We start from the raw sequence: 122,068 nt of genomic DNA on the forward strand, positions 1-122,068 counted from the left end.
TCCCTCAAAGTTCCAGAAATGTCCCACAAAATCTCCCCAGTATCCAATAAAATTCCAGGAAAAATCCCACAAAATTCCCTAAATCTTCCCAAAACACGACCAAATTCTAGAAAAATATCCCACCAAATCTCCACAAATTCCTACAAAATACATGAAAAATCCCTCAAGATCCCTAAATCGCCTCAATATCCCACAAAATTCGCAAAAATCCCACAAAACCTCCACAAGTTTCCACAAAATCTAAGAAAAATTCCTCAAAATTCTTCAAGTCTCCTCAAAACCACACAAAGTCCTTGAAAAGGCCCACCAAATTCCAGTAAAATCTTACAGAATTCCCTAAATCTTCTCAAAACTCTACCAAATTCCAGAAAAATCCCACCAAATCTCCACAAATTCCCACAGAATACATGAAAAATCCCTGATAATTCGTCAGTTCTCTACAGAATCTCACCAAATACCAGAAAAGTCCCTCGAAGTTCCAGAAATATCCCACAAAATCTCCCCACTATCCAATAAAATTCCAGGAAAAATCCCACAAAATTCCCTAAATCTTCTCTAAACACGGCCAAAATCCACAAAAATCCCACCAAATCTCCACAAATTCCCACAGAATACATGAAAAATCCCTCAAGATCCCTAAATCACCTCAATATCTCACAAAATCCCACAAAAATCACACAAAACCTCCACAAGTTTCCACAAAATCTAAGAAAAATTCCTCAAAATTCTTCAAGTCTCCTCAAAAACACACAAAGTCCTTGAAAAGGCCCACCAAATTCCAGAAAAATCTTACAGAATTCCCTAAATCTTCTCAAAACTCTACCAAATTCCAGAAAAATCCCACCAAATCTCCACAAATTCCCACAGAATACATGAAAAATCCCTGATAATTCTTCAGTTCTCTACAGAATCTCACCAAATTCCAGAGAAGTCCCTCGAAGTTCCAGAAACATCCCACAAAATCTCCCCAGTATCCAACAAAATTCCAGGAAAAATCTTACAGAATTCCCTAAATCTTCTCAAAACTCTACCAAATTCCAGAGAAATCCCACCAAATCTTCACAAATTCCCACAGAATACATGAAAAATCCCTGATAGTTCGTCAGTTCTCTACAAAATCTCACAAAATTCCAGAAGAGTCCCTCAAAGTTCCACAAAAATTCCACAAAAACTCCCCAGTATCCAACAAAATTCCAGGAAAAATCCCACAAAATTCCCCTAAATATTCTCAAAACACGACCAAATTCTAGAAAAATATCCCACCAAATCTCCACAAAATCCCACAAAATACATGAATAATCCCTCAAGATCCCTAAATCGCCTCAATATCCCACAAAATCCCACGAAAATCACACAAAACCTCCACAAGTTTCCACAAAATATAAAAAAAAAATCCTCAAAATTCTTCAAGTCTCCTCAAAACCACACAAAGTCCTTGAAAAGGCCCACCAAATTCCAGTAAAATCCCACAGAATCTCCACAAATTCCCACAAAATCTAAAACAAATTCCTCAAAATTCTTCAAGTCTCCTCAGAATCCCACACAATTCCAGAAAAACCCCACAAAATTCCAGAGAAGTCCCACAAAACTCCCTAAATCATTTCAAAACCCTACCAATTCACAGGAATGTCCCACAAAATCTCCACCAATTCCCAGAACATCCCACAAAAATCTCACAAAAATCCCTAAATCTTCTGAAAACTCGACCAAATTCCAGAAACGCCCCATAAAATCAGCACAGTTTCCCACAAAATTCAAGAACAAACACCACAAAATTCCCTAAATCTTTTCAAAATACCACAAAATTCTTGAAAAGCCCCACCAAATTCCAGAAACATCCCACAAAATGTCCTCAATACCCAACAAAATCCCAGAAAAATCACACAAAATTCCCTAAATCTTCTCAAAACATGACCAAATTCTAGAAAAATATCCCACCGAATCTCCACAAATTCCCACAGAATACATGAAAAATCCCTGATAATTCGTCAGTTCTCTACAGAATCTCACCAAATTCCAGAAAAGTCCCTCAAAGTTCCAGAAATGTCCCACAAAATCTCCCCAGTATCCAATAAAATTCCAGGAAAAATCCCACAAAATTCCCTAAATCTTCCCAAAACACGACCAAATTCTAGAAAAATATCCCACCAAATCTCCACAAATTCCTACAAAATACATGAAAAATCCCTCAAGATCCCTAAATCGCCTCAATATCCCACAAAATTCGCAAAAATCCCACAAAACCTCCACAAGTTTCCACAAAATCTAAGAAAAATTCCTCAAAATTCTTCAAGTCTCCTCAAAACCACACAAAGTCCTTGAAAAGGCCCACCAAATTGCAGTAAAATCTTACAGAATTCCCTAAATCTTCTCAAAACTCTACCAAATTCCAGAAAAATCCCACCAAATCTCCACAAATTCCCACAGAATACATGAAAAATCCCTGATAATTCGTCAGTTCTCTACAGAATCTCACCAAATACCAGAAAAGTCCCTCGAAGTTCCAGAAATATCCCACAAAATCTCCCCAGTATCCAATAAAATTCCAGGAAAAATCCCACAAAATTCCCTAAATCTTCTCTAAACACGGCCAAAATCCACAAAAATCCCACCAAATCTCCACAAATTCCCACAGAATACATGAAAAATCCCTCAAGATCCCTAAATCGCCTCAATATCTCACAAAATCCCACAAAAATCACACAAAACCTCCACAAGTTTCCACAAAATCTAAGAAAAATTCCTCAAAATTCTTCAAGTCTCCTCAAAAACACACAAAGTCCTTGAAAAGGCCCACCAAATTCCAGAAAAATCTTACAGAATTCCCTAAATCATCTCAAAACTCTACCAAATTCCAGAAAAATCCCACCAAATCTCCACAAATTCCCACAGAATACATGAAAAATCCCTGATAATTCTTCAGTTCTCTACAGAATCTCACCAAATTCCAGAGAAGTCCCTCGAAGTTCCAGAAACATCCCACAAAATCTCCCCAGTATCCAACAAAATTCCAGGAAAAATCCCACAAAATTCCCTAAATCTTCTCAAAACTCTACCAAATTCCAGAGAAATCCCACCAAATCTTCACAAATTCCCACAGAATACATGAAAAATCCCTGATAGTTCGTCAGTTCTCTACAAAATCTCACAAAATTCCAGAAGAGTCCCTCAAAGTTCCACAAAAATTCCACAAAAACTCCCCAGTATCCAACAAAATTCCAGGAAAAATCCCACAAAATTCCCCTAAATATTCTCAAAACACGACCAAATTCTAGAAAAATATCCCACCAAATCTCCACAAAATCCCACAAAATACATGAATAATCCCTCAAGATCCCTAAATCGCCTCAATATCCCACAAAATCCCACAAAAATCACACAAAACCTCCACAAGTTTCCACAAAATATAAAAAAAAAATCCTCAAAATTCTTCAAGTCTCCTCAAAACCACACAAAGTCCTTGAAAAGGCCCACCAAATTCCAGTAAAATCCCACAGAATCTCCACAAATTCCCACAAAATCTAAAACAAATTCCTCAAAATTCTTCAAGTCTCCTCAGAATCCCACACAATTCCAGAAAAACCCCACAAAATTCCAGAGAAGTCCCACAAAACTCCCTAAATCATTTCAAAACCCTACCAATTCACAGGAATGTCCCACAAAATCTCCACCAATTCCCAGAACATCCCACAAAAATCTCACAAAAATCCCTAAATCTTCTGAAAACTCGACCAAATTCCAGAAACGCCCCATAAAATCAGCACAGTTTCCCACAAAATTCAAGAAAAAACACCACAAAATTCCCTAAATCTTTTCAAAATACCACAAAATTCTTGAAAAGCCCCACCAAATTCCAGAAACATCCCACAAAATGTCCTCAATACCCAACAAAATCCCAGAAAAATCACACAAAATTCCCTAAATCTTCTCAAAACATGACCAAATTCTAGAAAAATATCCCACCGAATCTCCACAAATTCCCACAGAATACATGAAAAATCCCTGATAATTCGTCAGTTCTCTACAGAATCTCACCAAATTCCAGAAAAGTCCCTCAAAGTTCCAGAAATGTCCCACAAAATCTCCCCAGTATCCAATAAAATTCCAGGAAAAATCCCACAAAATTCCCTAAATCTTCTTAAAACACGACCAAATTCTAGAAAAATATCCCAACAAATCTCCACAAATTCCTACAAAATACATGAAAAATCCCTCAAGATCCCTAAATCGCCTCAATATCCCACAAAATTCCACAAAAATCCCACAAAACCTCCACAAGTTTCCACAAAATCTAAGAAAAATTCCTCAAAATTCTTCAAGTCTCCTCAAAACCACACAAAGTCCTTGAAAAGGCCCACCAAATTCCAGTAAAATCTTACAGAATTCCCTAAATCTTCTCAAAACTCTACCAAATTCCAGAAAAATCCCACCAAATCTCCACAAATTCCCACAGAATACATGAAATATCCCTGATAGTTCGTCAGTTCTCTACAAAATCTCACCAAATTCCAGAAAAGTCCCTCCAAGTTCCACAAGCATCCCACAAAAACTCTCCAGTATCCAACAAAATTCCAGGAAAAATCCCACAAAATTCCCCTAAATCTTCTCAAAACACGACCAAATTCTAGAAAAATATCCCACCAAATCTCCACAAAATCCCACAAAATACATGAAAAATCCCTCCAGATCCCTAAATCGCCTCAATATCCCACAAAATCCCACGAAAATCACACAAAACCTCCACAAGTTTCCACAAAATATAAAAAAAATCCTCAAAATTCTTCAAGTCTCCTCAAAACCACACAAAGTCCTTGAAAAGGCCCACCAAATTCCAGTAAAATCCCACGGAATCTCCAACAATTCCCACAAAATCTAAAACAAATTCCTCAAAATTCTTCAAGTCTCCTCAGAATCCCACACAATTCCAGAAAAACCCCACAAAATTCCAGAGAAGTCCCACAAAACTCCCTAAATCATTTCAAAACCCTACCAATTCACAGGAATGTCCCACAAAATCTCCACCAATTCCCAGAACATCCCACAAAAATCTCACAAAAATCCCTAAATCTTCTGAAAACTCGACCAAATTCCAGAAACGCCCCATAAAATCAGCACAGTTTCCCACAAAATTCAAGAAAAAACACCACAAAATTCCCTAAATCTTTTCAAAATACCACAAAATTCTTGAAAAGCCCCACCAAATTCCAGAAACATCCCACAAAATGTCCTCAATACCCAACAAAATCCCAGAAAAATCACACAAAATTCCCTAAATCTTCTCAAAACATGACCAAATTCTAGAAAAATATCCCACCGAATCTCCACAAATTCCCACAGAATACATGAAAAATCCCTGATAATTCGTCAGTTCTCTACAGAATCTCACCAAATTCCAGAAAAGTCCCTCGAAGTTCCAGAAATGTCCCACAAAATCTCCCCAGTATCCAATAAAATTCCAGGAAAAATCCCACAAAATTCCCTAAATCTTCTTAAAACATGACCAAATTCTAGAAAAATATCCCACCGAATCTCCACAAATTCCCACAGAATACATGAAAAATCCTTGATAATTAGTCAGTTCTCTACAGAATCTCACCAAATTCCAGAGGAGTCCCTCAAAGTTCCACAAACATTCCAGAAAATCTCCCCAGTATCCAATAAAATTCCAGGAAAAATCCCACAAAATTCCCTAAATCGCCCCAAAACACGACCAAATTCTAGAAAAATATCCCACCAAATCTCCACAAATTCCCACAAAATACATGAAAAATCCCTCAAGATCCCTAAATCGCCTCAATATCCCACAAAATCCCACAAAAATCACACAAAACCTCCACAAGTTTCCACAAAATATAAAAAAAAATCCTCAAAATTCTTCAAGTCTCCTCAAAACCACACAAAGTCCTTGAAAAGGCCCACCAAATTCCAGTAAAATCCCACAGAATCTACACAAATTCCCACAAAATCTAAAACAAATTCCTCAAAATTTTTCAAGTCTCCTCAGAATCCCACACAATTCCAGAAAAACCCCACAAAATTCCAGAGAAGTCCCACAAAACTCCCTAAATCATTTCAAAACCCTACCAATTCACAGGAATGTTCCACAAAATCTCCACCAATTCCCAGAACATCCCACAAAAATCTCACAAAAATCCCTAAATCTTCTGAAAACTCGACCGAATTCCAGAAACACCCCATTAAATCAGCACAGTTTCCCACAAAATTCAAGAAAAAACACCACAAAATTCCCTAAATCTTTTCAAAATACCACAAAATTCTTGAAAAGCCCCACCAAATTCGAGAAACATCCCACAAAATGTCCTCAATACCCAACAAAATCCCAGAAACATCCCACAAAATTCCCTAAATCTTCTCTAAACACGGCCAAAATCCACAAAAATCCCACCAAATCTCCACAAATTCCCACAGAATACATGAAAAATCCCTCAAGATCCCTAAATCGCCTCAATATCTCACAAAATCCCACAAAAATCACACAAAACCTCCACAAGTTTCCACAAAATATAAGAAAAATTCCTCAAAATTCTTCAAGTCTCCTCAAAACCACACAAAGTCCTTGAAAAGGCCCACCAAATTCCAGTAAAATCCCACAGAATCTCCACAAATTCCCACAAAATCTAAAACAAATTCCTCAAAATTCTTCAAGTCTCCTCAGAATCCCACACAATTCCAGAAAAACCCCACAAAATTCCAGAGAAGTCCCACAAAACTCCCTAAATCATTTCAAAACCCTACCAATTCACAGGAATGTCCCACAAAATCTCCACCAATTCCCAGAACATCCCACAAAAATCTCACAAAAATCCCTAAATCTTCTGAAAACTCGACCAAATTCCAGAAACGCCCCATAAAATCAGCACAGTTTCCCACAAAATTCAAGAAAAAACACCACAAAATTCCCTAAATCTTTTCAAAATACCAATCAATTCTTGAAAAGCCCCACCAAATTCCAGAAACATCCCACAAAATGTCCTCAATACCCAACAAAATCCCAGAAAAATCACACAAAATTCCCTAAATCTTCTCAAAACATGACCAAATTCTAGAAAAATATCCCACCGAATCTCCACAAATTCCCACAGAATACATGAAAAATCCCTGATAATTCGTCAGTTCTCTACAGAATCTCACCAAATTCCAGAAAAGTCCCTCAAAGTTCCAGAAATGTCCCACAAAATCTCCCCAGTATCCAATAAAATTCCAGGAAAAATCCCACAAAATTCCCTAAATCTTCCCAAAACACGACCAAATTCTAGAAAAATATCCCACCAAATCTCCACAAATTCCTACAAAATACATGAAAAATCCCTCAAGATCCCTAAATCGCCTCAATATCCCACAAAATTCGCAAAAATCCCACAAAACCTCCACAAGTTTCCACAAAATCTAAGAAAAATTCCTCAAAATTCTTCAAGTCTCCTCAAAACCACACAAAGTCCTTGAAAAGGCCCACCAAATTCCAGTAAAATCTTACAGAATTCCCTAAATCTTCTCAAAACTCTACCAAATTCCAGAAAAATCCCACCAAATCTCCACAAATTCCCACAGAATACATGAAAAATCCCTGATAATTCGTCAGTTCTCTACAGAATCTCACCAAATACCAGAAAAGTCCCTCGAAGTTCCAGAAACATCCCACAAAATCTCCCCAGTATCCAATAAAATTCCAGGAAAAATCCCACAAAATTCCCTAAATCTTCTCTAAACACGGCCAAAATCCACAAAAATCCCACCAAATCTCCACAAATTCCCACAGAATACATGAAAAATCCCTCAAGATCCCTAAATCACCTCAATATCTCACAAAATCCCACAAAAATCACACAAAACCTCCACAAGTTTCCACAAAATCTAAGAAAAATTCCTCAAAATTCTTCAAGTCTCCTCAAAAACACACAAAGTCCTTGAAAAGGCCCACCAAATTCCAGAAAAATCTTACAGAATTCCCTAAATCTTCTCAAAACTCTACCAAATTCCAGAAAAATCCCACCAAATCTCCACAAATTCCCACAGAATACATGAAAAATCCCTGATAATTCTTCAGTTCTCTACAGAATCTCACCAAATTCCAGAGAAGTCCCTCGAAGTTCCAGAAACATCCCACAAAATCTCCCCAGTATCCAACAAAATTCCAGGAAAAATCCCACAAAATTCCCTAAATCTTCTCAAAACTCTACCAAATTCCAGAGAAATCCCACCAAATCTTCACAAATTCCCACAGAATACATGAAAAATCCCTGATAGTTCGTCAGTTCTCTACAAAATCTCACAAAATTCCAGAAGAGTCCCTCAAAGTTCCACAAAAATTCCACAAAAACTCCCCAGTATCCAACAAAATTCCAGGAAAAATCTCACAAAATTCCCTAAATCGCCCCAAAACACGACCAAATTCTAGAAAAATATCCCACCAAATCTCCACAAATTCCCACAAAATACATGAAAAATCCCTCAAGATCCTTAAATCGCCTCAATATCCCACAAAATCCCACAAAAATCACACAAAACCTCCACAAGTTTCCACAAAATATAAAAAAAAATCCTCAAAATTCTTCAAGTCTCCTCAAAACCACACAAAGTCCTTGAGAAGGCCCACCAAATTCCAGAAAAATCCCACAGAATCTACACAAATTCCCCAAAATCTAAAACAAATTCCTCAAAATTTTTCAAGTCTCCTCAGAATCCCACACAATTCCAGAAAAACCCCACAAAATTCCAGAGAAGTCCCACAAAACTCCCTAAATCATTTCAAAACCCTACCAATTCACAGGAATGTCCCACAAAATCTCCACCAATTCCCAGAACATCCCACAAAAATCTCACAAAAATCCCTAAATCTTCTGAAAACTCGACCGAATTCCAGAAACACCCCATAAAATCAGCACAGTTTCCCACAAAATTCAAGAAAAAACACCACAAAATTCCCTAAATCTTTTCAAAATACCACAAAATTCTTGAAAAGCCCCACCAAATTCCAGAAACATCCCACAAAATGTCCTCAATACCCAACAAAATCCCAGAAACATCCCACAAAATTCCCTAAATCTTCTCAAAACTCTACCAAATTCCAGAAAAATCCCACCAAATCTCCACAAATTCCCACAAAATACATGAAAAATCCCTCAAGATCCCTAAATCACCTCAATATCTCACAAAATCCCACAAAAATCACACAAAACCTCCACAAGTTTCCACAAAATCTAAGAAAAATTCCTCAAAATTCTTCAAGTCTCCTCAAAAACACACAAAGTCCTTGAAAAGGCCCACCAAATTCCAGTAAAATCTTACAGAATTCCCTAAATCTTCTCAAAACTCTACCAAATTCCAGAAAAATCCCACCAAATCTCCACAAATTCCCACAGAATACATGAAAAAGCCCTGATAATTCTTCAGTTCTCTACAGAATCTCACCAAATTCCAGAGAAGTCCCTCGAAGTTCCAGAAACATCCCACAAAATCTCCCCAGTATCCAACAAAATTCCAGGAAAAATCCCACAAAATTCCCTAAATCTTCTCAAAACTCTACCAAATTCCAGAGAAATCCCACCAAATCTTCACAAATTCCCACAGAATACATGAAAAATCCCTGATAGTTCGTCAGTTCTCTACAAAATCTCACAAAATTCCAGAAGAGTCCCTCAAAGTTCCACAAAAATTCCACAAAAACTCCCCAGTATCCAACAAAATTCCAGGAAAAATCCCACAAAATTCCCCTAAATATTCTCAAAACACGACCAAATTCTAAAAAAATATCCCACCAAATCTCCACAAAATCCCACAAAATACATGAAAAATCCCTCAAGATCCCTAAATCGCCTCAATATCTCACAAAATCCCACAAAAATCACACAAAACCTCCACAAGTTTCCACAAAATCTAAGAAAAATTCCTCAAAATTCTTCAAGTCTTCTCAAAACCACACAAAGTCCTTGAAAAGGCCCACCAAATTCCAGAAAACTCTTACAGAATTCCCTAAATCTTCTCAAAACTCTACCAAATTCCAGAAAAATCCCACCAAATCTCCACAAATTCCCACAGAATACATGAAAAATCCCTGATAATTCTTCAGTTCTCTACAGAATCTCACCAAATTCCAGAGAAGTCCCTCGAAGTTCCAGAAACATCCCACAAAATCTCCCCAGTATCCAACAAAATTCCAGGAAAAATCCCACCAAATTCCCTAAATCTTCTCAAAACACGACAAAATTCTAGAAAAATATCCCACCAAATCTTTACAAAATCCCACAAAATACATGAAAAATCCCTCAAGATCCCAAAATCGCCTCAATATCCCACAAACTCCCACAAAAATCACACAAAACCTCCACAAGTTCCCACAAAATATAAAAAAACATCCTCAAAATTCTTCAAGTCTCCTCAAAACCACACAAAGTCCTTGAGAAGGCCCACCAAATTCCAGTAAAATCCCACAGAATCTACACAAATTCCCACAAAATCTAAAACAAATTCCTCAAAATTCTTCAAGTCTCCTCAGAATCCCCCACAATTCCAGAAAAAACCCAAAAAATTCCAGAGAAGTCCCACAAAACTCCCTAAATCATTTCAAAACCCTACCAATTCACAGGAATGTCCCACAAAATGTCCACCAATTCCCAGAACATCCCACAAAAATCTCACAAAAATCCCTAAATCTTCTGAAAACTCGACCGAATTCCAGAAACACCCCATTAAATCAGCACAGTTTCCCACAAAATTCAAGAAAAAACACCACAAAATTCCCTAAATCTTTTCAAAATACCAATCAATTCTTGAAAAGCCCCACCAAATTCGAGAAACATCCCACAAAATGTCCTCAATACCCAACAAAATCCCAGAAACATCCCACAAAATTCCCTAAATCTTCTCTAAACACGGCCAAAATCCACAAAAATCCCACCAAATCTCCACAAATTCCCACAGAATACATGAAAAATCCCTCAAGATCCCTAAATCGCCTCAATATCTCACAAAATCCCACAAAAATCACACAAAACCTCCACAAGTTTCCACAAAATATAAGAAAAATTCCTCAAAATTCTTCAAGTCTCCTCAAAAACACACAAAGTCCTTGAAAAGGCCCACCAAATTCCAGTAAAATCTTACAGAATTCCCTAAATCTTCTCAAAACTCTACCAAATTCCAGAAAAATCCCACCAAATCTCCACAAATTCCCACAGAATACATGAAAAATCCCTGATAATTCTTCAGTTCTCTACAGAATCTCACCAAATTCCAGAGAAGTCCCTCGAAGTTCCAGAAACATCCCACAAAATCTCCCCAGTATCCAACAAAATTCCAGGAAAAATCCCACAAAATTCCCTAAATCTTCTCAAAACTCTACCAAATTCCAGAGAAATCCCACCAAATCTTCACAAATTCCCACAGAATACATGAAAAATCCCTGATAGTTCGTCAGTTCTCTACAAAATCTCACAAAATTCCAGAAGAGTCCCTCAAAGTTCCACAAAAATTCCACAAAAACTCCCCAGTATCCAACAAAATTCCAGGAAAAATCCCACAAAATTCCCCTAAATATTCTCAAAACACGACCAAATTCTAGAAAAATATCCCACCAAATCTCCACAAAATCCCACAAAATACATGAAAAATCCCTCAAGATCCCTAAATCGCCTCAATATCTCACAAAATCCCACAAAAATCCCACAAAACCTCCACAAGTTTCCACAAAATCTAAGAAAAATTCCTCAAAATTCTTCAAGTCTCCTCAAAACCACACAAAGTCCTTGAAAAGGCCCACCAAATTCCAGAAAACTCTTACAGAATTCCCTAAATCTTCTCAAAACTCTACCAAATTCCAGAAAAATCCCACCAAATCTCCACAAATTCCCACAGAATACATGAAAAATCCCTGATAATTCTTCAGTTCTCTACAGAATCTCACCAAATTCCAGAGAAGTCCCTCGAAGTTCCAGAAACATCCCACAAAATCTCCCCAGTATCCAACAAAATTCCAGGAAAAATCCCACCAAATTCCCTAAATCTTCTCAAAACACGACCAAATTCTAGAAAAATATCCCACCAAATCTTTACAAAATCCCACAAAATACATGAAAAATCCCTCAAGATCCCAAAATCGCCTCAATATCCCACAAACTCCCACAAAAATCACACAAAACCTCCACAAGTTCCCACAAAATATAAAAAAACATCCTCAAAATTCTTCAAGTCTCCTCAAAACCACACAAAGTCCTTGAGAAGGCCCACCAAATTCCAGTAAAATCCCACAGAATCTACACAAATTCCCACAAAATCTAAAACAAATTCCTCAAAATTCTTCAAGTCTCCTCAGAATCCCCCACAATTCCAGAAAAAACCCAAAAAATTCCAGAGAAGTCCCACAAAACTCCCTAAATCATTTCAAAACCCTACCAATTCACAGGAATGTCCCACAAAATCTCCACCAATTCCCAGAACATCCCACAAAAATCTCACAAAAATCCCTAAATCTTCTGAAAACTCGACCGAATTCCAGAAACACCCCATTAAATCAGCACAGTTTCCCACAAAATTCAAGAAAAAACACCACAAAATTCCCTAAATCTTTTCAAAATACCACAAAATTCTTGAAAAGCCCCACCAAATTCGAGAAACATCCCACAAAATGTCCTCAATACCCAACAAAATCCCAGAAACATCCCACAAAATTCCCTAAATCTTCTCTAAACACGGCCAAAATCCACAAAAATCCCACCAAATCTCCACAAATTCCCACAGAATACATGAAAAATCCCTCAAGATCCCTAAATCGCCTCAATATCTCACAAAATCCCACAAAAATCACACAAAACCTCCACAAGTTTCCACAAAATATAAGAAAAATTCCTCAAAATTCTTCAAGTCTCCTCAAAAACACACAAAGTCCTTGAAAAGGCCCACCAAATTCCAGAAAAATCTTACAGAATTCCCTAAATCTTCTCAAAACTCTACCAAATTCCAGAAAAATCCCACCAAATCTCCACAAATTCCCACAGAATACATGAAAAATCCCTGATAATTCTTCAGTTCTCTACAGAATCTCACCAAATTCCAGAGAAGTCCCTCGAAGTTCCAGAAACATCCCACAAAATCTCCCCAGTATCCAACAAAATTCCAGGAAAAATCTTACAGAATTCCCTAAATCTTCTCAAAACACGACAAAATTCTAGAAAAATATCCCACCAAATCTTCACAAATTCCCACAGAATACATGAAAAATCCCTGATAGTTCGTCAGTTCTCTACAAAATCTCACAAAATTCCAGAAGAGTCCCTCAAAGTTCCACAAAAATTCCACAAAAACTCCCCAGTATCCAACAAAATTCCAGGAAAAATCCCACAAAATTCCCCTAAATATTCTCAAAACACGACCAAATTCTAGAAAAATATCCCACCAAATCTCCACAAAATCCCACAAAATACATGAATAATCCCTCAAGATCCCTAAATCGCCTCAATATCCCACAAAATCCCACGAAAATCACACAAAACCTCCACAAGTTTCCACAAAATATAAAAAAAAAATCCTCAAAATTCTTCAAGTCTCCTCAAAACCACACAAAGTCCTTGAAAAGGCCCACCAAATTCCAGTAAAATCCCACAGAATCTCCACAAATTCCCACAAAATCTAAAACAAATTCCTCAAAATTCTTCAAGTCTCCTCAGAATCCCACACAATTCCAGAAAAACCCCACAAAATTCCAGAGAAGTCCCACAAAACTCCCTAAATCATTTCAAAACCCTACCAATTCACAGGAATGTCCCACAAAATCTCCACCAATTCCCAGAACATCCCACAAAAATCTCACAAAAATCCCTAAATCTTCTGAAAACTCGACCAAATTCCAGAAACGCCCCATAAAATCAGCACAGTTTCCCACAAAATTCAAGAAAAAACACCACAAAATTCCCTAAATCTTTTCAAAATACCAATCAATTCTTGAAAAGCCCCACCAAATTCCAGAAACATCCCACAAAATGTCCTCAATACCCAACAAAATCCCAGAAAAATCACACAAAATTCCCTAAATCTTCTCAAAACATGACCAAATTCTAGAAAAATATCCCACCGAATCTCCACAAATTCCCACAGAATACATGAAAAATCCCTGATAATTCGTCAGTTCTCTACAGAATCTCACCAAATTCCAGAAAAGTCCCTCAAAGTTCCAGAAATGTCCCACAAAATCTCCCCAGTATCCAATAAAATTCCAGGAAAAATCCCACAAAATTCCCTAAATCTTCCCAAAACACGACCAAATTCTAGAAAAATATCCCACCAAATCTCCACAAATTCCTACAAAATACATGAAAAATCCCTCAAGATCCCTAAATCGCCTCAATATCCCACAAAATTCGCAAAAATCCCACAAAACCTCCACAAGTTTCCACAAAATCTAAGAAAAATTCCTCAAAATTCTTCAAGTCTCCTCAAAACCACACAAAGTCCTTGAAAAGGCCCACCAAATTCCAGTAAAATCTTACAGAATTCCCTAAATCTTCTCAAAACTCTACCAAATTCCAGAAAAATCCCACCAAATCTCCACAAATTCCCACAGAATACATGAAAAATCCCTGATAATTCGTCAGTTCTCTACAGAATCTCACCAAATACCAGAAAAGTCCCTCGAAGTTCCAGAAATATCCCACAAAATCTCCCCACTATCCAATAAAATTCCAGGAAAAATCCCACAAAATTCCCTAAATCTTCCCAAAACACGGCCAAAATCCACAAAAATCCCACCAAATCTCCACAAATTCCCACAGAATACATGAAAAATCCCTCAAGATCCCTAAATCACCTCAATATCTCACAAAATCCCACAAAAATCACACAAAACCTCCACAAGTTTCCACAAAATCTAAGAAAAATTCCTCAAAATTCTTCAAGTCTCCTCAAAACCACACAAAGTCCTTGAAAAGGCCCACCAAATTCCAGTAAAATCTTACAGAATTCCCTAAATCTTCTCAAAACTCTACCAAATTCCAGAAAAATCCCACCAAATCTCCACAAATTCCCACAGAATACATGAAAAATCCCTGATAATTCGTCAGTTCTCTACAGAATCTCACCAAATACCAGAAAAGTCCCTCGAAGTTCCAGAAATATCCCACAAAATCTCCCCACTATCCAATAAAATTCCAGGAAAAATCCCACAAAATTCCCTAAATCTTCCCAAAACACGGCCAAAATCCACAAAAATCCCACCAAATCTCCACAAATTCCCACAGAATACATGAAAAATCCCTCAAGATCCCTAAATCACCTCAATAACTCACAAAATCCCACAAAAATCACACAAAACCTCCACAAGTTTCCACAAAATCTAAGAAAAATTCCTCAAAATTCTTCAAGTCTCCTCAAAAACACACAAAGTCCTTGAAAAGGCCCACCAAATTCCAGAAAAATCTTACAGAATTCCCTAAATCTTCTCAAAACTCTACCAAATTCCAGAAAAATCCCACCAAATCTCCACAAATTCCCACAGAATACATGAAAAATCCCTGATAATTCTTCAGTTCTCTACAGAATCTCACCAAATTCCAGAGAAGTCCCTCGAAGTTCCAGAAACATCCCACAAAATCTCCCCAGTATCCAACAAAATTCCAGGAAAAATCTTACAGAATTCCCTAAATCTTCTCAAAACTCTACCAAATTCCAGAGAAATCCCACCAAATCTTCACAAATTCCCACAGAATACATGAAAAATCCCTGATAGTTCGTCAGTTCTCTACAAAATCTCACAAAATTCCAGAAGAGTCCCTCAAAGTTCCACAAAAATTCCACAAAAACTCCCCAGTATCCAACAAAATTCCAGGAAAAATCCCACAAAATTCCCCTAAATATTCTCAAAACACGACCAAATTCTAGAAAAATATCCCACCAAATCTCCACAAAATCCCACAAAATACATGAATAATCCCTCAAGATCCCTAAATCGCCTCAATATCCCACAAAATCCCACGAAAATCACACAAAACCTCCACAAGTTTCCACAAAATATAAAAAAAAATTCCTCAAAATTCTTCAAGTCTCCTCAAAACCACACAAAGTCCTTGAAAAGGCCCACCAAATTCCAGTAAAATCCCACAGAATCTCCACAAATTCCCACAAAATCTAAAACAAATTCCTCAAAATTCTTCAAGTCTCCTCAGAATCCCACACAATTCCAGAAAAACCCCACAAAATTCCAGAGAAGTCCCACAAAACTCCCTAAATCATTTCAAAACCCTACCAATTCACAGGAATGTCCCACAAAATCTCCACCAATTCCCAGAACATCCCACAAAAATCTCACAAAAATCCCTAAATCTTCTGAAAACTCGACCAAATTCCAGAAACGCCCCATAAAATCAGCACAGTTTCCCACAAAATTCAAGAAAAAACACCACAAAATTCCCTAAATCTTTTCAAAATACCAATCAATTCTTGAAAAGCCCCACCAAATTCCAGAAACATCCCACAAAATGTCCTCAATACCCAACAAAATCCCAGAAAAATCACACAAAATTCCCTAAATCTTCTCAAAACATGACCAAATTCTAGAAAAATATCCCACCGAATCTCCACAAATTCCCACAGAATACATGAAAAATCCCTGATAATTCGTCAGTTCTCTACAGAATCTCACCAAATTCCAGAAAAGTCCCTCAAAGTTCCAGAAATGTCCCACAAAATCTCCCCAGTATCCAATAAAATTCCAGGAAAAATCCCACAAAATTCCCTAAATCTTCCCAAAACACGACCAAATTCTAGAAAAATATCCCACCAAATCTCCACAAATTCCTACAAAATACATGAAAAATCCCTCAAGATCCCTAAATCGCCTCAATATCCCACAAAATTCGCAAAAATCCCACAAAACCTCCACAAGTTTCCACAAAATCTAAGAAAAATTCCTCAAAATTCTTCAAGTCTCCTCAAAACCACACAAAGTCCTTGAAAAGGCCCACCAAATTCCAGTAAAATCTTACAGAATTCCCTAAATCTTCTCAAAACTCTACCAAATTCCAGAAAAATCCCACCAAATCTCCACAAATTCCCACAGAATACATGAAAAATCCCTGATAATTCGTCAGTTCTCTACAGAATCTCACCAAATACCAGAAAAGTCCCTCGAAGTTCCAGAAATATCCCACAAAATCTCCCCAGTATCCAATAAAATTCCAGGAAAAATCCCACAAAATTCCCTAAATCTTCTCTAAACACGGCCAAAATCCACAAAAATCCCACCAAATCTCCACAAATTCCCACAGAATACATGAAAAATCCCTCAAGATCCCTAAATCACCTCAATATCTCACAAAATCCCACAAAAATCACACAAAACCTCCACAAGTTTCCACAAAATCTAAGAAAAATTCCTCAAAATTCTTCAAGTCTCCTCAAAAACACACAAAGTCCTTGAAAAGGCCCACCAAATTCCAGAAAAATCTTACAGAATTCCCTAAATCTTCTCAAAACTCTACCAAATTCCAGAAAAATCCCACCAAATCTCCACAAATTCCCACAGAATACATGAAAAATCCCTGATAATTCTTCAGTTCTCTACAGAATCTCACCAAATTCCAGAGAAGTCCCTCGAAGTTCCAGAAACATCCCACAAAATCTCCCCAGTATCCAACAAAATTCCAGGAAAAATCCCACAAAATTCCCTAAATCTTCTCAAAACTCTACCAAATTCCAGAGAAATCCCACCAAATCTTCACAAATTCCCACAGAATACATGAAAAATCCCTGATAGTTCGTCAGTTCTCTACAAAATCTCACAAAATTCCAGAAGAGTCCCTCAAAGTTCCACAAAAATTCCACAAAAACTCCCCAGTATCCAACAAAATTCCAGGAAAAATCCCACAAAATTCCCTAAATCGCCCCAAAACACGACCAAATTCTAGAAAAATATCCCACCAAATCTCCACAAAATCCCACAAAATACATGAATAATCCCTCAAGATCCCTAAATCGCCTCAATATCCCACAAAATCCCACAAAAATCACACAAAACCTCCACAAGTTTCCACAAAATATAAAAAAAAAATCCTCAAAATTCTTCAAGTCTCCTCAAAACCACACAAAGTCCTTGAAAAGGCCCACCAAATTCCAGTAAAATCCCACAGAATCTCCACAAATTCCCACAAAATCTAAAACAAATTCCTCAAAATTCTTCAAGTCTCCTCAGAATCCCACACAATTCCAGAAAAACCCCACAAAATTCCAGAGAAGTCCCACAAAACTCCCTAAATCATTTCAAAACCCTACCAATTCACAGGAATGTCCCACAAAATCTCCACCAATTCCCAGAACATCCCACAAAAATCTCACAAAAATCCCTAAATCTTCTGAAAACTCGACCAAATTCCAGAAACGCCCCATAAAATCAGCACAGTTTCCCACAAAATTCAAGAAAAAACACCACAAAATTCCCTAAATCTTTTCAAAATACCAATCAATTCTTGAAAAGCCCCACCAAATTCCAGAAACATCCCACAAAATGTCCTCAATACCCAACAAAATCCCAGAAAAATCACACAAAATTCCCTAAATCTTCTCAAAACATGACCAAATTCTAGAAAAATATCCCACCGAATCTCCACAAATTCCCACAGAATACATGAAAAATCCCTGATAATTCGTCAGTTCTCTACAGAATCTCACCAAATTCCAGAAAAGTCCCTCAAAGTTCCAGAAATGTCCCACAAAATCTCCCCAGTATCCAATAAAATTCCAGGAAAAATCCCACAAAATTCCCTAAATCTTCCCAAAACACGACCAAATTCTAGAAAAATATCCCACCAAATCTCCACAAATTCCTACAAAATACATGAAAAATCCCTCAAGATCCCTAAATCGCCTCAATATCCCACAAAATTCCACAAAAATCCCACAAAACCTCCACAAGTTTCCCCAAAATCTAAGAAAAATTCCTCAAAATTCTTCAAGTCTCCTCAAAACCACACAAAGTCCTTGAAAAGGCCCACCAAATTCCAGTAAAATCTTACAGAATTCCCTAAATCTTCTCAAAACTCTACCAAATTCCAGAAAAATCCCACCAAATCTCCACAAATTCCCACAGAATACATGAAAAATCCCTGATAATTCGTCAGTTCTCTACAGAATCTCACCAAATACCAGAAAAGTCCCTCGAAGTTCCAGAAATATCCCACAAAATCTCCCCAGTATCCAATAAAATTCCAGGAAAAATCCCACAAAATTCCCTAAATCGCCCCAAAACACGACCAAATTCTAGAAAAATATCCCACCAAATCTCCACAAATTCCCACAAAATACATGAAAAATCCCTCAAGATCCTTAAATCGCCTCAATATCCCACAAAATCCCACAAAAATCACACAAAACCTCCACAAGTTTCCACAAAATATAAAAAAAAATCCTCAAAATTCTTCAAGTCTCCTCAAAACCACACAAAGTCCTTGAGAAGGCCCACCAAATTCCAGAAAAATCCCACAGAATCTACACAAATTCCCCAAAATCTAAAACAAATTCCTCAAAATTTTTCAAGTCTCCTCAGAATCCCACACAATTCCAGAAAAACCCCACAAAATTCCAGAGAAGTCCCACAAAACTCCCTAAATCATTTCAAAACCCTACCAATTCACAGGAATGTCCCACAAAATCTCCACCAATTCCCAGAACATCCCACAAAAATCTCACAAAAATCCCTAAATCTTCTGAAAACTCGACCGAATTCCAGAAACACCCCATAAAATCAGCACAGTTTCCCACAAAATTCAAGAAAAAACACCACAAAATTCCCTAAATCTTTTCAAAATACCAATCAATTCTTGAAAAGCCCCACCAAATTCCAGAAACATCCCACAAAATGTCCTCAATACCCAACAAAATCCCAGAAAAATCACACAAAATTCCCTAAATCTTCTTAAAACATGACCAAATTCCAGAAAAATCCCACCAAATCTCCACAAATTCCCACAGAATACATGAAAAATCCCTGATAATTCGTCAGTTCTCTACAGAATCTCACCAAATTCCAGAAAAGTCCCTCAAAGTTCCACAAACATTCCACAAAATCTCCCCAGTATCCAATAAAATTCCAGGAAAAATCCCACAAAATTCCCTAAATCGCCCCAAAACACGACCAAATTCTAGAAAAATATCCCACCAAATCTCCACAAATTCCCACAAAATACATGAAAAATCCCTCAAGATCCTTAAATCGCCTCAATATCCCACAAAATTCCACAAAAATCACACAAAACCTCCACAAGTTTCCACAAAATATAAAAAAAAATCCTCAAAATTCTTCAAGTCTCCTCAAAACCACACAAAGTCCTTGAAAAGGCCCACCAAATTCCAGAAAAATCCCACAGAATCTACACAAATTCCCCAAAATCTAAAACAAATTCCTCAAAATTTTTCAAGTCTCCTCAGAATCCCACACAATTCCAGAAAAACCCCACAAAATTCCAGAGAAGTCCCACAAAACTCCCTAAATCATTTCAAAACCCTACCAATTCACAGGAATGTCCCACAAAATCTCCCCCAATTCCCAGAACATCCCACAAAAATCTCACAAAAATCCCTAAATCTTCTGAAAACTCGACCAAATTCCAGAAACGCCCCATAAAATCAGCACAGTTTCCCACAAAATTCAAGAAAAAACACCACAAAATTCCCTAAATCTTTTCAAAATACCACAAAATTCTTGAAAAGCCCCACCAAATTCCAGAAACATCCCACAAAATGTCCTCAATACCCAACAAAATCCCAGAAACATCCCACAAAATTCCCTAAATCTTCTCTAAACACGGCCAAAATCCACAAAAATCCCACCAAATCTCCACAAATTCCCACAGAATACATGAAAAATCCCTCAAGATCCCTAAATCGCCTCAATATCTCACAAAATCCCACAAAAATCACACAAAACCTCCACAAGTTTCCACAAAATCTAAGAAAATTTCCTCAAAATTCTTCAAGTCTCCTCAAAACCACACAAAGTCCTTGAAAAGGCCCACTAAATTCCAGAAAAATCTTACAGAATTCCCTAAATCTTCTCAAAACTCTACCAAATTCCAGAAAAATCCCACCAAATCTCCACAAATTCCCACAGAATACATGAAAAATCCCTGATAGTTCGTCTGTTCTCTACAAAATCTCACAAAATTCCAGAAGAGTCCCTCAAAGTTCCACAAACATTCCACAAAAACTCCCCAGTATCCAACAAAATTCCAGGAAAAATCCCACAAAATTCCCTAAATCTTCTCAAAACACGACCAAATTCTAGAAAAATATCCCACCAAATCTTTACAAAATCCCACAAAATACATGAAAAATCCCTCAAGATCCCAAAATCGCCTCAATATCCCACAAACTCCCACAAAAATCACACAAAACCTCCACAAGTTCCCACAAAATATAAAAAAACATCCTCAAAATTCTTCAAGTCTCCTCAAAACCACACAAAGTCCTTGAGAAGGCCCACCAAATTCCAGTAAAATCCCACAGAATCTACACAAATTCCCACAAAATCTAAAACAAATTCCTCAAAATTCTTCAAGTCTCCTCAGAATCCCCCACAATTCCAGAAAAAACCCAAAAAATTCCAGAGAAGTCCCACAAAACTCCCTAAATCATTTCAAAACCCTACCAATTCACAGGAATGTCCCACAAAATCTCCACCAATTCCCAGAACATCCCACAAAAATCTCACAAAAATCCCTAAATCTTCTGAAAACTCGACCAAATTCCAGAAACGCCCCATAAAATCAGCACAGTTTCCCACAAAATTCAAGAAAAAACACCACAAAATTCCCAAAATCTTTTCAAAATACCACAAAATTCTTGAAAAGCCCTACCAAATTCCAGAAACATCCCACAAAATTCCCTAAATCTTCTCAAAACACGGCCAAAATCCACAAAAATCCCACCAAATCTCCACAAATTCCCACAGAATACATGAAAAATCCCTGATAATTCGTCAGTTCTCTACAGAATCTCACCAAAGTCTTGAAAAGTCCCTCAAAGTTCCACAAACATCCCACAAAATCTCCCCAGTATCCAATAAAATTCCAGGAAAAATCCCACAAAATTCCCATAATCTTCTCAAAACACGGCCAAAATCCACAAAAATCCCACCAAATCTCCACAAATTCCCACAGAATACATGAAAAATCCTTGATAATTCGTCGGTTCTCTACAGAATCTCACCAAATTCCAGAAAAGTCCCTCGAAGTTACACAAGCATCCCAAAAAATCTCCCTAATATCCAACAAAATTCCAGGAAAAATCTCACAAAAATCCCTAAATCTTCTGAAAACTCGACCAAATTCCAGAAACGCCCCATAAAATCAGCACAGTTTCCCACAAAATTCAAGAAAAAACACCATAATATTCCCTAAATCTTTTCAAAATACCACAAAATTCCTGAAAAGCCCTACCAAATTCCAGAAACATCCCACAAAATGTCCTCAATACCCAACAAAATCCCAGAAAAATCACACAAAATTCCCTAGATCTTATCAAGACACGGCCAAAATCCACAAAAATCCCACCAAATCTCCACAAATTCCCACAGAATACATGAAAAATCCCTGATAATTCTTCAGTTCTCTACAGAATCTCACCAAATTCCAGAAAAGTCCCTCAAAGATCCACAAAATCTCACCAGTATCCAACAAAATTCAAGAAAAATCCCACAAAATTCCCTAAATCTTCTCAAAACACGACCAAATTCTAGAAAAATATCCCACCAAATCTCCACAAATTCCCACAAAATACATGAAAAATCCCTCAAGATCCCTAAATCGCCTCAATATCCCACAAAATCCCACAAAAATCCCAGAAAACCTCCACAAGTTTCCACAGAATCTAAGAAAAATTCCTCAAAATTCTTCAAGTCTCCTCAAAACCACAAAAAGTCCTTCAAAAAGGCCCACCAAATTCCAGAAATATCTTGCAGAATTCCCTAAATCTTCTCAAAACATGACCAAATTCCAGAAAAATCCCACCAAATCTCCACAAATTCCCATAGAATACATGAAAAATCCCTGATAATTCGTCAGTTCTCTACAGAATCTCACCAAATTCCAGAAAAGTCCCTCAAAGTTCCACAAACATCCCACAAAATCTCCCCAGTATCCAACAAAATTCCAGGAAAAATCCCACAAAATTCCCTAAACCTTCTTAAAATACGGCAAAATCCACAAAAATCACACCAAATCTTCACAAATTCCCACAGAATACCTGAAAAATCCCTGATAATTCGTCAGTTCTCTACAGAATCTCACCAAATTCCAGAAAAGTCCCTCAAAGTTCCACAAGCATCCCACAAAATCTCCCCAGTATCCAATAAAATTCCAGGAAAAATCCCACAAAATTCCCTAAATCTTCTCAAAACACGACCAAATTCTAGAAAAATATCCCACCAAATCTCCACAAATTCCCACAAAATACATGAAAAATCCCTCAAGATCCCTAAATCGCCTCAGTAGCCCACAAAATCCCACAAAAATCACACAAAACCTCCACAGGTTTGTACAAAATCTAAGAAAAAATCCTCAAAATTCTTCAAGTCTCCTCAAAACCACACAAAGTCCTTGAGAAGGCCCATCAAATTCCAGTAAAATCCCACAGAATCTACACAAATTCCCACAAAATCTAAAACAAATTCCTCAAAATTCTTCAAGTCTCCTCAGAATCCCACACAATTCCAGAAAAAACCCACAAAATTCCAGAGAAGTCCCACAAAACTCCCTAAATCATTTCAAAACCCTACCAATTCACAGGAATGTCCCACAAAATCTCCACCAATTCCCAGAACATCCCACAAAAATCTCACAAAAATCCCTAAATCTTCTGAAAACTCGACCAAATTCCAGAAACGCCCCATAAAATCAGCACAGTTTCCCACAAAATTCAAGAAAAAACACCACAAAATTCCCTAAATCTTTTCAAAATACCATAAAATTCTTGAAAAGCACCACCAAATTCCAGAAACATCCCACAAAATGTCCTCAATACCCAACCATATCCCAGAAAAATTCCACAAAATTCCTAAATCTTCTCAAAACATGACCAAATTCCAGAAAAATATCCCACCGAATCTCCACAAATTCCCACAGAATACATGAAAAATCCCTGATAATTCTTCAGTTCTCTACAGAATCTCACCAAATTCCAGAAAAGTCCCTCAAAGTTCCACAAACACCCCACAAAATCTCCCCAGTATCCAACAAAATTCCAGGAAAAATCCCACAAAATTCCCTAAATCTTCTTAAAATACGGCCAAAATCCACAAAAATCCCACCAAATCTCCACAAATTCCCACAGAATACATGAAAAATCCCTGATAATTCGTCAGTTCTCTACAGAATCTCACCAAATTCCAGAAAAGTCCCTCAAAGTTCCACAAAATCTCACCAGTATCAAACAAAATTCAAGAAAAATCCCACAAAATTCCCTAAATCTTCTCAAAACACGACCAAATTCTAGAAAAATATCCCACCAAATCTTTACAATATCCCACAAAATACATGAAAAATCCCTCAAGATCCCTAAATCGACTCAATATCCCACAAAATCCCACAAAAATCACACAAAACCTCCACAAGTTTCCACAGAATCTAAGAAAAATTCCTCAAAATTCTTCAAGTCTCCTCAAAACCACAAAAAGTCCTTCAAAAAGGCCCACCAAATTCCAGAAATATCTTGCAGAATTCCCTAAATCTTCTCAAAACATGACCAAATTCCAGAAAAAATCCCACCAAATCTCCACAAATTCCCACAGAATACATGAAAAATCCCTGATAATTCGTCAGTTCTCTACAGAATCTCACCAAATTCCAGAAAAGTCCCTCAAAGTTCCACAAACATCCCACAAAATCTCCGCAGTATCCAACAAAATTCCAGGAAAAATCCCACAAAATTCCCTAAATCTTCCCAAAACACGACCAAATTCTAGAAAAATATCCCACCAAATCTTTACAAAATCCCACAAAATACATGAAAAATCCCTCAAGATCCCTAAATCGCCTCAATATCCCACAAAATCCCAAAAATCACACAAAACCTCCACAAGTTTCCACAGAATCTAAGAAAAATTCCTCAAAATTCTTCAAGTCTCCTCAAAACCACAAAAAGTCCTTCAAAAAGGCCTACCAAATTCCAGAAATATCTTGCAGAATTCCCTAAATCTTCTCAAAACTCTACCAAATTCCAGAAAAATCCCACCAAATCTCCACAAATTCCCACAGAATACATGAAAAATCCCTCAAGATCCCAAAATCGCCTCAATATCCCACAAAATCCCACAAAAATCACACAAAACCTCCACAAGTTTCCACAAAATATAAAAAAAAATCCTCAAAATTCTTCAAGTCTCCTCAAAACCACACAAAGTCCTTGAAAAGGCCCACCAAATTCCAGTAAAATCCCACAGAATCTACACAAATTCCCACAAAATCTAAAACAAATTCCTCAAAATTCTTCAAGTCTCTTCAGAATCCCACACAATTCCAGAAAAAACCCAAAAAATTCCAGAGAAGTCCCACAAAACTCCCTAAATCATTTCAAAACCCTACCAATTCACAGGAATGTCCCACAAAATCTCCACCAATTCCCAGAACATCCCACAAAAATCTCACAAAAATCCCTAAATCTTCTGAAAACTCAGCCAAATTCCAGAAACGCCCCATAAAATCAGCACAGTTTCCCACAAAATTCAAGAAAAAACACCACAAAATTCCCTAAATCTTTTCAAAATACCACAAAATTCTTGAAAAGCCCCACCAAATTCCAGAAACATCCCACAAAATGTCCTCAATACCCAACAAAATCCCAGAAAAATCACACAAAATTCCCTAAATCTTCTCAAAACACGGCCAAAATCCACAAAAATCCCACCAAATCTGCACAAATTCCCACAGAATACCTGAAAAATCCCTGATAATTCTACAGTTCTCTACAGAATCTCACCAAATTCCAGAAAAGTCCCTCAAAGTTCCACAAGCATTCCACAAAATCTCCCCAGTATCCAATAAAATTCCAGGAAAAATCCCCAAAAATTCCCTAAATCTTCCCAAAACACAACCAAATTCTAGAAAAATATCCCACCAAATCTCCACAAATTCCCACAAAATACATGAAAAATCCCTCAAGATCCCTAAATCGCCTCAATATCCCACAAAATTCCACAAAAATCACACAAAACCTCCACAAGTTTCCACAAAATATAAAAAAAAATCCTCAAAATTCTTCAAGTCTCCTCAAAACCACACAAAGTCCTTGAAAAGGCCCACCAAATTCCAGAAAAATCCCACAGAATCTACACAAATTCCCCAAAATCTAAAACAAATTCCTCAAAATTTTTCAAGTCTCCTCAGAATCCCACACAATTCCAGAAAAACCCCACAAAATTCCAGAGAAGTCCCACAAAACTCCCTAAATCATTTCAAAACCCTACCAATTCACAGGAATGTCCCACAAAATCTCCCCCAATTCCCAGAACATCCCACAAAAATCTCACAAAAATCCCTAAATCTTCTGAAAACTCGACCAAATTCCAGAAACGCCCCATAAAATCAGCACAGTTTCCCACAAAATTCAAGAAAAAACACCACAAAATTCCCTAAATCTTTTCAAAATACCACAAAATTCTTGAAAAGCCCCACCAAATTCCAGAAACATCCCACAAAATGTCCTCAATACCCAACAAAATCCCAGAAACATCCCACAAAATTCCCTAAATCTTCTCTAAACACGGCCAAAATCCACAAAAATCCCACCGAATCTCCACAAATTCCCACAGAATACATGAAAAATCCCTCAAGATCCCTAAATCGCCTCAATATCTCACAAAATCCCACAAAAATCACACAAAACCTCCACAAGTTTCCACAAAATCTAAGAAAATTTCCTCAAAATTCTTCAAGTCTCCTCAAAACCACACAAAGTCCTTGAAAAGGCCCACTAAATTCCAGAAAAATCTTACAGAATTCCCTAAATCTTCTTAAAACTCCACCAAATTCCAGAAAAATCCCACCAAATCTCCACAAATTCCCACAGAATACATGAAAAATCCCTGATAGTTCGTCAGTTCTCTACAAAATCTCACAAAATTCCAGAAGAGTCCCTCAAATTTCCACAAACATTCCACAAAAACTCCCCAGTATCCAACAAAATTCCAGGAAAAATCCCACAAAATTCCCTAAATCTTCTCAAAACACGACCAAATTCTAGAAAAATATCCCACCAAATCTTTACAAAATCCCACAAAATACATGAAAAATCCCTCAAGATCCCAAAATCGCCTCAATATCCCACAAACTCCCACAAAAATCACACAAAACCTCCACAAGTTCCCACAAAATATAAAAAAACATCCTCAAAATTCTTCAAGTCTCCTCAAAACCACACAAAGTCCTTGAGAAGGCCCACCAAATTCCAGTAAAATCCCACAGAATCTACACAAATTCCCACAAAATCTAAAACAAATTCCTCAAAATTCTTCAAGTCTCCTCAGAATCCCCCACAATTCCAGAAAAAACCCAAAAAATTCCAGAGAAGTCCCACAAAACTCCCTAAATCATTTCAAAACCCTACCAATTCACAGGAATGTCCCACAAAATCTCCCCCAATTCCCAGAACATCCCACAAAAATCTCACAAAAATCCCTAAATCTTCTGAAAACTCGACCAAATTCCAGAAACGCCCCATAAAATCAGCACAGTTTCCCACAAAATTCAAGAAAAAACACCACAAAATTCCCAAAATCTTTTCAAAATACCACAAAATTCTTGAAAAGCCCTACCAAATTCCAGAAACATCCCACAAAATTCCCTAAATCTTCTCAAAACACGGCCAAAATCCACAAAAATCCCACCAAATCTCCACAAATTCCCACAGAATACATGAAAAATCCCTGATAATTCGTCAGTTCTCTACAGAATCTCACCAAAGTCTTGAAAAGTCCCTCAAAGTTCCACAAACATCCCACAAAATCTCCCCAGTATCCAATAAAATTCCAGGAAAAATCCCACAAAATTCCCATAATCTTCTCAAAACACGGCCAAAATCCACAAAAATCCCACCAAATCTCCACAAATTCCCACAGAATACATGAAAAATCCCTGATAATTCGTCGGTTCTCTACAGAATCTCACCAAATTCCAGAAAAGTCCCTCGAAGTTACACAAGCATCCCAAAAAATCTCCCTAATATCCAACAAAATTCCAGGAAAAATCTCACAAAAATCCCTAAATCTTCTGAAAACTCGACCAAATTCCAGAAACGCCCCATAAAATCAGCACAGTTTCCCACAAAATTCAAGAAAAAACACCATAATATTCCCTAAATCTTTTCAAAATACCACAAAATTCCTGAAAAGCCCTACCAAATTCCAGAAACATCCCACAAAATGTCCTCAATACCCAACAAAATCCCAGAAAAATCACACAAAATTCCCTAGATCTTATCAAGACACGGCCAAAATCCACAAAAATCCCACCAAATCTCCACAAATTCCCACAGAATACATGAAAAATCCCTGATAATTCTTCAGTTCTCTACAGAATCTCACCAAATTCCAGAAAAGTCCCTCAAAGATCCACAAAATCTCACCAGTATCCAACAAAATTCAAGAAAAATCCCACAAAATTCCCTAAATCTTCTCAAAACACGACCAAATTCTAGAAAAATATCCCACCAAATCTCCACAAATTCCCACAAAATACATGAAAAATCCCTCAAGATCCCTAAATCGCCTCAATATCCCACAAAATCCCACAAAAATCCCAGAAAACCTCCACAAGTTTCCACAGAATCTAAGAAAAATTCCTCAAAATTCTTCAAGTCTCCTCAAAACCACAAAAAGTCCTTCAAAAAGGCCCACCAAATTCCAGAAATATCTTGCAGAATTCCCTAAATCTTCTCAAAACATGACCAAATTCCAGAAAAATCCCACCAAATCTCCACAAATTCCCATAGAATACATGAAAAATCCCTGATAATTCGTCAGTTCTCTACAGAATCTCACCAAATTCCAGAAAAGTCCCTCAAAGTTCCACAAACATCCCACAAAATCTCCCCAGTATCCAACAAAATTCCAGGAAAAATCCCACAAAATTCCCTAAATCTTCTTAAAATACGGCAAAATCCACAAAAATCACACCAAATCTTCACAAATTCCCACAGAATACCTGAAAAATCCCTGATAATTCGTCAGTTCTCTACAGAATCTCACCAAATTCCAGAAAAGTCCCTCAAAGTTCCACAAGCATCCCACAAAATCTCCCCAGTATCCAATAAAATTCCAGGAAAAATCCCACAAAATTCCCTAAATCTTCTCAAAACACGACCAAATTCTAGAAAAATATCCCACCAAATCTCCACAAATTCCCACAAAATACATGAAAAATCCCTCAAGATCCCTAAATCGCCTCAGTAGCCCACAAAATCCCACAAAAATCACACAAAACCTCCACAGGTTTGTACAAAATCTAAGAAAAAATCCTCAAAATTCTTCAAGTCTCCTCAAAACCACACAAAGTCCTTGAGAAGGCCCATCAAATTCCAGTAAAATCCCACAGAATCTACACAAATTCCCACAAAATCTAAAACAAATTCCTCAAAATTCTTCAAGTCTCCTCAGACTCCCACACAATTCCAGAAAAAACCCACAAAATTCCAGAGAAGTCCCACAAAACTCCCTAAATCATTTCAAAACCCTACCAATTCACAGGAATGTCCCACAAAATCTCCACCAATTCCCAGAACATCCCACAAAAATCTCACAAAAATCCCTAAATCTTCTGAAAACTCGACCAAATTCCAGAAACGCCCCATAAAATCAGCAGTTTCCCACAAAATTCAAGAAAAAACACCACAAAATTCCCTAAATCTTTTCAAAATACCAATCAATTCTTGAAAAGCCCCACCAAATTCCAGAAACATCCCACAAAATGTCCTCAATACCCAACCATATCCCAGAAAAATTCCACAAAATTCCTAAATCTTCTCAAAACATGACCAAATTCCAGAAAAATATCCCACCGAATCTCCACAAATTCCCACAGAATACATGAAAAATCCCTGATAATTCTTCAGTTCTCTACAGAATCTCACCAAATTCCAGAAAAGTCCCTCAAAGTTCCACAAACACCCCACAAAATCTCCCCAGTATCCAACAAAATTCCAGGAAAAATCCCACAAAATTCCCTAAATCTTCTTAAAATACGGCCAAAATCCACAAAAATCCCACCAAATCTCCACAAATTCCCACAGAATACATGAAAAATCCCTGATAATTCGTCAGTTCTCTACAGAATCTCACCAAATTCCAGAAAAGTCCCTCAAAGTTCCACAAAATCTCACCAGTATCAAACAAAATTCAAGAAAAATCCCACAAAATTCCCTAAATCTTCTCAAAACACGACCAAATTCTAGAAAAATATCCCACCAAATCTTTACAATATCCCACAAAATACATGAAAAATCCCTCAAGATCCCTAAATCGCCTCAATATCCCACAAAATCCCACAAAAATCACACAAAACCTCCACAAGTTTCCACAGAATCTAAGAAAAATTCCTCAAAATTCTTCAAGTCTCCTCAAAACCACAAAAAGTCCTTCAAAAAGGCCCACCAAATTCCAGAAATATCTTGCAGAATTCCCTAAATCTTCTCAAAACATGACCAAATTCCAGAAAAAATCCCACCAAATCTCCACAAATTCCCACAGAATACATGAAAAATCCCTGATAATTCGTCAGTTCTCTACAGAATCTCACCAAATTCCAGAAAAGTCCCTCAAAGTTCCACAAACATCCCACAAAATCTCCGCAGTATCCAACAAAATTCCAGGAAAAATCCCACAAAATTCCCTAAATCTTCCCAAAACACGACCAAATTCTAGAAAAATATCCCACCAAATCTTTACAAAATCCCACAAAATACATGAAAAATCCCTCAAGATCCCTAAATCGCCTCAATATCCCACAAAATCCCAAAAATCACACAAAACCTCCACAAGTTTCCACAGAATCTAAGAAAAATTCCTCAAAATTCTTCAAGTCTCCTCAAAACCACAAAAAGTCCTTCAAAAAGGCCTACCAAATTCCAGAAATATCTTGCAGAATTCCCTAAATCTTCTCAAAACTCTACCAAATTCCAGAAAAATCCCACCAAATCTCCACAAATTCCCACAGAATACATGAAAAATCCCTCAAGATCCCAAAATCGCCTCAATATCCCACAAAATCCCACAAAAATCACACAAAACCTCCACAAGTTTCCACAAAATATAAAAAAAAATCCTCAAAATTCTTCAAGTCTCCTCAAAACCACACAAAGTCCTTGAAAAGGCCCACCAAATTCCAGTAAAATCCCACAGAATCTACACAAATTCCCACAAAATCTAAAACAAATTCCTCAAAATTCTTCAAGTCTCTTCAGAATCCCACACAATTCCAGAAAAAACCCAAAAAATTCCAGAGAAGTCCCACAAAACTCCCTAAATCATTTCAAAACCCTACCAATTCACAGGAATGTCCCACAAAATCTCCACCAATTCCCAGAACATCCCACAAAAATCTCACAAAAATCCCTAAATCTTCTGAAAACTCAGCCAAATTCCAGAAACGCCCCATAAAATCAGCACAGTTTCCCACAAAATTCAAGAAAAAACACCACAAAATTCCCTAAATCTTTTCAAAATACCACAAAATTCTTGAAAAGCCCCACCAAATTCCAGAAACATCCCACAAAATGTCCTCAATACCCAACAAAATCCCAGAAAAATCACACAAAATTCCCTAAATCTTCTCAAAACACGGCCAAAATCCACAAAAATCCCACCAAATCTGCACAAATTCCCACAGAATACCTGAAAAATCCCTGATAATTCGACAGTTCTCTACAGAATCTCACCAAATTCCAGAAAAGTCCCTCAAAGTTCCACAAGCATTCCACAAAATCTCCCCAGTATCCAATAAAATTCCAGGAAAAATCCCCAAAAATTCCCTAAATCTTCCCAAAACACAACCAAATTCTAGAAAAATATCCCACCAAATCTCCACAAATTCCCACAAAATACATGAAAAATCCCTCAAGATCCCTAAATCGCCTCAATATTTCACAAAATCCCACAAAAATCACACAAAACCTCCACAAGTTTCCCCAAAATCTAAGAAAAATTCCTCAAAATTCTTCAAGTCTCCTCAAAACCACAAAAGTCCTTCAAAAAGGCCCACCAAATTCCAGAAATATCTTGCAGAATTCCCTAAATCTTCTCAAAACTCTACCAAATTCCAGAAAAATCCCACCAAATCTCCACAAATTCCCACAGAATACATGAAAAATCCCTGATAATTCGTCAGTTCTCTATAGAATCTCACCAAATTCCAGAAAAGTCCCTCAAAGTTCCACAAACATCCCACAAAATCTCCCCAGTATCCAACAAAATTCCAGGAAAAATCCCACAAAATTCCCTAAATCTTCTCAAAACACAACCAAATTCTAGAAAAATATCCCACCAAATCTTTACAAAATCCCACAAAATACATGAAAAATCCCTCAAGATCCCTAAATCGCCTCAATATCCCACAAAATCCGACAAAAATCACACAAAACCTCCACAAGTTTCCACAAAATATAAAAAAAAATCCTCAAAATTCTTCAAGTCTCCTCAAAACCACACAAAGTCCTTGAAAAGGCCCACCAAATTCCAGTAAAATCCCACAGAATCTACACAAATTCCTACAAAATCTAAAACAAATTCCTCAAAATTCTTCAAGTCTCCTCAGAATCCCACACAATTCCAGAAAAAACCCAAAAAATTCCAGAGAAGTCCCACAAAACTCCCTAAATCATTTCAAAACCCTACCAATTCACAGGAATGTCCCACAAAATCTCCACCAATTCCCAGAACATCCCACAAAAATCTCACAAAAATCCCTAAATCTTCTGAAAACTCGGCCAAATTCCAGAAACACCCCATAAAATCAGCAGTTTCCCATAAAATTCAAGAAAAAACACCACTAAATTCCTTAAATCTTTTCAAAATACCACAAAATTCTTGAAAAGCCCCACCAAATTCCAGAAACATCCCACAAAATGTCCTCAATACCCAACAAAATCCAAGAAAAATCACACAAAATTCCCTAAATCTTCTCAAAACACGGCCAAAATCCACAAAAATCCCACCAAATCTGCACAAATTCCCACAGAATACCTGAAAAATCCCTGATAATTCGTCAGTTCTCTACAGAATCTCACCAAATTCCAGAAAAGTCCCTCAAAGTTCCACAAGCATTCCACAAAATCTCCCCAGTATCCAATAAAATTCCAGGAAAAATCCCACAAAATTCCCTAAATCTTCCCAAAACACAACCAAATTCTAGAAAAATATCCCACCAAATCTCCACAAATTCCCACAAAATACATGAAAAATCCCTCAAGATCTCTAAATCGCCTCAATATCCCACAAAATCTTACAAAAATCACACAAAACCTCCACAAGTTTCCCCAAAATCTAAGAAAAATTCCTCAAAATTCTTCAAGTCTCCTCAAAACCACAAAAAGTCCTTCAAAAAGGCCCACCAAATTCCAGAAATATCTTGCAGAATTCCCTAAATCTTCTCAAAACTCTACCAAATTCCAGAAAAATCCCACCAAATCTCCACAAATTCCCACAGAATACATGAAAAATCCCTGATAATTCGTCAGTTCTCTACAGAATCTCACCAAATTCCAGAAAAGTCCCTCAAAGTTCCACAAACATCCCACAAAATCTCCCCAGTATCCAACAAAATTCCAGGAAAAATCCCACAAAATTCCCTAAATCTTCCCAAAACACGACCAAATTCTAGAAAAATATCCCACCAAATCTTTACAAAATCCCACAAAATACATGAAAAATCCCTCAAGATCCCTAAATCGCCTCAATATCCCACAAAATCCGACAAAAATCACACAAAACCTCCACAAGTTTCCACAAAATAAAAAAAAAAATCCTCAAAATTCTTCAAGTCTCCTCAAAACCACACAAAGTCCTTGAAAAGGCCCACCAAATTCCAGTAAAATCCCACAGAATCTACACAAATTCCCACAAAATCTAAAACAAATTCCTCAAAATTCTTCAAGTCTCCTCAGAATCCCACACAATTCCAGAAAAAACCCACAAAATTCCAGAGAAGTCCCACAAAACTCCCTAAATCATTTCAAAACCCTACCAATTCACAGGAATGTCCCACAAAATCTCCACCAATTCCCAGAACATCCCACAAAAATCTCACAAAAATCCCTAAATCTTCTGAAAACTCGACCAAATTCCAGAAACGCCCCATAAAATCAGCACAGTTTCCCACAAAATTCAAGAAAAAACACCACAAAATTCCCTAAATCTTTTCAAAATACCACAAAATTCTTGAAAAGCCCTACCAAATTCCAGAAACATCCCACAAAATGTCCTCAATACCCAACAAAATCCCAGAAACATCCCACAAAATTCCCTAGATCCTATCAAGACAAGGCCAAAATCCACAAAAATCCCACCAAATCTCCACAAATTCCCACAGAATACATGAAAAATCCCTGATAATTCTTCAGTTCTCTACAGAATCTCACCAAATTCCAGAAAAATCTATCAAAGTTCCACAAACACCCCACAAAATCTCCCCAGTATCCAACAAAATTCCAGGAAAAATCCCACAAAATTCCCTAAATCTTCTTAAAATACGGCCAAAATCCACAAAAATCCCACCAAATCTCCACAAATTCCCACAGAATACATGAAAAATCCCTGATAATTCGTCAGTTCTCTACAGAATCTCACCAAATTCCAGAAAAGTCCCTCAAAGATCCACAAAATCTCACCAGTATCCAACAAAATTCCAGGAAAAATCCCACAAAATTCCCTAAATCTTCTCAAAACACGACCAAATTCTAGAAAAATATCCCTCCAAATCTTTACAAAATCCCACAAAATACATGAAAAATCCCTCAAGATCCCTAAATCGCCTCAATATCCCACAAAATCCCACAAAAATCCCAGAAAACCTCCACAAGTTTCCACAGAATCTAAGAAAAATTCCTCAAAATTCTTCAAGTCTCCTCAAAACCACAAAAAGTCCTTCAAAAAGGCCCACCAAATTCCAGAAATATCTTGCAGAATTCCGTAAATCTTCTCAAAACATGACCAAATTCCACAAAAATCCCACCAAATCTCCACAAATTCCCACAGAATACATGAAAAATCCCTGATAATTCGTCAGTTCTCTACAGAATCTCACCAAATTCCAGAAAAGTCCCTCAAAGTTCCAGAAACATCCCACAAAATCTCCCCAGTATCCAACAAAATTCCAGGAAAAATCCCACAAAATTCCCTAAATCTTCCCAAAACACAACCAAATTCTAGAAAAATATCCCACCAAATCTTTACAAAATCCCACAAAATACATGAAAAATCCCTCAAGATCCCTAAATCGCCTCAATATCCCACAAAATCCGACAAAAATCACTCAAAACCTCCACAAGTTTCCACAAAATATAAAAAAAAATCCTCAAAATTCTTCAAGTCTCCTCAAAACCACACAAAGTCCTTGAAAAGGCCCACCAAATTCCAGTAAAATCCCACAGAATCTACACAAATTCCTACAAAATCTAAAACAAATTCCTCAAAATTCTTCAAGTCTCCTCAGAATCCCACACAATTCCAGAAAAAACCCAAAAAATTCCAGAGAAGTCCCACAAAACTCCCTAAATCATTTCAAAACCCTACCAATTCACAGGAATGTCCCACAAAATCTCCACCAATTCCCAGAACATCCCACAAAAATCTCACAAAAATCCCTAAATCTTCTGAAAACTCGGCCAAATTCCAGAAACACCCCATAAAATCAGCAGTTTCCCATAAAATTCAAGAAAAAACACCACAAAATTCCATAAATCTTTTCAAAATACCACAAAATTCTTGAAAAGCCCCACCAAATTCCAGAAACATCCCACAAAATGTCCTCAATACCCAACAAAATCCAAGAAAAATCACACAAAATTCCCTAAATCTTCTCAAAACACGGCCAAAATCCACAAAAATCCCACCAAATCTCCACAAATTCCCACAGAATACCTGAAAAATCCCTGATAATTCGTCAGTTCTCTACAGAATCTCACCAAATTCCAGAAAAGTCCCTCAAAGTTCCACAAGCATTCCACAAAATCTCCCCAGTATCCAATAAAATTCCAGGAAAAATCCCACAAAATTCCCTAAATCTTCCCAAAACACAACCAAATTCTAGAAAAATATCCCACCAAATCTCCACAAATTCCCACAAAATACATGAAAAATCCCTCAAGATCTCTAAATCGCCTCAATATCCCACAAAATCTTACAAAAATCACACAAAACCTCCACAAGTTTCCCCAAAATCTAAGAAAAATTCCTCAAAATTCTTCAAGTCTCCTCAAAACCACAAAAAGTCCTTCAAAAAGGCCCACCAAATTCCAGAAATATCTTGCAGAATTCCCTAAATCTTCTCAAAACTCTACCAAATTCCAGAAAAATCCCACCAAATCTCCACAAATTCCCACAGAATACATGAAAAATCCCTGATAATTCGTCAGTTCTCTACAGAATCTCACCAAATTCCAGAAAAGTCCCTCAAAGTTCCACAAACATCCCACAAAATCTCCCCAGTATCCAACAAAATTCCAGGAAAAATCCCACAAAATTCCCTAAATCTTCCCAAAACACGACCAAATTCTAGAAAAATATCCCACCAAATCTTTACAAAATCCCACAAAATACATGAAAAATCCCTCAAGATCCCTAAATCGCCTCAATATCCCACAAAATCCGACAAAAATCACACAAAACCTCCACAAGTTTCCACAAAATAAAAAAAAAAATCCTCAAAATTCTTCAAGTCTCCTCAAAACCACACAAAGTCCTTGAAAAGGCCCACCAAATTCCAGTAAAATCCCACAGAATCTACACAAATTCCCACAAAATCTAAAACAAATTCCTCAAAATTCTTCAAGTCTCCTCAGAATCCCACACAATTCCAGAAAAAACCCACAAAATTCCAGAGAAGTCCCACAAAACTCCCTAAATAATTTCAAAACCCTACCAATTCACAGGAATGTCCCACAAAATCTCCACCAATTCCCAGAACATCCCACAAAAATCTCACAAAAATCCCTAAATCTTCTGAAAACTCGACCAAATTCCAGAAACGCCCCATAAAATCAGCACAGTTTCCCACAAAATTCAAGAAAAAACACCACAAAATTCCCTAAATCTTTTCAAAATACCACAAAATTCTTGAAAAGCCCTACCAAATTCCAGAAACATCCCACAAAATGTCCTCAATACCCAACAAAATCCCAGAAACATCCCACAAAATTCCCTAGATCCTATCAAGACAAGGCCAAAATCCACAAAAATCCCACCAAATCTCCACAAATTCCCACAGAATACATGAAAAATCCCTGATAATTCTTCAGTTCTCTACAGAATCTCACCAAATTCCAGAAAAATCTATCAAAGTTCCACAAACACCCCACAAAATCTCCCCAGTATCCAACAAAATTCCAGGAAAAATCCCACAAAATTCCCTAAATCTTCTTAAAATACGGCCAAAATCCACAAAAATCCCACCAAATCTCCACAAATTCCCACAGAATACATGAAAAATCCCTGATAATTCGTCAGTTCTCTACAGAATCTCACCAAATTCCAGAAAAGTCCCTCAAAGATCCACAAAATCTCACCAGTATCCAACAAAATTCCAGGAAAAATCCCACAAAATTCCCTAAATCTTCTCAAAACACGACCAAATTCTAGAAAAATATCCCTCCAAATCTTTACAAAATCCCACAAAATACATGAAAAATCCCTCAAGATCCCTAAATCGCCTCAATATCCCACAAAATCCCACAAAAATCCCAGAAAACCTCCACAAGTTTCCACAGAATCTAAGAAAAATTCCTCAAAATTCTTCAAGTCTCCTCAAAACCACAAAAAGTCCTTCAAAAAGGCCCACCAAATTCCAGAAATATCTTGCAGAATTCCGTAAATCTTCTCAAAACATGACCAAATTCCACAAAAATCCCACCAAATCTCCACAAATTCCCACAGAATACATGAAAAATCCCTGATAATTCGTCAGTTCTCTACAGAATCTCACCAAATTCCAGAAAAGTCCCTCAAAGTTCCAGAAACATCCCACAAAATCTCCCCAGTATCCAACAAAATTCCAGGAAAAATCCCACAAAATTCCCTAAATCTTCCCAAAACACAACCAAATTCTAGAAAAATATCCCACCAAATCTCCACAAATTCCCACAAAATACATGAAAAATCCCTCAAGATCCCTAAATCGCCTCAATATCCCACAAAATCCCACAAAAATCACACAAAACCTCCACAAGTTTCCACAAAATCTAAGAAAAATTCCTCAAAATTATTCAAGTCTCCGCAAAACCACACAAAGTCCTTCAAAAAGGCCCACCAAATTCCAGAAATATCTTGCAGAATTCCCTAAATCTTCTCAAAACTCTACCAAATTCCAGAAAAATCCCACCAAATCTCCACAAATTCCCACAGAATACATGAAAAATCCCTGATAATTCGTCAGTTCTCTACAGAATCTCACCAAATTCCAGAAAAGTCCCTCAAAGTGTCAGAAACATCCCACAAAATCTCCCCAGTATCCAACAAAATTCCAGGAAAAATCCCACAAAATTCCCTAAATCTTCTCAAAACACGACCAAATTCTAGAAAAATATCCCACCAAATCTCCACAAATTCCCACAAAATACATGAAAAATCCCTCAAGATCCCTAAATCGCCTCAATATCCCACAAAATCCCACAAAAATCACACAAAACCTCCACAAGTTTCCCCAAAATCTAAGAAAAATTCCTCAAAATTCTTCAAGTCTCCTCAAAACCACACAAAGTCCTTCAAAAAGGCCCACTAAATTCCCGAAAAATCTTACAGAATTCCCTAAATCTTCTCAAAACTCTACCAAATTCCAGAAAAATCCCACCAAATCTCCACAAATTCCCACAGAATCTGGGATTCCAAGGGAAAGCGTAATTTTTGTCGCAGAGAGCAGCAACAGCAGTAGGGAGCAGCAGAAGGAAATCATGGCCGTACTTGTTCCACAGGACAACTAGCGACTAATCAGCAAGCGTGCGAGCAGCAGCTACGTTCCAGTTGCAGTCTGAAAGTTACGCGTGCCAGATGCCTGTTCAACACCTTCCTTATTCGCCTGCCCGCAGCGCTCGCGCTTTCCCCCGCCCGCGCACTGACCAGCACTCTCCCTCAGACATACATGGGAAGTTGGCTGGTTGCCAAGAGCTCCGGAAAGCAGCTTCTGCCGAAGGAGGCTCGCCTCTTGCGGTTACCTTCTCCGAACTGCGGAGTCGCGGCTTCTGCCTTTCTTTGCTCTTAATGCAAGCGGAAAGCTTTTGCACTGCGTCTGCCGAGGAGAACGTGTGACAGGAGAGCACATGTTTGTGCAGCTTACCCCTGCCACTGACACAAGCACGGATTTGCAGCACCCTATCCCACCAATGGGGTGACAGCTTTCTGTGCTGCCCAGGGCATTTCTCTGCATCTGGGAGTCCAAGGGAAAGCGCAATTGTTGTCGCAGAGAGCAGCAACAGCAGTAGGGAGCAGCAGAAGGAAGTCGTGGCCGTACTTGTTCCACAGGACAACTAGCGACTAATCAGCAAGCGCGCGAGCGGCAGCTACGTTCCAGTTGCAGTCTGAAAGTTTCGCGTGCCAGATGCCTGTTCAACACCTTCCTTATTCGCCTGCCCGCAGCGCAAATCCGTGCTTGTGTCAGTTCCAGGGGTAAGCTGCACAAACATGTGCTCTCCTGTCACACGTTCTCCTCGCCAGACGCAGTGCAAAAGCTTTCCGCTTGCATTAAGAGCTAGAAAGGCAGAAATGGGGGCTCCGGAGTTCGGAGAATGTAACCGCAAGAGGCTTTTTTGTGCTGCTACCTGTTGCTGTTACTGCTCTCTGCGGGAGCTCTTGAGCTTTCTCTTAGGCTCTGAGATGCACAGAAACGCCCTGTGTTGCGCAGAAAGTTGCTGAACCAAGTGTAGAAGAGGGGGCTGCAAATCCGTGTTCGCGCAAGTAGCAGGGCTGAGCTCCGGCCAATATTTGTTATCCTGGCGCATGTTCTCTTTTGAAGCCCTGGAAGAGCTTCCCGCTTGCATGAAGACCAAGAAAAGCAGAAGCCGGCACTCCGGAGATCTGAGAATGTAACAGCAAGAGGTCATCCTCTTTCAGTTGTAGCAGCGCTTGGGATCACTTGGCAGCCGGCTGAACAAACTGTGTGTGCAAGAAAACGTCGGTTCCCGTCCGGCCGCTGGAAAACGCCAGCGCCTCGAGAGGGCGAAGAAGGAAGGCGCTTAGCAGCCGGCTTGTGCGCCAAGCTTACGGACTGTAAGTGGAACTTAACTGCTGCTCGTCAGCTTGTCAAATTGACGTTAGTTGTGGTTTGGGAAAGAGTTCATTCGCGGCTTCCTTATGCTGCTACCTGTTGCTGCTACTGCTCTCTGCGGGAGTTCTTGAGCTTTCTCTTAGGCTCTGAGATGCACAGGAACACCCTGTGGAGTACAGAAAGTTGCTGAACCAAGTGTAGAAGAGAGGGCTGCAAATATTCTTTGTATGGGAAGAAAAAGCTTATCAAAACTTCTTTCCCTATGGAAAAGAAGTTACAATCAAGGATTTTTCTTTTCACTAAACTAAGACAGAAATTATTTGGAAATACTGGTCTACAGTATCTAAACTACTACACAATATCCTACACAAAGAATTCAGTCAGAGGTATTGAAAGATATCAAAAGTCGGGTAATGAGGGGTGGCCTCCTGAACAGATCATACACACATATAATCCATGTACCTCGGCATAAAATGAGAGTTGAAGGAATCGGACCGAAATTTGTATGTGAACTTTCATCATAAATCTCTAAGCAGTTGTAAAAATGACAACTAATAAAACAGCCAGAGCCATAGAATTAATAGATAGGCAGCAAAACCAAACCAGAACTGCAGTATATCAATATTAGTTAGCACTAAACTTTTTATTAACAGAAGGAGGGGTCTGCACAGATTTTACAAATCTAATTGCTTATAATAGAGATGCAATTTTAGATGTAACCAGAAACATCTAGAAAACAGCCAATGTAACAGTATAAAAATGAGAATCTATAATGAATAAAGGATGGTTAGAAGATTTTTTAGAGTACCCTATTAGAAAAAAGTTAGGTTTTTAATGCTACGTAAAACATGTCTAGTTTTCCCTCATGCCTTTATTCTCATGCCTTATCTAACTAATTAATGTGGTTCAAAATATTCAAATAATGACTGTACCCTGTTGCTGCTGGACACGAATTGAGTGATACAGATGCAGCTCCTGGTGTGGTGAAAGGAAGAGAGCAAACTTGATTTCTTCTCTCTGAATTTATAGATTTCTGACCACGACTAGGGATTGGATAGTCAGGGTAACACCTTATAAACCGCACTGGTCATGAGAGATGTCCATTTAAAGACAGGTGTCATGGGGTGACTTTAAGATAGCTTTGGGAGCTAAGGAAGTAGAATCTGCTGGAGCCTGATGGGAGTTTTTTCTCCTGACCAGTCATTAGTCATTTCTGAGAGCTGATGGCGGTTTTAACTATTGAGAAGTAAGATCAACTTGTGAACACCACCTTAAGACGTAAGGCCAGGGCTCTCTTGTTTTCTTTGGTTTCCGGCTTCTGACGAGGTAACAGGGCTCTGTCTCTCCCTTCTCCTCCACCCCAGGCCAAACAAAGCCACCAGGGAGGGTGGAGAAACGCAGCCATCTGGCCAGATTTAGTTTGCAGTTTCTGCTGCTGAACTGAAACATGACACCATAAACATCTGCAACTTTTGCAAGACTTTAACTCTTTTACTATCATGATGAGACTTACAGATTACTTCTTTTTCCCAGAGACAGGGGAAGAGAGAGAAAGAGAGGGATAATCAACATGAAGAAGATACAATAAATCCATAAAAGACAGTGAAGAAAAGAGTTAAGTTTTAGATGGGGAAGAGAGAATAAAGAGATGCTTTAGAAGCTGAAATATTTTTCTGTTAAAGCTATGGAGATGGACAGTAGAGTTCTGAAAAAAACTCCATTAATTCATGACAGAGTATATTGGGAGGAATGGAGTGTTTCAAAGTGAGGATTTTGAGCAAATGGTGAAGTGGTTGTGGTACTGTGAGATGCTGGAACAGAGGGGGAGAAGTAATAGTTGAAGATTTGCAGCCTTTAAGAGGCAAAGAGAACACTTCTGTTTCCAGAGAAGCTCACAGAGACACATGAAGAGAACTTTTGCCTTTGAATAACTCATCCTTAAAAATGACTCATTTGACGCATAACACACCTCAGAGTGATGTGAAACGAGAGGAGAGAACCGATGGCAGAATTTCCAGGCAGCTGGCATCAGAGAAATAAAAAGCTATAAAAGAAATAGTTTTCTTGTGAGAAACTCCATAGATAGCAGAAGAAGACTTCTGTTTCTCTACAAAGACTGATGAAAAAACTCTAGCAAGAATTGGGACTCTTTTAAACAGCAAAGTTTTTTTTGTCTCTATGTTGTCATGTGAACAAGGAAATATGTAGTGGGGGAGAAAAGGGTTGTTCTGGAGGTTTTATTTTGGTTTTTCTTATTCTTGTCGTTTTGTTAATTACCTTTCTTTATTCCTTTTAAGTTTTAAGCCTGTTTTGCTCTTGTTCTTATCTATATCTCATAGCAAGAAATAAGTAAGTTTTCTAGTGATTTTTTAGTTGCTGCTTTAAAACCACAACAGACACTGAAGTCATTAAAGAAGAAGTCAAATTCTAGTTAGGATGGGATTGAGGAGATACCTTGGTCTTGGGCTGAAATTCTCTTTGTAAGGTTACGGTGAAGATATATCATATTTTATTTTTTCCTTTTAATTAATAAAGTGCATAGGGGGATGCAGAATTCATCTGTACCCCATGAGAAAAGGGCACTCATGTTGGAGCGTGTGGATGCTGAAAAGCTGCAACCCAATTAGGATTTTGAACAGAGAGAGATGAGAAACATTGTCCCAGGGAGAAAAGCAGTGAAGCCTCTGTTCCCAGAGATAAAAGAACTTTTGGTTTTTAATGATAGAGCAGCTCATCCTTGAAATAGTACCCCAAAAGGTGACATGGCCCATGAAAGCAGTTTGGGAAAGCTGCAAGGCATGGGAGGGACTTTGATACTGCAAACAGACTATCCTTTCCTTGGGCGACGGGTTGACTGTGTAATAAATATATATTGTGCTATTGGCTTTTTGCAAGTATTAAGATGAATGTTATATGTATAATGTTAGAATAGCTTTTGCTATGTAATTTTCTTTTTCTCCTGCTATTAGCTAGAATTTAGGCATAGGTCAGAAGAATTTTGGATGTTAGATTTAGGTCTTACTTCAACAGGAAAGATAACCTCCAGTGAACAGAAGAATGAGGCCCAGGCTACTCAACACTGCTGTCAATGTTTACTGCCTGTGAAAGAAGAAGCCTAGGCCCAAATGAAAAGATAATAACAGAGAAGATAAAACCACAAAACTAAGAAATAAGCATCCTCTAAAAAGGCGGATCTAAGGAGTGGCTATGCAAAACATTTCCCGGAAAAATTTACATATGCATGAAAGTCCATGTGGCACAATAAATAAAGGGTGTTTCCAAGACACTATGTGTGTTCTTGGCAGAGAGCCAAGCACCCAGCCATTTTAAGCCTTTGCTTTATTATCTTTGTCTCCTGTTGTCTTTTTGTTTATATTAAACCTTTTAAAATTTATTAGGAGAATGGACCTTGTGTTTTACCACTGTGAAGTTGAAGACACAGGATAACTCTTTCTTGTGGAGAAGTCTCTATGGCATGGAAAGAGAAACTTCCCTCTATATAGGAACTGATGAAAGACTATTGTAGAGTAGTAACTGATTGAAAATCCTTGGTTTTTTCTCTACGTTGTCTGTAGAAAAGCAAGGAGATTGTGGGGAGGGAAGGAGAAGGTTTTAATTTGATTCTTATTATTCTTTAATTTTGTTAATAGTTTTCTTCATACCTTTTAAGTTCTGAGCCTCTTTTGCCTTCCTCCTAATTTGTATCTCGCAGCAGGAAATGAGTACATTCTTGTAGTAGGTGCACTGGTGATTTTAGCCAGCACCAAACCCACCATATGTGGATGCTTTTGCAGAAACAAATTACAAACAAAAACCTGCAATCAGCCCAATCACCCAACAGTTTTTAATTCAAAATACAGAGCTACACTAATAGGAAGTAGCCTGATACAAGAAAATTAAAGGACAGATACATGAAGGTTTAAATAGTATCCACACTTCAGCATGCAAAGAGAGCACTCTGCATTGTACTTTCACAACCGAAGAAGAGGAAGTAAAAAAAGAAACAAACAAAAAATTGGTGGGGTTAGACTCCACTTCCCTCCAGTATGCAGAAGTTTAAAAGTTGCTCTTCAGAAATTGAACTAGACAAAAAGACATGCATAGAATGTAAGACATCAATGAGGTAAGCAAGAGGTTTGACTGGCAACTTAGGAAAGAAACAAATATGTTTTGGATCTCCCATGAATCCAAGTGGTGCTCCAACAAGATGTTTGATGTCACAGAGTTGGGAAGGGAGGACTCCTGTGCCAGTCTCCACAGGAGCCAGCAGAGCAGGCCATGAGCAAGGCACAGCCACCAGGACCAGCAGGGTAAAGGTCTTCACAGCCGGAGGAACAGGGGAGGTGGGGGATGTGAAAAATGAGGTTCACTCGCTTTATCAATTATAAAAGGTTTAATATAAACAGAAAGACCTTTAGGAGACAATGATAAGAAATCAAAGGGTAAAAAAGGGCCAGGTGCCTGTCTCTCTGCCAAGACCACACCTGGTGTCTTTGGAATGTTCCTTTTATCTATTTTTGCTGTAGAAGTTTAATGCAAATTCCATCTTTTCCAAGAACTAGTTTGCATAGCCACTCCTTGGAGCCATCTTTTTAGAGCATGTATCGTAGAAGCTTGATTCCTTCTTTTCATAATTTTATTTGGGCTGGGGTTCCTTCTTCTGCAGGCGGTCAGTGCTGATAACAGTCTGGACCCCATCATCTTGTCCACTGGAAGTTATCTTGTTTTGTAACAGTCAGGACCTCACTCTAACATTCAGAATTCTTCTCGACCTATACCTAAGCTTGCTAGCAGGAGAAAAAGACATAGCAAAAGCATATAACATATAACGTTCATCTTAATACTTGCGAAAAGCCAATATCACAATATGGATTTATAACAGTTAGACAGAAGAGCTTGGGGTCCTGTGTGATCCCCTTCCCCAGAGGGATGCCCAAACCACCAGCAGATGGCGGCGGGGAGGGGCAAGAACAGGGGAAGAAGCACGCGTGTAGCATTCTGGCTGGAGCTGGGCCGGCCAGCTGTGTCAGCAGCAGCCTGTGCCTGGAAGCAGCATTGCCGTTCTGGCTCAGCCTGCACCCTTCCAGGATGCTGCCTGCACTGCGGAAAGAGAAACTAAAGCCATGCTCCAGCTCCCCAAATGTCGAGAAAATGGAAAAGGGAGTTGGAGTCTGGTGCTGTGTGGAGAGCCCCGGCGGCCCCATCTCACTTGCAGCAGCGCCAGGAATACCGTGAGGCACTGCACACCCTTGCCACTACAAAGGCCTCCTCCATCTCCATCTCCGTCCCCAGCAGGAGTAGAGCCACATCTGTGTTACCCCGCCCCGCCAGTAAAGCGCTCATACACAGTGGGTAGAACCAGCCTCTGCACAGCCTGAAGCACCCATTTCTTTACTGTAAAACAGGTGAGCCCAAACAGCTAGGGAGTGAGGTGAGCAGAGTGAGAAGCAGCAGCATCAGGCAGTGGGGAAAGCCTTTGCCACTGGTCCAGGGACAAAGGGCTGCCAAGAGAGGAAGTTGGTCCAGGCAGGATGCACGGGTATATGGCCACATCTCTCCATCAAACACGTTCCAAAGGGGAGCTGTGAGAGACACCCCTGAGAAGAGCAGAACAGCTTGGTAACTGATCCATCATTGTTTCAACAAGGGAGAAGTTTTCCTTCTTTCTCATGACCTCGATTTTAAGAGAAGCATTGCTTTTCATCAAGATTTAATTTAGACTAGATAATTGCAGGCCTCTGCCAAAGGTTTGTTTTGCTCAATAGCCTTCTCCAAAGGCTAGGAGATTATCCTGTCAATTCAATGATCACTTTGAACTACTGCTAGTGTGGGGGGCAAGGAACTGGCAAACAGATGAGTGCTGGGCCAGGCACTTCCCTTCATAGTGAGAGAAATGTATCTCCCAGACACCCTTTCGTGTTTTATGTTAAACTGTTGCACCCCATTGGTGCATTGTCATTCCACCCTGCTACTTGTATCCAAGTTTTCCCCGCCCCTCTCCTTCCCTATATATACTGTGGTTTTTCCCCAGTTGAAGAGAGCTGCTGTCACTGGCTCCCTTCACTGAGGACTGTGTTATAATAAAGGCCATTTCTCGGTGGAATGCCATACAGCGCTCTAATCTCTCTCTCCGCGTCATCTGCAAGCTGCCGCTGAGCTGAGATCACTCGCTGGGCAAGGGACGTGCCTGTGCCCCTGAGCCGTCCTTTTCAGGATAGCTTCTTCAGAGTAGTCGTGGCACTCCCTGCCATTGACCCCATTATGGCAAGTGACGCCCAACATGGGGCATCTGAAGAGCCCCGGAAGAAGCGTCCGCCTGCAGTTTTAACTGCAGAGTGTGCTGCTGTTGGAGCTGCCACCCCTTGAGGAGAACCTCTCGCATTCTAGCAAGAGGCAATCCGAAGGGCTGCGACTGGGACCCTCGTTGACCATCTGGGGCCAAGAAGACAGAAGACAGAAGAACCCCTGAGGACCGGCCTCCAGATGACCACCTGCCCACCACCTTTCCATTGGCTCCATAGGCATCGGCCAAAGAAAAGTTGTAAATTTATACTCTCAAGGGTTTTTTTGGCCTTTCTTATTTCAGTTTGTATTTCACTGCTGGGTGGGGAGTGAAAAGGATGGGGAATCAGTTTTCTAGACCCAAGCTGAGCCCTCTTGAGAGAGATTTTTACCTCCAAGTTGTGGGCACCCTTAATGCGGGAAGTTTTAAGTTTTCAAAAGAGGAGTTGGAGAGATTTATTCATTAGATTTTTAAGCATTTTAAAGTTGATTCTCATTCTGTTTAGTTGGGAGATTTTTGGGACAATGTGGAGAGAAAGTTGTACACGGTTCAAGCGGATGGAGATTTTTTTGTTGCTAAGATTTTTTCTTTGTTTCAAACTATTATTCTTTCATTTGAGAAAGAGGGGGGAAAATGTTGAGGGTGTTTTGAATCCCCAGTTAAAACCCCCATCCCCATTAACCTCTCCGAGTGTCCTTAAACCCTCTTCCTTATCTTGGTGGGTGGACGTAGCCACCAGGCACAGGGTTGCTTCCGTCTCTCTAACACCCCCCCACCGCCTCTCTACCCTTGCCAGGATGGTACTGGCCATGCCCTTCTGGGTCTTTCCTCTACCTTCCTCCCTATGCTTACATACCCAGTTATATCATGATAATGCTAAAGATGGCGCTGGTAACATGGCCAGCCCTGCCATCTTGTCTCCCTCACACGCCAGTTTTCCTGCCCTTGTACCTCAAAATGGCCACTTTCCCGCCTCTACCCCTTCTCTTCCTGCCACGCCCTGCTCCTCCTCCCTTTCCACTGCGTCGTTGGGTGTAACCGCTTTGGGGCCTTCCCCATCCACCGAGAAACTCCTCCCCGTTGTGGACCCCAGTCATGCCCCTTCCTACCAGAGCTCCACTCCCGATGTCACTCCAACCTCCAGTCCTCCCAACATGAGGACTGGAAGTCAGAATAGCGGCAACCGGAAGGAAGCCATCTTGGCTTCTTCAGATGCTCACAAGCAAGCCAGTACCGGTTGCTGGAAACGGCCATGCACTGTCATCAAGAGCCCCCCCATCCCCACCAGGAGATGAGAGCAGTGAGCCCTCATATTCAGAATCTGAATGTGAAGACCACTGGGCCGAGGTACAAAGGGAAGCCACACGGGCAGGAGACTCAGCCCTGTCTAAAACAATATTAGCTTTCCCTGTGGTATATAAGAAGAACAGGGCAGGGGCACTCATAAATGTATGGGAGTCCCTACACTACAGGGATTTGCAGGTGCTGTGCAGCCACTGAGGAGCATAGTCAAGGCTCTCATTTTTTTAAACACTTACTGGAAGCCACCTTCGCAGCCCATGTCATGGTATCCCATGACATTAAAAATATTATGAACTGTCTTCTCTCCCCATCAGAATATATGCTGTGGGGAAGGCAGTGGAAGAAACATTTTAAGCAATTGGCAGACGCATCATATATGAAAGATGCCAACAAACCTAATTTAACACTAGAGCAGTTGGCAGGAGCAAGTGACTTCCAGAAACCATGGGAACAGGCCTGAGAACTGCCCGAGGCAGCTCTCCATGGTATTGCCAATGCTGCAAAGACATCTCTTCTTGTCACCCCAGGTAACAAGGTGCCAACGCAGTGCTTCACTAACATTAAGCAAGGGGCAAGTGAGTATTTCATTAAATATATAGACAAGCTGAAATTGCCATTGAAAAGCAAATAGAGTGCCCAAAGGCACAAAAAGAATTGTTGGTAAAAATAGCAATGGCCAATGCCAACATGGAATGTAAAGCAGTTTTACAGGCCCTCCCACTTGACCCTGAACCAACCATAGACCAAATGGTTGAAGCCTGCGCCAAGCATGTCTCCACTTCTACCGAAAACACAGTAGCCCTTGCGGGTGCTAAAGGGGTGGCAGAAAGGATATCCGGTGCCTATGCAGCTGAAATGATAAAGGACTCAAGCTCAAGCCACTGTTTTAACTGCGGCAAGCCTGGACACTTTTTTAAGGATTGCCCCCAGAGACATTTTTTATAGCCACCAACCACTGGCGTTAAGGAAACTTCAATCAGAGCGTGGGACAGCCCCGTGCACTGACATCAAATCAAATGCCGCACCGCTCCATCCCTCCTGCAAAAACTACCATCCCGCCTCCATGGGGACTTAGGTCACAGGTGCAGTGTTTGCTTCAGCCCACGCAGGAGAAAATGCCAAACATACCATCCAACATTTTCTCCTTGTGTTTGCTACCCTGGGAGTCCCAGAACAAATGAAAACAGATCATGGGCCCGCTTACACCTCCCATAGACTGAGAGATTTCTTCAGCCAGTGCGGGGTGAAGCACGCCACAGGCATACCTCACTCTCCCACAGGGCAATCAATAGTGGAAAGGACATATCAGAACCTTAAAAGAGTCCTTGATCAGCAGTGGGGAGGAACAAAGATCATTCCTCCCATTGAGAGGCTCTGTAAGGCTCTGTATGATATGAATTTTCTAAATTGCTCACCTACAGAGCCCGACCCCCCTGTAGTATGGCACTTCTCTAATTTGACCCATGCCAAACTCACAGAGAGGTCACCAATGCTGATCAAGGATCCTGAGTCACAACAGACATCAGGGCCTTTCCCATTGATTACCTGGGGGAGAGGGTATGCTTGTGTGTTAACACCATCTGGTCCTAGGTGGCTCCCAGGGAAAAAAATAAAACCATACCTAGGCCCTGCAAACCCTGTACTGGACACAGACATCTTAACGTCTCCTGAGACCCACACAGCTTCTCAAAAACAACAAGCCACCGCTGCCTGGAGACGGAGAAATCGCCAAAAGAAGTTGACGCAGAGAACCACTCCAATCGTTACCAAATCTCAAATGAGACACCACATCACAGCCGAGACCATGCCGGATAAGTAGAGCTCCTGAAACTCCCTCCCCTTTCCCTTCCTGTTCCCTATGCTCCTTTCTCCTCAAAAACCTACCCTTTTATACAATTGCAATGCACCTTAATGCTGCTGCTGCTGGTGACAGGTCATGCGCCCCCTCTGCACAGAATGACTCCACCAGCAAACCACTACCTCAACCCATACCTGTTCTTTTTTCGTTTTAAAAGAAAAAAGGTGGAGCCCCTGCTCCAAAACCAGAAGTTAAACTTTTTATGTTCCGTTATAGACCATGGGAGGCAGAACCATCTTTGAGTTCCTGACCCTCTTGATACTTCTGGAAACATCAGTTGTGGATGCCTGGCTGGTAGCACAGCCCCAGGAGAAGGAATTTGACAGGCTGTACTGCTTTAACCTGTCCAACCATAGCGAGAGCATCCACACATGCATCCAGAAGACCAGCAACATGGTCCAGGAACTCAAGAAAAAGAAAAAGAGAAAAAGAGCCCCAGTGGTTTGAGGACCTTTTTGGAAGCTGCGGACTCAGAGGGCGGGCTTCCTCCCTTCTAAAGAACATTTTCTAGATTTTCTTAATCATCATTATTTTACTTTGTATGTTTAGTTGTTGTAAAAGGTTGTTAGCGAGGTCTCTGGAAGATGCATTTTTATTAAATAAAGAAGGGAGTTGTGGGGGGCAAGGAACTGGCAAACAGATGAGTGCTGACACTCCCCTGGAGAGCTTCATACTAGGCCAGGCACTTCCCCTCATAGCGAGAGAAATGTATCTCCCCGACACCCTTTCCTGTTTTATGTTAAACTGTTGCACCCCATTGGTGTTCTCCCCTGCCATTCCACCCTGCTACTTGTATCCAAGTTTCCTCCGCCCCTCTCCTTCCCTATATATACTGTGGTTTTTCCCCAGTTGAAGAGAGCTGCTGTCACTGGCTCCCTTCACTGAGGACTGTGTTATAATAAAGGCTATTTCTCGGTGGAATGCCATACAGCGCTCTAATCTCTCTCTCCGTGTCGCCTGCAAGCTGCCGCTGAGCTGAGATCACTCGCTGGGCAAGGGACGTGCCTGTGCCCTTGGGCTGTCCTTTTCAGGACAGCTTCTACAGGGTAGTCCTGACACCCATGCCATCGACCCCACCATGGCAGCTACCATTCAGGAACACATAATCATGGAATGATTATATGAAGGTTCTTTATTAAAGAGCTCTGGGTATCAGGGGTACACATACCCAAACCTGACCGGACTTGGTTTCGAGCTGAACCTATTCTATACTCTATCGCTATATAACTCACATTTTCATTATTATTAAACTTACAATGTTGTATTTTATACATTGATTCCATCCAAACATGGATTTCTCATGATTCCCCTCAAACCCTTAACATAGTTTCTCATGATTCTTTAAGCAACAGTTATATTATTTATCATATCTTGACTACACAGGTGTAGTTTCACATGATCTTAGCAAGCATGAGGCCTTCCCAGGGCCTTCTTTTCCCAGGGCTTGCCAAGCCTAACTTTCTTTCTAACTCCCCAAATTTTCTGTGGAAATCTTTTACTATCACTACTATAAGTGCTCTCTTCACCCAGGGGCTTGCAAAGCAACACCTAGAATGCTCCACATCCTATGCACAGCACAAGAAACTCGCTGCCAACAAGTTAGCAAGCATAAAGACATCAACTCTCAATTAAACATGGCAGAAAGAGGTTTGACAAAAGCACAGAGAGTGGCTGTTGTTAGAATTCCTTCAAGACTAACACACGTGGTCATGGCTGCATTTTCCCTAGCATTACATTTGTTTACAATCACATTAACTTTATAAAGAGTTTTAGGTTTCCACTGGGACTTTTTTAAAAAGTCTTTCTCTTCAGCCATATGAAGAAATGCTATTGTTTAAGGCAGTAAGGCGTAGACACAATATTTTATTCAAAACCTGTTTGCACAACTCAGATTACACTGACCTTGAAGTCACTGTGAAGAATGAAAACAAAGAAGGAGAATATCGCATTGGGCTGGAGCTTATCTGGCTCTATCACTTTGGCCTGCAACAGGAGTGGGTCACACCCCAGGAGCAGGATGACCCGAGGTGCGACTAGAGCACTTGCTCAATGGCTTTTTGGCTGTCAGTCTGTGCTCTGAGGAGACAAGGACAAGAGGGAGGTCTTTTGCATGGGATGATAAAGCATTTATTACTCTGGGGAATCTTGGGGGCAAAAGACAGAAAATTGCGAGCATGCAGCAGCTGAAATAGGGAGGCAGTTCAAAGGGAGGGTACAAAGCATCAGCTAATCAGAGATATCCTGGAGAGGGTAAAAGGCAGGGTTCACAAAATCACGAAATCAAGCGGGGGAAAGTTGGGTCACATGGACTAATCAAGTGTTGAAGTTTAGGGGGTTTCCGAAGTGGAATTCCAAGCATGCGGTGGGCTTAAGACAGATTGACAGGAGACTCAGGGTAGATTGACAACATGGGGTGGGAGGGTCTCATTTGGACCAAACTATCAACTTGGGTAATAACAGAACATAACCATTAACTTGAAACACAATGCAACATCTCCCCGTTTTCTGTTTAAGAAGGAGAGTTTTGGCATTGAGGAATAGATTCTGATCAGGGGAACACGTTTCTCCATGAGGATTGCTGTGTGGATACTGCTATATGATTGACTTCAATATGGTAAACATTAACTAAAAAAATCTGACATATCACTGAGAAAAAGAACAGTCAGGGATAATCTGACAGTCAATTAGGGGATCGGGTTTTCCAGTTCCTTGGTGCCAGTGCCTCCAGAGGGAAGCCACAGTTACATCTTTGGTGGACTGGACTGATCGTGGTACGGGCTTGAGGATGTGCGGTTTGACCCACTTTTGAGGGACCCATCTCAACCCAGAGGGCGTGGATATGCAAGCATATCCCTGACCCCAAGTGATTAACCCAAATGGGCCCTCTACTTTTGCTGTCTCAGGACTCTTTATTAAAACTGCGTGGTGTTCTCTCAATTTCAGCTGTGTGTTACTGCTGAGATGCCGAACAGGCGGGTTACAGTGTTCAAATAAGCAGTTTAGAAAATTTATGGTAAACAGTGCTTTACAAAGCTTAATCTCTGGTGGATCACTGGTGGTATTACTCTGCTGCTGCTCTAGAACTCTCTCGAGTGACTGATGTGTTTGCTCAATGATGGCTTGACCTGTAGGTGAATAAGGGATGCTTGTTTTGTGGTTTACTCCCCGTTTCTGCAGGAACTCCTGGAAGGCCTTGGAGGTATATGTGGGACCACTATCTGTTTTAATCTCTTTAGGGATCCCCAACACACAGAGAAGGCCTGCACTAAGTGTTTTTGCGCATCTGTGGTCTTCTCTCCTGTGTGGGCAGAAGCATAGACTGCTCTGGAGAAAGTATCCACTGAAACATGAACATACCTCAGCCTGCCAAATTGCGGGACGTGAGTCACGTCCATCTGCCACACTTCACAGCTGTTGAGGCCTCTTGGATTTAACATCTTTAACATCTGTCTCCCATTTCTGAGTCTGAGGATCCTTCCAGGTCATCACTGACTTGTGGGATGCTCCAGATGCATCTGTGAAAACTGTCATAGCATTGAGAGGCCTCCAACTTTGTTTTTCCTTGGGGACTAATTTAAATGCTGAATTAAATAATTTATGTCCAGGATTATGAATTGAAATTTGTCCTGGGTAGCTATCTGGAGCAAATTGGAGTGTGTCATTTTCCCTAAGTAACTGCTCCAGAACCACTTTTGTTAACTTACCTGATGTTGGGGTAAGTGGTAGATATGGATGCATGTGAAGTCACACTCTGCCAGTTCTTGCATTCTTGCCCTGGCCTTCTGGATCAATTGAGCTACTAACTCTTGTGGCCTGGTGATACTTTTGGACTGCTGGTGACTGAGGAATACCCATTCTATGCTCAATAGCGGATCCCTCTGGCCCTAATCGCACTGAAAAATCAGGCCATGGAGGTGTGGCAGTCTTCCCAAAACAATAAACTTGAATGGCAAGTCTGGCAGGCAGCGATGAGCTTGTTTTGTTGCCATCACCTCTTGAGCTTTCTCCATAGTCAGTTTGGCCTCTTGGGTCAGGACCCTAGGAGAACTCAGCTTCTCTCCCCCTTTCAATAAACTGAAAAGGAGGGCTAGGTCTTCTGTTGTTAATCCCAGCCAGGGTCTGACCCAAGTTAAGGACCCACACAGCTGGTGGAGATCAGCTAAGGTTTTTGGGTTGTTTCTGATCATCAGTTTTTGAGGAGTAATGGTCCTCTTGCTAATTTGGAGCCCCAAATACCTCCAAGGGGGCAGCTGTTGAACTTTGTCCTTTTGGAGTTCAAATCCTGCAGCAATCAAAACATTGACAAGTAGGTCAAGTGCACACTCTAGTCTATCATCATCGGGGGCACACTTGAGCACATCATCAATATAGTGCAGGATGATGGTTTCTCTTGCTTTGGCACGCACTGGGGACAGCAATGAAGCAACGTACCACTGGCATATACTGGGACTGTTTTTCATGCCTAGCGGCAAGGTTCGCTAATGGTAGCGCTTCATTGGAATTTCTCGATTGATGGAGGGAACTGACAAGGCAAACCATGGGTCATCAGCAGGGTCAAGAGGAATCTGGAAGAAACAGTCTTTTATATCAACAACTGCCAAATTCCAATTTTGGGGGAGCATCGATGGGGAGGACATTCCTGGTTGAAGAGACCCCATGTTTTCAATGACTTTGTTAATTTCTTTAAGGTCCTGGATGAGTTGCCACTTGTCTTTTCCCAGCTTCCTGATAACAAAGACCAGGGAATTCCAAGGGCTGGTGGTTGGCACAATGTTGCCTTTTGCTAACTGCTCTTCTAGCAATTCATTGAGCGCCTTCAATTTTTGTTTATTCAGCAGCCACCGATCTACCCAGATTGGATGTTGTTTCCCAGTTCAGCTTCTGGGCAGGGCACTCATCAGCGGCCACTATGAAAAATCCTGTAGGGTTTTTGGGATTTCAATTTTTACTCTTCATTGGGACATAGTGTCTCTCCCCCACAGGGGAATTTTATAGTCCAAAACGAATGGGCGTAAGCTGGCCAATTGCCCATCCAGCCCTTTAATTTGGACGATGCTCTTAGATTGTTTGGCTAATTGGGCACCCCCAATGCCCTGTACTTTACCTATCACGGGTTGCAATTCCCAATGTGACGGCCATCTGGTGGTTGGGATGATTGTCACATCTGCCCATGTCCAACACTCCATCAAGGTGAAGGTAATCTTCACCTCGCTAGAGTCCACACCCCATCCAAGGCTTGTCTTCTCCAATGACTTCTGCCCAGTGGACACCTGGTGAAGAATTATCTACTGGCATTTCATTTGGCATCAGAATTCCCTGGGTGATGATTTGGCCTTGTGGCATAAAGAAGGGTGGGTGGACACAACGTGCCATGAGAATCAGTGCCTCTGGCTCTGATGTTATGATTGCCGGAGAGATTTCAATCTCTTGGTGTGTGCTTGATGTCCCTGATAACGACATACTTACAGTCTAGTCCAGCAAATAAGTCTTTGTCAAGTGGGTCAACTGACACAAGCTACGAGTCATCTGTATTAAAGAATGTACTTTGTGTCACAACACAAAGCTAGCTTAAAGGGAGCTTGTGTCTTCCAAACCTTCTCTGGGTCCCCATTCTGACCTGCTTCATTTTTGTCTACATGCGAAGCAGGCCCACGCTTCCCATCTAGTTTTTTAGAAGCTGTTGTCCCCCTCCCCCCTGAGAACTTATTGGTTTATTTTGCAGAAGCTGCCTCTTGGGGCTAACTTTTGCTATGTGGCCCTCCTGCCTACAGTTAAAACACTGATAAGGCTGTTGGTGTATTTTTGGAATAGCAGCAGCAGCTGTTTTCTCCATTCTGTCTCATTTTCTTGAGGCTCTGGGATGATGGCTCTCTTTGTGCAGGCTTCGATGATCAAGTAGAGGGTTGGTGGTGGCTCAAAGGGTAGACCCAGGATGATCCTCTTACAGATGTCATTAGCATTTGCTTGGGCCACTTCCATTATTATCTGTTCCTGTAGTTGCCAACTCTCACCGGCCTCTCTACTTCGACTCGGAGCCTTTCAACAAAATCTATAAGAGTCTCAAAGGGAAACTGTTTAATATTCACATAACTTTGCTTACGTTCTTTGGTGGGCATAAGGATAAAGACCTTCTCTGCAGCTCTCTTTACCTGTTCCAACACAGGCTGCAGTATTTTTTCAGCCTGAGTTCTAGCTTGTGACTAATCCCCTTCACCACACAAGCGGTCCATTGAGATATTTTGTTGTTGTCTGCATCAATGGCACAGTCAGGGCTTTGCAAGAGATCAGGAAAGAGTTCTCGTAATAATCTCCATGTCCTCTCCCACAACAGATACTCTGTTTGGATTAGGAGATGTGCAAACAAATCCCTGATATTGTCAGGAACTAGTGTGTTTGAGGAAAACGTGTCCTTTAAAAGACCTTTAAAATATTCACTTTTTCTCCCAAACTCCTTCTGAGCCTTGCAAAGCTCCTCTTTATGCAGATAATCAAGATTGCCACTCAGGGGTTCCTCTTGTTTGGGTATAGATAAACAGGTGCAGCGAACGGGATGGTCTCCTGTTCCAGGTTTTGCATTTTGGGCTCATGGCTTTCAGTTCCCATGCCATCATGGGAATTTGAAGCTGGAAGAGGATGAGAGCTGCCAGAGAAAGAGGAGGGAGCAGGGGTAGGACAGCAATTGGAATGGGAGCTGCTGTTCCCAGGTCACATCATGGGAACAAATGATGTCATGGGAATGGGAGGCGGAGACAGTGGAAAGGAAGAGGGGTTGCCTGGGGAAGGGGCTGAGTTTGGGGAGAGGGGAGGAGAAGGAGGGGCATGGGTAGGGGTAGGGTCAGGGGATAAGAAGAGGTTGGAAAGAACAGAGTGAAAGGCATTCTGGGAAGAAGAAGCACAAGGTGGGGGCCGAGCCATGTGGCTTCCACCATCTTTTGTCTCTTGAGAGTCATTCTGAGGGGCAGGAGAGGACTCAGGGAAAACTTGGGAATTTCCTTTGTGGGCATTCACTTGAACTGGAGGATTAACAACTGGGAAAGAGGGGTTTAGGAAAGGGTCCTTGACAGCATGACCATTGCTCTCAAGGCAAGGGTACTGAGAAGTCTGTGGGAGGCCAGGGAGTTGGTAGCTCTCCTGTGCAGTTTGCCTGGCACAGTCTTCCTGATGCAAGGGACAAGGATTTTGGATCAGGGGACGGGGGAGCTGCGGGGGTTAGTTTGAGCCTTTACTTTCTTTTCTTCAACTATCGCTAATCGAATTAGCACAAACAATGAAAAGAATTTAGCAACTGATGTATCACCTTTATTTGTCAAGGCTGTTAATTTGCTTCCAGCTATATCCCAGAAGGGGATGCTTGGTATTTCCTCTGGGGATACCCTTGGAAAGTGGAGGAAAAGCCATTGAACAAACTTTTTTAACAACCCTTTTGAAAACTTTCCTTTCCCACCCTCCAGGGTACCCAAAATTTGAAAATAGATTCCTCTCTACTGTGCTGACAATTTCACACCCATTTTCCTTGATGTTAAGCTGCCGGCACAGCAAAAATGCACCCTCCTCTGCAGCAAAAGAAACAACAAGCTCAAGATAAAAGATCCAGGGCCAGTCTCAGAACAGGGTGCTTTCCGCAGGCAACTACCATGGCCTGTAGGTTCGTGGCTGCCCCCTCCACCACTCCCGGGGAGCAGTGCACCCTTCCCACAATTTGTGAGCACCCTCAGCCTAACTTGGGATATACTCATCCTCCTTTGGTCCACTGGACAGGGGCTGCAGGGAAGTCCTCCTCAGGGAAGTGGTCCTCTGGATGCTAGAGGGTTATCACTTCCTCCCCACAAGAGCCACAGGAGAAAAACCACTCTGCTGCACTCAGAGGCAGCTGAGGGCCAGAACTTCTTGGATAAAATCCACAGTTCATCTGTGGGATCTGTTCACAAGGCCCCACATTAGGCGCCAGCTATCGCATCGGGCTGGAGGTCTGTCACTTTGGCCTGCAACAGGAGTGGGTCACACCCAGGAGCAGGATGACCCAAGGTGCGACTAGAGCACTTGCTCAATGGCTTTTTGGCTGTCAGTCTGGGCTCTGAGGAGACAAGGACAAGAGGGAGGTCTTTTGCATGGGATAATAAAGCATTTATTGCTCTGGGGAATCTTGGGGGCAAAAGACAGAAAATGCAAACATGCAACAGCTGAAATAGGGAGGCAGTTCAAAGGGAGGGTACAAAGCATCAGCTGATCAGAGATATCCTGGAGAGGGTAAAAGACAGGGTTCACAAAATCATCATCCAATGTGGAGGTAGTGGGGGAAAGTTGGGTCACATGGACTAATCAAGTGCTGAAGTTTAGGGGGTTTCCGAAGTGGAATTCCAAGCATGCGGTGGGCTTAAGACAGATTGACAGGAGACTCAGGGTAGATTGACAACATGGGGTGGGAGGGTCTCATTTGGACCAAACTATCAACTTGGGTAATAACAGAACATACCATTAACAAGAAACACACTACAACACAATACACTAGCCAACAGCAGTTTTACCTAAGCTGTGTGAACCCTGAAAGAACCCTATAAGAATGTACTGAGTTATGCAATAAACGAAGTTCACTTTTACCTCTATGAGGACTCCGTGAATATTCCAAGTGGTTTTCCTTTAGTAAGGTAGGATGACTTTCCCTCAGTATTCTTAGTTCAGGAGAACTAAAATTAGTAGAAATATTGTCTGGAGTGGTGCAGCTCCCTGAGGAAGCAGTGTGGGCCATGCAACATAGTGAGTGTGGTACACAGGAAGAGCTAAGTGAGGGTCAAATTACTCTTTACCTTTGAACTGTTACAGCCTGTAAAAAACAAACTTTCTAAATAATTTCTAAGCTTCCCTGTGAAAAACAAGTTTCGCTATTTAAAGTTTTTTTAAAGAAGTTTAATGAGAGATAAAAGGGACAATATCCAGGCTGGGGTGTTCGGCAATATGCCAAAACCACACAATTTGCTTAAGGCAATGTTCTTATATACTGTTACATTACAGGAGTTATGTGCATATTCATGAGAGTTTATACATTATTCAAACATACCTGTGAGTTTAGATGTTCCAGGAATTTCTTTTGCTTGGTTTTAACCTTTGACTTTTCTTCATGCCATCCTGTAGATTAAATCAATATATTTTATTTCTTCTTGTGGTTCTATCCTGTTGTTTTTACACTACCTGCTAACAAAGAGTCAGTAAATTCTTCTTGGTGTTCTGGTTTTTGTCACTGTTCTCTTATCATTCACATAGGATAATCCACCAATGTGAGAATCCACCTAATTATCTTACACCATTTTCTGAGTGGTGCATTTTAATATCACAGTCTCTATTTTAATATTATGCTATGGCTTAAGCTATATTTATCACACTGCTGTTTATATAAGTTATATGGTGCATACATAAACTCACCGGTTATACTATACCAAAAAGCAGTTAAAAGAAAATTGTACCATATCAATATATTTGTGACTAATAATATGCAAAAGCTAATACATAAATACAAAAGCCAATACTATATTGTCATTTATAACTTTCCCTATCTATGTAGTCACAGTACATTAGCAGACAATAGTGAAATCTTTTGTTTTGAACTCCTTGTAGTCTCTACTCCAGCTTGCTTTCATGATTCCTATCCTAATGCAAACAGAGCAATCTGTTGCTGAAATTTGGCAAAGGCAGGCAGATATAAGACAGGCTCCCATTCTGTCCCCTGAGTACATCTACATAAAGGAAGAAAATAATTTTGGAAGTCTACTGCTTTTACAATACATATTAGATTTCCCCTCCTATTCCACCATTTGTTTTCCCATACTAGTGAGGAAAATACATAATGCCTCAGAACTTAAAAAGCCCCCCAAAACAAAAAACAAAACAACTACAACAAAACCCCCACAAAAGACCTGTCACCATTGCTGCTGCTGAATAATTAACATTTTAACCTAAGATGTATGTACCAGCATTAGTTTTGAATTTTCAGATTATTCCCCGATTGGATCTTACCAGCATCAGGTAGACAGCTTTTAGTCCACTTTCCCACTACCTGCTAAACGTTAGTTGAAGAAATAAAGGAAAAAAGTCAGCATTACTTTCAGACGTCCACAATTTCTTGGCAGGGTGCTTGTACTGCATGAACTTTTCTGACATCAGAAACTGAATCATGGCAAGGTCCCTTAAGAGTCTGTGTGTGCTTCTGGGATGGATTTTCATAATGCTTAAAAATCATTTATTGCTACTGTCTTTTAAATCTTTCTCCTCAATGAACCATATAAAAAATATATTTTATTGAGGCTTGAAAACAAGCCTTGAGGAAGCCTTGCAAACAAGGCCTAGAAAATGTGGTTACTGAGGTTTTTACTTGAGTTTTGGTAGGGGTGTTAACAGATGACTTGAAGGGAGGTTTGAAAAAGGAAAGGGCCAAATTCACCTATGCATGTCCTCCTCTGGACTACCAGAAGAACCCTGACTAGGGAATACAGAACAGAATCAGTTTCATGTCCAGCAGTTCCACAGGAAGTTACACTCTTTTGGTACATTGAGCAATTCAATTTTAATTTACTCTGAACCAATCACCTAATCAAACCAGGTGACACTATAGTATGTTCAAGTTGCCTCTGGCAGGGTACATTTTATTTCAGCCTAAATCAGCTTCAAACTTGGTGGCAGAAAATCAAGAGTAGCTTAGTCATAATTCAACGAGTTTTAAAAGTTTCTCCAAACTTCAGATAGATTGTTTTTGTGTTTGAACCATTATAATAAGTAACAGAATGCAGATTACATAGTGACTAGGTTTATAATAGTAATTCAGATAATAAAATATCCACTGCATCAGGCTCAAAGCAGTATTTATTAAAGACAGCATCAAGGTAAGTCAATGCATAATGAAGTTTCCATCCTACAAATAGGTAAACAAGTTGACAGCAAGTTATTACTATAATATAAAAATTAAAGCTTACATTGCATTTTTTTAAAGCTACTACCTTCAGTCCAAATGTATATTCTGTGGTTTGTAGCATTTAACAGTATAAGTTCTTGAAAAATGTTAAAGTATTGCCTTTGCACATACATTTTTGTAGAAAAAATACCTTAAAATACCAACTTCCCATTAATAAAAGCAACACCAAAAGTAAAACATATTTTTGTCATGAACAGTACGTTGAATGCGTCCAGAATTTTCTCCACCATTCTCTTTTACTAAGTTATCTTCTATTTTAAAATTCATTATATTTTGCAAAATGTATGTTGGATATTATTTGGTTAGTTTCACATACCAAAGGAATTAGCAATATTGGCAATTACATTGTAATCAAAGTCCAGCCTAAGCTTATTTGCAGCTGAGGCCACCAATTTAATCCTCATCTCAGACTGGGTATTTTAGAAGTACAGTAGGCTCTTGCTAAGAAAGCTGTCAGTTCAGATATATTTTGGAAAGGCTTCAAACCTTTATACGATTTAAATGGAAATACATATTCTCCTTTAAAACACTTTTAAACCCCAAGTCTTTGTTTAAGTACACCAGCAGTCCTGTTGGTGGCAGTCAGTCAGTTCTCAGAAAACACTTTTTTCAGAAGATTAGATAATTTGGCATGAACTACATTTTACATTCCAAATCCACAATGAATAATAAACATCAATTTTTAACATTTTTTTCAAGAAGTTTCCTGTAAGAGCTAGACAGATGACTTCTGCAGTTGCTAAGGCAAGAAAAGTTTGAAAATTTCCTGTAACTAAAGTTAAAAGATTGTAATATTTCAAACCCAAACTAAACTAAATTCAGTAAGGAGAACTATGTATCACTGGGATGAAAGCTAATCATGCCATTGTGTGCATTGTTAGCATCAGCTAACAATGAACAGTAAGAGGAAAAAAATTAAGATAATCCAGTGAACAAGTTTGAGGATGAATTCAAAGATCAAAATCAGTCTGAGATATAAAAAGAAAATATTTTTATAGTTGGCTATTAGAATGAAGACAACAGCTAGGAAAACATTGAAGATTTGATCATGTAAGATCTGAAAGAAGTACATTTTTATGCAAACAGTAATGAATATTAATAACACTGCCAGCTTTCCTAATTCCATGCAAGTTCCAGATAGAGGAGTATTTATTTAGTCTTTATCACTACTGAGCTGGCAAGTTAAGTCTGCCAGAAGTTACAGCCTCAGGTACATAGAGACACATAGAGCAACTTCCTGACAAGAGTGTGGTAGAGCCTAAAATACTTCAATGATCTCTAGTCCTAGAGATGGGGTAAAAACACAACTCCCCAAACAGGATCTACATGAACTTGTAACAGGAACTGTAATTCTGAAAAAATGGCTTACCCTACTCCTTCATGCAGGATTATGACTTGTAGAAAGAGGATCTTTTTTTGCAATGCTTGCTGGTAAAACAAGCATGACTAGTTACAGAAAAATGTGTCAGCAAATGCTCAACTATATAGTAAGAGTGTCCATCTCAGGCCCTGGTTAGTCTACTATTCAGAGACTGGTGAGATGCAAATACAAGAGCTCTAGGTTCCTTAATTTCTTATGTACCTTAACATACAGACAAGCCTCAGGGAAACAGATGAGAAGCACAAACACTCCTGGGGCAGAAGTCCCACACTCCCAGGGAGGTTTTTTTTTTGATCACTCCTTGCCTACAGCTCCTTAGAAAAGCTGGATAACTAGGTACAGTTTTGTTTAGGGGATGGGAGTTTTGCACTGTACTCATTTGGGAGACAGCAGCCTTCCTGTCTTCTGGTATCAAACTGTGTTTCTGAGTTAAGTGTTGCAAACTTCATCCTTTTAATCACACATGGCCTGCTGGGACTTCTCACTAAAGCACCGAGGTTCCTCAGAGACGCTCTAAGTGCTGTTGCATTTGGAGCACAGCTTTGCACATGGCTTGCAGACATTTCCCACAGCTAGAGAGGAACAACACCAACAGCAGATGATTGTCAATACCTGGGGGAAGGTCTGAGGATTGAAGTCAGAGATCGAAGGATATGAGGAATCCATGCTATGTTCTCTTTGAGGCAAGTAACAAGGTCTGTTCCAAAGATACATAATAAAGTACTATCTGCAAGAAATGGGTTGTTTCTCCCTAAAGCCACAGTAGAAATATAGTCACACAGAAAATTAGAATCAGTCTAATTCTCAGAACTGCAGAAAATAATACCAAAGGTGACCTAAAAAAGTAATTTTGACAAATCACTGCATTGAAAGTCATTTCAAAATTAATCTCTGTGTAGATATGCCATGGGATTCTAGGTTATAAAATGATTGACTAAATCAACTAGATCTTTAGAAGGAGCTATTTATATGCAAATATTTTAGTAATAACTTTAGCAATAAAAAAAAAGTACTACACAGACCATCTTAGAATCCACATATAGTATGAAATATACACTCATACATGTTCTAAAGTACATATATATAAAAATATATTTTTTCTTAAAGCAATGTAGAGCAAAACTAAACCAGGGCCTGACTAACCTATCATATATGACTTTACGGCAGCATGACTTGAACACACAGCTCATGGGCTGATAAGATCCCTGAGGTGCATCACTGGAATTGCTACAAGTTTTACTTACCACAATTTTAACCAAAATCTGACTTAAATCATGTTATATCTCTTTAGATGGAGGAAGACAGACACGAACAAAACAACCCACAAACAAACAAAAAAAACACAAAGCCCCAAAACCACAAAACCTACACAGCCCAGTAATACATAGAAAGGCACCTGATAATATCATTAGTAGCAGATATCTACAGTATCCTAAGTGTACTTAAGGAATCAAGATGAATTTTAAAAATATCATGAAATACAAGAATTGCTGGCATTCAAAATGTAACTCTAGCCTATGTAGCAAGTCACTAAAATGACGTGCAGTTGTAAATCATTAAGAGTGTGCAAAACTATACAGTTTTGCATAAAGTGCTGTATGTACCCCAGTTTGCTAAGCTTGGCAATATGACACAAAATGATGAAGTTAAGGATGTGTCCTACCTACCTCATCTTTCCTTTTCCTTTCCCACCATCACCCACTGTCTTTTAAACTGTACATTTAAAAATTACACAAAGGCCTTTTCAGGAATTGTAGTTCAGAAAAATGTTTCAAGTATATTTATCTTTCAGTGTAAACTTGGGGACACTATGGTTCAATTTTCACAAGCTCTACATACTTACAGCTTCTCTTAATTCAATTTGATTTGCAATTATTTCAATCTGTTCAATACCTCTGGCAAAGGAGTATTTCCTATTACTCATTTTACTCCTATTTAAGCAGTGCTGAAATCCATGCTGTAACTTGTCCAGATTTAAATCTAAACATGACACAATTATAGAAAAACAGAGTAATACTTTATCTGATCACTTGGGCTCACAAAACCAAGTCCTACCATATCTGTTCATACAGACTCATTCTAGGCATTGTACACAGATCTTTAACACTTGAATTCAAGTTACTATAGTACAGCAGTTTCTCTTGCAGGAATTGTGCGGTACACTTAAAAGTATACAACGGGTCTCTTCTTTACTCTGTATTTTAGTGATCCGTATCGTATCTCAGGGGAAAAACAAAATTATAATGAAATACTAAGTCACATGAAATGGAAATATGATTCACCTCCCCACTAATCCTATTTAGCAAATGTCTTCCAATGTGCTTTGGACACCTGGTTTCACTAAGGGAATCTACCTATGACTGAATAAGATAAAGTTTCAACAGAATTGGGCAAGAAGAGTAAGTATCAATTGTTTTCCTGGAATGACCCAAAAACTTTTATGAGACTTCACAGAGATTTATACTGGAGTATCTTTAAATTTTGTGATGCATGCACTAGGATGCTAAGTAGGATCTTCTCTTTGTAGATCACAAAGAGTCAGGCTGTTTGTCTATGGCAACTAAAAAATTCTGAATATTTTTTATCTATTAAACAGCAGATGTTTAAGTGTGCACAACACACAGATAATATTATTGTTATCCATACCCCTTTCAAGGCGAACACTTCCTGAAGTTAGGCTTGGTGGTGCCAAAATTAGCATTTCAAATACAGAGTCTGTTTCGTCTCCTCTCCCTTACTCCTTGCTTCATTAATTTCATACATATATTTCCCCTAAACACATCAAACTACAAAAGCTCCAAACTTAGATATTGTTGTCACATGCTTTCTTCCCCATTTAGCATTCTGGAACCCAGTTATTGTTGACAACTTCTCCAATATTAAAAATAAAAATAAATTTCTGCACTATGAATAATGCAGAAATATACACTGCATATACACTGAAAGAACAAACTCAATTAACCAGGATTATACTTGCCTCTTTACGTCCTTTAATAGTTTTCACAGACTTCATACTCTGAGTTCTGCGAAGGCCTCTCTGAGCAAACATTTCATCCTCTGAATGTGTCCTCTCCATCTCTTCATCTGTTTTTATCATCTCCAGGATTTTTTTCCAGTGGGGTTTTGTAACCTTTAAAAAAAAATATTTAAAAAATAGTAGCTGTAACTTTTTGACTTCTAAGAAAGCAGCAATTTTTATCTTGATTTATGCTTTTAGATGATGTGCTTATTTCAAAACAGAAACATCTACTTTGCCACGAGTTTGGTACTTCTAATCCTGCCACTTGGATCCACAAGTATGTAATGCAGTGCTTCTTCAGTTGTCAAGACTGAAATCACAAGTTTGCTGACATCTTCTGCTTTACACTGAACTACAAAAACTTTAGTGATCGTCTAAAGAAGTACCTAAGATTTTAGGACACAATCCACATGAGAAGGTGGTTACACTTATAATAAACCTTTAAAGATCCCTCCCAATACAAACCATTTGATGACTTGCATTCATAGGATCTTTCTGCATACACTCATCCTCCTGCATTTTTAATACCAAAGCTTCTTTCATTTCGGTAACACACCAAAGTACTGTTAAGAGTTGTTAACATACTACAAAACCAGGACCAAGATTATTTCCTAAGACTCTCACTAGAGGGCACTAACTGCTTAAAAATACAATCCGAAAGCTCCTTGGGGTCCAACAGCCTCGAATCTCCACCACAGACCTATCGCAAAGCTACCAAATCCAGTCTGATTCCTTCCTCCACTGAACACTCCTTTTATCCCAGAATCTACTGGCTGTAACACTCAGGAACACCTTTTAGACTCTAAACCAAATTTTATCAATGACCTGTGTACATTTTATCTTAAGCCAATATTTTATTTAGGCTTATCTAATTTTTTTCATCAATTTTTTCCCCTAGAAATTAGAATCACATCATCCATTCCACAGCTACTTGAGACAAACATTCGGTCATTCTCTTCTGCCATTTTAGAGGCAACATGTCTCTGCTTCCAGTACAGTTTCAATTAATCTTTTTCAATACAGAAGATTTGAATCACATCTCTTTCTCTGTTTCAGAGTAGCAGTGTTTGCAGTGACATCAATACTTTTTTATCTGCATTTGTAATACCTGATGCATTGGCATCCCATCTGCCTTTTTCACAGCAAGAGCACTGCCAGCTCAGCATCATCCTACAATCCACATCCTAAAACTAGGCCTTTTAAATCAATTTGCACAGAACTCCTGGCCCAGACAAAAAATAAGATCCAGCTCAGCACAAGAGAATATTGCTACACAGTGTTCCTAAATCTATGCGTACTTTTGATCTTTTTTAAGTTCCTAATGCTGAAGAAAATTCAAAGAAAGCATGAGAGGTGTATGCTAGATGAGACCAGGACCAGAAAAAAATTAATTAAGTTCAACTAGCTGTAAGAAAGCTTTTTGACATTTGAGACTGAATCTCACAATCGGTGATTATTTATATAGTATAAACTGAAGAATTTTTTTAAAAAAATTAGAGCATTTTTAAGCTATTTCAGACAGGTAAATAATGCTCTCTTACTGAGGAACAGATCCTGCACAACAGCTGCAGTGACATTATCTCTAGTGCAGCTCTTTGTGAATTCTTGGCTTTCTCTCCAGCCAGAGGCTCCAGTTCACACTGCCCTGCACAGGATACCTTCTGGAAACTCCAGTTCAGATTAGGTCCCTTCAGCTGGTCACCTATTCCTTAGAATGGGCTAGCACACTATTCATGAAATTCCTTGGACCCCACAAATGCTATCCCTCCCCAAAATGGAGGGATGAGAAGGAATGACAGTCTTAGGTGAAAAGAAATAGCCCAGACCCACTTCTTTTGTGGGAAACAGCAGTTCCTATACATCACAGTCTTGCTATTTAAAAATTACGTAGTTAGCAGACCTTCAGCAAAACCTTCCTTCAAGCATCACAAGCTCAAGGGCAAAGTGATGATGACAATAACAGTATATGTAACATAATAATGAAATAATACTATCTTTCAACAAAACCATATATTGATCACCACACACCATCTTCTGAGTGTTAAAAGACATCAGTCTGTTATGACAACTTGATGCCTTTATTATTCGTATCACCATATACAATTTTACATTTTGATCTATTACTACAAATCTGGTGTTGTGGTTTTAAAGCAGTAACTAAAAAATAACTAGAAAACTTACTTATTTCTTGCTGCGAGATGTGGATTAGAACAAGAGCAAAACAGGCTTAAAACTTAAAAGGAATAAAGAAAGTTTATTAACAAAAACTACAAGAATAAGAAACCAGAATAAAACCTCCAGAACAACCCTTTTCTGCCTCACTACCCAACCATTCCCTTCTTCACATGACAACATAGAGACAAAAAAACTCTTGTTTAAAACAGTCCCAATTCTTGCTAGAGTCTTTTCATCAGTCTTTGTAAAGAAACAGAAGTCTTCTTCTGCTATCTATGGAGTTTCTCACAAGAAAACTATTTCTTTTATAGCTTTTTATTTCTCTGATGCCAGCTGCCTGGAAATTCTGCCATCGGTTCTCTCCTCTCGTTTCACATCACTCTGAGGTGTGTTATGGGTCAAATGAGTCTAGGGATGTCATTTTTAAGGATGAGTCATTCAAAGGCAAAAGTTCTCTTCATGTGTCTCTGTGAGCTACTCTGGAAACAGAAGTGTTCTCTTTGCCTCTTAAAGGCTGCAAATCTTCAACTATTACTTCTCCCCCTCTGTTCCAGCATCTCACAGTACCACAACCACTTCACCATTTGCTCAAAATCCTCACTTTGAAACACTCCATTCCTCCCAATATACTGTCATGAATTAAAGTTTTTTTCAGAACACTACTGTACATCTTCATAGCTTTAACAGAAAAATATTTCAGCTTATTAAAGCATCTTTTTCTTTCTCTACCTCCTCTGAGGCTTAATTCCTTTCTTCACTATCTTTGATAGTTTATAGGGTCTCTTTTACATGCTGATCACTTTCTCTCTCTGGAAAAAAGGATTAATCTGCAAGTCTCATCTGGGTAATGAAAGGGTTAAATCTTGCCCAGGCCTGGTAGGTGGTTCTGTTATCTCTGCCAGAGCGGCGGCTAGAGCTGTCTGTGATGGCCTCTCCTTACTTGGCAGTCTCTGGTAAAACTCAGCAGTGGCAGAAACTGCAGCCGAGCCGGGGGTACTGGCCTGACCTGGCCTGGGCCTGCTCACCTCCCCGCCACTCCCCTCCGTGGCCTTGTCTGGCCTTCTGTGGTGGAGGAGAAGGCTGAGCTGGAACCTGTTACTTCTTCAAAAGCCAGAAACCAAAGAGAACAAGAAATTCTCGGGTTTAGGTCTTAAAGGAGGTGTTCACAGGTTGATCTCACTTTTCAATGGTCAAAACCACTGTCAGTTCTCAGAAATAGCTAGTTATTGGTCGGAGAAAAAACTCCCATCAGCCTCCAGCAGTTTTAACTTCCCTAGCTCTCAAAGCTAATATTAAAGGTGAAGAACTTAACAGATATATATAAAGCAGGAGATTGGGAATACTAGTATCATAAAGTCACCCCAGGACACCTGGTGAAGTAATATTCTATTAGTTTTCTCTTTTATTTACTGAGCTTCCATATGTTTTCATGTTTAACTTCTTTTACATTTGTCACAGAAACACTACTTAATTATATAACGTTTGACTTCCAATTAAGTTTTACTTTGGTAATAAGTTCTTGTTGCCAATTGGCAATGACAGGAGTAATGAATACAGTGTGATTACACTGGGAGTGGATGGGAGAAGAAAGTAATTCAGGAAGAACTGAACTGCCATAATTTACTTTGAGTGTACTCTGTTTAAGTCTACTGGAGTTCTTTGAGGCCTTTTCCATTTAGAAATGGGGTAAATGTATTTCTGCTCTTCCACTTTTGCTTTGGGTGAATTGTTCTTTTAGGCAGGGAAAAGAAAAGATACATGCCTGAAGATTCACTTGCAGAGGCTCTGGTTTTCTTTTTAGCTTCTGGCAATGTCTGATAAGGTCTCTGTCCAACAGACTCATCTCCTTGTATAGTAGTCAAATCATGCATACTGAAACTTCTCAGTTTCTCGGTTATTGCACCTTGGCTCTGAAATACAACAACAGTATCTTTGGAAACCAGGCAGAGGTTTAACTTTGCTGCTCAGCTTGGGTTAAGATGTTTAAGCCCATGCTTCCTTGCTGCACAACAAAATACATTGAACATACACATGCAGCTGCTTTACATCTGATTAAGGTATTACTTTTACCCATGCTTAACTGTACATTGCTTGCAGATGACAAAGTTACACAAGCTAGCAGCTTAATTACAAATGCGACACTTTACTCCTTTAATCAGAGCAAATAAAGACGTGGGTGAGGGCAAGTGCTTAAAAGAAACACACATCAGAAATGTTCACTTCAAACATAGTAGCTTAAGGTAGCATGACAGTAACACCTGCATTTTAAAGAGTATGGTTGAAGATAGTTTTCTTGTTGAGAGCCTGACAGAAGAATGGCTAAGAGAAAAAGGACATGATACTGTAAGATTAGTTAAAGTATGAGGCCTCAGGGTCAGTATGTCCCTGAAGAGAGAGTTACATAGATAACAAGATGTCGAAACTGCCAAAATATGCAGAACTGCAAGCTGAAGATAAAGAACTGGTAACTGCAAGGCAAACCACAAAGAACAACATGCGTCAATGGTAGCACACCAATAATGAGCTGAGTTTTTGCAATATGTATAAGCTAATTAAAAGCATTATAAGTTGTGCATAAGATTTCAATAAACTGATACTTGCTGACCATGATAGCATGAGGCTTGTCTTCCGTGGCTCCGGTAATCCCCGACCTCTGGCGACATTTTCTTCTGCTATTTTATATTTTATCCTCCACAAATCTGAATAAAGTTAAGGAGAAACATGTTAAAAATACACTCTGTAACATTAATTCAAATAACTGAGAAACTAGCAGCACTACAAAAGGAGCTCCAGTTGACAGAAACTTGAAACTACAAAGAGGTCCAGCCTAGACTACAGGATAGCAAGTTCTCTTACTAGTATAGCTTTACTGACATAATACCAATGCAAAATCGAATGCTACACAGGAGAATAGTTAATCACATATGAACATTAAGTATTTCTTCTCCAATTGTCTTCACTTCTTTTCTGTATGGAACATATGGAAATTTCCCTGTTGGAAAGAAAGGTCATCCAGCAGCTCTTTCATCTTACATTAGATGATGTTACTACTAAAGCATTAAAGATTAATTTATTACACAAGCAACTAAAAGAATATGACCACGAGTAAAGTACTCAAAGTCATGTTAAAATAACACCTAATTCTTCCCTCTCTGGCATAAGGCAAAAAATAACCATTTTAGGGAAAGGATAACAAGCCTGTGCATGAATTCCACTTCAAGCAAGTGTTAAAATAGTTAATTTCATTCTTACAAATGAAGATTTTAAGTAAAATTCTTTGTTTGATCAGCATGTTAGCTAGCAGGAGCAGAAACCTGGGTACAATTCCATACAACTTTTTCTGCAACAGCACCAGCAGAAGGCAATTCTGGTGTTGCTGGCCACAGCCGTTTGTTCCCGCACTTATGACAACAACTGTTTGCCATTGGTAGACCAGCATACTGAATTATTCCATGCTAAGAATAGCCATGTAAAGTGAAGAGACAATTGAATGAAAGCTATTTGAGTTTGCTTGGGTACCAAAGGGCAGGAGGGAAAAGTGGCTGAAACCTAATTTTAATTTTCTAATGATTAGCTATTAGTACAGTATATAAAATTAACATAGTGAACAGAGTGCTATTTAAGCACAAGAAACCTATTATAATTCTTACTCCACCATTCATACATTGTCACCAAACAACAACAACAAAGAAAAGGTTTCTTGTGAGAGAAGTAGGAGCCTTAACTTTTCTCTCTCTTTCTACAAACTTGTATGATTACTCAGTTCTCAAAAACTTAAGTACAGCTTGCCTTTGAGTTAAAAATGCACTATGAATGCTGTACAGTGTCTGTATTAAAGGTTATAGAAATTCTGAAGTCAAATTGATTTCCCCAAAATGGCTTAAGACAGGTCTCCTAAGGTTCCTCCTAAGGCAGAAAAAATCCTGCCCTTCCACTACTCCACTTCTTGCACTGAAAAGCATTTCAAGTAAAATACATCAGGAACCAGTTATACTTTATCAGCTGCTAGGACATGGAGAAGAGGACTGGAGAAGGAACTGCTTCTTTTGACAAGTAACAGCTTACAGTATATACATTACTCTGCTATAGCATAAAGACTGTTCATAAGTCCATGTCCAATGCTTGAAGAGGACTTAAGTCTCAGTCACTGAATGCTGGTGAATATGTAAAATGGGCCTAGTTGGTTCACAGCAGAATCCATGCAAATTCAGCACAATTCCACTCACCAAATGTGAAGAGTCTACTTAAAATAGTGACAGAAGCTGGTTTTGGCCAGCAGCAGAAGTATAGAAAGACACTTGTTTAGTTGCCCAGGAAGTTCATTCATCATGTGATATACTACAAAAAGACATTTGGAAATTGTATAGCAACTAAACATAACAACTAAAATACTAAGAATTCACATTACAAGCCTGTAGTTCTTATTCCACTGTAGATAAAGGACTAGATCCAAGCTAGGAACATTCAACCCTATTTTCCAGTGAAGCTTTTGGATATAGAATTTTGTTTTTCAAAGGGAAAAAAAAAGTCAAGGATGTGCCATAAAATAACATCGTGTCCTTAACCAAACTGCATGGTTGAGCTGGAGCTCCTGTGGCACCTCAGAGAGGAGGTAAATGGGCCCTTTGTTTCAGAACTACTTGCCAAGATGGAAAGTTTTACTCAAGTTACACACAGTTACACACAGAAAACATTGAGAAGTTTGAAAGGATATATATACAAGTAATGATGCAGTACACATGCCTGAGAGTCACAGTAGGAATGGGAGATGCACAACAACTGGACAGTCCCCATCACACATACTAACCCTATGTAGATACTCCCTACAGTGCCTCCAGTCTCTATCCCACCCCTGGGAACATCCAGTCTAGCCAAATCAAGATTGATATCTACTTTAACTCCACTGCATAGACTGAAGGACAAATTCAAGGTGTTCTGTGGGAGTGTACATATCACTGTGTTCACACTGCATGTAAGACTTAAGATTCTTCCACCCCCATGCTCAAAAGCAGCTGTTAATTGCTTTCTGCTGAAGCAAAGCGTTCTGTGAAGATCTGGATTACTATCAGCTTAGGATAAAAGTCTGGCTGAAAAATACTAAATTCTTTCCTACTGCAGGAAATGTGTGATTAAATGTTCTCCACTGCAGGAAATGTGAGAGTAACATTCACATTTAAAATAATGCTTTAAGAGCTTTGATATTTTGTTTGAAAGGTCAGAGTTACAGCTTGAAAGCAGCATGTTTGCCCTAAAAACTGAAATTCAGTTGTAGGTGGAGCTGAAGAGGACCTCCTGCTTCCACTCCCATGCCATGGATATGGCAGAAGCTGCCAGCTCTCCCCAGATATACACACTCCAAGATGCTGCTCAGGAGAAGATGGCAGAGCAGTTACCACTGGTGGCCTGTTATACTGACAGTTCCTGCCAGTAAGGAAGGTATACATTAGGTTGCACTCAGGCCAGAGGCTGGTGACTAAATTACAGCATAAAAGATTGAGACACATATATTTACAATGCCAGGGGAAGAAAAAAAAAAATTAAAAAAAAAATTACACAACTTAGCACTAAAATTTCTATGTATGCAAACACTGAAGAGGGATGAACTGTGAAGTCTGTGTGTTGTCTTAAAGAAAATGCAAGTCTTTGAGAATGATTTTTCTTCATTATTCAATAGCATTTCCTAAAACTTACTAACCATTTTTTGGAGTCCACATTCATTAACAGTGACCAATGTGACCAATTAAAGTCATAATATGTTTTTAAATCAATTTTTAAAAATAAATAAAGCCTATTTAAGGATCTCCTTTCAAGACTACTCAGCCTCTGGTATGTTATTAGTATGCAGTCTCATCAGCTGACCCTCATAAATGAAATTCCATTTTCTATTCTGTTATTGAGCATGTGCTTTTACAGTCTGTATGCTTAACCCAGGGAAGTAAACAAACACCACTTTGTCTGCCTCAGGGACTCTTTGTTCTTTAAATTGGACTTGCACCCCCCACTGGCCAGGATCACTGACAGAAGCTGCCTGCCTCCCTTGGACGAGTTCTCAATGGACTCTACAGCATGCAGTACCCACATTCTCAGCTGTTCTCTCCCTGATCCAATCCAAGCTGACAGGGAATGACTTCTGTTCCCTCTCAACCTGGAGAGGGACTCCTGTCCCGTGAATGACCTCTGCAGCATGACAGGCTGTCCCAGCAGGGAGGAAGATGAAAGCAGTACTGCTCCCCATAGTGATACTGGCTGTGTGCCACAGCCGGCTGCAAGATACCTCCTTCCTCTGCCATGTCCTGAGTGGGAACAAGGGGAAGTGTGAGCAAGGCCAGGAGAATAACACTCAATTAGCAAAAGGGCAGCAGATTCAGGATGACTAGAACACATTCAGAAAACACAGCCCTCAAAACATATTATCATCACCAATAACACTTTACAAATTAACACTATTTGTGTAACCCCATAAGCTGTGAAATACCCCCCGAGTATTTCACAGCTTAATTAGCAGTCCCCCTGCTCATAATGATAAAGACACCAGATTTCACTAGTAGCTCAAGAAATCTGAATGCATGGGTTGGCAGAAATTGAAACACAGCGGTAACCATCATCTCAGAAGACCTGAAAAACAGAGGAGTATGAGATGTATCCAAGTATGAGATGTAGAACACTGGAACCTAAGCGCTGTGAATAGAATTCCCCCAAATCCATAAACAACTGAGCTATTGAGGTATCTTGTTTTTGATTCCTTAACTAATAAAAATTTCCTTATATACAAATTCAGCACAGACTATCATCTCTAAATTTCCTGAAATCAGGATTTCACAAAGATTTGTTTTCTGACATGCTTATTTAACACTATTTTGCTCATGTATTTAGTTGGTTTTGAAACACTACATTTTATATGACCAGTGGCTAACTAGTACCAGCTAAAAATACAGTATGAGAATGTAAGCTATAAGTCAATACTCTTGCCAAATACATTTAAATTTAACTATAGGGGAGAGGGTTTAAATCTATGTCAAATTTCAGTAGACTCACCTGGCTGGCTGCTCCAACCTCCCTAACAGAGCCAGCAAGCCTTTTAATGGTAATCCCCTATTCCTTTGACAACCCTTGAAGAAAATCACTCTCTTCCACATTTGATATTCAAAATATTTCAGCAAGTTTCCAAGCCATTTTTAACATCCTCCTAAAGTCACTATAAGCAGTTTTCTTGGACACTTTAGTGTCTTTTGACATAGGTTTAATCTTGCACATGTTTAGCCTCTCCCCCTCTCCTAATTCGAGATCTGCCATGTCAGAATAAGCATGTGTGCTCTATTTAAAAAAAAAATAAAAAAATAAGAATAGTGATGAAAGTGTGTCCTGATCCCACTACTTCAATTCAGTTCCTGAAATCATATAGCATGCTCCACTAGCTCTTGGTGAAGGGATAATAATTTCACCTGCTAGAGGCAGCAGTTAACTCTTGAAAAACAGGGAACAAAATCAAGAACACATGCATTGTGTCCATTTGCTTGCATGAAGCAGGCATGCTCAGCATTTTGGAATGACAAACATAAGAGGCTTAACATGCCAAAATAAAGATTTTATTTATTTTTTTTCAGTGAGTCTTCTCCTTCATCTGTTTAAAAATCATGCCTATTTTAGGTCTTGGTATTGTGGTGGTTTTTTTTCCCAAGCATCTGATCTGCACTGAACTAATTCTGTACAAATATTCATGAGCGTGTTTAACAAGTTTTAACAAAAAGAGCAGGCATCTAGCGAGTCACAGCTGAATAGCAATGAAGTCTAAACATAGACATTTCAGAAAAAGTTATTCATTATTTCAGAAAAAATTGAGGAGATATTGGTGTTATTTATTTTACAGTACTTCAGTTACACCCTAAAAGTTAACAAAGAAATATCCAACCATAGCCAAACATGAAGAACACACACCAATCATAGGAATTCTTACAGGCGCTTCTTGTAATAAATTTGTAATGCAAAGAACTTGAATTTTAGCATTTAGCAATTAAACTTGATTTCCCCATAGAGCACTTTGGGTGTTTGTTTGTTGGGTTTCCTTGGCTTGTTTAAATAACCTATTTTCACTCTGGAGACTTTAATTCCTTTGGAGGTGCATTCTATTGCATTCAAAATTATTTCATGTCTTAAGGCATTATTAAGAATTTGAATAATGAAGAAGAAACCCACAGTGATCAAATGCAATCACTTTCTCAGTATTTTAGGCTCATTATGACCATATTTTAAAACAAAAAGTTACAATGCTATACCACCCACATGCATCTTTAAGAACAGAGAAAATGAGCAAACAAGATATACATGACTACTTTTCCAAAGCTTTTTGAGGTAGCATGTAAAAGTGTAGTTTTTAGGAATGTCTTTTATTTATAATGCAGAAAGTTCACATAGAAGCCCAGACATTTAAGTTAATGACAGCTGTACATACTTGACTTTGACAGCCAGGGATCTCTTCGTTGTTTTCTGTTATCTACAGACAGTGTTCAGGTTTTCAGTGCTGTTACTATGAGCACAATGATTCCATTTATTCCCAGGAAGAAATTAATCATGATTGCCTTAAACCTGTGATTTCACTTGGACATACAACTTTTTCTCTCTATACCTTTTATTTTTTTATTTTTTTATTTTTTTTGTGTGTGTGCGTGTTTGTGTGTGTGTTTTGGTTTGAATTACTATTAGGTAGGATACACATGGTCTGAAGTATATTCCCTTCAGTGGTGCACAAATTGGTTACAATCTTACATATTAGCCTGTATTTTGTCTTTCTAGACCCAGAGCCCTCTGAAATATTAAAGGTAGTGAATTTTTGCGGGAAGGTAATCTAGAAAAAATGACAGATTATTTCATAATTTAATGGCAAATCCATGGCAAAGCAAATGTATTCTAAACACCAATAGGCAGGCTTATGCTTAGCATAATAATTTAATAATTCACTCAAATTGCAAACAGGTTAATTGTGTCAAGATAATTTTTATCGATGGTAGTAGTCCTTCATGCTTAAATTCATTATGTGGCATTACCTCAGGATGATTGGAGAAAAACAGCAGAAAAGCCAGAAGTCCTTTAAAAAGTTTGTTTATCAGTAAGAAAGCACAACACAGACAGAAAAGAAACAATGGACATCTATGTTAAAAGCCTGCACAGAAAACTGAATGGTAACTTTTGAATTTAGAGTAAACCGATCCTCATAATCCAAGAAATAACTGCAAGCCATCTTAAACAAAAAAAACAACAAACGTACTATGAGAAGAGGGCTGCAAGCCTTTAATTGTGTCCCAGGATTTCAATACACTTGCAGAATTTATCTTTTTTATATAAGAGTGGTAAATCCCCAGTGCAATGACACTGTTTGATATCAAGCTCAAAAGCAATTAACGCAAGCAGAAACTTACCTTTACAGCTGCTGTCACTGCAGCAGTTGCTGCCAAATTCAACCCCTGCCTTCCAAAATTCACCATGGTCTCATAGCCTCTTTCTTTGGCTTGGACAATGTACTCATCAATCTCCTAAAAGAAAAACGTATTTAAATTTTAGAGGGCTGTTCATAAGAGAGCAAAGTTACCCCACAGTATTATTTTCCCATCTGTAAAGGAAGACAGAAAAAATATTTAAGAAAATATTTAATGGGATATATCTTTGTATACAGGTGTTTTATTCATTACAACTCTCTCATTTAAAAAATTATTGTATGTGGTCAAACAAGAAGATAAAGTACATCACTTCAGTACAGCTCAGAAACGTTGCAAAATGTTCCTTAGAGAGTGTAAGCGTAACTTGTTGGACAGAAGTTTTTCAAGAAATATCATGCATTTCAAGAAATACCATCATCTTACATGAAGAACTCAGTCAGCTCCCTAGAAAGGTAGAGTCAACTTGCAAAGAACTTCCAAAACCACAGCTTTGAAATAGTTAAGTACCAAGGACAAAACAGTTACGACATTTATCTCCAGCTCTGGTAAATGCCTAGAGTTGAAGATAAAGACTTCAAGGTACTTCCCAATAGTTTGGAGAGTACAGGGAAGTATCCCTCTAGCTCACAAAGTTGCAAGTTGTTTATTGCACAACGTTCAGAATGTCAAGATACTTGCTCTGTTCCTATCAGTGACAATCTTACTACCTGCTTTACCTAATAAAGGCCAAGCCTAGCACTGACCTTCAGGAATGCTCTTTTCTGTAGTGTGAGGTTTCTCAGTGCTTGTCTTCAGACCTTTGCTAATTGCTCTTTCCCCTCATCCAAACAGGATGCTGAAAAAGAGCTAAGCAGAGCTGTGTCCCTGTCATACTTTGACTAAAGCAAACCATCTTCTGGCTATTTTTATGTTTGGGTATTTACTGCTGCAGACTGGTTTACCCTTTAAACAAGTCTCTCCTCTTGTCAGTTTGCAAACCAAAAAAAGTCATTGATGTCAATCATCCTGAGAAGTGTTATTCCTCATTTATGCTAGAAAAAAATGTTAACATTAACAGCTTTTAGTAAAGCTGTGTTCATACATTCACATGCTTGCAGTAGAAAGTTAAACTGTATCACTTCCACTTAACTGGGCTCCTCAGAGTGCATCAAGTAGAGCAGGGCACACGAAACTCTCATGTTAATAGGAAGCAGGACCTGGTCTGCTCAGGCAAGTTAAACAAAAGCATAGACATGGACAATCATGTGCACTTGCTTCCGCTAGTCCAAATTCATGCTGCCTGGCAAGACAGTAACAAGCTACTCTGCTCTTATACTGTATCTAGCAACAGCTTTTATTTCAGCATATGTTGTTTCCATATTAGGCATTAGAAATCTGAGAAGTTATTTATTACCCTTTCTTTAGAAGAAAGCAGTGGGTGGAGGAATTTTCTGTAGATTAAACTTGTCCCTCTAGTATATGGGGAAAGGAGCCAGATAACAAAAGCTGTCTTCAATTCATAGTACAGTGGAAACCTACAGACAAATTAAAGGTTGCACAAAATCAACAACTGCAGTAGAAAATGCACAGTAACTAATCTTTATAAAGAGATCTATTAAAAAACCACAATTATATTAGCATTTAGGATTCTTCAAATACAAGAAGTTACATCAGACAAAAATTAAATGAGTTACGGATTTAAGGACTGTCATTTAAGCAATCAAAACAGTTAATATGCTTGTTTTTCATTATATATTCTTACACAGAGAAATTCTAGGCCATCCTTATAAGAGTTTCATTCTCGTATTCAGTTTCTACAGTGGAGCTAGAAATGTTATAATCCCTACTTCAAGTAACAGTGTATAGCAAATTTGAAAGCAGATGCTGTTCATCTATGCACCAAGATCTTTTCCTGTAAAATGGGCTATTAAATTAACATGACTTCTTTATATAAAATAAATCAATACAACTCAAAAAACATCAGAAACAAATATAGTTTCCTCTACAGTTCATAAAAAGCAGGGTCTTACCAAGAGACTGTTAGGTCAGTTATCGTTTCAGTAACTATATAAAGAGCACACACAATCCAGTACATCATCCAGCGAACCTGAAAATTAAAATAGCATCTTCACTAAGAGCTTTAATTTCACTTTTAGACATGATATACTATACACGGTACAGTTTTTTCAGAGTTAGCACGGCAAGACATTCAACAGTATCTCAGCCTTCATAAACCAGGTATCAGGTGAAATGATCAGGTGAAGATTCCAAAAGATTTCTGTTCATAAGTAGGATTGGTGGCAGCTGCAACAAGCTCAATGAAATGGCTGTGTCACTGGCATCACAAGCTCACATAGGCTGATTTCACAGATTTGATTCTCTCTCTACAAACCTTTAGCGATATAAAAAAACCAGTGCGAGATCAGTAGATTATCCTAAGTATGGAAAACAAATCCCACCATAACACTAACAGATATTTCATTCTCTTCCACACTAAACCATATGTTCATACCATGCACACGAAAGTCAGCATTAGTGAAGCATCCCTTGCTTTCATTTCACAGTATGTGTTATTCAGCTTCACATTACCATTACATTCCACGTGTGTGATTACTGGTATGGTATTAACACGGAGGCAAGGCAACATAAAGAGCATTTGCATGGAGATTTTAATTCTATTTATATGCCAAGAACTACAAAATTCTTGTTAATTAAAAAGTTTATGTGTTAATGCTTCAGGGATTTACAGGTATAAACCTATTTTTGTTTATGGCTTATACTATATATCATTGCTTTGAAATCAGACTTAAAGTTCTTAAAATAGTATAATTTGTTTTATAACAAGTAAGATAATCACTCCTTTTTCTTGAGCATTTGTTCAAATTTGGTTGCGTAAGCTGATTACATGTTTCAGAATAAATACTACAGAAATAGTTCCTATGCATTTGTCTTCCCTAAGCTAGGAGATGCCAAATGCAATGTATTTCCAAAACGGGTCACTGCAAACCACCACTGGTTATTTGTACAAACTGAACATCCACATGTTCTTTAAATTCCTAGGAAAATACCCTGCAACAATACATAACCATTTAGAAACAAACAACCCCCCCAAAAAACCAAACCAGCAAACAGTAAAACAAAACCACCACAACTGTTAGAGACTAGTTTGAGCCCTAAATTCACGGTACTCTCTTTCAAAGGGAGGATATATATATTCCTTTGAAGGTGTGTGTGTGTGTGTATATATATATATATATATATATACATACATACACACCTATATTTTCCATATATATATATATATACACATACATACGCACCTTCCCACAGAGGATGTGGCTCAGATTTAATGTTCCCTTTTAAAACAATCTTATTTGTAGAGGACTTAAGTAACTACTCTAAACCTAATGATACACTGCTGCCTATTTCATGGATGTGCATTATCGTTTAAAACCGCTTCCTCTGTCAGAACCTGAGACCCATATATCTTAAATGCTTTTCTGTGTTTCAGTTTGACAAGAAACTCAGTCATGTGATAACATTTTTCAATTTCTCAGAGGATTTAGATATTTTAGTGTTGAATAAACAAAGACAAATGTACACAACAGCTGAAGTCATTGCTGACAGGCCATGTGATATTTAGACTGGTGACCCTTCCATGAACCAGAGTCAACACCTGAATGAAAATCAAATCTAACCTTGCCCCATCAACTTAAGCAGAATGCAATGCAACCTTTAAGAATCCTTCCAAGACTGTATTTTTCCTCAATATAATTTATCTAGGTTGTTCCTTCTTTAATCAACATCTATTAATCCAATTAAGAACAGTGTAAGTGGAATTTCTCCTGGGCTTCTAGGAACAGTAAAAATGACTTGCAGGAGGGCACAAGAGATCTGCCAGGAGACCTCCTGAGGACTGGGCAAAGATTCTATAAACCACAAATCATATTCTAGTATGCAGTAACTAATGCAGTAGGTACCACAAGTATCAATGATGTAACAAATGAACATGTGTGACTTAGAGGGGTTTTCATAGCAGAAAAAAAGAGAAAAGGACATGAAAAATTGAAGGTCAGAATTCACACTACTGAACACTATCACCTACTTTAAGTAACAGAATCTTCAACCAAGTTTTATATTTCATGTTAAAAAAAGTGATTACAGATTTGTTTAGTTGAGGGTTTTTTTCCTAGCATCCAAGTGTTAAGCTCATCTTTGTTGGTTTTGTCTGAAGCACATTCTTTCAGGTCAGGATTTTGAAGCCAGTATTTGAAAAGGCTGGTCTGTTCAGACATAAAAACTACATTTCAGATGCTTATTTCAAGTGCTTTGGTGCAATACAGTGAAAAAACATCTCAAATATCTTAGTCAACTCCATTAAACAAGGATAATTGCAAGAACAAATAAATCTCCTCAAAGGCCTAGATTCTAATTTTTAGCACTGAAGTCCGTAAGTTTTTTAAATTACCATAAGCAGCACAACACCTTTTTTCCCCCCAGAAATAATCTTTGACCAATTTTCTACATCATGACCTACACAACAAGTCAAGATGTCTAGTCTTTTTGTTTGGTTGGTTTTTAGTGGTGGAAGTAGTGGCTGGGTAAAATATTTTACTGTTAAAAAGCTCTTATCAATTCAGCAACAAACATAGATGGCTTCTGAGCCACACAAAACCCTGGAAAGGAAGTTGTGCTTGGACCATAATGTGAGTGGCGGCAGACTTGTGCCATTTGGAAAGCAACATTTAAATCTAAAACCTTTACTGTGAAAGAAGATTAACCAGTTGGGAAGACGACAGCCATGGATCATCCCTAAAAGGTATCTGGACAGTCAACCCAATCACCAATGAAATGATAAGAATGCGTCAAAAAATCTCCACCGATTCCCACAAAATCCCACAAAATTCCCTAAATCTTCTCAAAACACGACCAAATTCTAGAAAAAATCCCACCAAATCTCCACAAATTCCCACAAAATACATGAAAAATTCCTCAAGATCCCTAAATCGCCTCAATATTCCACAAAATTCCACAAAAATCCCACAAAACCTCCACAAGTTTCCACAAAATCTAAGAAAAATTCCTCAAAATTCTTCAAGTCTGTTCAGAATCCCACAGAATTCCAGAAATATCCTAAAAAATTCCTGGGAAGTGCCACAAAATTCCCTAAATGTTCTCAAAACCATACCAATTCACAGGAACATCCCACAAAATCTCCACCGATTCCCACAAAATCCCATAAAATTCCCTAAATCTTCTCAAAACACAACCAAATTCTAGAAAAATCCCACCAAATCTCCACAAATTCCCACAAAATACATGAAAAATCCCTCAAGATCCCTAAATCACCTCAATATCCCACAAAATTCCACAAAAATCACACAAAACCTCCACAAGTTTCCACAAAATCTAAGAAAAATTCCTCAAAATTCTTCAAGTCTCCTCAGAATCCCACACAATTCCAGAAAAATCCCCACAAAATTCCAGAGATGTCCCACAAAATTCCCTATATCATTTCAAAACCCTACCAATTCACAGGAATGTCCCACAAAATCTCCACCAATTCCCAGAACATCCCACAAAAATCCCACAAAAATCCCTGAATCTTCTGAAAACTCGACCAAATTCCAGAAACACCGCATAAAATCACCACAGTTTCCCACAAAATTCAAGGAAAACACCACACAATTCCCTAAATCTTTTCAAAATACCACAAAATTCTTGAAAAGCCCCACCAAATTCCAGAAACATCCCACAAAATGACCTAAATCATTCCAAAACTCTACCAAATTCCACAAAAATCCCACAGAATCTCCACAAATTCCCAAAGAATACATGATAAATTTGTGATAATTTCTCAATTCTCTGCAGAATCCCACAAAATTCCTGAAAAGTCCCCCATGTTCCAAAAACATCCCACAAAATCTCCTCAATATCCAACAAAATTCCAGAGAAATCCCACAAAATTGCCTAAATCTTCTTAAAACTCTACCAAATTCCAAAAAATCACACCAAATCTCCACAAATTCTCACAGAATACATGAAAAATCCCTCAAGATCCCTAAATCGCCTCAATATCCCACAAAATTCCACAAAAATCACACAAAACCTCCACAAGTTTCCACAAAATCTAAGAAAAATTCCTCAAAATTCTTCGTCTCCCCAGAATCCCACAGAATTCTTGAAAAACCCCACAAATTTCCAGAGAAGTCCCACAAAATTCCCTATATCATTTCAAAACCCTACCAATTCACAGGAATGCCCCACAAAATCTCCAATTCCCAGAACATCCGACAAAATTCCCACAAAAATCCCTAAATCTTCTGAAAACTCAACCAAACCTGTAGAGATTTTGTGGGATTTTTGTGGAATTGTGTGGGATATTGAGGTGATTTAGGGATCTTGAGGGATTTTTCATGTATTTTGTGGGAATTTGTGGAGATTTGGTGGGATTTTTCTAGAATTTGGTCGTGTTTTGAGAAGATTTAGGGAATTTTGTGGGATTTTGTGGGAATCGGTGGAGATTTTGTGGGATGTTCCTGTGAATTGGTATGGTTTTGAGAACATTTAGGGAATTTTGTGGCACTTCCCAGGAATTCTGTAGGATTTTTCTGGAATTCTGTGGAGTTCTGAACAGACTTGAAGAATTTTGAGGAATTTTTCTTAGATTTTGTGGAAACTTGTGGAGGTTTTGTGGGATTTTTGTGGAATTTTGTGGGATATTGAGGCGATTTAGGGATCTTGAGGGATTTTTCATGTATTTTGTGGGAATTTGTGGAGATTTGGTGGGATATTTTTCTAGAATTTGGTCGTGCTTTGGGAAGATTTAGGGAATTTTGTGGGATTTTTCCTGGAATTTTGTTGGATATTGAGGAGATATTGTGGGATGTTTGTGGAACTTTGAGGGACTTTTCTGTTGAAGGACCCCCGAGCTGTTCACCAGTCTTCACAGAAGTAATTGTGAATGCCCTTTATTTCTATTATTAACACACCTTTTATAGGGTTCTACAGGGTCTGCGGGCAAAGCAAGCTACTATTGGCTAAGACACACAGTTTACGTATTTTCCCCTACAGGCAAGGATATTGTTTTGCTTTACTCTCTCTTCTGCAGGCAAGTTTCAAGGATTTTAGCCCTTAATATCAGGATGTATTTCAAAGGCTGGTTTGTGCAGACAGGTCTTTACTAATATATAAAATATATCAACAATTCCCCCTTTCTCTTTTTGCACAAACCAGGCTTTGGATAAGATAACACACAACTTAGACTGTCATCTCAATTAACATTATAAATAAAGTCCGTCCCCCTTCTAGCACAAGAGACCTCCACCATCCGGTGATGCCCCAGCTGGCGAACCAACTTCCAATGGTGTCACTATCTTCTTTCAGGGCATGTAACCCATTCTGTAGCTGTTGCAGTTTCTTATGGATGGAAGCTGAATGATCAGTAAGATCCAAGCAGCACATGCCTTCAATCTCCCCACAACCACGTCCCTGTGCCAAGAGCAAAAGGTCCATTGCAGCTCGATTTCATAATACTGCATGACATACACTACTCACATCGGCTGAAAGCTCACTTAACCTTGTGGATGTTAAGTTCAATCCTTCCTTAGTCCAGCAAGCGAGCCTTTTTAGGGTGGCTAAACTTTCATTCATTCAGGCTTCGCTTTGACTGTTCGATGTTCTTCATTTTGCTAGCTATATTCAGCAATTGATGTAAGCTTGGGTGGAAAAAGATTAAGTTTCCCAAGATAACAGGGTCTTCTATGTGGACTAGCAGGAATCCCATTCCATGCCCTATCCCCACAGATTAGGAAATTGGAACTAGGTAATCGCTTTGATAATTGTCTTGTGAGATTGCACCCCGAACAAAGGCTTTACTTTCAATGGTAGTAATGAGATCAGCTATAGGGTTGACTGCAGCTCAGGGCTACATTACTTTGTTAGAATGACTTTTTGTCAGGGGTTCAAACATTATGCATCCACCTGTGGTATTGGTGGAACTTAACAAATCTAATTCTTCTGGGGGTTGTAACATTGAGAACTTTGGTAATTTTTGCTTGCCAACAGGCTTCAGGTTGTCTTAATGTGAAGCCAACAGTGCAATTGCACTCTTGCAACATTGCCAATCGATTCAGTTGAGTCTCATTACTAATTAAACCTTTAAATGCTGGAGGATCCCATTCAGGGACTCCTACGAGACAGGTGCGAAAGGATCTCCAGGGGTGGCTAGGCTCAAATACATAGACCTTTGGCCAGTTCAATGTGCCAGTGACCCATATGTTCTGCCGCTTTTAGATGTTAGTTAGCAGACAGTTGGTTGGGACTATACACAACACAATTACCATAATCAGTTTGTTCCATGTAAATGACATATTTGCAAACTTACAGCTAAAACTTCAATCGTTAAATGAACTTTCAAAGATGCTTACACTGACTCTTGAAGGGGGAATACTTATACTTTATCCTAACATAACAATTACTACACAGGCTAAACTTGTTATCTTAATCTATTATCTACCTTTAACACACGTGCTCTGGTATATATGTAGTCTAAGCGTGAAAGCAATTTGCTAAAAGGGTAAACACACAACTACAATTTGCTTTATATACAGTTAAATGGAGTCTTTACACTTTTTTTAGATCTTCCACAGCATTTCTCCAACATGATTCAGTCCTGGAACGTTCACTGCTCCCGTGATGTCAGCTGGCAGATGATCGGTGACTGAGGGCTTTGATGTTCAAGTTGTTCTTCAAAACCTTCTAAATCTTAAAACAAAGGATACCTGAAAAATTGGTAGAGACACAACACCATAATAACAACATAAAATTTCTGTTGGTAAACTACCTGTGTAGTGTTCAGACAAAACTTTGTCCTGACAGGTCTACTTCTGATCCAGGTCGAGTACCAAGGCTTTGTGATGACTTCTCTGTTCACTGGATCTCATGTGTTCAGAGGCACACAGTCTGGTCAGATGGACAGGTGACCTTTTTGAACCTGCCAACAAAACACAGACACTTCTCCCCTTGAAGTTAATGAGTTACACTAACTAAATGCTTTTAAGGCATCAATCTCCCCCGTTTTCTTAAAAAGAATAAAATGAGATGTACTTCTGTTATAAACATCAACATCAACACAAAACCATATACACAATTAATAAGAACTTATACCAGTTAAAAATCAATTAAATAATAAACATTATTAATAACATATGTAATATAAAACTACTATTAATTACTAAAACACTGCACTAGCATCCCATAGTTAGCAAACAAATAGAAAGAAAACAATCAGTGAAGGATTGGGTAATCACCTCCGGAAATGATTCTCCAAGCTCACTTCAAAATTGATCCAGCTGTCATATCAATAGGGTCAAATTGCTGAGTCAAAAAGTGACTCAAATACTGATTTGGTACAGAAAACATCTGGATCTGCTGGCAAACCTTCCCTCCAGGTAAAGTCAAGGCTTGGCCAGGGCCTGGCTTTAAACTGGAAAGATGCCTCTTAACATATTTCTAGAACAAGGTTCTCAACAGTAGCAGCTATGAGATGCTTACAGCACAGCAAACTGTTAAAATACATTTGTACAAATCAAATGATCAGAAGCCTTAGGTACCAGATCAATTAAACCATGCAGCAGTTGGTTTAATCTGCAGCCTCTCCTATGGCAGCTGATCCTCAGCAATGATACATCTTAAAATTCTGGAAACACTGAAAAATAAGGAAGCTATAACAAACAAAACTGCAGAGATTGCAACAACCAATAGAGCTCCTGGTGAAGTCAAGGGTGTCACAGACTGCATTCACTTCTATCCACAAGCAGGTGTTCACCAGTGTTCCATCACTGCTGTTTCAGTTGTGGCTGTCTTCATATCTCTAGGAAAATAACTATACTTTGCAGTTTAAACAAGTGTCTCCAATAAAACATAAAACAATTTAAATTAAACAATATTTAAACCTACCAATAATTATATATGATAAAAGGAAATAACAAACTTAACCTTAAAAGAATATCTAAGTTAGAAAACTTAACTTAAAAACATTCAAGCCTAAACATTATAAAACTTAACTATCCTTAATTCTATTAAGACTTAATCTATATTAAATAAAAACATAATATTATTCTGTTAGTACAAAAAGCAACTAAAAGTTTGATATATACTTTTTAAACACAATATAACAGTAACATGAATTCACTATAAAGATTAAAAGAATGTAACAAATACATCACAATTCTATGTCATCTAGCTTTGAGAATAACCCACAATAACTGCAAATGTTACTAAAAATACTTATTCATAACAGGAATTTGCCTAGTATATGCTTAAATTGGTTAGGATGTTAAAGTGCAGTTTTTCTAGAGAAAAACCACAACAACACAGGATTTGGCAAGTTGCCATTTAGCTTTTGTAGCACTTTTCAAAAGTACTACATTTACATTTTTTCAGAAACATCAAGTCCAATTCTTAAACTAAAACCCCAAATCCAAATTGGTGTATATGCAGTTATATGTGTTTTATATAACTTAAAAGAACTTACATTAAAATTACCTTATTAAAATTGTAGAAAAAACAAGCAAATAGATAATATATACTTTAACTTAACTTTGTCTTGTACAGTAAAGTTCTCTTAACTAATTATTTTTTAAACCACAAATCTCTTCTGCAGATAACATTAATTTGAAGGTTTTCCTAGAAGCTGTAAATCACACCATATTTTAAACTTGGGTTCTAAAACAAATTATTGCAAGGCAACTTCTGTTAAACACCTTTTCTTTCTTTTTTTTTTTTTCTTTCTTTTTTTTCACTTTCAAAGAATCACAGTAACTTCTCAGTAAAATCCTAAAAACTGCAATTGCATAAACTCATAATTACTTAAAACACAGAATTAACTCTAAAATGGTATATAAAAACATTTTGAAAACCCAATAAATTATGACTTTTTAACAAACTGGGTATTGTCCGGGTGCTTCTTCTTAGAGAGGGAGCGGTGGGGTGGACTGCCCACTCTGCTGCTGCTGCAACTCTGCTCTTATGTTCCTTTACATTCTCTACATACTCTTGCATCTAGGAAAAACGGAGAGAAAGAAAAAAAACCTCACAAAGTTAACTTTAACAAATGCAGTTTTTTCTCTCAATCTCTCTTGTTCGCAGATAGGGGAAAAAAGGGCACGATTTTACAAAAGCAGGCGATTTTACACGTAAAGTCTCTCATGGCCAGGTGCTAACAACAGCGATCATTGCAGCTTATCAGCGTGGCCTTGGAACTTTTCTTGCTGCTGCTTCTACCCCCAGGGTGCCTTTGTTCTCACAGAGCCCACATCTGTGCTCCCCCATGTCCCCCTGGTTCGGGTGGAAACCAATCTAAATTTGGCTTCTTTTTTTCCAGGGTGGTAAAGATGGAACTTAAATAAGATTGTAATGCTAAAAGTGACTCCAAAAATGAAGCAAATATTTCTGGATGTATCACATCCTGCCATAACTGAACAGATTCTGTTCGTTGTTTCAGCGTTCGCTGTGGAACTTTTTTCTCATTATTTTCTTCTCTTTGACTCTCCCTCCCTCTTTCCAAGGGCAGCATAGATAGGATTCCTTGCCCAGAAGTGGGAGGTAAAGGCATCTGCCGCTGTGACGCAGGTAGAATTACGGGGCTCACAGCCTCAGCATATCTTGCTTTTCTGTCTTTTAAGGTATTAATTGCAATCTGCCAAGTTCAACCGAGAGACAGTGTCCTTGCTCTTTTCTGTAATTGCCATTTCCCATATCAGAGCCGATATATCAGTCCGTTCTTGCACCGCAAAAAGCAGTGTGAGCACTGCAAATGCCCATGACAATTAGCCCATATAATGAGCATATCCAGGTCCTTTTCCTGGGCTGCTTTGCCTCGTTTAACGAGGATGCAGAGAAGCAGTTTTTTAACTGCCGCAAACTCTGCCTCCATGCTGACGGCCACCCGCAAGACGGAAGGTTGTGGCCCTTCTACCACGTCCTTGCCTTCCTGGGCCACCCCCAGCAGCCTGACTTTCCACGTCCTACCGCTCAGCGTTTCACCGCGCTCAGGCTGCTTATCCGGTGCTGATCCAAGCCCGCGACGTCTAATGCCCAGATCCACTCCGCTGACTCCAAAGCCCCTCTGCCCACAGGGGTGTCTCTGGTCGGAGCGCCAGATGTTGAAGGATACGCGAGCTGTTCACCAGTCTTCACAGAAGTAATTGTGAATGCTCTTTATTTCTATTATTAACACACCTTTTATAGGGTTCTACAGGGTCTGCGGGCAGAGCAAGCTACTATTGGCTAAGACACACAGTTTACATATTTTCCCCTACACACAAGGATATTGTTTTGCTTTACTCTCTCTTCTGCAGGCAAGTTTCAAGGATTTTAGCCCTTAATATCAGGATGTATTTCAAAGGCTGGTTTGTGCAGACAGGCCTTTACTAATATATAAAATATATCAACACTTTTCAAGAATTTTGGGGGATTCTGCAGAGAATTGACGAATTATCACGAATTTTTCATGTATTCTTTGGGAATTTGTGGAGATTCTGTGGGATTTTTGTGGAATTTGGTAGAGTTTTGGAATGATTTAGGTCATTTTGTGGGATATTTCTGGAATTTGGTGGGGCTTTTCAAAAATTTTGTGGTATTTTGAAAAGAGTTAGGGAATTTTGTGGTGTTTTCCTTGAATTTTGTGGGAAACTGTGCTGATTTTATGGGGCATTTCTGGAATTTGGTTGAGTTTTCAGAAGATTTAGGGATTTTTGTGAGATTTTTGTGGGACTTTCTGGGAATCGGTGGAGATTTTGTGGGACATTCCTGTGAATTGGTAGGGTTTTGAAATGATTTAGGGAATTTTGTGGGACTTCTCTGGGATTTTGTGTGGTTTTTCTGGAATTCTGTGGGATTCTGAGGAGTCTTGAAGAATTTTGAGGAATTTTTCTTAGATTTTGTGGAAACTTGTGGAGGTTTTGTGTGATTTTTGTGGAATTTTGTGGGATATTGAGGCGATTTAGGGATCTTGAGGGATTTTTCATGTATTTTGTGGGAATTTGTGGAGATTTGGTGGGATATTTTTCTAGAATTTCTAGAAGGTGAAAACAATCTGTGCTGAAAAAAAGTTCTGGTTTCTGTATGTAACTCAAAAATTATTTAGCATGTATGCTGAAGTGTTATGTCTGCTGGTGTTCAAATTGTTCCTAATTGATTTATAGGAAGGTAGAGAGTAAAATTCTTCTTTGTAGCATAATTCATGCTGCTAGTTTTTTCAACTCAATCTAAGTAACTCACATTATATAATTAGATAATTAGTGCTGCACACATCTGATGTCCTTGAAGACCCATAAGTCATAAGAAAAATAAGTTTTTTAAGCTTACATAATGTGCTTAAAAATTTACAATCCCAATGATGGATGGATCTTACAATCAGAGAAGCCTCTGACAGAATGGGTTAGTGCATTATGCAGAATCAAACCAAGAAAGTGTTTTTTTTAACAAGTGCAAACATTCTTTCTTTCCTTCTTTCCTGATACGACTTCTGTCATGTCAAGAAAAGGGTTTATTCTCAAGAAAAAACAAAATAAAAATATATCTCCTTTCATAAAACCTGTATTTAGCTGGATAAGTAGGCAAAAAAGGGGTATCAAAGCAGGTAGACAAAGAGAAGTGTTGCACTGTACTAGGAATGGAGAAGTGATGACACTGACTCTCTAGCTTTAGTTGCAAAAGAGAACACTTTTTATTCTTACAGATCTTCTTTTATAGACAGGTCTGAGAAGGTCCGGAAACGTAAAACTCTCACTGGTCATTAAACCAACACATCACCATCACTGGACAATTAGGAGCAGCAACCCTTGACCGTCTCTTGCAAGTAAACAACAAGGAGACAAACAACACCTGCAAAGGTTGTTTTCCTTCTCTAAGGACTGTTTGAATTCCTCCTTATGATTTCTCAGGCTAGAGTGTGAAAGTTGTGTACTTGACTTACCCACAGGCTCAAGCTAGTGCCTGAAGCCTAAAAATCTCTTATTTGACCACTGTCCGTTCCCATCAAGAAGCAATGCAGTTGAGAAAACAAGCTGTATCTGCAGTGCCATCTGTAGTGTAACTACATTTAAGCCACCTGTTCTGGGTTTTTGATCATGGACATGTATCGACACACCGTATCTCTTCTGAGCAGGTTTTCATGTTTCAGACATGCTGTATTTGCAATCACAACAGAGGTTCTCATACATGCAGACCATAGTCAAGTGAGGGGATTTTAAAGTAGTATTAATAGTGTTATGCTTATTTTTCATTATATACATTCTCAATTCCAGGCAAAGAAGAATTTTTTTTTTAGTAGAAGTCTTTCTACCTACTTTGTCTACCTACAAATATCTCCTAGCAGGAGTCTTTTGTAGCTATTCTAGCTAATCACCTACTATGACAACATTCATTCTGTCTATCCTTGTGAAATCTTTTCTATTAAGCTTTATAATCTTAATCTTTTGGTATTAAATGCTAACAAACTTCGTTAGTAAGAAAGTGAAGTCAGTATGTTGTGTATCAAACACACAAAAAACGGTGTGTTTGCCAAAACCTGATCACTGCCATCAGCAGGATAAAACAGTAATGGGGGAACTTTAGAAACAAAGAATAAATTAATCTTGAAAGCAGTATAAAAGAATAATGAAAATTCATAGCGAGAATCAGAGACCTTGGAGTGGAAACAGGAGCCATCAAAACTTGATTCAACACTGCCAGAATTTGCCCCACCAGCATAAACTCTTTGCTTTGGCCAGCAAGATCAAATTCCCTCTGAGACACCATGAGCTCCCTGCTCTTCAGCTGATGGGGCAGCAGTTCAGTCAGCAAAAAAACCAGGGACACCCACCTCGGGTTTGTCTGTGCACAAGAACTCATGAGGTGCTTTCTCAACAGCTTGTGAATTAATAGGTTATAGAGAGCAACACAGACACCTGTAAGTCTGTAGCATCCATGTCTTACAGTACAAAATGCAAGCAGGGTAACCAGTGCTTTTGAAGGAGCAATGGTGCTTGTAAACCAGACATCCTTTGAAGATGCCATGGGTGTGATGGTAAGTCTGTGATACCTGTCTCTGTGTGTGTTTATGATTATAAATTTTTGGATACTGCTTATTAAAAAATATTTAGACATTTTTAGGTGGTTGATAGATTTTGAAAGTGTGTTGCGTTGTGATTTATATGTTGTATTACTGATATTGACCCTGAAAACAATTATGATTGCAGGGTTTTTTAATGTCATTTATAAATCTAAAATTTGTTTCTGTCCTGATTAAGTTTAAACTAAATAAACTGAGAATTTTTTCTCTTTGATGTAGTATTGCATCAATTTTCCACTTAACTAGCTCTGAGGACTTTTAGTCTGAGTTTACTGATAGTATAGCTTAACCTTATACTGTTATGAAGTCTTTTCAAGTTGTGCTACCAGACACCAATTGTTTGTACAGGTATGGTCCAAAACACTGTAATTCCAACATGAACACTAGGAATATGTAAAAGCAGCAAGCTCCTCATTCCTCAGGCCATTTTCTGTGTTTTGAAATAAGAGCATGATGAGGATGGAATACAAACTGCTGTCCTTTGTTAAAAATCTTGGAAGTCTGTCCAGTTGAAAGGTGTAATTGTAAGGTGATACTTTTTTTTTTTTGCTTCTTTTTCAATAAATAGATGAGGAGGATATAGCTGTCAGCAGTTAGATAAAAAAAAAACATCTAGGAAAAAAGTGAAAGTCTGCATCATGTTAAAGACATGGAATGTGGAAATACCGTAAGTAATATAGTTGAAATTATTTATTTACATGAATTTCAGAGAACCTAGGGCAATAAGGTACACTGTCTTAGAAATGGAGTCCAGGCAAAACTTTTATTTTTAAGAATCCTATTTTAGTTTTAAACAGAGTGACTAAGGATACAAAACACAATCACATACATGGATCTTAATGTAAGTGGTAATAGAGGACAAGGAACAGGAACCTCAGTATGAAACAAGGAAACATCCAATATGAAGGAAGCCTCTTTCACTTTTAGCATCTTTATTCCTTGCACATCATTTTCCTAAAACACAAATGGCTCTTTGACTAAAAGATTAGAAACTTCTGAAAGTATTGATGAAGTGGCTTCCCTCGTATTGGATGTTTCCAATATGAAGGAGGCCACTTCATCAATACTTTCAGATATTTCTAATATCATTCTAAAGAATAAAAGTACTGGAGCTCCTGTTGAATAGCAATCAGGTGTAAATTCCTTCAGGGACTCCAGATGACATACAATTCTGAAGGCTGCTTTCTAATTGGAACAGTTCTTGAACTGCCCGTCATTTGCTTAGAGATTCAAATTTCTGTAGCATCCTTTACATTTCAAGCACAAATCCTATCCTCATATTTAACTTGTTCTAGCTTCCACGTAAACCTGATCTTCCCAGCAAAAACTGGGCCAAATAATCAACCATCAGAAACACCTGCAAAAACATAATTAATAGAATTTATGCATAGTATTTTGTCAGAGTTGTAGCTAGCCTGTAGCTGCCAAATAAATTTGACTATATCGAACCCCCAAACACAACCAGCCTAGAAGCAAAACAAGTCCTGAGATGGGGCAGGGATGGGTTAGATTCAAACCCAAGCAAGGACCTCAGTCAATCACATTCAATCCAGAAAGCAGACATATCACTGGTCAAAGAGCTGGCCGGTGCTAAAACTTCAGCCAAGCAGTTGTCTAGACCTGGGAGTTTTCAACCTACTGTATAAGTATGTTCCAGACAATAAAACGGGCTGTTCGTTGAGGACCCTTGAGATTTCATGTAATTTCTGTCTCCAACCAACAACCCCTAACATAATAGTATTTTGTATATTTTCATGCATTATTCAGCTTTCCACTGACAATAGATCTGTGCTTTCATTTCTGTGGTTTATGTTTCACCCTATTATGTTATCAGGTGGTCTAAGTCCAAGGAGCAAAACTATAGAATCACTGAAATGTGGAATAATAGAAAAGTCTACAGTGGAAGGGATCTCGGGAGATCCTCTGTCTGAACTCTACATTAAATCACCCAGTGCTCTGTAAAACACAGTCCTGTATATTTCCAGCAAGGGATATTCCATCACTTCTCTGGACAACTATTCCAACAAGTAATTGTTCTCATGGTGAATGAAGTATTTTTCTTAGTCTAGGTAGAATTTCCCTTGAAGTAACTTGTGCCCATTTTCTGTTATTACTGTAGATCCTTGTGAAGACAGTATCTTTACCTTCTCTACAAGTACCTTGGGACAACCAGATTACCTAAGTCTCCTTTTATTTCCTAGGCTAAAGTTTCTCCAGTTGTCATGGTCTTCAAGACTGTGCTCATTTTGGTGGGCTTTGATAGGACATCTGTAGTTGGGTTCTTTTCCCCCTTGGACTGAGATTGATGAGAGAGAGGCAGTTTTCTCTAGTTCAGACTAGGTTGTTTATTCTTCTCTTATCTGCATTACATGCATACAAGGTACAAGGAGCTACATGCACTAAGATAGAAAGGTGCAAAATGGCTAACAAAGATCTTCTTCAAGGTTTTTTATATGTCTGTTTACCCAATTAACAAATGACAAGTAAATTGTTTTTCTTAGTGACCCAATGGCCCAACACCTGCATGCTGCACTGCAGTATTCTCTATCCAATCACCTACTACTACCCAAAAACCTCTAGAAGAAGATGAAGCAGAAAGAAGGACAAGAGACAACACCCTAAATCCTCCATTTTGTCTACTGTTCTCTAAACTAGTTTAAACTCCAAACTTTAACTTTTTCACCCAGTGACTTAAGAAAACTTTCTAATCTACACACTTACATTTTTAGTTTTTCTATTTAACAGTTGATTTCAGGGTGTTATATGAAATTCAGTGTTTTCTTGGATGTCAGAGCCAGGTATCAGAGATAAGGACACACTCTCTTTGCCTCTGACTCCAACAGGCTTCATAAGACTATCTCAAAGTTTACAAAGACTCTCTTGAACAGCGGAAAACAACCTGGACTTCTGCTTGTCACCATTTTACATACCTGTAAAATCCTTGTTATTCTTAACACCTTTTGCCAGTTTGAGAGACACCTGAGCTCTGCCTTGCCCTTGTGGGCCACCACACTTGCTGAAACCCGGGTAAACAGCAAACAGAAAGTAAGCGCAGGCACATGCTGGTTATGCGTGAAGCCTCTGCCCCATGGGTCCCTCTGAAGCACATGATGAGCCCTGCCTCGCCCCTGTCCCTCAATATTTTCCATACGTGGTTTGCTTAGCTCATGAGTGTAGCTGCTACCTCACACTGCTCTCACTACAAAGTTTAGGAAGAAATCACCGTCCTTTTTTGCTTCCCAGCTGATGCCTTTTTACGTATAAGCTCTTTTAAACAGTGGAGTGATTCTCAAACACCAATCTGCTAGAGTGGGAAAACTAGGGAAGGAAAATTCCAAATTTGTTGCTTGTAAGCTAATGGAAGCAGAATAGAGACAGGGCAGAAAAGTACATGTACATTTCTGTACCAGACAAGAAAACAATAAAAATAAATTGGTCTTTCTGTCAAAGAGAGACAGCTAGAAATAACTATTCTGCCTTGCTGATGGCAGATAACACATCACATTATAGTGGCAGTATAAGCAGATGGAACCTAATTATACACTTTAGAATAAACTCTCATATACCAAATTAAACCAATTCCAGACAATCTTATACACTTTAAACTATAAACCTGTTAATATAACATATCCTTTTGCTTTCACTTTTTTGATCAAGATATTTGTGAAGATTTCTCTCTCCAACATAACTTTAATAGATGATAAATTAAAGTATTCAAATATGCAAAGTGCATAATTTTTAACTAATTCTCAAAAGAAACAAACACTATTGACAATAATAATTACACTATTCTATATCTCATACGGCATTGCTGGTGGGTCTGAGTTGAATATCTACAGATGAGCAATATAAATTAGTGTTGTGAATTATTGAAATTCTCTTTAACATCTGCAACACTGAAAAAGTATAATGACAAAGTCTGAAAAAAGGTGATGTCTCTAGTATGACAAATGAGTTGAAGCAGTTGTAAGTCTGTAAACTAATTCTGAACACGGATTAAACGCTGATTTCAGTAATATATGTACATGCAAATATGCTTGAACAACAGTGTAATAAACGATAAACAGTTCAAGCGTGAAGGATCTTGTCTACTTATTCCAGTATGTTTGCATTACAACCTTGACTAAAAATTAGGCTGTGTACTGTGCATGGAAGCTATGTAATCTCTTGCTGTTCAAGTAGCATGTATTGTAGAGTGCTGTAACCTGGTCATTATGGTCATTTTTCTGGAAGAGACAACAATTAGGAAGTCTTCCTACCTCATCAAAAGTCAGCCTCGCAATCTGAGACATTTCGTATCAACACAATTGTTAAATTTGTATAATTTGAACTACATGTTGTCACTATATAAAAACACAATACAAAAAGTATTTCAGAAGAATTTTAACAAGTCAAAACATGGGATTCCATAGACATGCAAATCTGAATATGCAGGAAAGGCAGCTAGCGCCTTTCATGCACTGAAATGAGACTATCCTTTTTGTTATGCTATGTAACATCATAATCTCTGGGTGAATCTAAGATGGAATTTCAAATGTTATCATCCATTTTAGAGAGCAACTAATGTATATCATTTTGCTGTAACAATGTTTGGTATTCATCATACCTGGAAATAGTATCTTTGTTACTTGAAGTGAAATAACAGGATGCAAAACCAGTTACATTATTTTTCTAAAAGGATGCAATGGGTGGTACAATAAAAAAAAAATCTAATTTTCCTGAAGAGAAAATAAATGTGGAATACTCTTTGACATCAGCTGCATGATTTGTTGGTATGGTTAGCTATATTTATTTACAACAATTACAATTAACAATTTATTACAACATTAATAAATATTACAAATGTAAAAAATGCAGTATGAAGTAAATGGCTCTAATATCATGATGATAGGATTTTAAAAATTTGTTCTCTCTCCATATTATATTATATTAAATGCAAAATACTAGCTGAATACAACATATAAATGTTCTTAAGATTTTTCTAATAACGTTATAAGAATCTAATAAGATAGCACCATTTCATGACAAAATTTCATACCTGGAGTATAACATGTTATACTCAAGCATGACATATTTCCTTTAGATATCTAACATTAATTAGACCAGTTTCAAGCTATAATTTGCACAATAAAATGTCTAGTTTGGTTTTTCACAGTCAGGAATTTTTTTTGCTGTCTTGTAAGATACAAGATCTATGATTCTGAGGATGTGACACTTGCATAAATGCAAACCAGTTTTTTTATTGTGTTCCTTGCTTAGAGGGAAGAGCTGCTGAATAAAACTTTAGTGTGTCTTTTTTATTTTTTTGCAAGTTCTATGCCAAAATAATGATTTACCTACATAATTGCTGCAGCCTCCATGCTCAAGGGGTTTATGTAGAAAGTCCTTCTTCCTCAACCACTCGCCTGCTGTCAAGTGAAGAAATATACAAGTCATTTTTTAGCTCTTACTGGAATAATCCTGGGTACCTGAGTGTGGAGTGGTAAGAGATTCTCCTTTATGCTGCTGTTAAATTCAAAAGGAAAAAAAAAATCAGACTTTTCTGCTCAGTCAGTCCTTTTCATTTTCTGTCCTTCCCAGCCTCTCAGCACTTCCAGATTACTGCATGGTTGGCAGAGGCTCCATTCAATTTCAAAAGCAGGAAACTGTAGTATTCTTTTTATTTCTTCACTTTAGTGGTTTGTCTTGTTACACTGTTTCAAACACAAAATCAGCTGCTTTTTTTTTTTTCTATTTTAGCCAGTTAATAACTTTCATTGGCCAAATTGTGAGTTATTCAATTTTGTGTAATAAAGTCTATTTCCATTCAATCTGCTGTTATTCAAGACTTTACATTCATGATTAATTAATCAAATTCTACTAAGTCACTATGTCTACTTTGAAATATTTCAGACACTTAATTTAGTTCCAAAAATTTTATTTAATTTTCACTATAATTCTTTTTCTAAGTTCGCTGAAGGGTCCATACAAAGCGCTTTGATTAAACTTGATTTGAAGATAAAGATGGGATACAAAATTCTGATCTTTTAGTGCAGTAATAGGAAATTCAAGTAGGGATTAAAAACAGTGAGTTTTTAACAACAAGTCTTATATTCTTGTTTTTCCATTCAGCAATGGCCATGTGCATTTTAAACCTAAGAATTCACAAGATAGCCACCTACAGTATTTCTAGGTACATGGATAATATATATTATATAAAACACTTCTCAGTTCCTTGTCTTTTAGTTTATCGTTTTTATATAAATGGATTTGCTTTATTTGTTCCATGTCATTTATGACAATTTTTAAATGCAATCAGACCCTTATTTAATGAATCAGAGGGTTGATGCAAGTCCAGTTGCAAAAACAAAACAGATTTAGTTTTTGATGACTTTGATCCTTAGGTAGGCAAACTGGGTCCAAAAATATATATTAGACTTTATATTAATATTTAAAATAGACTTTTAAAAAGCACAAAAAATTGACTTTTAATAGCACAGAAAATGAGTGTTCTTGTTTTCACAGATAGGATGATGTCATGATTTTAAACCAGTAACTAAAAAAATTACTTATTTCTTGCTGTGAGATATGGATTAGAGCAAGAGCAAAACAGGCTTAGAACTTAAAAAGGAATAAAGGAAGTTTATTAACAAACTACAGTAAGAACACCAGAATAAGAACACCAGAATAAACTTCCAGAAAACCCTTTTTATCCCTTACTACCCACCATTCCTTTGTTCACATGACAACATAGAGACAAAAACTTTGGAACTTTGGTGTTTAAAACAGTCCAAATTCTTGCTAGAGTCTTTTCATCAGTCTTTGTAGAGAAACAGAAGTTTTCTTCTGCTAATTTATGGAGTTTTCCATGAGAAAGCTATTTCTGTTATAGCTTTCTATTTTTCTGATGCCAGCTGCTCAGAACTCTTATCATCAGAATTTACTCCTCCCATTTCACATCACTCTGAGGTGTGTATGGGCCATGAGTCTAGGGATGTCATTTTAAGGATGAGTTATTCAAAAAGAAAAGTCTTCTTTATCTGTCTCTGTGAGCTCCACTAGAAAACAGTTTTCTCATTGCCCCCTCAAGGCTTCAAATCTTCCAGCACTTCACTGTATCACAATTACTCTACTTTTTACTCAAAATCTACACTTTGAAAACTCTATTACTCCCTATATACTCTATCATGAATTAAAGGAATTCTTTCAGGACTTTATTGTCCATCTCTATAGCTTTAACAGAAAAATATTTCAGCTTATAAAGCATCTCCTTATTCTCTGCCTTTTCTGAAGCTTCTTTTCTTTACTGTCTCTGATAGTTTATAAAGTCTCCTTACATGTTGATTACTCTCTTTTTCTCTCTCTGGATAAAAGGATTAATCTGCAAGTCTCATCTGGGTAATGAAAGGGTTAAAATCTTGCCCAGGCTTTTGTAGATGGTTCTGTGATCTCTGCCGGAGCAGCAGCTGGAGCTGTCTGCGATAGAAGATTTTTCATGGCTGCTCTGGAGAGTGTGGTCACTGTCTCAGCACGCCGCAGCTCAAGAGCTTTTTTTCCTTTCTTTACTTGGCAGTCTCTGGTGAATTCAGTCACAGCAAAAACTGCAGCCGAGCCAGGAACTGGCCTGGCCCGGCCAGAGCCCAGGGCAAGCTTCACAGGCCCCCCTCTCCTGGCCAGGAGCTGCTGGGCCCAGCCCAGCCCCGGCCCGGGCTGCATGGCCGGGGCAGGGAACGGGAGGCCAGCTGGAGTTCTGTTACCTTTCACAGCCAGAAAATCAAAGAGAGCGAGAGTGCTCTGACTTTCCATTTTAAGGAGGTGCTTACAAGTTGACTTCACTTATTTAATGGTCAAAACTGCTGTCAGTTCTTAGAAATGACTGATAATTGGTCAGAAGGAAAGACTCCCATCAGCCTCCAGCAGCTTCAATTTCTTTAGCTTCCAAAACCACTTTAAAGGTAAAGCTACCCCATGACAGATGAGTACACGTGCATTGGACACACAACACAAACTGGGTGAGGAGAAATCTTGTACATTTCAAATAAACAACTAAATTATTTCTACTCATTACTTCTATTTAGTTCTATTGGAAGTATTATTACATATACTATGTGAGTTAAGAAAAGCCACTTTTTTTTTTCTTTTTCTTTTTTTTTTTTTTTTTAACTGATGTCCTTGCTGGTTTTGGTTCATGAGTGGTGTTATAAAATCACATTAACTTGCTCTAAAAATTTATCTAAAATACTTGGTAGTCAAGAATTTCACACCATTTGAAATTCACTGATATTTGCATGAATCACACAAAACAAATAGTTTTTTTATTAGGAGTAGGAATTCAGTAAACTTTTTTTTAGATGACAAGCCTGAAGCCAAAACATTACATTTTAAGTACTCACCAAAATTCCATGCAATTCTGAAAAATATCAAGATAGGAGGATTATTAGTTATTATGTCTCAGGTAGGTTGTAAGGTGCCTGTGAAGTTACTAGGGTATCAGAAGCTGAACATTGATGCAGTGTGTTTCTTGTTAACGGTATGTTCGGTTATTACCTAAGTTGATGGTTTGGTCCAAATGAGACTGTCCCACTCCACATTGTCAATCTACTCTGAGTCCCCTGTCAATCCTACCTTAGGCCCACTACATGCTTGGAATTCCACTTCAGAAATCCCCTAAACTTCAACACTGGATTAGTCCATGTGACCCAACTTTCCCCCGCTACCTCCCTCATTGGATGATGATTTTGTGAACTCTGCCTTTTACCTTCCCCAGGATATCTCTGATTAGCTGATGCTTTTTACTCTCCCTTTGAGCCACCTCCCTATTTCAGCTGTTGCATGCTCGCATTTTCTGTCTTTTACCCCCAAGATTCCTCAGAGCAATAAATCCTCTATTATCCCATGCAAAAGACCTCCCTCTTGTCCCTGCCTCCTCAGAGCACAGACTGACAGCCAAAAAGCTGTTGAGCAAGTGCTCTAGTTGCACCTTGGGTCATCCTGCTCCTGGGGAGTGGCCTACTCCTGAAGCAGGCCAAAGTGATAGAGCCAGATAAGCTCCGGCCCAATATGATAGCTGACGCCCACCATGGGGCCCTGTGAACCGACCCCACAGACGAACTGTGGATTTTACCCAGGAAGTTCTGGCCTCCAGCTGCCTGTAAGTGCAGCAGATTGGTTTTTCTCTGGTAGCTCTTAAGGGGAGGAAGTGATAACCCTTATCATCCAGAGGACCACTTCCCTGAAGAGGACTTCTCTGCAGCCCATGTCTAGTGGACCAAAAGAGGGTGAGTATTCCCCAAGTTAAGATGAAGGTGCTCAGAAGTTGTGGGAAGGGTGCATTGCCCCCTGGGGGTGGTGGAGGGGGGACCACAAACCTACAGGCCATGATAATTGGCTGCAGAAACCACCCTGTCCCTGAGACTGGCTGTGGAACCTTTATCTGTAGATTGTTGTTTCTTTTGCTGCAGAGGAGGGTAGATTTTTCCTGTGCCATCAGGTTAACATCAAAGAAAAGGGGTGTGAAATTGGGAGCACAGCAGAGACTGATCTATTTTAAATTTCTGTGTGCTCTGGAGGGTGGGAAAAGAAAGTTTTCAAAAGGGTTGCTGAAAAAGTTTGTTTAAAATGGCTTTTCCTCCCCTTTCCAAGGTTATCCTCAGAGGAAATATCAACCATCCTCTTCTGGGGTGTATTTGGGAACAAATTAACAGCCTTGACAAATAAAGGTGATGTTTCAGTTGCCAAATTGTTTTAATTGTTTGTGCTAATTCAATCAGTAATAGTTGAAGAAAAGAAAGTGGAGGAAAGACTCAAACTAATGCCCCCAGCTCCCCCTTCACCTGATCCAAAATCCTTGTCCCCTGCATTGGGAAGACTGTGCCAGGCAAACCGCAATGAAGCGCAGGAGTGCTACCAACTCCCTGGCCTCCCACACCCTTCTCGGTACCCGTGCCTTGAGAGTGATGGCCACACTGTCAAGGACCCTTTCCTAAACCCTTATTTCCCAGTTGTTAACCCTCCAGTACAAGTGAATGCCCTCAAAGGAGATTCCCAAGTTTTTCCTGAGTCCTCCCTTGCCCCTCAGAATGACCCTCAAGAGAGACAAGAGTGTGGAAGCCACATGGCTTGATCCCCACCTTATGCTTTTTCTTCCTAGATTCCCTTTCACCCTAGTTCTTCCAGGTGAACCCCTTCCTATCCTCTGACGCCACCCCTATGGCCATGCCCCTCCTCCTTCCCTCTCCTCAAACCCCACCCCTTCCTTTCCACTGGCTCTGCCTCCTGTTCCCCTGACATCATCTCTTCCCATGATGTCACCTGTGATCAGCAACTCCCATTCCAATTGCTGTCCCACCCCTGTTCCCTCCTCCAGCAGCTCTCATCCTCTTCCAGCTTTGGGTTTGCACAATGGCGTGGGAACCAGAAGCCACAAGCCCAAAAAACAGAATCTGGAACAGGAGACCATCCCCTTTGCTGCACCTGTTACCTATACCCGAACAAGAAGAACCCCTAAGTGGCAACCTTTTGATTATCAGTTGTTAAGAATAATATGTTACAGTTGCTGTTTGTAAACTCCTTATTTATCTTGTACCCCGGTCCCAGGATATTGTTAAGAATAATACGTTCCAGTTGCTGTTTGTAAACTCCTTACTTACCTTGTACCCCTGTCCCAGGTTTACTTACCTTGTACCCCTGTCGCAAATTGCTGTACCCCATATTTTTGTTCCTTGTTCAGCCAGGCCCTGCCCCCTCTCCCAAGTTGCTGTACCCTGTGTTTCTTGTTCTGTGTTCAGCCAGGCACTGCCCCCACTGCTCCTAGACTCCCACATGGCAACATTGTATCCCTTTCCCAAGTTGCTGTACCGCTCTGAGGAGGAAGATGACATACTGACTTTTATGCAAACGAGAGAGACCAGAGACTTATGGGATGCACCCAGACTGGAAAAGACCCCAAAACAACGAGCCACGCAAAAGGGAAGGAATAGAACCAGCACCATCTAACAAGGAAGACCCAGAGGAGTCCCCTGACTTCTTTCCAGAGGCCGACATAACCTCGAGGAGACTCGACTGGGATGACAGCCTAGACTACGAGCCTGAAAGAACGAGTCTTCCCGGGGACTCCCGTGAGGAAGGAAGGCCCAGCTCTGCCCTAGTGACAGAGCTGCACAGATCCTCCTCTTCTGCGGTGTCCAGTGGGAGCAGTGGCGGTGTGCGCGACCCCTCGGGCCCCCACCCCAGAGCTGTGCTGCTTAATAAAGGCCTTTTTAAAAGGAGCTGGTCTCCTGGCCCGTTTATCACAGCTTGGGGGCTCATCCGGGATAGCCACGCCCTGAAGAGGACCAGGGACGGGACGGCCGCCCACTCTATTGGGCCTCCGGGGGACAGCTGGCTATACCAGACCCAGAAGAACAGCCTGGGATCGACATCGCAGAAGAGCGCCGGATTGGGTAAGCCACCGGTGGCGGGAGTAGGAGGCGAGTGAGTGGATGTGTGAGTGAGACGGGGGCTGGCAGCTCAGACCCCCGGGGCGAGTGCGGACTGCCCAGTACCACGGTTCCGGACTCCCGCGAGGGGGCCGGCCGGGAACGGCAGGAAGCGAAAGAGGCTCACTTGGGCCCAGAGAAACGAGTGAGGTGTCTCCTGGGGATAAAAGCCCCCCTCTGAGTGCGCAGAGGGTACCTAAGAGAGTGAGTGGCGCACATAGGGGTAGGCCCCTCTACTGAAAAGGGCTAAACGGCCTAGGCTGCTCCGGGCGTGTGGAAGGCCTAGGTGAGTGAGAGTCACACGCAGGCAATCTAGGTAACTCCCGGGGTGGTGTGTGGGGGTGCCTAGGTTCGATGTGAGTGAACACACCCCCCCTGCTTGGGTACTTAGACGACCTGACCGGGGAATTGGAATTGGGGGTCCCCAGGCCCTACCGGCACCAGGTGGTCAGCGAAGGGCCCTCGCTTCCCAGGGTCTGTGACACAGGACGTGCTGAAAGGCTCTAGTTGTCGCGGCTCAGTCTTGGCTCAGGGGGTTCCTGAGAAGGGAGGTCGTTAACCTGCTGCCGGAGAGCACAGGGGAAGGTAGTCTGCGCGGGCGGGCGAGGCAGCTAGAGTAATACACTCATGCATCCCTTAGCCGAAGCCATTCCCTGGTGGGCGGAGCGGCTAGGAGGCAAGGGGGAATTCTCCCACCACTCACTTACAGTCAGCCCTCGCGCAGAAGCTATTCTCACTGGGGAAGGGGGATAGTCAGGGAGTGGAGGGGCAGGAGGTTCCGGGGTGAGCCCTGATGACCAAATCTTGTGGACGGCACTGAGACAGGGACGGGGGAAGGTCCCAGGAGCGTCTAGTGCTAGGGTCCCCCCGACGTCGACCCAGGAGTGCTCATAGTCTTCGCTGGCAAGGGGGTCAGGGAGGCGAGGCACGAGGGGAACGGGATTGGGGTGTAGGGAGGGGCAAGCGGAACCTGCAAGCCCCGCTGGGACCTAACCCCCGGGGCAAGCGGAGACTGCAAGCCCCAGAAAATTTAAAGTGTGAGTGGAAGGCCGGCCGAGTGTAAGAAAGGGTGTGGATTCTTGTGTGATAAGATTGAGTGTATTCCCTAGTGTGAAAGGAGAGAGTGAGTTCCTAAAGTGTGAGTTTTTGTTGAGGTTTGAAAGGTCAGTTGTCCGTCATTAGAAATTTTCAGTTTGAGTAGGAGCACCTTTATAAAGTTTAATTTAAGTAAGAGCCAGTTTTAAGTTGGTTGGAAGTTGTGTTGTCTGTCAGTTCCAGTTTTATTCAGGAAAAGGCACCGTAAGTTTTAAGTGAAGGTCCAGAGGTAGGAGGAGCAATGGGACAGTGTTTAAGTAAGAGAGTAGGTCCCAAGGGGAATGAAGAGGCCACCAGAACCATTCCCCCCGATAGCCCACTAGGGCAAATGTTAAATTGCTGGGATGCACAAGAGGCCACCAAGGGCCTGGACCGGATCAAGATGATCCATTACTGTATAGAGGTCTGGCCCAAACTAGAGATACAAGGACAGTGGCCTTGGTATGGTACTAAAGATCCTTGGATGTGCTCCCAACTGTACCAGCATCTGAAAACCAGAAGAGGCTCAAGTCCAGAAGAGATCAGTTATGCAGCCTTGTGGCTGAAACAAAGAGCAGACACAGAGATGGTGAAAGTATGTAAGTTGAAGGAAGAGAAGGGGGAAGGGAAAGAAAGTAAGAAGCAAGAAAAAGAAGCTAGCGAAACAGGTAGTAAATGGGACCCCCTAGATCATCTACCCCCTCCTCCTACATACCCAACAGCACCCCAGACTTCTTCACCCAATTCCCCGACCTTTTCCCCTTCTGCATCACCCCCACAAAACCCTTGTACACCCGATTCAAACCCTTTCCACCCAAACCAATCCCCCTCTACATCTTCAGCTTCCTCTACTATCCCGATACCCTTTTCCTCAACCCCACCACCGTTGGTGGCCCCAGTCCTTTCTAATCTACTTCCTACCTCCCCCTTACCTCCAGAAACCCCTACATCAGACCAAGTTTCTTCTCCCTCGCCTAGTACCGTCCCTTTGCCCCCTCCCAACTGGGAACTGAGTACCCCCAAATTTAATACCAATCCTCCTCCTCCTAACAACCAGCAGCTCCCTAGGACTCCCACCCCTAGTCAAGAACAAGATTTTGGAGATGGACCCTACTGTCACACACGATCTAAGACAACTAAGCTCCTTCCCCTGAGAGAAGTCCCTATGGGAGGAATAGCTGGAGGGGTAGGGTTTGTCAATGCCCCATTGACAGCTTCAGAAGTCCGGGGATTCAAGAAAGAGCTAGGGAACTTAGTTGAAGACCCAGTAGGGATAGCCAACCAGGTAGACCAGTTCCTGGGTCCAAATACTTACACCTGGGGGGAGTTAAACTCTACTTTAAACATCTTATTTAACCCTGAAGAGGTAGCCATGATCCGTACTGCGGGGATACGAATCTGGGAAAGGGAGAATAGATCAGGACTCCCAGGAGAGTATAAACTCCCACAAGTAGATCCAGGGTGGGATCCTAACAGGGAGGAGGGAAGACGGAACATGAGGGACTACAGGTCCCTAATAGTGAAGGGTATTAAGGAATCAGTTCCCCGGGGTAATAACACAAAACTAGCCTTTGATGGGACCCAGGAGAAGGACGAGACTCCAGCCACCTGGTTGAATAGGTTGAGGAGAAATTTTCAGCTGTATTCAAACATAGACCCTGACAGCCCTGAGGGCCAGGTGTTATTAAAAGTGCAGTTTGTGACTAAGTCCTGGCCTGATATCAGGAGGAAGCTTGAAAAACTAGAGGACTGGCAAGAAAAGGGGATCAATGAGCTATCTCTAAAAAGAAGCTCTAAAAGTCTACTTGAGGAGAGAAGAGGAGAAGACGAAGACAAGGACAAAGCTCATGGTGGCGGTGGCCCGGGAGATTGTTAGGGCAGACAAGGATCAGACAGATAGGAATCAACAAAGTGATGGAAAGCCAAAGTCCCAGTTTGAGGGAGATAGGAAGAAATCGGTTATGTCTCCATGGACCAACCCTAGGAACTCTCGAGTGAGTGGGAGGTGTTACTACTGTGGAGAGATTGGACATCTCAAAAGAGACTGCAAGAAATTATCCCTGGATGAGGAAATAGCTAGAGAGCAGGATGTCATGGAGAAAATCTTAAGGGGAGAGGAAAGTCGTGATTAGGGGTGTCAGGGGCTATATGTAATAGAGGACCCGATGAAACACCGAGAAGAGCCCCTGGTAAACCTTGAGGTAGGTCCCCAGAGTGAGGAAGTAGAATTTTTAGCAGACACGGGAGCAGACCGTTCAAGTTTGAACAAGCTCCCAACTGGAATGTTTTTAAGCAACAAAGTTTGTGAAGTGTCAGGAGCTGAGGGAAAACCCTTCATGGCTCCTGTGATAAAAAATGTTGAAGTGAAAGGAAATTCTCGGCAGTGCTATGCAGACTTCGTGTACCTACCAGACTTAGAGACTAACTTGCTGGGAAGAGACTTGCAGGTACAACTGGGAGTGGGAGTAATACCAGTGAACGGAAAAATGGTGGTCCATATGATGAAGCTAACAACCAAAGATATAGAAGAGATTAACTCTGAGGTTTGGGCGGAAGAAGGGAAGTTTGGATATTTAGATATTTCCCCAATAAAGATTGAAATCCAGAAGAAAACCCCTCCTATCAGGATCAGGCAGTACCCAATGTCCCTAGAGAGCAGAAAAGGATTGGCCCCAGTTGTTGATCACCTGCTGGCAGAAGGCATTTTAGAGCCATGCATGTCCCCCCATAACACCCCGATTTTGGCTGTTAAAAAAGCAGAAGGGAAGTACCAGTTAGTCCAAGACCTGAGGGAAGTGAATAAGAGGACTGTTACCAGGCACCCAGTGGTGTCGAATCCATACACCCTCCTGAGTCAAGTACCCAATGAACATGTTTGATTCACAGTTATCGATCTAAAGGATGCATTCTGGGCATGTCCCCTAGCAGAAGAATGCCGTGATTGGTTTGCCTTTGAATGGGAATATCCTGAAAAGAAAAGAAAACAACAGCTAAGGTGGACTCGGTTGCCTCAAGGCTTTACAGAGTCTCCGAACCTTTTTGGGCAAGCGTTAGAAGAATTACTGAGCCAATTTGATCCCGAAGGTGACATCCAAATTTTACAATATGTTGATGATCTCTTGATATCAGGGGAAGATCAAGACAGGGTAAGAAAAACCAGTGTGCGGCTGTTAAACTTCTTGGGGACCAAAGGGTTAAGGGTGTCTCGGAATAAATTACAGTTTGTAGAGCCCAAAGTCATTTACTTGGGACACATAATAAGACAGGGCAGTAAGGAACTGAGCCCAGAGAGAGTATCAGGCATTCTAGCCATACCTGCACCAAAAACAAAGAGAGACATAAGAAAACTCTTAGGCCTTTTTGGATATTGCAAACTATGGATAGAACAATATACTCAGAGCGTCAAGTTTCTTTATGAAAAGCTGGTTGATTGTGAACCCATAAAGTGGACAGCTGAAGATGAAGCGCAATTAAATCAGCTAAAGGTTAAGCTGTCCACAGCACCAGTTTTAAGCCTGCCTGACCTAAAGAAAGAATTTGATTTGTTTGTCAACTCTGAAGAAGGGATGCATATGGGGTTCTGACCCAGGAATGGGGAGGATGTCGTAAGCCCATAGCCTATCTATCCAAACTGCTGGACCCAGTAGCTCGTGGGTGGCCCACCTGCGTGCAATCAATAGCTGCTGCTGCCATTTTAATAGAAGAGGCCCAAAAGCTAACCCTACAGGGTAAGATCAGAGTCCACACACCACATGATTTAAAAACAATCTTGAGCCGAAAGGCTCAGCAGTGGCTGACAGATGCCAGGATATTAAAATATGAAGTCATCCTAATGGATACTAGCAATTTGGAGCTAGTAACCTCCAAGGGCCTAAACCCGGCACAATTTTTGTCAGGGGAGCCTCTGCCTGAATTAGAACATGACTGCTTAGAATTGGTAAATCTCCAAACCAAAGTGAGGGAGGATCTGGGAGATGTACCCCTGCCCTATGGGAAGGTACTATTTACTGATGGTTCCTCCAGGGTGGTGGAGGGGAAAAGATATTCAGGGTATGTTGGGGAAGGTGAAACAGGGAAACCTTATGAATGTGATTGTTTGGCACTAGATTGTGAAAATATGAAGGCTAGAATCAAAGTAGAAATGAAAGCCTGCTTTGAGTTATAGGATACTGAGTACTGGTTAACCAAAGAACAATAGCCTAGCCAGCTAGAGGAGAATCCCTGTTGATAAAACAATGTCCTTCTGCTGATAAGAAGAGTCCAAAAGTAAAGAAGCAAGGAAAGAACTTGTAAAGCTCTGTAGAGTATAAAATGCAACACTGTATGTTAATATAGGGAAGCCCATAGGTTGTATGTAAATTCTTTAGTGGGTGTGTCTCATGGTGATTGGTTTCTGGTAATTAGAATATTCACGATAGAAAAAGATATATTGGATTGTAACAAGAACTTCGCTCTCTTTACTCTTTACTCTTTACTCTTACCTCTTACCTCTTGCCTCTTCTCTCTTCCCTCCTCCCTTTACCCCTCTCCCCTCTCCCCCCTCTTAACTCTCAGCCCCCTCTCCCTGTTCCTACCCCTCTCGCCTTCCCTACTCCTTCCCTCTGTTCCGCTCTTACTCCCTCCCTCTCCCTTCCAACCTCACCTTCCCTGCTCTACCTGGTCTCTCTCCCCTCCCCCAGACCATGTGGACGCCAAGGCTGGTGGCGGACACGGGTCTCCCCTCCTTTTACTCTTATAATAAATCGCTTATACTTGAACAGCTTGACCCTGGAGAAGTCTCTCACCGCGAGCGAGTGTTTTTGCAACTACAATAAGGGTATGCAGTGGTCATAGAGGTAGGGGAAGGAAAACTAGAGGTCCTAGAAAAAGGGAGACTACCCCCCAGTTGGTCAGCTCAGTGCTGTGAGGTTCATGCTCTAAAGAGGGGTCTGGACTTGCTAGAGAGAGAAAAAGGAACCATCTATACAGATTCAAAGTATGCCTTTGGGATAGTCCATACCTTTGGTAAGATCTGGGAGGAGAGAGGCTACCTGAACTCCAAAGGGAAGAACCTGGCACATGAAGGGCTGATTAAATCAGTATTAGAGTCCTTGACCAAACCCACAGAGATTGCAGTGGTCCACATGAAGGGGCATCAGAAGGGAGACTCCTTAGAAAGCAGAGGGAACCGACTTGCTGACCAAGCAGCTAAAGAAGTGGCCTTAGATCCAAAGGAATCGGTGAAAGTTTTTAAACTGGATGAGGTAGTAACTGAAGAGGAAGGAAAGAAGGAACCAATATTTACCAAGAAAGAGTGGGAAGTAATAAAAAAATTAGAACTGTCTCAAGGGGAACAAGGGGAATGGTTAACCTCAGATGGGCGAAAGTTTCTGAACAAGGCTTTAGCCCGGAAAATATTAAATGAGATACATGAACTGACGCATTGGGGAACCCAAGGGTTGTGTGATCATTTTCTGAGGGAAAACTTATGCTTGGGAGTTTATGATCTAGCAAAGGCCATAACAAAGGGGTGTGTAATATGCCAGAAGGTAAACCAGAAAGTAATGAGAAAGGCTGAACCTGGGGGAAGAGAGTTAGCCATGAGACCATTCCAGAGTGTGCAAGTAGACTTCACGGAAATGCCTCCTATACAAGGATATAAACACCTATTGGTGATAGTTGACCATCTAACCCATTGGGTAGAGGCATTCCCCACAAAAAAAGAGACAGCAGAAGAAGTCGCCCGGGTAATACTGGAAAGTATTATCCCCAGATATGGGCTAGTGAATACCATTGACTCAGACAGGGGATCCCATTTCACCTCCCAAGCCTTACAGGCCATTGTAAAGGCTCTAGGAATAAAGTGGAGACTGCACACTCCATGGCACCCCCAGAGTTCGGGTCGGGTGGAACGTATGAACAAGACATTAAAAAATGTGTTAACAAAACTAATAGCTGAGACCCAGATGAACTGGTTAAAGTGTTTGCCTCTCGCCCTCCTGAGAATCAGAACCAGGCCACGATCTGACCTTGGTGCCTCCCCATATGAAATGATGTTTGGGCTCCCCTTTCTAATGACCCCTTACAGCACTGGAGATTACATAGAAGGGGAAGAAATAGCTAAAAAGTACCTAGAGACAATTGGGAGGACCCTGAATAACCTAAGAAAGAGAGGATATCTCCCCCAAACCTTCCCACTTGACACAAACATCCACCAGATCAATCCGGGGGATTGGGTATTGATTAAATCCTGGAAAGACACCCCCTTAACCCCGAAATTTGAAGGTCCCTTCCAGGTTCTGCTGGTGACCCACGCTGCTATTCGGACCCAAGAAAAGGGGTGGACTCACGTCTCACGTGTAAAAGGACCGGTATCGCCTCCTCCTGACTGTGGACAAGGCACAGAAAAATCCCCCACGAATTCTCCCAAGTGGACTGCCATTACAGATCCTACCAGTCTAAGAGTGACTCTTAAGAGGCAGCCAGAAAACAGACTGAGAGAGAAAGAATATAAACAAAGACTGCAGAACTCTGCTGAGTGAGTTGGTTTAACTGGGAGTGTTCTTAAAGTTCTTGTGGTTGTTGCTGTAAAATAATTTTGATGTTAGCAAAGTTGGTTGAATGAAAACCCCACACATTAACTTCTCCCACAGGACATTCTCCAAAAAGGCAACTAAATTAAAGAAGAAGGTGGGAGGAAAAGGACCATACCATCTCTCCTGATCCCCCAAAAAGACCTAAGAGGCAAGACCGGGTGAGGCTAACAGGGAAGGTGAGCCATGAAGCTCCCTAGAACAAAACTAGCTCATACCGGACTCTTAGGTGGACTGGTGTTGGTCCAGCTGGTGAGCCTTGGGATAGGGGACAGTGGAGAAGCATGTACAAAGTGCTACTATCCCCTATATGATGGAGAGGATCTAGGATCACTGATGAGGGTCCACACAAACATCAATCCCACCTGTTTTGATCACACCAAATTGGAAACATGTCAGGAGGAAGGAAAGACATATTGGATTACTAGAAATACTGCCTCATTTAGGCAACGTCTGCTTGGAGAATGCCCTGTAGGAGAATCCTGGCTCTGCTTTGAACAGGAGGGACTGAATGATGTAATAAAAGAAAAACAATTGAAGATAAGGAAAGGTGATCTGGATGAAACACGAGGTAAGAACCTATTCATTGACCTGATGGAGAGAATCAGCAGAGAGTTAAACTTAACCAATTGTTGGGTATGTGGGAACACCCAGATGTCAGATATTTGGCCCTGGGAAGGGATCAGCCTGGCACCTTTAGACATTCTAAGGTGGAAATTAACTGAGCAAAAACCCCAGACAGGGAACAGGGGACGGGAACAATGGGATCTGAAAGCAAGAGTGATTGGGGAAGAATGCATTAAAAGGACAGGAAGAAGATACAAAACCCCTGTGGGAAAAATGGCCTGCAAAAGATACCTGACGGTGAAACACTCAGGTAGCAGGTGGATTCCCCAAGAACCAAACAGGTATTGGGCCACTGGGAGAAAGGAAAGGGGGTGTATTTATCATGAGGTGTACAAACTGTATGAGTGCGCAGAAAAAGGAATAAACCCTTTTTGGGGGTTAAGAGAACTCTCAAAATACTGGGAACATCCTACAGACACACAGGACACTTTCTGGAAGGCCCCTGAGTATTTATTTTGGATTTGTGGGAGCACTGCCTATACCCACCTCCCAGGAGATTGGGCAGGAAGCTGCACAATAGGGATAATAAAGCCTGCTTTTTTTCTCCTACCTAAGAAATCAGGGTCATACTTGGGAGTCCCCTTGTATGATGACTTAAAAAAAGGCAGTCGAAAGAGGAGGCATGTAATGGACCTAGGAAGCAATCAGAAATGGAAGGGGAAGATCTGGACCCCTGAGGAAATAATTAAGACATATGGACCGGCCACGTGGGCCCAGGATGGATCCTGGGGGTATCGTACCCCAGTCTATATGTTAAACCGAATCATCCGTCTCCAGGCAGTATTAGAAGTGGTGTCAAACAGAACTGCCCTTGCTTTAGACCACATTAGCACACAATTGGCACAAACCAGGGCTGTAGTCTATCAGATTCGGCTGGCGGTGGACTACCTATTGGCAGATGAAGGAGGCATTTGTGGAAAGTTTAATTCCTCTGAATGTTGCCTGGAGATAGATGATAAGAGTGAGGTAATCAAAAACATCTCAAAAGAAATACGAAAGATAGCTTATGTGGGCACCCAGGAATGGACTCCTCTGGTGAACTCAGACTGGTGGAATGACCTTTGGTCCTTTAAAAAAGGGTGGTGGAAAAAAATAGTCTTTATTGCTGTCTGTGCATTTGCAAGTTTCTTGTTCCTGCACTGTTTAATCCCCTGCCTAATCAAGACAGTGACTACCACAGTACAAGCAAGCATCCAGATCCCTGAAATAAAAGATAAGAAGCAGGCCAGGATCATGTTAATGGAGACTCAAAGTCAGGATCGAGAGCACAAAACTGCCAGGGAAATATATGAGCAATATCGAGAATTAAGAGATAAATATTCCCAAGAGCCAGAAGTTAATGGTTGATGCGGGCTAGAGCCCGATCAAAATATAAGAGGGGGGATATTGTTAAGAATAATACGTTCCAGTTGCTGTTTGTAAACTCCTTACTTACCTTGTACCCCTGTCCCAGGTTTACTTACCTTGTACCCCTGTCGCAAATTGCTGTACCCCATATTTTTGTTCCTTGTTCAGCCAGGCCCTGCCCCCTCTCCCAAGTTGCTGTACCCTGTGTTTCTTGTTCTGTGTTCAGCCAGGCACTGCCCCCACTGCTCCTAGACTCCCACATGGCAACATTGTATCCCTTTCCCAAGTTGCTGTACCGCTCTGAGGAGGAAGATGACATACTGACTTTTATGCAAACGAGAGAGACCAGAGACTTATGGGATGCACCCAGACTGGAAAAGACCCCAAAACAACGAGCCACGCAAAAGGGAAGGAATAGAACCAGCACCATCTAACAAGGAAGACCCAGAGGAGTCCCCTGACTTCTTTCCAGAGGCCGACATAACCTCGAGGAGACTCGACTGGGATGACAGCCTAGACTACGAGCCTGAAAGAACGAGTCTTCCCGGGGACTCCCGTGAGGAAGGAAGGCCCAGCTCTGCCCTAGTGACAGAGCTGCACAGATCCTCCTCTTCTGCGGTGTCCAGTGGGAGCAGTGGTGGTGTGCGCGACCCCTCGGGCCCCCACCCCAGAGCTGTGCTGCTTAATAAAGGCCTTTTTAAAAGGAGCTGGTCTCCTGGCCCGTTTATCACATCAGTATAAAAAGGAGCTTTGCAAGGCTCAGATGGAATTTGGGAGAAAAAGTGAACATTTTAAAGGCCTTTTAAAGGCCACCTTTTCCTCAAACACACTATGTTTGATGATATCAGGGATCTGTTTGCATGTCTTCTAACCCAAACAGAATATCTGTTGTGGGAGAGGACATGGAAGAGATTATTACAGGAGCTTTTTCCTGAGCTCTTGCAAAGCCCTGACTGTGCCATTGATGCAGATAACAACAGTATCTCAATGGACCACTTGTGTGGTGAAGGGGATTGGTCACAAGCTAGAACGCAGGCTGAAAAAATACCACAGCCTGTGTTAGAACAGGTGAAGAGAGCTGCAGAGAAGGCCTTTATCCTTATGCCTACAAAAGAATCTAAGCAAAGTTATGTGACTATTAAACAGTTTCCCTTTGAGGTTTTTATAGATTTTGTTGAAAGGCTCTGAGTCAAGGGGGAAAGGCAGGTTGAGAGTCATCAACTACAGGAACAGATAATAATGCAGGTGGCCCAAGCAAATGCTGATGACGTCTGCAAGAAGATCATCCTAGGCCTGCCCTTTGAGCCACCACTGACCCTCGACTTGATCATCGAAGCCTGTACTGGTACTCAAAGAGAGCCATCACCCCAGAGCCTTGAGGAAAAGGACACAGAATGGAGAAAACAGCTGCTGCTGCTGCTACTCCAAAAATACACCAACAGCCTTTTCCATGTTTTAACTGTGGGCAGGAGGGACACATAGCAAAAGTTTGCCTGAAGTGGCAGCTTCTGCAAAATAAACCAGTAAGTTCTCGGGGGGAGGGGGGACAACTGCTTCCAAAAGACTAGATGGGAAATGCGGGCCTGCTTCGTGTGCAGACAAAAATTAAGCAGGTCAGAACGGGGGCCCAGAGAAGGTTTGGAAGCCACAAGCTCCCTTTAAGCTAGTTGTGACAGAAAACAGATTCTTTAATACAGACAACTGGCAGGTTGTGTCAGTGATCCACTTGACAAGGACTTATTTGCTGGACTGAACTCTTAAGTATGTCGTTATTGGGGACACCAAGCACACACCCCAGGAAATCAAAATCTCTCTGGCATTCATAACATCAGAGCCAGAGGCGCTCATTCTCATGGCACGTTGTGTCCACCCACTCTTCTTTATGCCACAGGGCCAAATCATCGCCCAGGCAATTCCCATGCCAAACTGGGCAGAAGTCATTGGAGAACACTAGCCTTGGATGGGGTATGGACCCTGGCAAGGTGAAGATTACCTTCACCTCGATAGAGTGTTGGACACAGGGGCAGATGTGACGACCATCCCAACCACCAGATGGCCATCACATTGGGAATTGCAACCCGTGATAGGTAAAGTACAAGGCATTGGGGGTACCCAATTAGTCAAACAATCTAAGACAGTAGTCCAAATTGAAGGGCCATATGGGCAATTGGCCAGCTTACGCCCATTCATTTTAGATTATAAGGTTCCCCTATGATGGAAAGACACCATGTCCCAACGGGGAGTGAAAATTGAAATCCCAAAAACCCCTCAGGATTTTTCATAGCAGCCGCTGATAAGCTCCCTGACCATAAGCTGAGCTGGAAAACAGAAGAGCCAGTATGGGAAGATCAGTGGCCGCTGAATGAAGGCTCTCAATGAACTTGTAGGAGAGCAGTTAGCAAAAGGCAACATTGTGCCAACCACCAGCCCTTGGAATTCCCCGGTCTTTGTTATCAGGAAGCTGGGAAAGGACAAGTGCCAGCTCATCCATGACCTTAGAGAAATTAACAAAGTCATTGAAGACATGGGGTCTCTTCAACCAGGAATGCCCTCCCTGTCAATGCTCCCCCAGAATTGGAATTTGGCAGTTATTGATATAAAATACTGTTTCTTCCAAATTCCCCTTGACCCTGCTGATGACACATGGTTTGCCTTCTCAGTTCCCTCCATCAATCGAGAAGCGCCAATGAAACGCTACCATTGGCGAACCTTGCCTCAAGGCATGAAAAGCAGTCCCAGTATCTGCCAGTGGTACGTTGCTTCATTGCTGTCCCCAGTGCGCGCCAAAGCAAGAGAAACCATCATCCTACACTATATGAATGATGCGCCCCCGATGATGATACACTACAGCATGTGCTTGACCTAGCTGTCAATGTTTTGATTGCTGCAGGATTTGAACTCCAAAAGGACGAAGTTAAACGAGTGCCCCCTTGGAAGTATCTTGGGCTCCAAATTAGCAAGAGGACCATTACTCCTCAAAAGCTGATGATCAGAAGCAACCCGAAAACCTTAGCCAATCTTCACCAGCTGTGTGGGTCCTTAAATTGGGTGAGACCCTGGCTGGGCTTAACAACAGAAGACATAGCCCCACTTTTCAATTGATTGAAAGGGGAAGAGGAGCTGAGTTCTCCTAGGGTCCTGACCCAAGAGGCCAAGCGAGCTCTGGAGAAAGCTCAAGAGGTGATGGCAACAAAACAAGCTCATTGCTGTCTGCCAGACTTACCATTTAAGTTTATTGTTTTGGGAGGACTGCCACACCTCCGTGGCCTCATTTTCCAGTAGGATCAGGGCCAGAGGGATCCACTCCTGACCATAAAGTGGGTATTCCTCAATCACCAGCGGTCCAAAAGTATCACCAGGCCACAAGAATTATTGGCTCAATTGATCTGGAAGGCCAGGGCAAGAATGCAAGAACTGGCAAGGTGTGACCTAGCTTGCGTCCATCTACCACTTTCCCTAACATCAGGTAAGTTGACAAAAGTGGTTCTGTAGCAGTTACTTAGGGAAAAGGAGACACTCCAATTTGCTCTAGATAGCTACCCAGGACAAATTTCAATTCATAATCCTGGACACAAATTATTTAATTTGGCATTCAAATTAGTCCCTAAGGAAAAACAAAGTTGGAGGCCACTCAATGCTGTGACAGTTTTCACAGATGTATCCAGAGCATCCCACAAGTCAGTGATGACCTGGAAGGATCCTCAGTCTCAGAATTGGGAGACAGATGTAAAAGAGGTTGAGGGCTCCCCTGAAATTATTAAGCTAGATGCAGTCATCAGAGCCTTCAAGAGGTTTTCTGAATCCCTTAATCTAGTCAGTGATTCGGCTTATGTTGCAGGGGTAGTATCTAGAGCCAAAAATGCTGTTTTAAAGGAGGTCTCTAATCCTAACCTTGTTAAATTACTCCCAAAATTAGTTTATCTTGTTTCCTACTGAGAGCAACCTTCTATGTGATACATGTGAGGTCATACACTGATCTGCCAGGTTTCATCACAGAGGAGAACAGAAAAGCAGATGCCCTGTCCGCCCCAGCTGAGATGGCCAACCTGCTGGACATCTTTCAGCAAGTAAAGCTGAGCCATCAACAATTCCATCAGAATGTGCCTGGCTGGTACACCAATTTCATCTAAAGCGGGACCAGGCCAAGGCTATCATAGCTACATGTCCCAGTTGCTAAAGGTATGCAGAACCGATCTTGAGTGCTGGTGTAAATCCAAGAGGCCTCAACAGCTGTGAGGTGTGGTGGATGGACGTGATTCATGTTCTGCAATTTGGCAGGCTGAAGTATGTCCACATTTCGGTAGATACTTTCTCCGGAACAGTCTATGCTTCTGCCCACATGGGAGAAGACCACAGATGCGCAAAAACACTTAGTGCGGGCCTTCTCTGTGTTGGGGATCCCTAAAGAGGTTAAAACAGATAATGGTCCCACACATACCTCCAAGGCCTTCCAGGAGTTCCTGCAGAAATGGGGAGCAAACCATAAAACAGACATCCCCCACTACCCCACAGGTCAAGCCATCATTGAGCAAACACATTGGTCATTCAAGAGAGTCCTAGAGCAACAGCAGAGCAATAAAACCAGTGATCCACGACAGAGTTTAACGACACTGTTTACCATAAATTTTCTAAATTGCTTGTTTGAACACCTGAACACACCTGTTGTCCGGCATTTCAGCAGTAACACACAGCTGAAATTGCGAGAACACCCCCCAGTTTTAATAAAGAGTCCTGAGACAGCAAAAGTAGAGGGCCCATTTGAGTTAATCACTTGGGGTTGGGGATGTGCTTGCATGTCCACACCCTCCGGGTTGAGATAGGTCCCTCAAACACTGATTAAATTGCATATCCTCAAGCCCACACCACAATCAGGTCAGTCCACCAAAGATGTAGCTGTGGCTTCCCTCTGGAGGCGCCAGAGCCAAGGAACTGGAAATCTCAATCCCGTAATTGATTGTGTCAGATTATCCCTGACTGTTCTTTTTCCCAATGATATGTCAGATGTTTTTAGTTAATGTTTACCATGTCTCTGATTTCTTCCCCAACAATGTGTCTCAGTGGCCTACTAGATGATGAGGAGATAACTAGAAAAGCAATCTTACAAAATCACACTGCCAGTGACTTTCTCCTTCTTGCACATGGCCATGGGTGTGAAGACTTTGAAGGGCTCTGTTGCTTTAACTTAATATCCAAAAGCAAAAGCATCCATGCTTCCATAAATAAGATGAAGAAACTCCTCAGAGACATCAAACAAGAAACCAAGGACTGGCTGAGTTCCATCTTTAAAGGATGGGGACTAACAGGATGGCTAGCTTCTATTGTCAGGACCATTCTATTGATTTTCTTAGTTATATTTCTTACTCTAATTGCCTTTTCCATTTTAAAGAGAGTTATCTTAAAGACTGGCCAAGATACCATCTTTCCCACTAACGAAGTTAATCATGCAGCAGTATCCACACAGCAGTCCTGGTTTAGAAACGTGTTCCCCTGATCAGAGTCTATTACTCAGTGCCAAAACTCTCCTTATTAAATAGAAAACAGGGAGATGTTGCAGTGTGTTTCTTGTTAATATGTTCTGTTATTGCCTAAGTTGATAGTTTGGTCCAAAGGAGACCATCCCACTCCACGTTGTCAATCTAGATAGTTTGGTCCAAAGGAGACCATCCCACTCCACATTGTCAATCTACTCTGAGTCCCCTGTCAATCCTACCTTAGGCCCACTACATGCTTGGAATTCCACTTCAGAAATCCCCTAAACTTCAACACTGGATTAGTCCATGTGACCCAACTTTCCCCCGCTACCTCCCTCATTGGATGATGATTTTGTGAACTCTGCCTTTTACCTTCCCCAGGATATCTCTGATTAGCTGATGCTTTGTTCCCTCCCTTTGAACCGCCTCCCTATTTCAGCTGCTGCATGCTCACATTTTCTGTCTTTTACCCCCAAGATTCCCCAGAGTAATAAATCCTCTATTATCCCATGCAAAAGACCTCCCTCTTGTCCTTTCCTCCTCAGAGCACAGACTGACAGCCAAAAAGCTGTTGAGCGAGTGCTCTAGTTGCACCTTGGGTCATCCTGCTCCTGGGGAGTGGCCTACTCCTGAAGCAGGCCGAAGTGATAGAGCCAGATAAGCTCTGGCCCAATGCAATAAACAACTGTGCTATGATTTCCGGTGGGGTGGTAATGGTCTTGTGAGGTTCATGGGTCCTAAAAACCCGTTGTACAATCATCAGGGGATCTATCAGGTGTGGGTCCCACTGAAAAATCAGTGCATTAAATTTGGGACTGGTGCCAAGAATAGCTAAGGAAAAGGGTAGCTGGGGGTGGTACCTGTGTGCCTGTTTGGTCTGGATGGCATCAGCTACCTTTTCTACCGCTGCCCTGGCCTCTCATGTTAGGGAGCACAGAGCAACGAGGTCCTTGTCACCCTTTGGGAACTGGAACAAGAGTAGGAAGTGGTGATCCCCAGCAGTGGACGAACCCAGCTGATGCTCCCATGGAGGTGGTATAGTTCCCACAGGGTCATGGGGTCATCCTTAATCTGCAGCAGCTGGGGTGCGATGGTTCTTTCTGCAATCTTGAGGCTGAGGTATTTCCAAGGGGCGGTACACTGGATCTTTTCCTTAGCTATTTCAAATCCCCTGGTTTGAACCACATCAATGATGTCTTGTAAAGCACAGTCTAAAATAGTTTGAGTCTCTGCACAGATTAAAATGTCATCCATGTAGTGGAGCATGATTACGTTGGGGTATCTCAAGTGAATGGGTGACAAGATATGGGCTGCAAACCACTGGCAGATTGTGGGTGAGTTCTTCATGCCCTGGGGAAATACTGTCCAGTGGTACCTCTGTAGAAGTGCCTGTTGATTTAGGAATGGGACTGAAAAGGCAAATTGGGGGGCATCTTCTTGGGTGGAAAGGGATGTTAAAAAAGCAGTCCTTTAAGTCAATGACCAATGACCAATGACCACTGAGTGCCAATCTCTGGGTAACATGAGTGCTGAGGGTGGTCCAGGCTGGAGTGGACCCATGTCCTCAATGACCTTATTGATCTTTCTGAGGTCCTGCAAGACCCACCATGTGTCCTTGCCAGGCTTTTTAATGACAAAGACAAGTGTATTCCAAGGGCTAGTGGATGGTACAATATGGCCCTTAGACAGTTGTTCCTGCACAAGAGACTGCAGCGCCTTTAGCTTTTTATCTGGAAGGGGCCACTGATCCACCCATATGGGTTTATCAGTCCTCCAGGTTAGCTGAAGGGTGGTGTACTGCCCTTAGACAGTTGTTCCTGCACAAGAGACTGCAGCGCCTTTAGCTTTTTATCTGGAAGGGGCCACTGATCCACCCATATGGGTTTATCAGTCCTCCAGGTTAGCTGAAGGGTGGTGTACTGCTCAGTGGCCCCGACTACAAATCCTGTGGTATTGTTAGGATATCTAGAGTCATTCCCCATTGAGATAATAGGTCCCTCCCCCAGAGTGTTATGGCTGTTCTAGCCACAAAGTGTTGTGCTATATTTAGGAAAGACAGAAGCACGGCACAGACTGTCTAGCTGGGTTGCAAAAGAGAGCAAGTTTTATTATTCCAGATCTTCTTTTATAGACAGGTCTAAGAAGGTCTGGAAAGGTAAAACTCTCATTGGTCATTAAACTAACACTAATCGTTGGACAGTTGGGAACAACACACCTTGACTGTTTCTTACAAGTAAACAACAAGGTGACAAACAACACCTGTAAAAGTTGTTTTCTTTCTCCAAGGACTGTTTTGATTCCTCCTTATGATTTCCCAGGCCACGCTTACTCAGGCCACTCTGAGAAAGTTACGTGACTTGGTTTCACACAAGCTGAAGCTAATGCCTGAAGCCTAAAAATCTCTTATTTGATCATAGTCAGTTACCACATCTCCCCCTTTTTGTTTAAAGGTGGAAGGCAACATTTGTAATCACTTGCAGGGGCCTTGCAGGAAAGAGAATAAACACAGCATCAGAGGTCCCTTTAGTAGCTTGTCAATTACCAGGCAGAACCTCGCTTAGACACTGACTTTAGAATGGTCAGGGAGATTCTCTGGCACATGCCATCGATTCCTTGACACATGGCCATCAAGTCTTGTTGTTCATTTTTGCAAGGAGTCAGTTAAACCTGGTAAATTGGAGTGACTGAATGTGCAGGAAAAATTTTCAGTAATGAAACACAGTTGCATTATTGACCTCTTTCAAAAGTGAATAATCCAAACATTTGGTTATATCTGCTATATAAGCAGATTCAATTACCAAATTCAGGGGTACCTAACTGGGCCAAGCTTGGTTCATGACCTTCTAGCACGTGCCAGTCAGATTCATCCTTTCCAGGATGAATCCAGGTATCAATAGCTTTTCATGTTTTTCACAATTTTCAAATTGTTTCAAATGAGCAATTAATTCAGACAGCATGGCTGCTGGATTTTTTTGTTGGTTTTTTTTTTTTTTGTTGTTGTTTTTTTTTATTTTATTTTTGGATGCAAAGGCATGTGATAGCTGATGAGATGCCCTACTTTCCCAAGGAGCAGGTCTACTCCGATAAAGGCTGCAAGACTGTAAAGGCCAAATATTTAGACTTGAATCTCCAAAGTCCTTTCTGAGCTGTTGGAAAACTGTATTTGCACTTAACTTTTTACCTTTGCAGAAAGTGTGTTAAAAATACCAGAGTGAGCTGTATGGGCTTTAGAGAAACCCATTACAGAATGTACAGGATCAGACCATTGCTTGCTCAATTTTGCCAATGATACCTGTAGGATGAGAATCTGAATTTAAAACAATATCAGGGGAGGAATTTGCTTGACAAACCTGATTCCCAAAGATCCACATGATCCCAGTTACTACAAAGTAAAACCACAGCTCTTGGTAACTACAAAGCACATCAAAGGCACATGAAATATTACATGAGGTACATTTACATCTTTTTTTTGAAAATTAATAATTTTTGGTTTAGAGTCCAAATAAATGAAACTCAAGGAAAAGTCCATCAGCTGACAACAATGATCTTTAGCATCACTAGATATCT

General features: G+C 40.1%; 1 protein-coding gene and 1 pseudogene across 1 annotated transcript; one reads left to right on the forward strand and one right to left on the reverse strand.

The window, feature by feature from the left end:
• Positions 1 to 65,137: 65,137 nt before the first annotated feature.
• On the reverse strand, positions 65,138 to 85,777 carry LOC147646550 (receptor expression-enhancing protein 3-like; annotated as a pseudogene).
• A 16,728-nt stretch (positions 85,778 to 102,505) lies between these two features.
• Positions 102,506 to 113,733, forward strand: LOC147646551 (uncharacterized). The gene is made up of 2 exons (XM_086873287.1): positions 102,506 to 103,374; positions 110,749 to 113,733. The coding sequence occupies exons 1-2, from the start codon at positions 102,855 to 102,857 to the stop codon at positions 111,003 to 111,005; spliced, it is 777 nt and encodes a 258-aa protein (XP_086729413.1). The 5' UTR covers positions 102,506 to 102,854; the 3' UTR covers positions 111,006 to 113,733.
• Positions 113,734 to 122,068: the final 8,335 nt, after the last annotated feature.

This window comes from Cyanistes caeruleus, unplaced genomic scaffold, assembly GCF_971803275.1.
Source record: "Cyanistes caeruleus unplaced genomic scaffold, bCyaCae1.hap1.1 HAP1_SCAFFOLD_93, whole genome shotgun sequence".
Lineage (NCBI taxonomy): Eukaryota > Metazoa > Chordata > Aves > Passeriformes > Paridae > Cyanistes > Cyanistes caeruleus.

Excerpts from the sequence above, each read along its gene's own strand:
- LOC147646551 (XM_086873287.1), top strand. The coding sequence starts at position 102,855 with ATGCACCCAGACTGGAAAAGACCCCAAAACAACGAGCCACGCAAAAGG. Across the intron at positions 103,375-110,748 it reads GCAGAAGAGCGCCGGATTGG|GTCCCTTCCAGGTTCTGCTG; the intron begins GTAAGCCACCGG and ends CGAAATTTGAAG.